Source organism: Lonchura striata, chromosome 17, assembly GCF_050655825.1.
Source record: "Lonchura striata isolate lonStrDom1 chromosome 17, ASM5065582v1, whole genome shotgun sequence".
Classification (NCBI taxonomy): domain Eukaryota; kingdom Metazoa; phylum Chordata; class Aves; order Passeriformes; family Estrildidae; genus Lonchura; species Lonchura striata.
The window spans coordinates 11,708,739-11,845,486 of NC_140719.1; the positions used below are offsets into that span (position 1 = coordinate 11,708,739).

Below are 136,748 nucleotides of genomic sequence, written 5' to 3' on the forward strand. Positions count from 1 at the left end.
GGCAATGAGCTGTGGTAATGCTCCAGGATGCTTGGAGCAGCCAAGGAGATTTTTCTTTCTCATTCCCTGATTTCTTCCACTAAAGGGATGTGGAGTCACCAGATCCTTCAAACTTTGCTACAGGCCATGGGGCAGATGCATCTTCCAAACTTCTGGAATTCCATTGAGAAAAAAAAAAAAAAAGCCAAAAAACCACCACAACCATATTTTTATTTACAAATCAGATGCACAGGAAAGTGCTAAGAACTCCAGATTATGATTATTGATTATTTTCCCAATGCCATCACCCATCCTCCTCTCTCATGAGGTGGTTGTGGAAAATGCCTCCCATTCACAAGTCCTGCCCTGACTTCCTCAGGATGAGGGAGATATTGACCCCATAACCAATACTACAAAAATAAAACAATTCCCTCAGGCCTTGGCTTCAGCAACCATTTAAAATTCCTGCCAGAACTCGCAGCCCTTTGGAAGGTGCAATTCCAGAGGCAGGGAATGAGCCGGGTGCTGCTCCACAAATGCCTCCTCAAATTTACAGTTTTGTCATGAAATAAGAGACAGCTGGGCAATGGGAATGGGTTTGGAAAGAATGAAAAGTCCTGAAGGTCTGAATTTGGGCTTCTCCCAGCAGGGCCAAGGCCGAGGCCTTCGAGGCCCGGCAGAGCCTCAAGAAGAAATCATCCTGCTCTGTTTGATTTGGGAGGAAAAAACTTCTTTTTTCTTTTCTGTTTCTGAAACAGTTTTCCTTTTGGCCGGTTATTTTGGGAGCAGGGAGAATCCCATCAGCTCCTGGGTGGCCCCAGTGCTGTGGGGAGCAGCTCAGGTGCACTCCCTGCTCCGGGAGCTCCCCTCAAGCTCCTTGTCCCCCCATCACCTCTCAGAAAATTCAAAACAAAATCCAAAATCCAAAACCCGACAGGAGCGGGGCTGAGCAGAACGTTTGGGATGTCTGGCTGTGAAGTGGTGCTGCACATCAACACTGCCTCGCATCTGCACGAGGGGAATGTGCTGCTCCACAGCTCCCTTAGCTGTGACCCCCTTTTGCACCGTTCCACGCTGTCTGTTTGTTTATTTGTTCACAGTTCTCTGTGAAATCCACCTGGAGGGAATTCTCTTCCCTCCTCCCATCCCAGATCCAGCGAGGCTGAGTCAGATCTGCCAGAGCAGAGATGGGAAAGAGTCACTGCCTCCATCCCTGGCTCTCAGAGCATCCAGAGGGTGCTCAGCTGCTCCCTAAAAATGCTCCACCATGCAGGAAGGGATAAAACATTTGGAATGATTCTTAATTCCTCTCAGAACCTTATTCAGAGGTGGAGCTGAAGGGATCTGAGCTATTCTCATCATTTTCTAGTGGGCAGACAGGGTGTGAGGGGGGCTTGGAGCTCTTATGACTTATGGAAGAGGAGTGATGTAGGAAAATGAGCAGGAATAATGCAGGGAAAATAGCTTTAAACTGCCAGAGGGCAGGGCTGGGTGGGATATTGCGAAGAAATCCTTCCCTGGGAGGGTGGGGAGGGTGTCCAGAGAAGCTGTGGCTGCCCCTGGATTTATCCAAGCTTGAACAAGGCTTGGGATAGTGGAAGGTGACTCTGCCCATGGCAGGGGGTGGCACTGGATGGATTTAAATCCCTCCCAACCTATATCTGTAACAATCTTTGTCCCATCATCACCACACCACAACCTCAGAGCTGCCCAGGAAGGACCAGACCAAAGCAGTGCCCCAAACCTTTGTGGGTGTGACCCATGAAGGGCTGGCTGTGCTCTAGGACCACCCAGCTGCCTGTTTGCCCAGCAAAACACCCAGATGTGCCTTGGGCCCACCCAGGGAATTTCCACTCCCTTCAGGTTGAGGGGTCCTGCTCTCCAGCCAGAGCTGTGTCACTAATTGGTACCTGAGAGTGCTCAAAGGAAACCTCAGCTCTGAAATCAGGGCTGGAGGGAAAAAAACTCCCCTGGACCGAGCAGAGCAGAGCTGCAGTGCCTGGGAGATCAATCACAATTATAAAACCAGTTAGAAGGAGAGGGCTGCTCAGAGAGGTCACTTCAGGGTGCTCTTACTAGGGAAGTCTATTAGGGAAAAGGCTGATAATGGATGGGAGGCTGCCACACGGGTAATTATGAACACCACATGTGGCTCAGGCTCCCTGCTCCCTGCTGGGGCCTTGCTTTGCTCCAGACTCCAGCTCCTTGCTGGAGGTGCCACATTTTCCTGGAGAAGCTGCAGGATTCCTGTGGGTCGAGTTGTGCCCATCCTTTGCCATGCATCAGCTAATCAGCAGGAGATTGGCTTCCAAAATAGTGAGGGGTGAGAGCTTCTCACTGCTTGTGGTGTGGCCTCAGCACCACCAGCCCCTCCTGGATTCATCTGGCCACATTTGGGGGTTTGCTTTCTTTAAATCTCTGCCTTTGCTTTTTGACTTTGTAACAGCCTTGGTTTGGATTAAATGCAGTTTTCAGCAAATTCCTTGATCTGTTGGAAAAATGTGCCCCCCAGCACCAGCTCTGCTCTTCTGTGCCCTCTCAGCCCTCCATGCCCATGCAGCTCTGAGATGGCTCCAGCCTGGAAAAGCAGGATGGATCAAGAGCTTTGGCTGAGTTCTTCACACGAGGAAGCCCCAGGGTGAAGCTGAGCTGGTTGCAGAGATCAGTTTAACTCACACACTCTCCTCAGAGTGGAGAAATTATTTGTAAGCTGAATTTTTGCCTTCTCATGAGCTGCCCTGTGTGCCTGGCACGGGCTCGGCACGGGAGCCACAGCTCGGGTTCCTGAGGACAAGGAATTGCATAAATCCCACCCCAGCCAGGCTGGATCAGCTCCCCAGCTGGAATAAATCAAGAGAGATCCATCGAGGTCAATCCTGGCCAATTGTAGCCACTTAATCTTCTCTCGGGAAGCACCACTCAATCGATGTGCAGAGCTCCTGCCTCCTCTAGGGCCACTCAAAACCTCTTCCCAAAAGTACTGGAATAGAAACCCCTCCTGCAGTGGTTCCTCTCTGAGTGCCTGAGCCTCAGCCCAGCTGGGGCAGAGCCAAGCTGCCCCAAAAAAACAGATCTGGGATGGGCATCCAGTGGGAAACTGAGCTAGCTGCCCTGAAAAACATCACTTTGTTCCAGAGGGACACAGGATTTATTCTCCATTTTATTTGCCTGAAATGGCTGGGGGCTGGGGTGGAAAGAATGGACATCTGGGAAGGAGGGTTCTTGATAATTCATATTCCAGGATGGTCCTGCTGTCAGCCCCAGCAGGGTTCTCATATTTAATTAAAAATTGTAAAATATTTATCTCTGCTAAGTGCTCTCCCTCCTCAGCCCCTCTCCCCATTTGAGAGCGAGGGGGATGGAGCAGGGCAGGGATATATGTGTGGATCCTTCACAAACAATGAAATAATCAACAAATTGGAAGTTTAAGGCTGGGTTATTTTTTTCTGGGGATGTTTCCACACCCATACCTGCTGCAGCAACTCCTGAATTTACAGCAAAGCATAAAACAAAGTGGTGGGGAGCCTCGGGCTGTCCTTGGGGAAAAGGGGTGACCACAAGCACTGCTCCCCACCCCTGTCCCCTGCCATCAGCCCCCATCCTGCTTCCACCAGAGGCTGACCCCGGTGCTTTGATGGAGACATCTTTCAAAGAATCCTAACCAGCTTTGTTAGATGTTTTATTCAGTTTTTATAAATGTTCCTTGCTCTAAAAGAGTAAATGAGGAGTTTGGGGCCGTGCCAAGGGGTCTCTTTTCTGTTTCTCTTGGCAGTAAATCAGCTTTCAAATTATGATTGCCACAAGGAAAGACAATATTCAAATGCGGGCCTCTCTCCCTTTTATCTCCCCTTCCCCTCTCCTTTTCCTTCTGCTGATTGTCCCTCTTTTAAATGCAGATCATCCCCGGCCCTCCCCATCACTCCCTCCCAGTTTTGGGGAGGTGGCACTTGGATTTTCACATCCTGCAGAGGATGGAGGGGTCATTCTTCCTGTCCTTGCTTTTCCCATTTCAGGGCAGGATCTGGTGCAGAGAAAAGGCAGGGAAGGAGCAGAAAAAGGTGCTGGAACATCAGCTTGGCTCCACACACCTGCAGAACAGAGTTCACAGCAAAAGAAGAGAAAAAAACAGGTGGCACAGCCAGGAAAGGAATCTTAAATCCCAGGGGCTGGAATTGCAGCAGGCGAAGATCCGACAGCAATCCTGGGGCTAAATCACAACTAAAAAGAGCCAAGGTTGCTGGGAGGAGCATTTTTAGATGATTCACCAGGGGCTGGGGGTCACATTCCCAGGGGACATCAATTGACGTGGTGGCATTAAATCCCAGGCAGCTCCTGACGCCCCGGAGCACTGACCCGCTCACCCCCCAGCTCCCAGCCTTTATTAAACCCAGCTCCCAGCCTTTATTAAACCCAGCCTCGGGAGATGTGGCTGGCATGAAAAAGCACTGCAGATTTGCATGTATCAAATTCCCTGAAATGGCTTTGGTGGGGCGAAAGTTCAGGTCAGACTGGCCCCAGCGTGGCTCGGGGAAGGTTTCAGCACTGTCTGTGATAGTAAAAGGGTTTTAAAATCATGGGGATTTAGGGTTAAAAGGAAAAATAAGCTTAGTAGGCCCTGGAAAAAGAAACACCCTAAGCACATGAAGAACTTGTACTTGCTAGAACTGCACCTGTACATGATAAATGATATAATTGTTAGATGTGATGATTGTTTAGTAATTAAATATAATTACTGTTTAATGATAAGAATAATCATGAGAAACTGTGGTCAGGGGCCTAAGAAAGATCATGAGAAACTCATGTCAATGTATACAATAGAACAATATAAGTTTAATAATGAATATGTAAGTTATATAAGGATAGAATATAAAATATGTTCAGCTCGAAAGCCGTGTTGGAGTCAGATGTGGGGCTGTACCCCAACTCCCAGAGCTCTCAATAAAAACACCTGCTGATAATGATATCCCGTGATTCTGTGTGCTCCTGGATGCTGACATCAGCACTGTGCTCTGGTGTTCCTGGGGATGAGGCAGGAGCAGAGCTGGGCTGGCAATGGGAACATCTTTTTCTGGGTGCCAACTGGGCTGGCAGGATTTGCAGTGGGGCTCACACCACAGGGAGCAAAGAGGGGACGTTTCCACCTGCCTTGGCTCTTTGGGGCTGTAAAATGCTTTGGTGACCACTCCGAGTGGTCTGTCAGCCTTGAGGGGCATCCAGAGAACCCTTCCCCAGGCTGGTTCCAGCCCAGCTCCCTCTGGAGATGGTGGGATTTAGAGGTTGTGCAGCAGGATCAGAGCGAGCTCCCAGCTCCTGGAAATCACTCCTCCAGCAGCACTCCATCAATCGCAGCCCTGCACAGCCAATTGCTCTTTGTGTTTCTTCCCAGTGCACTGCAGCACATGTACATACACAGAAAAACACAAACGGGGATAAATTACCTTCCAGGCAAAGCCTGAGGACTTCCAAATTGCAGAAAAATCAAAGCACATTCCAGGGGGGAAAGGCAGTAAATCGGAGAGGGAAAAATGCACAGAGAGGCTTTTAATAAAAGCAGAGCCAGAGAGGGAGCTCAGAGCCCTTTCAAAATGTTCATGAAGCGAGTGCCAGCACAGCCCTGGGGGGCACAGAGGAGTTAATGCTCCCAACCATTTTCCAGATGGATATGGATGTCAAAGCCAGCTGAAATCGCCCATCCCATGGAGGGACAGCATTTTGGAGTGCCCTCCTGGGGTGCTGGAGAAGCAGAGATTTCCCAGCTCCGCTGTTCTCTGAGCAAGGCAGGAGTCAGCACTGGAATGTAGCTGAGCAAGGATGGCTCTTCCAGGTGAAGGAACAACAAAAAAAAGTGTTTTCTAAATGAAAAATATAAATCTAAAGTGCAACCTCAGCCTTCTCCACTTCAGAGTGATGAGATTTTAGTGTTGGTAGCTGGAAGTCAACCAGCAAGTGATGGAGAGGAGGAGGCTGGGGCTGAATTCCCTGCTGGGAACACAGAGCCCTTCCTGCTGCCCTGACATCAGGACTGGGATCAATATCCCCAACCCTGCAGCCAGGGTGGCTGGAAAACATTAATTATTTACAGCCAGCAGCATGAGAGCCAGCCCAGATGAAAGACCTGCAGCCTCCAGGGCTGTCGTGGCTTTGTCCCTGCCCTCCCTGACAGGGTCACCACGCACAGGGACCTGCCCGGGGCCACCACGGCTGGCACAGGAGTGGGACTGTTTTCACTCCAGACCCAGCCTAATGCTGCATTCCCCAGCCAGCCACAGTATTTTCCTGGCTGATTTTAGCCAAGTTGGAGTTGGGATGGAGATCGATGCGTGGAATGGAATATGCTGAGATATATTCTGAATATGTTGCCGGGAGCGTTCCATGACAGGAAGGCAGCAATGACTCCAGCAGTGCTTTTCCCCAGCCTCAATCTTGGCACACTTTGGCTTTTCCTCCCAAGGACCCATTAGTCACTGCCCTGAATATAAACCAGCCCAGGCAGCCAGATCCTTCAGTCTTGCAGAGATCCCCCACATTGTAATTCCAAAATAACACCGCACTCCTTTAATGATCAATAGCAATTACTAAGTCATTTATATCCAATAAAGGCTCCAGCAGGAGGTCTGGGTGATATATTACTGTATAAATTCACACTATGAAGCAGATTAACAAAGCATTATGAAAAGCAAGCTTATTATTTGCATGAACATGAGGCTCAAGAGCTAATTGAAGCAATCCAGCAAAATGTCAATGACTCCTTTTGTATATGAAATATTCATTAAAGGCGAGCACTTATTCGTGAGCGATTGTTTATTTATACCTTTTCATTTGCATTCTGCTATAAAACTGGCTGCCTTTCCATTAGGCCACAGCCAACATCACTTTTCTTGGGAATAGCTGGGACTTGGAAATTGCCTCCTGTCTGCAGGGAGCAGTGGGGGATTTTTCTTAGGCAGTGGATGCATCCCATGGTTCAGGAGCAGCTGCAGAAGTGATGAACATCCTCGTGCTCCCTCATCCTCCCTCTGCTCTCCTGCCTGGTGCTCTGGAGTGGAGGTGGCTTTGGAGGAGCCTCATTTGGATGCTCCAAGTCTTTACAGCGAGATCTGGGGGAATTGCCAGTCTTGTGATGCATTTTTCCTGGGCATTAATTTGATACGCTCATATTGATTTTATTGTGCTTTTATTTCTGTGTTTTACATTTATTAACGCTAACAAAGCAGCATTTTCCCTGCTGTGGGGTGAGGGACCCCTCTGCTCCCTCCAGACCCTCTCTGGGCACAGCCCACAGGGATGGATCCACAGGTTTCCCTGGATTTATGTCCATGGAAGATGCTGTGGATGACACCAAGAGGTGTCACCCCTCTCCTGGCACCCCTCCATGGGCTGAGGCCGAGGCTGGCAGAGCACAGCCCTGAAAAGGAACCATTCCCATTCCCCCTCCCCAAACCCACTGGAAATTCCTGGAAATTACTGGAAATTACTGGAAATGGGTTTGGTTTCCATTGCTCTTGGCATTGTGTCCAAACACCAGGGCAGCAAGCAGTGATGGGGCTGCACAGGGACAGCAAAGATCCCACAGATCCATAGGGAAAAGCATCCCAAAAAAAGGGAAGAACTTGAGCCCCTCATGCCCCTGCCCCAGGGAGGAGGCACAGTGGGATCCCGATGCTCTGGGCACCCTGTGCCTGCTGCTTTGTCTAATTTAAGCCCCAAATGAAGTTTTTCTCAGCCCATCCATTTGCCAGGACAGCTCCTGGGCTACAAATCAATGCAACACCGCATCTTATTTGCTCTGCAGCCAGCTGAGCAAAACAATGTCGCACCAACAGAGACATGAATCTCCCTCATTTGTCTTCCACTAGAAAAATTTCAAGGCTGGAGCTTTTTTCTGTCTCTCTGGCAGCACTGTCAGGAGGGTGACGTGTTAGGAATGGCTGGATGGGGGCTCAGGATTTGTTTTTTCTGTGATTTCCTCAGTCTAAATTGCAGCTTTACTCACACAGGTGCCAGAGACAAATGTTTGACCAACAGCTTAGGGTGGAACATGAGGATCAATCTTGGATCCTGCCCCGAAGGAGGCTGCAGGGGAGATGGGATTGTAATTACACCAAGGGGAAAAACGCCTCTGAAAGACCCCATGGGTGAGGATTGGCTCTTGGGGCTCAGGGTTTGCTCCTCCACAGCACTGGAAAGTGCAAGGATGAATTTCCCTGGGGAATAAGGCTCATTCCCTGCCCCTGAGCAGAGTTCTCCCTCTCCCTGCTGTGTATCACCCCAAAATCCCACGGGACAATCCCTTCCTGACAGCACCTTCTGGGGATTGCAGCCACAGGCGTTTCTTGGAGTATTTTGCTGTTCTCCTGAGCTCTTCCCAAGGAGGGGTTGCCCAGACCCCATCCCACACTCAGCCAGCCACAGAATCAATCAGCTGAGCCTGCCCAAAGCTCTCAGCACCCAGCCAGAGCAGTGAAACCCCAAAGAAGCCCATCAGGGACCCCAGAATCCTCAGAGGTGGGAGCAGAGCCTCTATTTCCAGGAAACCCCAAACACAGCAGCCCCACACCCCCATCCTGCCCCTCACAGCCGCTGCTGCTGTTGCTGCCACTTTCCCAGCAGGGATTTTCAGCTGCAGAGGCTTCAGTGCACTTCTACGAGCCTCCAGCGAGCTCTGTGCAGAAGTGGAAGTCATCAGGGTGATGGAAAAATCCCTGTTCCTGCTGTGGGAGCCCAGCAGCCAGCAGCAGCCAGCAGCAGGATGCTCGGGATGAGCCCGAGAGGATGTTCGGGATGAGCCCGGGAGGATGTTCGGGATGAGCCCGGGAGGATGTTCGGGATGAGCCCGGGAGGATGTTCGGGATGAGCCCGGGAGGATGTTCAGGATGAGCCCGGGAGGATGTTCAGGATGAGCCCGAGAGGATGTTCGGGATGAGCCCGGGAGGATGTTCAGGATGAGCCCGGGAGGATGTTCGGGATGAGCCCGGGAGGATGCTCGGGATGAGCCGGAGAGGATGTAGGGCTGAGCCTGCCCGAGCATGGCCAGGGTGCATAAACTCGAGGGTTTGGGGCACAAACCCGAAGATTTGGGGCACAAACCCGAGGATTTGGGGCACCACGCTGCCTCCTGCACCACCAACTCATCTCCCTGGGAGTTCCCGATGCTGTTGGTGGGAAGGGAAGGATGTGGGATCTGCCGGAGCGCCGGGAAAGCGCTGACAAAGCGCGCTGGCTGCGCCCTTAATGGCTTTTAAATCACCGAGGTTCAACAGGAAAAAAAATAACAACCCCTAATGTTTACTCACACTTGTGCAGCGTCTTATTTGCATATAATTGCTTCCTGTCACAACATTCCACCCAGAGCCTCTTAATCCCGGCGATCAGAGGAGCCCTGCGCAGGGAATGCCAGGAATAAATCCCTGGATGCCTCAGGAGCATCCCGGGATGTTCCCGCGGCACAGCAGGGAGCGACAGGGGCATCCCAGCACGGGATTCATTACAGAGCGGAACAAAAAATAAACCAATGAGGCAGGTTAAACACGACTTTCCCTTGGGATTTGGATGGGTATCTCTGAATCCTGGGAATGCTGGGACACGCAGTGCCAGCACTGAGGGCACTGAGGGCACAGCTCCCTCCTGCTGCAGCCCTTTTGTATCCCTTTAACACACAAACCCCATCGCCCGTCTTTCCATTTTCCTAATGAAAAGATCCCAGTAAAGGTAGAATGGTCTGGGAGAAAGGATCCCCCCGGATCTGGCTTTGGGGTGGGACATGGATGGCTCAGGGGATCCGGGGTGCCCCCACAGCCCCAGGTGCCCAGGGACAGCAGGAAGGAAGCTGGCACCCCCTGTGCCTGCCCTACTTTCCTGCTCATCCGATGATGCGCTCACCATGCATTTTTTAAAAACCTCCGTCTGTCTGGAGGATTTAACTCCAGAGACACTTCCTGAGGACGATGCTAAGGATGTTGGAAAACACGATATCCAGGGAGGGCTGAGAACCAGCTGAAACCAGCCCTCTGTGGATCTCTGGAGCTCTTAATTAGACAAGAATTAACACCCTGGGAAACATTTGATTCCTAACAAGGGCACAGCTCCCTTGCACTGGGATTAGCATCCCTTGGACTCATCATCCTCCAGTACACAGATCTGCCTCCCCACTTGTCCTGGCATCACCTGCCTGTGCAAAAAGTCCCTCTCCATCTTTTTTAATCAGCTTTTTGTAAGTTCTGAAAGGCCCCAGTGAGGTTTTCAGAGCATTTCTTGAGTCAAGCTTTGAAGGCATGAGGTTCTCTGCGTGTCGTCTCTTCCAGCATTCCTCCAGATCAGGGGAGGCTCCTCATTCCCCAAACTCCAGCTTTTCTCCTGGCAGGCACAGGGGAGGCTCCTCATTCCCCAAACTCCAGCTTTTCTCCTGACAGGCCACCGGATATGCAGAGACCATGAAATTTTAACAGAGTTCTGAGTTTTGCACGGCACACGGCAGAGCAGGAGCAGGGCACGCTGGATGGGCTGAGGAGACACAAAAAAGGGAGCAGATTTCAGCTGTCATGCTAGAAGGAGTTGAAACAAGCTAATTAAGCTCTTAGGGGGGGGAAAGAGCCCTATATTTTGTTTTATTCCACTTTATTTTCCCCCTCCCCAGTCCCACGCGCTCCCCTCGCAGACGTCATTGCGGGTGAGCACACGCGTCGGCTCCGATGATTTATTCAGGAGCCACAGCAGCTCTGCCTTCCACTCCAGCGAGCAAAATTTTCAATATTTCATATGGAAATCTCCAGCTTTCCGTCCCTGTTTCTGCCTGAAGCTGCTGCTCCTCCCTGGGGTGCAGAGACGGGCTGGGTGCAGAGTTTTTCCCGAGTTTTCTGGATGCTGTTGAGTCTCTGCCTCGATGCAGCAGTGTGGCAGAGCATGTGACAAAGGCGGGGTGGCACCGTGTCCCCTGCCAGTGCCACCAGCCCTGGCTGTGCCGGTGGTTCATCCACCAGCCTGGAATTCACCAGGATTTACCTGTTAATGACCAGGATTTACCTGTTAATGACCCTTTTGTTCAGTCTTTAGGAAGAGAAATTCCTTCCTGGAGAATGAGGAGTTCCTACCTGGAATTCACCAGGATTTACCTGTTAATGACCAGGATTTACCTGTTAATTACCCTTTTGCTCAGTCCTTGGGAAGAGAAATTCCTTCCTGGAGCTGTCAGGGCCCTTTCCAGAGGAGGTGCAAGGGACGAGGTTTTGTCTTTTCCTGCAAGGATTTGTTTTGTGCCTGGAAAACCACGCCTGGGATTTGGGGGATGCCAAAAGTTCTGCACCCCCAGAGCTTCCAGAAGCTGCAGCCTGAGTGCCCCAGCCTGGCTGGCACCTGGGACACCGAGCTGGGCTATGGTGCCACCAGCAGTGACACTTCCCTGGGCTGGTTTTGGGATTGAAAACTGCTCCGAGGAACGAGGCAGAGCAGCACGTCCAGCCTGATTCCTCCTAGGGAGAGGGTGAGAGTGTTAATTAATATTAATCTCCATTCAATTAATATCATTCTCCATGAATGGCTTTAATCAGCCTAGCAGAAACACTTGGCAGCAGTGCTGCATTTCCAGGGATGAGCTAAATCCACCCAAACTTTGGGAGGAGAAATGGGATGGAGGGGTCAAGGCGTGCTGGGATGAGCTGGTTTCTGCCCTAAAACCCAGCACAGAGCCTGGCCCTGCTGCTGCTGCTGCTGCTGCAGGTGGAGCAGAGGGACATCTCCCTTCTTAGGCTGAAATTTGAGCACTTTCTAATTTTGAGATCTGCAATATTCAGAAAATAAATAAATCTCCTTTCCAAGCCCACCCCAAATCCTCCCTTGCTCCAGCTTTTGAGCTGCTTGGCACTTCTTAAACTTTTTGAAGCCAAATTTGGGGTTTTGTTGGAATGAGGGATGTCAATCAGGTTCATCCTACTGTTGTTATCTCATGGGATATCTCAGGGATAAGGGGCAGCAGCACGTGCAGGGGGTGAGGATGCTCTGGCAGCTGATTCCTGCTCTGCACTCCCATCCCACTGCATCCCACAGCATCCATATGGAGCAGGGCCCACGGAGAGGGAGATGAGAGCCACCAGCAAGTGATGGTTCAATTGGAGAGAATAAAGGAAACAACCCAGATGATAGATTCATTCCAAGAGGGGGGAAATTCATGTCTTTTATTGCTCTCCCAACAAAAACATGAAACACAAACAAATCAAAGGGCTGGAAGTGCTTCCAGTCTGCGACATGACCTGACTGAACAAGAGGCTTTAATGTGGAGGGAGCTCCCAGGAGGATTAAACTGCTGATAATAAATTATTGAGAAATATTAGGTGGCGAATGGGCCCGACGCCAGATTGATTCACAGCGACATCCGCAAGGAACAAATGGAAAAATGCAAAAAAAAAACCCTCAAAGCCAAGCAAAGCTGAAAGTTTGAGCTGAGAAAAACAGAGTGAAAGCATCTCCCAAAGGCTTTTTCAGGCTGCAAAAGGGATCTGGGAGATGTTTGTGTCCACACGGAGGATCTGCAAATCCACCAAGGGCAGCACCGATTTTCCTCTGGGTTCTCAATTTGGCTGGAAAACTTCTTGGGTGCCAGTGGTGCCTTGCACATCCTGCAGGCAGGAATATCCTGGGATTGACCCTGCCTGCTGGAATGAAGGGAACAAAGGAACCAGACATAGCCATTAAAAGGCAGCTCAATGGCTTTAATTTAATTTTTTTTATTCTGTTAATGCTATTAATCACCATAGGCACACATCAGGAATCTGCTGCATATTTAAACTAGGCCAGGAGCCAGTGATTTCTCCTATGCAATTTTGTAATGTTAATAATGTTTCCATTAAGCATATTCAGGGAATCTGCCATTTTTTGTCCTCTTCTGGCCCCGACTTTTTACTTTTAATTACGACCCAGTGTCAGCTATTGAATAGGTCATCGCATTTGAAGCATCTGCAAAGATTTCTTTTTAATAATGCAATTTCTTGGCTGTAATAGCCCTATAAGAGGAGTAATTAATGAACCACAGCATGCTCTCAGAGGCTGCCCATCCATCCACAGCAAAATTTGCTGGTGGAAAAGGTGCCTCAAACCAGGAAAAATCCAGCAGGGACTGCTGCTCTCCACTTCTGCAGAAGAGCAGAGTTTGGGGCCATTGCAGCTTCCTGCAACTGCAAAGGAAGGGTCTGAGACCACTTCCACAACCCCCAGACACTCCAAAATTTAAATGTCAAGGAAAAGTAGTGGCAGGAAAAGTTCAGGAAGCGACTCCTCAGAGCAGGATTTATCCTTTCTGCTGTGAGGTCCTGGCACTGATGGGACACAAGGAATTCCACCTGCCTCTGTGCTGCTGAGAAAAATAGCCAGGAAAACATGAAAAGTGCAAAGGTCTGGGGAGTTGGAGGGTGAGGGGATTTGGGAGATGGGGCTGGGAGTTGCCAGCATCAAATTCCCTGTGGGATCAGCCCTGCTTCCCCCCTTTCTCTCCCAGCACGTGAGGCAGCTCCTGAGGGCAGCTGAGGTCTGAGCAGAGGAGATGATCAGGTTGTGTGGGAGAAGAAAGAAAATGTCCACAGAGGCTGGTTTGGGTTCCCAGCATTGATAACACAATCCCAGCCTGAATTCCTGCTGGAGGCTTTGCCCATGGAGCTGCAGGAGCAGTTTGGGGGGTGACAGCCCCTGGGGAGTCAGCCAAGGCTCCATTGCCACCAAAGTCACCAGCCAGGGGGACACCAACACACCTGAGCTGCTGCTTTCCCCAGCTCTGAGCCCACAGTGGGGCCTGGAAATGCTGCCATCCCTCCTGCCAGCCCTGATCCCACAGATGGGTGGGAAAATTCTGATAAAATATGGTAAAAACCCTGATAAAACACGTAAAAACTCTGATGAGACAGGTAAAAAAACTGATAAAACAAGCAAAAAAAACTGATAAAACATGTAAAAAACCTGATAAGACACATCTGCCAGGAGAGAGGCAGAGCATCCCACTGGGTGCCACATCCCACTGGTCCCTGCATCCCACCAGGTGCCTGCATCCCACCATCCCCAGCACCCAGCCCCCTCCCGTGGGGCTGATGGAACATGACAGCAAACACAAAATTAGGCTTTGGGGAGCTAAACGGGGCTTTTGCAGCAATGAGCCATGAATCAGCCTCCTTGTTGGGAGCTATTAGTGTCTCCCTTGCCCTACTTTCCCCTGCTCCGTGCAGAATTCCGTGGCTGGATGTGTGTTACTAAACCAAAAAGGACATTAATAAATGAGGAACCGTGCAGTCCTGCTGCCTGGCCTAAAAAGGAGCTGGGTTTGCAGGGCTGAGGGGTTTGATAAAATCCATCCCAGCCCCCTTGTCTTTCCCCCTCTGTCCCCAGCAGGGCCAGGGCTCCTCTTGATGAGGAATTGGGATGAGCTGGACAATTAGCTCCAGCAGTGCCTGGGAGATGCCAGCGCTCTGCTGCTGCCCCAATGCACTTACCTAATAAATGTTTGCAGGAATTTCATGTCACCAGCAGCAGTGACAGCGTGGGGACAGCTGCAGAGGTGCTGCAGGAAGCTCTGGGGGCAGGAGGAAAGTCTGTCCTGCCAGGGAGGATGGAGAGGCTGATTTTGGGTGGCACAGGGGACATCCCATTTATCCCGTTCCATCCCATGGTATCCCATTTAGCCAAAACACAGGAAAAGGTTCAGGCGTTCTCTTCCTTCTGGAAACCAAAATTCCAAGGGGAAATGTTGGACCATAAGATAAAAAATGCCCACATGGCACCGTGCCCACACCCCCGAGGGCCCTCCTTCACCGTGGCAGCACCCAAAGCACGGGATGAGGAGAGGAGGGGGAAAAAATCCCAACCCTCACCCAGCATCTGCCTCTGCTCGTGGCTGATACTAAACAGAGAGTGAGGAGGGAAATGAAGAGAGCCCAGAGAAGCTTGAAAGGTAATTAAGGTAAAACTCGTTAATATTTCAAGGCAGAGCTGTGCCCATTACAGCAAAAGGCCTGGCTGGAGCTGGGGAAGTGACGGGAAGAGCTTGTCTCATTGCATAACAGCACTTTATGGGATCAAAGCAATAAAACTTAAGCAACCTGCTGAAAACCCTGGCAGGGTGAGGGGGGAAAAGGCTCTGGAAAAGCCTGGGAGAGCAGAAAATAAAAATGCTTCCAGTTCTTGTTAGACGTGAATGATCATGGAGAAAAATTCCCTGCAATCCTCTCAGGATTTCACAAAGTCTCCTGGCCTGGGATGGTTTTGGGGGCCACGGGGAAGGAGCTCAGCCCTGGAGGGTGCAGGGGGTGGGCAGAGCCACGGAAGAAGCCAGTGGCTCCTTGGGACCCTCTCAGCATCCCCCTGGGTGAGCATGGGGCAGCCCAGCCCTGAGCAGGGCTGGAGGACCTGGGCTGAACACCAGCTGTGGAGGGGCTCAGGTATTGATCAGGCTTGGAGGGGCTGGGCTGATTATTGGGGTTGGAGGAACTCGGTTAATTATCGAGGTTGGAGGGGCTCAAGTTAATAGTCGGGGTTGGAGGTTTCAATTAATTGTCAGGATTGGAGAAGCTCAGCTAATTATCTCTCTCAGTCATTGTTATTCTGTCGGCTCTCCGGAGAGGCTCCATCTCTGGTTTCATCACCAGGAGGGCAGGGAAAATCCACCTTTTTCTTCTGCTTGAAAGTTTTCCAGGCACCAGCCGAGTGCTGCTCTAAAACCCTCAGGAGGGGAGGTGGCAGCAGGTCCTGGGGGTGCCCAGTCCCTGTCTGAGCCCACCCTGTCCCTCCCCAGGGTGGCCCATCCTTGGAGGGAAGCAGGGAATCCCAGCAAAGCTCGGTGCCTTGGGCTTCCCAGGATCAGGAATTCTGGACCTGGGGGAAGAAGAATGTTGGGGCTGGAATCAGAGCCTGGAACCTCCAGGGATGTGGATTCCCAAAGCTCCATCAGCTCCTTGGGTGTGGGCTGTGCTCCAGTATTGGATATGGGGATGTGAGAGCAAGGACCTGGCGAGGTGAGGAGCAATTCCAGAGCTCTGCTCCCAGTAATTCACATCCCACATTGGCCAGGAGCACAGCAGCCTCTTCAACAAACAAACCCAATAAACACGAATGCCCCAAATGTCCCAACTCCGTGCCAGCTCCTGCTGCAGGTGGGCAGGGGCTGAGGGGTGCCCACCCCACCCTGCCACAGCCACGCCACGGGCAGAGCTGCCAACTCCCAACACGCCGAGATTTATGGATGCCACAGATCTCCACTTGGTTTCTCCAAGCAGAATGATCCCCAAATTAAATTGCAGCATTTTTCCCAAGCAACCACTCCCTTCAATACACAAGGCAAGGGAAAGAACAGAGTTGCAGTGGAGGAATTACAGGATGGAGAGTTTGTGTTTATTTGTGCTTTAAAACATGGAGCTGGGCTCTTCCTGCTCAGGAAAGCAGCACAGAGCTGTGAGGAAAGAAATTTGTGAAGAAACCAACGAACCAAATCCCCTTGGAAGGGATTGTGGACAAGAAAACTTCTCAGGGAGCTTTGAGGAATGGAAAAAAAATTAAAATACATTGAAAAGATACAACACAGCTTTAAGGGCTGGCAAAAGGGAGCGTGAAGGAATTGAAGGAACAAGCAGCAATCCAGGATGGGAAGGCCTTTCAGGATCTCCTTTCTAGGAGGGTGAAGGATCCAACTTTTTTGGCCTTGCCAAAAGCAGGAAGCTCATTTTCCTGCTGCACTGGAGATGACACCTGGAATATTCTACTTGGATCCTTCCAGCCTCTGGCAAAAACCAATTTCCCTCACGCCAGCAAAACTGTGTTTTATTAACAGCAATTTGAGCTCTCTGATAAATCCCAGCCAAGCATAATTCCTCGGAAAATAGCATGTCTGCATTGTTACTACCTCCCTGCTCCTTGCTCGGAACCATTTAGGACAATAGTGACTTGACAGAGTCTATTAAGCAGGATATTCTGGGATGTGCCACAGCTGCTGGTGTTAAACCTTCTGGGGGTTCTCCTTTCCTGGGCAATGGTCCCGAGCAGCAGGAGCAGTCAAGAGGATTCCCATCCATCCATCCATCCATCCATCCATCCATCCATCCATCCATCCATCCATCCATCCCGGGTGGCACCACCTCGTTTATGGGATGGACACTGCTCCTGCTGCCCCTCAGTGCCCACATCTGAGGAAAACAGAGAAAAATCAGAGCTGAGTTTAGCAGTGAGAGGTGGGAACTGCATGGAATCACGGAATCATGATTTGGGTTGGAAGGGACCTTAAAGTTCATCCCATCCCATCTGTGCCATGGGCAGGTGGAGCTTCCACTGGCCCAGGTTGTCCAGCCTGGCCAGGGACACTTCCAGGGATCCAGGGACAGCCATAGCTGTGCCAGGCCCTCCCCACCCTCCCAGCCAGGAATTCCATCCCAATCCAAATCCACTCTTTCATTTGAAGCTGCCCAAGCATCAGGCAGGCTGGGGATGTGCAAAGAGCTCCTGGCTCACCCCAAGGGTGCTCCAGGTGCAGGAAAACTGCACTGGAGGCTGCTGCACAAGTGAGGATTCCCCCTTGTTCCTTTGCAAGCTGGGAGTTTAGGGCAGGAGAACACAGCCAGGGAAGGACTCCCACTCCTACTCCAGAGAGTAGGACAGAGAGTTCCTCCTGACCTTCCTGGGATGGCTCTGAGCCCCTGGATGGATCCAGGTTCATGGGATGGGTGTGAGCCCCTGGATCAATCCAGGCTTGTGGGATAGCTCTGTGCCCCTGGATAAATGCAGGCTCATGGATGAGTGCAAATGAATCCAGGCTTGTGGGATGGCTGTGAGAATCCAGGTTCATGGATGGCTCTGAGCCCCTGGATCAATCCAGGCTCATGGATGGCTGTGAGCCCCTGGATCAATCCAGGCTCATGGATGGCTCTGAGCCCCTGGATCAATCCAGGCTCATGGATGGCTCTGAGCCCCTGGATCAATCCAGGCTCATGGATGGCTCTGAGCCCCTGGATCAATCCAGGCTCATGGATGGCTCTGAGCCCCTGGATCAATCCAGGTTCATGGGATGGGTGTGAGAATCCAGGCTCATGGATGGCTGTGAGCCCCTGGATCAATCCAGGTTCATGGGATGGGTGTGAGAATCCAGGCTCATGGATGGCTGTGAGCCCCTGGATGGATCCAGGCTCATGGATGGCTGTGAGCCCCTGGATCAATCCAGGCTCATGGATGGCTCTGAGCCCCTGGATCAATCCAGGCTCATGGATGGCTCTGAGCCCCTGGATCAATCCAGGCTCATGGATGGGTGTGAGAATCCAGGCTCATGGATGGCTCTGAGCCCCTGGATCAATCCAGGCTCATGGATGGCTCTGAGCCCCTGGATCAATCCAGGCTCGTGGGGGGCTCCTGCTGCTGCCCAGCCCCTCCCCAGGCACAGCAGCGCTGCCAGGACGCACCAGCAGCGCCCGTAGATCTTTTTTTAATTTGAAGAACGAGCAGTTTCCAGGAACTGCTCCAAACTTAGAAACAATATGATGCTGCTGGTGAATAAGTCATGAGGGCTGGAGCCTAAATCTACATATTTATGTGCACGCTCCCTCATGCAGGGGCATGATTTATATAATTTATACAAGTGAGAGCACTCCCATGCCCCAGTGCAGATGGGCTGTGCCCCACAAAAGCCAAGGTGCCCCCCCCCAAAATCCTGCTGGAGGCTGGCACTGACCCCCTATCCTCCACCTACTGCCCAGGTGGTTTTTGGGACACAATCCTGCCCTCAAATCCATGTTTTCCACCTCCCAGTGCTGCCAAAGCCACCAACAGGATCTCTCCTATTAGAGAAACTGAAAATATTACCAGTGAATGATATCTCAGAGCAGGGAAGTCAGCAGAGATCTATTTTCATACACTTTCCATATCAACACTTATTAAATTTTTTCCCCCTTTTTTCGCTTTTTTAATTATTGAAAGTTTCTGCTTCAAGAAGCTTTTCCATTCTCGGAGGGGTGGGAAAATTATATTAAAATAGGCCTTTTGCTAATCTCTGCCTTTTAATGTGAGCAGTTATCCTTGGGAAAGCTGGATCCCGGAAACATCAGAAAGTCTCGTGTGCCTCCAGGGTCTGCTGCCACCTCCCCACTACGAGAGCAAGCGAACCTAATTAAATTGTAAAATTGCAACCGGCACTTTTCCTTTATTTCTCCCTTTTTTCACTCGGCGCTCGGCTGTGCCTTTAATTACCACCTTCAATTATGTGTCACTTCAAGGCCCGAGTCCCACTTTTGAAAACCCTTTTTTGCTTCAGTCAACGGAGAAAAAAATCCTGTGGAAAACACAGATGGCTCAGGTGCGGAAGCCCAGGCTCCAGCTTAACTTTCATCTGTGGTTAAGTGCTTCGCAAAGCTCAGAGCAGCTCCGTGCCTCAGTTTCCCCAGCCACCCCTCTGCCTGGGGGCTGGCTTGGTCCTTTTCTTTAGGATGGCATCATCACTGCTCTGCCAGGACATGGGCAGACCCTCGCACAAATTTGGGGGCACACAGAGCCCCAAGCCCCTCGTGCTGGGGCAGGAGTTCCTCCCAATACCCTCAAATGCTTTTCCCCCTCTGCAGGACCCCCCTGCGGAGGAGTTTAAAGCTTTTTCCTGAGGAAGGGCTTGCTGAGAGGCAGCTCCCCGGGCAGGAGAGGTCTCACCCCGATCACAGGAGCACCGAGGCTCGGCTGGAGATCAAACGCCTGCGCTGGCTGCTCAAAGGCGGCCGGGGCAGCGCTAAGAGCCGGGGCTGCCTCTCCCAGCACGCAGCCTCCTCCTCTCCTCCTTCCTTCTGAAGCTCCTCCAGCCTTTCATGTCTCCGGTTCTGCCCCTTCCCTGGCCAGGAAAATCCAGAAATGGAATTAAAACCGCTCTGAGATGCTGCCCGTCCCTGCCTGGAGGAGGGGATGGGGAAAAGGATATTTGGGATGGCTCTCACCCATTGGGATGGCTGTGGCAGGGTGGGGTGGGCACCCCTCAGCCCCTGCCCATCTGCAGCAGGAGCTGGCACAGAGCTGGGACATTTGGGGCATTCGTGTTTATTGGGTTTGTGTGTTAAAGAGGCTGCTGTGCTCTGGCAAATGTGGGATGTGACTTACTGGGAGCAGAGCTCTGGAATTGCTCCTCACCTCGCCAGGTCCCTGCTCTCACATCCCCATAGCCAATATTGGATATTCCCTCCATGGCATTCCAAGCAGCAAATCGTTCAGGGGCAATCCCAAGGGAATTCCCACACACTGGGGAGGTGCAGAAGCTCCTGGGTGAGGTGTGACTGTCCCCTGTGCTGGCAGAGGGGTGAGCACAGCCACTGCCTGCAGAGAATCTGCCCCTGGTGCTCCTAAAGCCTCCTGGGCTCCCTCTCAGCTCCAGCCCGAGTGGGAGATGGGCTCTCCATCCCAAACACCTCCCTGTGCTTCCTCTGGAAAGCACAACCCTCCCTACCTAACCCCTGCTTTGGGCACTGCAGGTGGGCAGGTTTTACCTGCTCTGTTTCTTTCTGGGAGATCTGGGGGGGGAAAGAAGGAAAAAACTTGTGCAAGGAGCAGAGAGGGAGAGGAAGGGTTTCCTGGGAATGAGTCCTTCATGGCAGAAGAGGAAGGAGAGCTACAAGGATTAGCACAGACATGAAAATCAGGAGTAATTAAAAGAGCCTGGATCACCTCTTAGGCCCAGAGGAAGCCCTGATAATGGTCTGGGTGCTCATTAAAGAGATATAATTAGGACTCTGAAGCCACTGATGAGCCACTGCACCTCCCCAGCACCACACGGGCAGCTCCTGCTCCCCTCTCCTCTGGCAGGCACACGGCAAATCCCTGCACAGCCCAAACCCTGCAAGGGCCCAGCCCTGCAAAAGCAGAGGAGGTTCAGGGGGGATATTGGAGAGATCCTTCCCCGTGAGGGTGGAGATGCCCAGAGCAACTCTGGCTGCCCCTGGATCCCTGGCAGTGCCCAAGACCAGGCTGGACAGGGCTGGGAGCAGCCTGGGCCAGTGGAAGCTGTCCCTGCCCATGGCAGGGGTGGCACTGGGTGGGTTTTAGAGTCCCTTCAACCCAAACCCTTCCATGATTAACTCTGAGGGCAGCCCAGCCCTGCCAGGAGCAGGTAACACGAGGCAGAAACAATTGCTCACCCCCAGCTCAACGTGACCCTCAGGAGAGCCAAAAACTGACCCCACAAAGATGGGATGAATTCTTTGAACACACGATGAAAACCCTTGGGTGAGCTTGAACCCAACAGGGTGTTGTGGTGCCTGATTAATTTATGTCCAAAAGCACTTTGAGGGCATCAGATGAAAGCCTTTATTATAGGATTGCACAGAGATCCTTTATCCCACAAGCTGGAAGTGGGAGCAGCCCCGGCCAAGCTCCCACTTTAAAGGGCACGGGCAATTAGCACAGAGCCCACTGATGAATAGCAGCTATTTTATTTTTTCATGTTCTGGAAATGGTGCTGCATCTTCTGGTGATGACACATTGTCCTGGCACAAGAGGATGGGGAGGAGGAGAAGCTCCTGGTGAAAAACAGGGAGCTAATTATTCCCTCCTAAAAGCCTGCAGTGAGTGTGGACCCAAATCCCCCTTTCCCTGAAATGCCCCTGGGAGAGTTTTCCTCTGCTCCAGCCCCACTGAGCTGATTTAGGGTGTCTGGGGCTCTCCCAGCACTGCAGTTGTTTGAGGAGGGATAAAAGGATTCATCAAAAGGCGAGGGGAGGTTTGGGGAGTTCTGTCCAAGGGAGCCAGGCTCTCATCCCACCCCACAGAGCCCCAGGGTGCCCTGAGCTCCCCCAGCCCTCACTGCTCCACTGAGAGCCCCATGCCCATCTCCTCCTTTGGGGTTTTGGGGCAGGGAGCTATTTTGGGTACCCTGGCAGAGTGGTGACCACCACTCAGGAGATCTCAGTGAATGGCCAGAAATCAGGAATTTCCTGCTGGGATAGGAAAATGGGTTAGAAATCAGTCCCAGGCCCAGGTGACAGGTTGTTTCTTCTCTGTCTCCTTCCTCAAGCCAGTGAGGGCAGGATCAAGCCCTTTCACATCCCATCATATGGCTGCAGATTTAAGGAATTACAACCTGCAGGATGAATTCCTTCCCAGTCACCCTCAGAAACCCCCCTGGAGAACGAAACACACCCCACATCAGCCCAAAGCATACACAGCCCCCCTTGCTGTGCTTGGAGGGGTCAGCAGCACCCTCCTTGTGGGGGGAACAAAGAGTTTGAGTCCAGGGGAGCTGCCCAGGGACAAGGACAGGGGCAGGAGACACTGAGGGGTGGGAGCTGCTCAGGTTTCCCTGCTGCTCCTCTGCTGTGCTGGTGGCAGGGTTTGTTTAATTGCAGCTCCACGGCAGAGATAATTTGTAGGTATGAAACTCATCCTGGTGGGCGCTCGTTTTTGTTGGCTGTTGGTGTGAACAGGCTGAGTTCCTCCTCCCAGGCTGATGCTTCCCAGCTGCCGAGACACCACAGGGAAGGCACCCACCCAGCTGGGAACAGCCCTGCCCCACAGAGCCCACCGAGGCCCAGGCAGCTCAGGGATGGATCCTCCTGCTGCCCCTCTGCCAGCAGGAAAAGTTGCCCCAAGGGCATCACTTGCTGGTGCCCACTTTTGTTTGTAGGATGGGGGATTTGGCTGCTTGGGGCTCTCCAGCACCCCACAGAGTGGGTTCCTGAGTAGGGAGGTGTTGTGGATGCAGTTGCCATGGAAAATTAAAACCCCCGTCAGAGGGGGATGCAGAGGAAGCTAATGAAATAATTAACAAGTAGCAAAAACAAAAGAGGAGGATTGTGGTGGGGCTTCTGCTCTGCTGTCCGAGCTGTGCAGGAAAACTGACTCTGAAAGCAGAGAGATGGAAAAAGCAGGGAAATAAAGCCCACCTAAATCTGATTGTCTGAATTTCGTTTTGCTTTCTGTCCAAAAAGCAGAAATGATAATTCCAGGACACAGAAAGCAAGAGCACAGCTCCCTTCTGACCCAGCTTACAGGGCAGGTGAAGGACAGGCAACCCCTGCTCCTCCAGGATGGGCCCACAGGATGGAGAGTCCTTGTGGCTCCACAGCCACAACTGGGATAGGACATCTGAAACCAATGGTGACACTGGGAGCACTGCATTACTCTGAGACACTGTCACAGCAGGACGGGTTTTTAGAAATTACAAACGTCCCCATGGCAAAAAGGCACCCAGAGGAACACCAAGTGCCTCTGTGGGGTCTCAGAGGCAGCCCTGAGCAGGGTCTGGCTGGACACCCCTTTCCCCTGCCAGCTCCTTCCCACCCTGCCACGAAGCACAGCACCAGATCTATCTCTGCACCAATTTATGCAGCACGGCAAGGCGCTCCCTCCGTCTCCCCGAGACACCAGTTGGCAGATCTGTGCTGTGAATGTCACGGCAGTCTTCTTTCATAACAGCTTCTCCCACCATCCCATCAAGTGCAGGGAGACGGGAGAACCATCTGCCGGGAGCTGAGCGCATCCCTCCCTCACCAGAGAAACCCTGACACCCTTCCCCGGGCCCACTCAGCCTCTCCCGGGGTGGAACAGCCACACTTGAGCCTCCCAAGCCTCTCCTTGAGGGGTAAACTGGTCCTTTTTGTCCCCCCCTGTGTCTGCAGTGATATGCTGGGGGTGGCCAGGTGTTAAAGCAGCTCCTGATGGGTGTTTTTAGCCCTCAGCCCTAAGATCATCTGGCAGGGAAAAGCATCAATAGGATTGTCTCTGTGTACAAGACTCCTTCCCAAAACAAGGAGAGGCAGCACTTGGAGCCGCAGGGAGAAGAGACACTGTAATCTGATTTTCTCAGCAGGTGAGTGTCACAGGTCTGATCTCTGCCCTGAGCCAACCTCTGAGACAGGAGAGCCACAGCCAGGCAGTGCCAGGGAGAGCTGGATCATCCCAGCCCTGAGCCTCTTGCCACCTGGGGCTGCTCCTCCAGGCTGTGTCACCTCCCAGGCCATGTCCCCAGCGAGGGAGGGAAGGGTCGTAACCAGCATTAACCAAAGGGTTATCCCAGCTTGGAAAGGCAGAGAGGGAGCAGCAAGAAGGACAGGACATCTGAATCTGCAGCTGTCGATACGAGGAAAACCAGGTTTCCAAATGCTTTTCAAAGCTGATTCAAAAGTGTTTCTTGAAGAAAACACGTGAACGGGAGCAGGGATCTTTGCAGGAGCACTGGGCATCTCTGGGGTGGCAAAGCAGCAGCAGCAAAGCAGTTTATACTTGTGTTTGCACAGGGGCTGGAGGGGCAGTTAGTGCAGGAGGGAAAAATCTCAGGGCACTCCAACACAATTTTGTTGGTGCTGTTGTGCTCAGTGTGAGCTGGGAAAGGCCAGTGTGGTCCTCGCCCCTGAGGAGCGAATGGTTTCAGCACTTGGATAATGAGAAAAAGTGTTTTCTGAGGGAAAAGAAGTGAAATGCTTTTTCTCTCATGCGGCACTTGCTTTCTTTGAGCTGCTTGCAACACTTTTCATAATTAAAATACCCCCATAACGTCACACAGAGCTTTTTGATGCTTGCTCTTTGATTTGGATCAATGAAAATGTCCTGGGAGCTTATGGCAACAGCCTCGCTCAGCATTTTCTCCACTTGAAAGAAACCCAAGAGGAAAAAACATTTGTGGCTCTACAAGAAGAAGGATTTTGCAAAAGGGCTATTCCACACCGTGGAAAAAAGGAGAGTGATAATAACCTCACTCCTGAGTTTTCTTCAAGGCTGATTTGCATAATTAATGCTAAAATTAGTTGTTGTTCTACCCTTTAGGGTGTATTGCAAAGGGAACCTGGTGAGAGCAGATCTTCGTCCAAGGCAAGCTGGGTCCCCCCAGGATGTCCCCAAGTCCCCGGTATGCAGCCACAGGTCCCTGGCAGAACCAGGACTGACTTCATGCCTTGAGATGCCCAACCCTGAACACAGCCAAAGCCTGGCATGCCCAGGCACTCCCACAGTGCCCAGAGCAATGAGAAGAACCCGTTGGATTTGGATTTGCCTTGAAAACACACTCGAATCAAACCTTATGGGATTAGCACTGAAACCCAAGCGCTGCCGGCACAGGGAGCTGCCGCCTCCAAGCCCTCCTGGCTTTCCAGCCAGGTTCTCTTTGGAATGTGCCCATCTCCCAGCTGCAGAAATTGTGCTTAAGAGTGAATAAATATGAAAAGGGATTTTGGAGCCAAAGCAAAAAAGAAAATAATTCAACCCCAGCTCCCAAACCTGCGAAGCCGGAGCTGCGCTCACGCTCCAGCACGCTCGGCTACACGAGGATTTAAATTTTTGTTCCCCCCCCCTCAACAAAATGTCAAAAATGTACTTAATGAGAAGTTCTTCTGTTACAAATGAAGCAGTAATCTGTCAGAAGGGAAAATCTGTAAAGTTAGAGCTCATCCCTTGACTCCGTGCCAGCACCAGCGCAGCCGGGCGGGCGGCGGGGCCGGAGTGCCACCTACAGCGGTCGGGGGGAACTGAGCCATCCCAAAACCTGCTGCCCTCGGGTTTGGGGCTGCTTGGCGAAAAACAGCCTCATGCTGCTGCTGGAGGGGTGGTGGGAATCGTGGCAGGGATGCAGGGCGGGTCATCAGCAAATTAATCAGCTCTCCAATGAAAATAAGAGTTGCTTTTGCAATTCGTGCTGGCGGTGGAGACTTCCAGAAACTCGTGTTGTGGGGCGTGGAGAGTCCATCGTGTGGCTTTTTCATGAGGAAGAGTCAGGGCACAGGGCTCTGGTCCTTCTTGCATGGGCAGCACACGGCCAAACCCACCCTGGCACCGGGAGGAGGGCATCCATCAGAGCCATGCTAAGGCAGCTCCCAGAAAGATCTGCGGGAGAACATATGGTGTGTTTTTAAATGCACCCATAACATTTATTTAAAATACAGGCTCTAAAGCTTGCCAGCAAAGCTTAATGGGAGGAAAGCTTTCTTTATGCTGGAATGGCTGCTATTGTTTCCCTCAAATCATTAGGCTCGTATTTATTTGGGTTTAGGCTAAACAAGTGGGGAGTACTGCAGGCAGAGCTGCCTAGGATTCCCCTGCCTGCAGGATCCCAAATCCAAGCTGCCCGGCTCAGTGATGTCCTCCTGGCTCGGGGGAGCTGCCAAACCCAGCCGAGCTCACTGTGCCCTGACGCAAACCCTAAGCCAGAAATGTCCCTGTGCAGCGAGGAGATGGCTCCGACAGGGAGCAGCTCCTGGAGGACAGGAGCATCCCGGCGTGTGCCCTCCTGGCTGCCATGGGGTGGGCAGAGAGGCTCAGTGGGAGCCGGGGCTGTGTGTCCTGCCCGCTGTCCTGCCCAGCTCCACGGCTCTGGCAGACTCATCCCTCCCATCCCGGGGATGAGTCAGGGCCCGAACAGAGAATAGCGGCGGCATTTGGGCTCCTCCGGCCGGCCCGGTGCGATCGGAAGCGGGCGGATTGCCGCAAGGCACGGGGGCACCCCCGGGATCCGGCCCCTCTCCTCCGCCTTCTGCGCTCTGCCAGCATCTCCCGCGGGCACTGCCAGGACTCTGCTAAGGACAGGGAGGCCAGGAATAGCAGGAGACGGATTTCTCATCCCCTCGGTGCCACCCTGCCCACGGCTGGCACGGCGCTGCTGCTCCACAGGTAGCTGGCGCAGAGCCTGGCGCAGGTGACACATGGCGAGCTGTGTCCCTCAGCTTTGTCCCGTCCTGCCAAGACGCTGGGAAGGGGCCAGGGGAGAGCCCAGGGCTGGCTGCACCCCCAGTTCTGCCGCAGGGCCGGGGTCTGGCTGCTCGCGGCGCCTCGGTGGTGCCCAAAGGCAGCGGCACCATCTAGAGGAGAAACGGGCCCCGAGCAGAGCACACACCCAGCAGGCACAGGGCTGCAGGAAAAGGGTAACCAGGGCAGCCTGGTCATGAGTGAGCTGCAAATCCTTCCTGGAGGCACCGTGTGAGTGATTTCAGGGTCTCATGAGTGAGCCCAGATGGCCCATCTATCCCAGAGAATGGGAACGGCGATAGGATTCGCGGCTCCTGCCTCTGCCTGCTTTACATGCTGCTGATCTCTGCTGGCTGCAAGGAACAGGGCAAAGGAGAGGGGAAAAAATAAATTAAAAATCCCCAGCCTGCAGTCAGGCTGACACACACCCCCAAGCTGGGAATCAGCAGCTCTGAAAGCAATTTCTTCGCTCAGCTGGACCTGTATTACTGCTCTCCCTCTGAACAGATGTGCCAGTGACACTCATGAATTATCACAACAGAGATTCGAGGGGATGAGGAAAAGCCCCCCCCGTCTTCCCACCCTGTGTTCCAGCTCCCCCATTCCCACAATGCTGAGGCCAAGCCACTGCCCAGCATCCAAACAAGCAGCAGATTTCTCATCCCTTGTGCTGGGGATGACTCCAGACAGAGATTTTGGGGACCAAACCCTCAGGGCCATACCCACAGGTATCCAAAGGAAAAGGAGGCTGCACTCCATGGGGGTGGCTGTCCTGGCAGCACCCACCAGTCCTGGAAGGCCCAGCTCCCTGGAGCAGGGGAGGGCTCTGTGCCACCCACCAGCTCGCCCACCTCCTGCCCTGTGGCAGCTGGATGAGCCCATGCCTGGATTTGCGAGGCGTGCGAGGGTCTCACCCTCCCCTGCAGCCTCCTGCAGCACAAGGGGATGTGGGAGCTCCATTCCCACTGATTCCCCATTTTCTATTTGCACCACTCAGGCCCCTGCCGGCTGTGCAAGTCACAAGGGAGCGTTGATCACATCCCAAACACAACCACTAACACGTCTCAGCTCTCAATCTGCCTCGTTTGCTGACACCGTTTTCTCCTCCTCCTCCTCCTCCCACCAGCTCCTCGCAGCCGGTTCCTTCCTCCCAGCACGTAGGGCTCAAGCTGCTCCGGCTTTCCCGTCCCACGCAGGCACACACAGCCCGAGGCGCTGCCCCCGCTCCTTCCCTTCCCTGCCCGCGGCTTTCCTGAGCCCCAGCCAAGCAGGGAAGCCTGGCTACGGGTCAGGTCCAGCCCTCACCCTGCACAGAGTGGGATGCTGCAAGGAGAGGGAAAAATGAAAAGCACTTCAGGTAATGGGAATGGGCCTTTTTTTCTCCATCTGATTCTTCCTGGCCAGTCAGGCAGTGATTTGTGTGTTGGTGAGCCACATTTTGGGTGAAGGTTTGTAGCCCTACATTGTCTTCTCAGCATCTCGGTGGCCTGAGAGGTGCTGGGAGGATCAGAGAGGGTTTGGGTAATCCTCCAAGGAGCCCAGACCACTGCCAGGGAATTCAAGATGAGGATGAAGAAAAACTTTAAAAGGATCATCAATGCCAGCAGCACAAGCCCCATCCAGGATAAAGCATACCATGTGTTTTTTAATGCTTACTAGGACAGGATTTGATGCCCTGCTCTGTCTCCAGAGCTGTTATGGATCTGTTGTACTCAAGGCATTTGCAGTGCCCAGTCAACATTTCTCCATCCCTGACAGCTCTGCAGGATGGGAGGGTGAATCTGACACTGCACTTAGTCCAAAATTCCCATCACTGGCCATATGTCACGGCCCTAAAAGACCCATGAACAGCAAAAGGACACGTGGAGTGGGAGCAGCTGCACCTCGCATGAAGCTGGGGTGCTCCTGCCCTCCACCTTTCTGGGCTGGGGCACTGGGAGGTGCCTTTGGCCCACTGGGAGAGCAGAATGAAGACTGGGGGAAAAGAAATACCTCAAATAACTCAAATAACTCTCAGCCTGTTCTCCAAGCATGCTCCAAGCAGGCTGGAACTGCTCCTGGGAGTTCCCCTCACCCTGCAGAGCAGCGGGGAGGTTTTGGCTGTGCACGGCTGCTCTGCTGAGGGCGATTCACTCTGTGCTGCTTTGCTGCAGAAGAACCCAAGTCAAAGCATTGCACAAACCCCCAGCTCGGCGTGTTTTGTCAGTCTGATGAAAATTCAAACCAGCGGTGATCTCTGGCTTGATCCAAAACTTATTTAAGGAAGCGTTTTAAGCACTGAACCACACAGGAGCTGTTTGCAAATCCTTGATCAAAGCTGCTCGTGCAAAGAGCACTTGGCAAGTGCAAAGGCATCGCTGGATGAGGCTGTGCACCCTGGCCCTGCTGGGACTGGACAGGCAGCATCCCGTGGTGGCTCCATGGGCTCAGCCTGCTCCTCAGGGACCTCGGGGACAACTCATTTCCATCGTGCTGCACTTCAGACAGAGACTTTGAACCCCCGCCAGCTGCCCTGTTGTGAAATCACCACAGAGAGGTTTCGCTTGTTTGTAGCCACGAGAGTCCAAGGATGCTAAAAATAGAGCACTCCTTGAAGGTGATCTGAAAAGCTGAAGATGCCTCTTAAAAACACCGGTTTAGAGCTAATGGGGGCTGGGACAGTGCTCAGGACATCCTGCTGGGAATCAGGAGTTGCTCCACAGAAGGAATCCAGCAGCCTTTGCCTCAAAGGGGGCTGCAGGGATGCTCCTGGGTGAGCAGCAGTCAAGAAAAGCACTCTGTAAATGCAGGACCTGGTAATTGCAGGTGGACAAGTCCATGGCTGTGCTGGGATTCCTCAGCAGAGAGTCAGAGAAGCAGTAATGAGGGCAGCTGGAGCATATTGTGTTTTCTTTCCCTCCCCCTGCCCCATTAAAGCTCTCAGCCACTGCAGCACAAAGTCAAAGCAGTTTCCTTTTGAAATATAAAGTGAGTGCAGCATCTGTGTTTCACTCTGGCTTTTCTTCACGTAGCAGGGCAGGTATCTATCCCAAGGTACATCTTTGATCCTGCCCTTTAAATAAACCATTTTAAGGCTCACAGACCCCTTTTCATCACCAGCCACCTCGGCTCATGGCACCAAATGCCCGTGTTTATATCCTGCCTCGTGGCTGGAATCAAAGTGTTGCTGTGGGAAACTGCACATAATTCATTAAAAAGTTTAAAAAAAAAAAAAAACCAAAAAACCTGACTTTCTGTCCCTGAATTAATCCCCACGTGTTCAGCCGTGCTCCCAAGCCCTGAGGTGCAGGAAATATCCGAGCACTTGTGGTGCTGGCAGGGCTTGGCTCCAAGCATCAGCACTCAGTTCCAAGTGCTCATTCCAAAAGGATGATGGACAAGGGGGGAAGAGTTAGTCACTGCTCTGACAACACCCCAGTGACCCCACAGAGACAGGAGCAGCGTGAGGAGCTGGTGCAATAGGAAGAGCTGACCTCAGGAATGCAGTGAGAGGTGGCCTGAAATACAAATGTGCTGCAGAACCCAGCAGGTTTGGGGCAAGAGCTGCTGCCTGTGGATGCTCATTCTGCAGCCCAGGGGTGAGCAGTGGCTCTGGAGGAATCTCAGCTGGTAAAACCTGAGACAAAACCAGCACAGAGTTCCCGTTTGGTGTCCCAGTGAGCACCACAGCACCCAGTTTGTTCTTTTTGGGTAGGACCCACAGGCGAGAGAGCATCCCAGAACTGCCACACCAACTCTGGCTTCTCATATTCTCCTCAAAAATCCCAGGAGCTGGAGACTGAGCTGATAAGAGTCTGACACCTAATGGGCACAAGCAGAATTGTGACAAGCACAGGAGCCAGCTGGAAGTGTCCTTGCGGGAATACTGACAGCATTGCCCCCCAGCAAAGCCCGCGGAGATGGACGGAAAGGAGGGATTTGTGTAAAGAAAAATCTTAAAAGCCCACACGGCCCATGTCCAGGATTGTAAACATGAAATATTTATAATTTAACCTAGATAGGAATGAGTCATACAAAACCCATTAAAAGGTTCCAGGTACAGAATAAGAGAGAGGGGATGTCATTTCATTTGATATTTTAGAGGTCCCTGCCACATGGTAGCAAGGAAAGGTCAGGGTTACAGTTAAAACTCTTGGCACTAATTTGTGTTTTCCACTTTGTGTTCTTACACCAGATACACTTGGAGTCAACAAGGAAAAGGGACATCTTCCAAAGCAATGAGCTGTGCCCCGCAGAGACCTTCAGCTGCACTTTGTATAATGGTAAGTGATGAATGGGAAGCCAACCAGGTATGACTCAAAAATGTTAAATCCATTCTGTAACCTGCCTCTGTACTATAATTACACTTTAGTTTGCTTCACGGAGTCAGTTGGTTTCTTTCCTTAAAAAAAATCTGTCAACCAAAGGTGATTTACAGCAACAATGTCCTCCAAGGCAAGACAAAGCATGGCTTCCAGGATTGAGCTCCACCAAAAACTGCCCTTGAACCTCCTCCTGCCTCAGGTGCTGCTTTCCTGGGCAGCATCCAGCCCTGCTAAAAGGAAGTTCAGACCATCTCTGTTCCATTCAGAGGGTAAATAGAAATGTTCAATACCCAGCACTGCTTCCTGGCAGCTATCACAGGCATGTCTCTTCCGTTTTGGGGTTTTTTTTTTCCCTAAATTAGATCTTTCTATTATAACTTCAAGGCCTCATGCGTCTCCTTGGCATTTATTAAATAACAACTAAAGTCTTCAATTTGCCATGTTACTACATGATCCTGTTGTTCTCCATCTAATAAATCATCTGAGATTAGACTGAAGGAGCTGAACAGGGCAGGGAGATGTTGGAGCAGGGCCAGCAGTGAGTGTCCTGAAGTTCACTGCAGCCATGTGAAAAATGGACCCTAAACACTGAGGGTGAGGGAAAATCAGATTGGGCTCCATTCGCCTCCTTTCTCCACTGCTTTTCCCCCCAAAAACTCAGTGGTCACAGCAGGACTGTGCTGTTGTAAATCAGTTTTGCCCCAGAACCCAAAGAAGTGCTCAGGGAATGCAAAACTGCCCCCAACAGACGAAAGGGTTTGTGAAATCCGAGGTTATTGACTTCCCTCCTGTCCTAGACATGGCTGTGCCCTCAGCCAGCATCAGTTGTGACCCATATTCCCAAAAAACTGCAGCACAGCAGACGTGGCTGGTGTTTTAACATAGCTCCATGAAGGAATATTAATTGGCCCCAAAGTCACAGGTTACCGAACAACAAAATCTGCCCAGTGAGTCCTTTTATTCCTGCTAATTTGGTTTTAATCTTGAACTTTCTCTTGCTGGGGAAAAAAATAAAAGCCATTGCCTGAGCTCTGATTTCAGGCTCTGAGGTATCCAGAGGCACCTGTAATGAGCACCTATCCCTGCAAACAGGAGCAGCAGATCCGGAGGTCGGGGGAGATGTTTCATTTTGGAAATGTGAGCGTTCCCCTGCCATTCCAGCCATTCTAATGAGGGGTCCAATTAGTGCTCCTGACTTTGTCATCTGTCCAGCACGGATGGGGACCACTGCTCTCATTCCTGCCAAGATCAGGGATCAGGAAGGCAAATCATCCCTAATGGCACCTCTGCTCTTCTTTCAACTAAAAGTGGCACACAGAGCCACAAATGCCACCTCGGCTGGGGACAGCAGAGCTCTCCAGCAGCAGCAGCCTCCCCCCTCCCCAGCAACTGCATGTGCACAAAAACATTTATCAGGCTTCTGGCCACAGCTTTGACTTTTAATTTTATTTTAAAAGTGCATTCACATGTAAATTGACTTGGCCCGGGAGGATACATGAATACAAGAGCCCTTTCTTCCTTCTGCCGCAGCATTAGGGAGGAATATGGTGAGCGAAGCAAAGTTTCCTCACCTCCAGGCTGCAATTCTGCAGTGAAGGAAAAGCAAGTCCATTGTTTCCTCCTGCACACAGATGCTGGCTGTGCTGTTTTCAGCAGTCTCGTTCAAGCGAGCCAGATCAGAACATAAAAGCATGTTACATATCCCAGGGACAAGAACACACAGGCAAATGTCTTATCAGCTCTGTTTTATCTGTTGTAAGAGCAAGAGATAAACTAATACAAGTTTGTAAGTGTGTCTGATGGTTTGAAACGTGGTCCTGGCACCACATTCCCACGGTCAGACCTACTTTGGTAATAGAGAATTCATGGGATGAAGAAAATAATTAAATTGTGAAGCTGGAGGTGAGGAAAGGGCACAGAAATACAGGTGTTCCCAAACCAAGAATCTCTGGGATAAAAGCAGGTGGAAATCTGTTCCTCGCCATATGTCAGCCCCATATCTTGTGATGTGTTGCCACAGAGCACAAAAAGAGTGTAACACTCTCAGTTACCCCATTTCCAGCCTGGGACCCTCCTTAGCTGCTGTTCCCCACTTGCCATCACCCAGCCCGAGCTCTTCCCCTGTGATTTTGAGGACACCCAGCCAAAAGATGCTGATTTCCTCTGCAGCATCACAGGTGTTCCAGCCCCACGGGGAAACAAAACGCACTGACAAAGTGAAAGCAGGCAGCACTTTAGGTTGAGGCACGGGGGTTTAATGTTTGCTAGAGACAGGGAATGGAAGTGCTTGTGCAGATTTATAGACTGAGAGCCGTGACTCACTCTGTGTGTTTTAGAAATGAGCAGGTTGAAACGGGTGTCCCGCAAGGAAGCATCCCACATCTTGGTTCTGCTCTGGAAGCACAGGGATGATAGCACCGGGTTGGCAGTGTATCCTCGGGGAAAACCCGCTTGCCAACAAAACAGGGATGAATTAGAGCACTAAAACTTTGCTGTTTTGATACGTGAAACCTCCAACAACCCAACGGCTCCAGGAGCCCCAGCACCGACCGCTTCAGCGGCTGAAAGCAGCGGCCCTGCCTCTCTGCGCCTCACTTCTCGTTCTGCACCCCAAACTTTGCACTTGGGACAGCCAAGTGTTGCACCCTGCCGATACTTTGAGTTTCCCCCAGCCTGGCGCCCCGAAGGGAGCGGGTGGATCATCCCCCGCTCTGCGACAAGAGCCGAGCACAATCGCCTCCTTCCCGCTGCCGTTCTCCCGGACCGCGCCGGGGCCGCGGCTCGGAGCCCGGCCGTGGCCGCGGGGCTGCTGCAGGAAGCCGCGGTGCCCTTCCCCCGGCGGCCCTTCCGTTACGATCGTTACCGGGCTGCCGCCGCCCTCCCTCCGCTCCGCTCCGCGCCGGCTCCGGGCCCGCCGCCGCCTTTGTGCCCCGGCCCGGTGCGCTCCCTCCCCGCCTCCCCGCCGGAGCCCTGCGGCGCATGCCTCCCGCTCCCCGGGGGCAGGGAAGGAAGCGCCGCCCGCCCCTGCACCAGCGCGGCGGGCAGCGGCGGAGCGGAGCCCGGCGGAGCCGACAGCCCGGCCCGGCCGCCGCCGACCCCCGTCGCCCCTGTCGGCCTCCTCTCGGCAGGTGAGCGGCGGGCGGGGGGCGCGGCCGGGCCCCGCCGAGGAGCCGGCGGCCGAGCGAGGCCCGGGCCCGGCTGCGGGGCGGCGGAAGGCGGGAAGGGGCAGCCATGGCGGCGCGGGCAGGGCCCGGCCGGCCGCGGGCAGCGGGCGCGGCGCCCCGCGGGGGTCCCGCGGGCGGCGGCTGCAGGCGGCCCCCGAGGGTGGGGGACCCGTCACAGCCCCCCGGGGTGCGCCCCGAGCTGGGGGCACCCTCATGTCCCCTCACGGAGCCTCTGTGGGTGCCCCCGGGTTGGTGGCACTTTATGTCCCCTCACGCACCCTCTGTGGGCGCTCCTCGGGTTGGTGGTACTTTATGTCCCCTCACGCACCCTCTGTGGTGCCCCCGGGGTTGATGGCACTTATGTCCCCTCACGCACCCTCTGTGGGTGTCCCCGGGGTTGATGGCACTTATGTCCCTTCATGCTCCCTCTGTGGTGCCCCCGGGGTTGATGGTGCTTCATGTCCCCTCACGCATCCTCTGTGGGCGCTCCTCGGGTTGGTGGCGCTTCATGTCCCCTCACACACCCTCTGTGGGTGCCCCCGGGGTTGATGGCACTTATGTCCCTTCACGCTCCCTCTGTGGGTGCCCCCGGGGTTGATGGCGCTTCCTGTCCCCTCACGCATCCTCTGTGGGCGCTCCTCGGGTTGGTGGTACTTTATGTCCCCTCACGCACCCTCTGTGGTGCCCCCGGGGTTGATGGCACTTATGTCCCTTCATGCTCCCTCTGTGGTGCCCCCGGGGTTGATGGTGCTTCATGTCCCCTCACGCACCCTCTGTGGGTGCTCCTCGGGTTGGTGTCCCTTCACACATCCGCTGTAGGTATCCCCTGAGCCAGCATCCCCTCATGTCCCCATACACAGTCTCTGTAGGTACCTGCTGTGTGGGAGTCCCATAATGTCCCCTCAAGCAGCTCCTGTGGGTGTCCCGTCATTTCCCCTCGCAGAGTTGCACAGGGTAACCCACTCCTCCTGGGTGTGTGTGCCCTCATTTCCCCTCAGATCCTGTCTGGGTACTGCCCCTGGCGGGTGTCCCCTCACACCCTCACTGCGTGTCCCCTCATGTCCCCTCACACCCTCACTGCATGTACCCTCATGTCCCCTCATGTCCCTTCACACCCTCACTGCGTGTCCCTTCATTTTCCCCTCACACCCTCAGTGCTTGTCCCCTCATGTCCCCTCACGTCCCCTCACACCCTCACTGCATGTCCCCTCATGTCCCCTCATGTCCCCTCACACCCTCTGTGAATATCCCCTGGGTGAGTGTCCCCTCACATCCCCCCTCAGGCAGCACCCAGGTGTCTCCTCACAGTCTCCATGGGTGCCCAGACACAAAAATTCACCCCAATCCCTTATAATTCCTGCAGGACCCCCAGCCCAAGTGTGGGATAGTGAAGGCACCTGGCCCTTTTCTGAAAACTGTGGAAATAGGTTAATAGGAAAAACGTTGGGGTTTTATTTTTTAATGAAGCTGGGAGCTAAAGTGTGTTAATTGTGTTGCTTCAAGGTAATGAGGTATCCTAATTTCTGTCTTTTTGATCCTTAGCTGCTTATTACAAGGAAAAATGTTTTTAATTTATATTTGCCCAAGCGAAGAGTGATGAAGAATTGTCTTCCCTGGTTGTCTGTTATCTTATTCTCTGTAAATAAAAACAAGTTTTAAAGAGTTTAGAGTCGCTAATCCTTTAAAATATTTAATACCACTGTTTAATTTGAAACCAGAGCTAGAGAATAATTGACAAGTGCAAGGTTAGGGAGGTTTCAGAGGGAAGATTGTGTGGCTGTGCATTGGCAGAGTCCAGTGCCACTGCAGTTGGGACTCACTGTGCTTGCGTGGAGCCTGGGCTTGAAGAGCCACCCAGCTGCAGTAGTTTTTGGGAATTACTGTCACCCTTGATCCTCCCAAATGATGCTGCAGGTGAAGCCTTCGACCCTCATGGTACTATGTGGAGGTGGTGAACTCTTTGGGGTGTTAAGTGGAGTTTTGTGGGTGGCTTTTTCCACTCTTCCATAAACCAAAGCTTCGTTCTGTCTGCGGTTTCTACTGGAACACAAAGAATAGTTCCTAATCTTCATCCTGCTTTTATGCACTCCCCAAGATCTGTGTTTGCCAAGAGCTTTTATCCTGCAGTGAGGCCGGATGACTGATGTCTCAGGGTTATTTCTCTAAAGTGTGTTTCAGGAAGAAATAAGTTCCCTTTCCTTCTCTCTCAACTGCCCCAAGTCCCTCAGCTGTGTGTGTTTAATGCCAAGTCAGATCTAGCAAAAGCTGTTTTGGGATATTGTGTGAGTACTCTGCTCTCTGAGGAGAAGTCGGTTTATATCCCGCCATCCCAGATGATGGTCCAGGTTTCTCCACATCCACCCGTCCTGCACCATGTGGACACAGCCAGTACTGCTTTCCTTGGAAAACTGGAAAACTGAGCTGCATGATCTTTAAAAAGGGCAGTAATGCCAAAGGAAACAACGAGCAGAGTATTTTGCTGGGTTCTCCACTCCCACTATGAAGGCATTCCTTAAAATTGTTCTTTCTCTCCTGCCACAAAGTTTTCTGCAAAAATATTCAGACAGCCTGAGTGCAAAGGGGATTGCACACACCAGTGCACTGCATCCCATCACAGTGGGTCTTTGTGGGTCTGGGCAGTGCATCATTATTCAGGAGCGCATGCAAAAAGGACTGGAAAGCAAGGAAGAGTTTCAAAAGTTAATTACCTGAATTAGGTTATGTTCAAGTGATGTTGAGGAGTAATTCCTGTGATTATCTGGCACAGTAGTTCTTTCTGAGTGTTAATAATTTACAGTTTATGTTACCAGGATTATTACATGGAATTTCTAGAAGGCAGATGCTTAATAAATATTTTCCTTTTTTAATTTGTTTTAGGATGGAGGAGAGACCCGTCTGAAAATCTGTTCCATTGTGAACTTTGCTGTGGTCTGCTAGAATGTTCCTTATGGATGCTCCTCCTCTGGTAGCTCTTCAGACAAAATGGGAGTCCTTTGGACCAGCAAGGAATTGTAGATACCCCGTTTGCTTCCCTGAATCCGACAGCAACGTCACCAGAACCTCCGTGAGCGCCAAAGTTCAGATGATCATAAACAACCTGCAAAGCCAAGAGCCTGCCCTGGGTATGAACAATGAGTGTGGCTGTGTTATGCAGAAAAAACAGAAGGGAGGAAAAGGCACCAGTACCAGAGTCACATCCAGCACCACGCTGCTGCGGAAGCATCCTCAGTACACCCAGTGTGGGTGCCCTGAGGATTCTGACGGCAGCCAAGCAGAAGGGAATGTAGAGTTTGGGACTCTGCTGCTCGATTCTGACAGCGACGATTCTGTGGACCGAGGTATAGAGGAAGCCATCCAAGAGTACTTGAAAACAAAAAGCAAAAGTGCCCAGTCGTTGCAAAGGAATGCAGAGCGTTCTGAGAACCTGAGCAGGGACAAAAGGTTTAAGAGAGAGTTCTCCCAGAAGAAAGTGGCAAGTAACCTCCTCCCTGTGAAATTTAAAGCAGAGATGCTCTCTGAAGAGTACCTGTCTGACCACCTGGCAATTGGGAAAAGGCTTCAGCCCGCTTCCCCTCAGAGCATCAGCAGCGATGACTCCTTTGATCAGAGCATACAAGCTGAAATAGTGCAGTTCTTGAACGAGAAGAAGCAGCAAGAAATGAGCAAATGTGTTACCGAGGAGGATAAAAAGGATTCCCGTGTGAGATCTGTCCTGAAATGCAACAAAGAAGCAACAAACAGAACAAACTGTGGTGCTATAAAGCAAGGTTGTAATGCACTGCTCCTGAGACATCATCCCAAGCTGCAGAAGTCCAGTGCCCAGTCCAAGTGTTTGCAGTCAAAAATCCAAGCAGAGCCCAGTGATTTCAGCCAGGTGAGCCAAGCATATCTAGAAATGGCCACTGCCAGCCAGCCTTGGCTCGTGGAGCAGAAAGAGGGAAGTGGAACTCATTACTGGGAGCCAAGGGAAGCACTCATCAAGGAGAGCATGCACACATCTGACTCAAGCAGCGATGATGGCATCGAAGAAGCCATTCAGCTTTACCAGCTGGAGAAAATCAGGAAGGAGGCAGGCCATGCAGCAAACTGTGTCCCTTTGCAGAGGGAACCATTTGATCCAAAGGGTATGGCAGACATTTCTGCCAGCCTGACAATTAGCTCCACAAAAAGTGCCTCACCAGAAATCCATAAAAACCCTATAAGCAACAAGAGAAAAGAAGTTAATTCCACGTCAACGGGATTAGAAAGCACCAGCAATGATTTTAATAAGCTGTTTAAACCACTGAAAAAAGCCAGACATTTCGCACTTCCAGAAAACAAGATTACTGCTTGTGAGCTCACATTGCAGGCCTCTTGCAGAGCAGACACATCTGCAGAACTCATGTGTGCAGAAGCTATCCTGGATATTTCCAAAACAATCATGCCATCCCAAATGGGAAGTGACAACAAATCCCTCACTGCAGACTCCTTCTTTTCTCCCCAGCTTCTCTCGTCCTCCCGTTGTGAAAGTGACAGCAGCCTTGTGGACAGTGATGACAGCATAGAGCAAGAAATCAGGGCATTTTTGGCTCTGAAAGCACAGTCAGAAAACCTTGGAACAAAACCTCCCAGCCTGTCACGCTCCATGCACATGCCTTTGCCTTCTGATCCAAACAACCTCACTGAGACCCTTGAGCCTGCTCTGCCCAAAACACTGAAATTATCCCTGAGTCGGAAAAGGAGACTTAAAAAGGAAGGCAGAACAGCAAAACAAGGTGGGTCAAAACTACCTGAACAGCTGGAGCCAGGACTTTTCCAGCCAGGTAACTGTTCCAAATTCCCAGTGCTCCCAGAGGAGCATGCCCTGAGCAGCCCTGCAGAGCTCCGGGATGCACAGAGTCACAAAGACTCGAGGCAGCAGCAGCTGATTTCTCCCAAATCTTCTGGCTCTGATGGCAGCAGATGTGTGGCCTTGGACTCTGCAAATCCTTTTCTGCAGGTTCAGAGCAGCACAAGAAAACCTACAAAAATGCCCATCCAAACCCCAGAGAGGGAGGGGTCGGGTGATGAGAGCAGCTCTCTGGACAGTGATGAGGACCTGGATTCTGCTATCAAGGACCTGTTACAGTCTAAAAGGAAGTTAAAGAAGAAATCCAAGGACCAGAAAGCTCAGTGCAAGAAGAAAGTCAGATTCACTGAGACAGAAACTCAGCTGCTGGATGAGTTCAGTGGCCTCCAACAAAATGAGTGGAAATGTAAAAATCCCTCACTGCTGAAAAGCTGCCTCTCAAAACCTAGGAAAGCTGTGAAGGAGAATGCAGTCAGGAATCCTCCAGACAACATCAAACTTCCCAATGACAAGCCAGAAACCGTGAAAAACCTGAAGTTTAACTTACAGCATAAAAAAGGCAATAAACATAAACCAGTTTCAAACCAGCGGGGGGCTAAAAATAGAAAATGTGGTTTCCCAGCTGTGTCAGATGCCAGTGACAGCAGCTCAGTGGACAGCGATGACAGCATCGAGCAGGAAATCAGGAGGTTTTTGGCAGAAAAGGCTAAAGACTCTGCAAGCAGTTCAGAGATGCAAAAAGGTGATGCAAGTCTGGACCTACTTAGAGCAACCAAACAAAGTGGTAATAAAGGAAAAGCAAAGCAGCAGCTGGTGGAAAATGAGATCGACCTCGTGCCGGGTCAGAGTAAAAAGACTGAGGTAGCTCAGCAAACTGAGGAGGTGAAGAACTCTCAGAGAACAGAAGGGAAAAGTGCAATGTTAGCTGGCAGTGGAAAATGTGCTTCCTCTGCAGAGAATGTTCCTACTACTGCTCAGTCAAAAGCTAAGCAAGGACTGGGGGGGGTCAGAGGTGGTGCTGCTGAGGAGTTACCTGGGAGTGCAACAGGTAAAAGGAATGTCCGTAACACAGAGCCCCCAAAACCCAGCAGAAATGAAGGATGTAAAGTGAGAAAAGTCATGAATGCAAAGCCCAGATCTAAAAGGAAGAATACCTTCCAACTAAAAATCTCAAGTAAATTTATTGCAGGTCTGAAATATGCCCGGGACAGGAAGAAATTGATGCTTTTGAACAAAAAGCAAAAAGCAGAGTGTTTGCTCAGGCAGAGCAGTGCCTTGGGAATGGAGGCATCTTCCCAGGACACAGATGTACTAAACCCCTTGCCAAAAGGCAAATTTAGTGGGGAAATTACACCAGCTATAAAAGAAGCCAGTTCTCAGAAACTCATTGTGGGAGGGGCGAGTCCCCACGTAGCAGAAAGCTGTGCAGGAGCTGAGTGTCTCCAAGAGGCAGCTGAGGGTTGCAGGAAGGCTGAGGCTCCAGGGGATCAGTCCCACTCCTGCCTTCCCTCACAGGAACAGAGTGTGGCAGCAGGAAAAGCTGATAAGGTTTGCAGAGGAACCTCCAGAGCTGAGAACACCCAGATGTGGATCAAGGAAGGAGATATCCAGCGAGACAACCGGGCTGACTCCACTGCAGATCCCCCACACCCTGAGTGCAGTGTGGGAAAAGCAGATAAAGCCAGCAGAGAGCCAGCTCAGCAGAGTGCTCAGGAGGACAGTAAGGGAGGGAATAACCAGCTGGACAAGAGGCCAGATCCAAGTTTAGCTTGCCCAAGGCAGGAATTCAATGTGACAGCAGCAGCAGTGCATGATAGTGGAGGAGCATGTGCAGATCACAGTGTGCAGATGTGCATTAAGGAAGAAAAAGTTGACAGGCAGGGAGAAATTCAGGTATCCAGCTCCAAAATGGAAGGAAAAATACCTGTCCTGCAGAACAGGGAAGCTGCTAGTGAAGTACACCAAGGGCAGGAATTTTTAACCAAAACCTGTGCAAAATTCACTGACCTACCTGCAGGGGACTGTCCAGGTTCCCTCTTGGAAAAAAAGGTTTCAAATATGTAAGTACTTTTTTTTTTTTTTTTTTTTTTTTTTTTTTTTTTTTTTTTTTTTACACTAGCAGTCTTTTTATAAAATAACTGTGATTATAATTACCTTGATAAAGCTTGAGACAGGAAAGGAGAAGCAGTGCGAGATGCTGATACCTGTATATCATACACACACTAATGTGAAAATAATTCTATTTAACAGGGATGTCACAGATAGGCATTCGTAGCTTTTGTAGAATTTTGTAAATTATTTAAAGTGCTCTAAGGAAATATTTTTTATAATGATTTTTAGGGCTTGCATTCCTACAGGATGCTGTAGTTACTGTAGATAAAATATTGGCTAATCACACTTTAAATTATGAGGCCTCTAATTGTCTCTCAAAGGGAAACCTGTTTGCGCACAGAATTTATTTGGGAACCTGTTAAGAGATCCTAGGAAAGCCCAGCCTTGGATAGCAGTGCCGATGATCTGAGCTGCCTCAGGACAATCCTGCGGGCTGGCTTTTGCTGGAGCTCAGTTTTCCCACCCTGAGGACTGTGGGGTGAGGTCCCTGAGCAGAACTCAGCTGTGGGTGTGGAGATCCAGCCTGGAAGATAAAAATGCAAATTCAGGTCAATGAATGGCTCTGTCTGCAGAGTGATCTCAGCAGCTGCTCAAAGTCCTTTTACATACCCAGAACCTCCTGCTAGCAGATGATTCCAAGCACAATTGCAGTCCAAGACAAGTGAAGGAGTGTGTCTGTTCAGACAACATGATTTCCCTGGATTTCTGTGGATTTCCCTGCATTTCCCTGGATTTCTGTACTGTTGGATCTGTAGGGCTCAAACAATTCCACATTATTCTCAACTCTCATTTTGATGCCCTGCAGTTACCCAGAGATGGCTTTTGGTTTCCTGAATGAACTTCTGGAACTGAGTGCCCTTAACTTTCCTTTTTCAGAAGTGGTTTTTAAAATGTTACATTTCTGTGAACTTTTCACGGACAATTTTGGTGCAATAAAGCAAAGCTGAGTTTGCTGTAGGAAGTCGCAACACAAACGGATTTTTTCAGCCACGGATATTTTCAGCACTGTTCTTTCTTCAGGCTCTTTCTCTGCCTCCGTTTCCAGCAGCCAGAATAAAGCAATTTTTCACTACTATCTTTTTATTTGTACTGACTTTCAACGGGATTGAAGTAGCACATTCACATCACACACACAAAAAAGTGCCCCCACACTGGTTTCGCTGCAAATTCAAAAGGTGTAAATTGGAGCTGTTGGCTCTTTCATTTTCATTTTTGTGTTGTGAAGTCCTTGGAGGAGTTTGTTCTGACATCTTGTCCCTGTGAATTGATCTGATATTCTCTTTGTCTGCTCTTCTGCAGAACTTCTCAGCCAAACCACCACTTAGCATCACTCTGTTTCTCAGTCACTTCAGGCGTCTTCCTCCAGGCTGGCCTTAAACTTGCAAAATGGAGCAAAAGCAGCCAAGACTGGATCCAGAATCCCGTGGTGGCCCTGGTGTGATGCAGAATGTGGGCAAAATACGGTGTAGCATAGAGTAGTGACTGTGGCATGTAGAGAAATAAACTTCCTTGGTGTGTTCATGCTGTCGTGCAGCTACGTTTGAAACATGTTCCTAGTGCTCACTTGGCGTTTCTGACTGTCCAGCCACCTCTTTGTAGCCCTGGGGTTGGCTGGTCGGGTTGTTTAAAGGTCAATGTGTTAACTCATCTCCATTTTGTGGTAGGATTCCTTGGAAAAGTGGTTTTTCCCTAGTTCAGTGCCTGCACTCCCTCTTCACAGGTTTATCTTTTGCTCTGCCTTGATTCCGTTGCAGGATTTGAGCCTTTTGTTTGGAATAGGTCAATAGGCTGGTATTTTAAACTAGAAGTTTTCCAAGTACCTTGCTTTAAAAGGATTAAAGTGTATACTTAATTTTCCTAGAGATGTTGGAAGCACTCTGTACTGTTTGTATAAAAAGCTGAATGTTTCTTCTCAAAAGTTTTCAGTAAATCCACATTAAGACTTCAAAGGTGTCTCGTGCCCCTGTTGCTGTGTCTGTGTCCTCAGTACCTGACCCACTCCCAGTTAAAATGCAATTCCAGTTACCTTGTGCTTTAAATAAAACCTGATTTCAAACAGCACTTTTTTATTTTAATTGATGAACTTGATTTGTATATAGGAACTGGTGTACATTGCTGAGTTTCTAATGTTTAATAAATGGGGTTCTGCCCATGGACCGTGCAACCGGAGTGTTCCTATGGTTTGTGTCATCATCTTGAGTGAGTAACAATTTCTGTGTTCCCTCTTCTTCCCTCCTGACTGAGGATGTCATTAATTCTCTGTAACAAAAAAAAAAAGGAGGAGAATTTACAAAACACACAAAGGGGTGGCTTTTGGGAGAATGGTGCTTGTGGTAGCAGAAGCCCAAGAGTTCTTTCCTGGTGTTTGTGGTTAGGAAGTGGAATCCTTGTGTGACTGAATGTGTGTCAAGGAGCATCTCTGTATTGAAGGGCTCCAGTGGCAGTGTCCTCATCCTGGCCCAGTTCTCATTGCTTGCTCAGAAAAGAGAAGTCTGGTGGCTTGGCAGCAATAAAAAATCCTTTACACATCACTAAAGGCTGAGCAGTAAAAAGTATTATCTTGAGCAACAACAAATTCCCACACGTGGGACCAAGGTTGGGACTGCAGCACGAAGCTCTCAAGGCTGAATCTTCATAAAAGCAGTTCCAAAAGCAGATTTTATTTGCTGTTCATAGTCCCTTGAGAGCCCCAGGGAGGGCACAGAGTGGGCACAGCCTGCACAGCCCTGCTGGCCCTGTCACTCCAGTGCCAGCTCTGGGGAGTGTCCAGAAAATTCCTTTTCTCATTACTCCCACCCTCCTGAGACACCAATTAATTATAATTATTGGAGTAGATAGAAGGAACCACAAACCCAGCTCTTCTAAAGCTTGTGAAGTTACCTTGTTTTTAATGAGTGCTGGTTCATATTTTTAAAAAATGCACAACGCTAATTTTACTTTCCAGTCAGAGCACAAAACTTGTTAATTTAGATATTAAGTGCTTAAACCACTTGGTGTTTTTTATTTTGGCTCTGGTGAGTTACAGATCCTGGCTGCAGTACCACAGCTGTCAGATAAATCTGAAAAGAGGTTTATTGCTTCATTTTTTACCCCAGTGACCGTTTTTGGGTGCTTTGGGAACAATCCTCAAGCATCCTCAAGGGGCAGCAAGGACTCCCTTAATTTTTTATTCCCAGTTCTTTGCTGCTATTTTAGGAACGTGTGTTTTGGCATGTAGCTGCTCTTTATACAAGGCAGGAACACACCACCCCTGCCCCCATTTCTTTTATTAATGTAGAAGCTTTTTAATTTTTTATCCCCTCAGTTGGTGATAATTCAGCCTCACATAATTTTATCTGCAAATGTGAAAATCTTCCTTTCAAAATAGAGTAGAAAGAGATTGTTTCAGGTAGATCCTGTGTGGTAAAAATGAGTCATTTTTAGGATGATATTTTGAATTTGTACAGGTATTTCTTTTACAAAAAGTGTATTTGGTGTAACCTCTGAACATTTAGATATGTTGCATGCCAAACTCCTCAAAGGAATTGGTTTGAAGAAAAAAATTAAAAGGGAAGAAATTGAGGCAAGAAAGAAGAGGTAGGTGTTTTCAGATGAAGTGGGAAAATATGTGACAGAATCCACTCTGTTAATATTTTTAAGAGGCAGCCTTATCCCTAAATTATGCCACCTGCAGAAAAATCTGTGGATAAAAACTTATGTAACATTGTCACAACTATTTCTATTGATTAAGCACTTTGTTATTTTCTCATTTCAGGAGCAGAAAGAGAGGTTCTAAAGAAGCTCCAGGTATTGCCTAGAGTCTGATACGAGGATCACAGCAAATGGAAGAGAGTTGCTTATTTATTTTCAGATGTTAAATCTTTGAAATGTTATTTTTTCAGGCCCATTCCGCTCAGTTTTTTTACCTGTTCCAATTTATTATTTTTGGTGTGTCAGGGAATGTTTCTGACATGTGAAGAGTGTCAGTTGCAGTGGTGTTTGGACATAATGTTCCACTCATTATTTATATTTTTAGCAAACAGTTTGAATAATATTATGCTCATTTCTAATGTTCTGTTACACCTGTAAGGTGGGACTGTTTCTTATCCATAAACAGGCAGAGTAGTTTCTCTTAAAAACTCATTTTCAAGCCAAAAATGTTCAGGTGTTCTTTCAGGTGTCCAACTGATGCAGTTTCTTTGCCTGTACCTACAGTTGTTCCAATAAAAGTTAAAAAAAAAAAAAACAAACAAACAAAAACCACTTCTTTTTGATTACTTGTCATTATTTGAATAATTTCTTAAAACTCTGTAGTTTGGAGAGAGAAGAAACGTGAACTTTCTACAAGAAATCCAAAGAGTTAACGGATACCTCTGGATTATTACTATTATTATTATACCAGCCTGATTACTCATTAAATAGCAGAGAGGCAGTTTAGATCTTCATTTTTAATGACACGTAGTACATAAAGCAAAAGTGTAAAGGATTCTTAATGACAGAGAAGGGGGATAAAGGGATAAAAACAGAATTTATGCTGTCCTAGCATTTCTATGCTGCTGGTAAAACGCCTCACATGAGCTACCTGACAACCACATTAAATCTTCCACCTATTACCGCTACTAACATCCCTCTGTAATCTGGTGGGTCCCGTTGGTACCGAGGAAGGTTGGCTGCCGTGGGCGTTTTCCGGGGCACACAGGAGCTTGCCTAGAGGGGCTGGTCCCTGCAGTGCGAGGGGCCGCTGGGGTTGTAGCTGGGGTGGAAGTCCAGGTGCTCGCAGGCGGTGATGAAGGTGTCGGGGCCGGTGCAGTGACTCTTCTCCATGGACGTGTTGAGGCCGCCGCTCCTGCACATGCCGATCCTGCCCAGATGATCCGAAAACTTGTGCGGGAGGATGTGGAAGGAGCTCTGCGGGGCGGAGAAAAGGTACGAGGGTAGGGTGGGTAGGGATGTTTAAAACGCGGACAGCACCTGCCAAGCCTGGCCGGGTGCGGCGGCAGGGAGGCGGATCGGGGCAGCGTCGCCGTCCCCGGGGCGGCTCGTACCGGCAGTTCGTGCACCGTGGGGGCCCTGCTGCCGTAGCTCTGGTTGGCCGTGCGGAAGCGGGGGTGAGCCGGCGGCTGCCTGCGGGGGAGAGCACAGCTAGCGCGGGCAGCGGGCAGCGGCGCCGCGCCCGGCGCTGCGCTCACCCGTAGCCGCGGTACAGGAGGAGCTCCTCGAAGCGCCGGGGCACCGCCGAGCCGGGCTGGGCCATGGCGGAGCCGCCGAGCCGCGCCGAGCCGAGCCGAGCCGAGCCGAGCCGAGCCGAGCCGAGCCGCGCCGCACCGAGCGTTACCCGGCGACCAAACGCGGAGGGCGGGGAGCGCCCGCAACCGCCCCCAGCGAGCGCCGCGCCCCGCAGGAAGCGGAAAGCGCCGCTGACCTTCCCCCCTCTCCTCCTCCTCCTCTTCTTCCATCTGCTCCTCCGGCTCCGTGCCCGGAGCATGGCGCTGCCGCGGCTCCTGCGGGCAGGTGAGCGGCGGGACTGGACCGGGAGCCGGCCCGGAGCGGCCCGGCCCGCCCGTGTGACCCGCGTGTTTCTGTCCCGCAGCGGCCCCGCGGCTCTACAGCACCGCCCCGGCCCCGGCCCCGGCCCCGGCCCCGGCAGGCAGCCGGCCCCGCGGTGAGTGCTGCCGGGCACGCCTGGCACCCCGGGCTTTGAGCCATGCCCGTGCGCTGCTGTCACCTTGCAGCACCTCTGCAGGCCCGGCTTGTCCCCCCTCAATCAGGGAGTATTTGTTTCCTCTCTCTCAGCTGACGATGACAAGCTGCTGACCGAGCCTCTCAGCCACCCCGACTTCTTCAGCGTGAAGGAGCTCTTCACCCTGAAAGATCTCTTTGATGCTCGGGTGCACCTGGGCCACAAAAAAGGATGTCGGCACAGGTGAGTGATGCTTTTCGTGATCCAGTGCTTGTTGACATCAGGAATGCTTCCCCGGACCACATCTGCTGGATTGGTCTGAGCCTGGAACTGCCCGCACGGGGCAGGGCACGGGGATCCCCCTGGTGTGGGCACTGAGAGGGTGTGACAGCAGGCAGACACCGTTCTGCAGAGAACACCTCTGTGCCAGCCAGCAGCAGGAGCGTGGGATGGTTCCTGCCCCACAGCCAGAAACGCCCGATGCCCGCACACCCATCCCCGTGTCCCCCGTGCCACCCTCCCTCTGCCCCCGCAGGTTCATGGAGCCCTACATCTTCGGCTGCCGCCTGGATCAGGACATCATCGACCTGGATCAGACCATGCAGCACCTGCAGCTGGCCCTCAACTTCACGGCCCACGTGGCTTACCGCGGGGGCATCATCCTGTTCGTCAGCCGCCGGCGCCAGTTCTGCCACCTGGTCGAGAGCACGGCGCGGGCGTGTGGGGAGTACGCGCACACCCGCTACTGGCAGGGCGGGCTCCTCACCAACGCCCACGTCCTGTTCGGCCCCGGCGTGCGCCTGCCCGACCTCCTCATCTTCCTCAGCACCCTCAACAACGTCTTCGAGCCGCACGTGGCCATCCGTGACGCGGCCAAGATGAACATCCCCACGGTTGGGGTGGTGGACACGAACTGCAACCCGTGTTTGATCAGCTACCCCGTGCCCGGCAACGACGACAGCCCCGCGGCCATGGAGCTCTACTGCAAGCTCTTCAGGATGACCATCATCCGTGCCAAGGACAAGAGGCGGCAGAGCGAGGCCGTCGAGGAGCTGCAGAGGAAAGCCGAGGGCAATTAGAGCCCCGGGGATGGGCTGGGTGCCTCTGCTCCGGTTCCGCGGGGCTGGCTCTGCATCCAGCACAGCTGGCTGCCCGGGGAGGGGACCCCAGTCCTGTGCACGGTGTCCCCACGGCGGTCACAGCCACCCAGGGGCTGTAGCTCCGAAAGATTGTCCAGAGCAACGCAAGGGAAAACGGAGCCAGGCCAGCCCCTGCTCCTGTCCTTGAGTTTGTCACTGTTGCAGGGAGGTGCCGCTGTCCTGTGGCTTCCCTGAGCTGATGATCTCACCTGAAACCACTTGTGTCTTGTGTCTGTTCTTACAAATAAAGGGATTTATTCCCCTGATCCTTCTTGGGGTTTTCCCTAGTGGAATGGGATGGGGAATCTGACCGGGGCAGTCACAGCAATGGGAGGGAAAGGTTGTCCCCAAGCTGGGTGACAGGGTCCCCAGTGGGAGTCAGAGGGTCCCCACTTTGTCCCAGGATACACTGGGAGCCCAATCTTTGCCACCACGGGACATGGGGGACTCCAGGAGCAGCTAAAAAAAGGAATATCCATCCCTTATAGCCTCATGTCTCTGTGGGAGGCCCTAGAGCAGTCCTGGGCAGGGGTCTCTGTCCCCTGTCCAGTGTCCCCCGTCCCATGTCCTATCCCGTGTCCGATCCCCTGTTCCCTGTCCTGTCTCATGTCTCATCCTGTGTCCCATCCTGTGTCCCATGTCACATCCCATGTCCAGTCCCGTGTCCCCCATCTCGTGTCCTATCCCATGTCCCATCCCCTGTCCTGTCCCGTGTCCCAGTCCATGTCCCGTGTCCCCTGTCCCATATCCCCTCCTGTGTCCCCTCCCGTGTCCCATCTCGTTTCCCCTGTCTCCTCCCCTGTCCCATCCCCTGTCCCGTCCCGTGTCCCATTCCCCTGTCCTATTCCCATGTCCCCTGTCCCGTGTCCCCTGTCCCGTCCTGTGTCCCATTCTCATGTCCCATTCCCATGTCCCCTGTACCATCCTGTGTCCCATTCCCATGTTCCCATTCCCGTGTCCCCTGTCCCGTGTCCCCTGTCCCGTCCTGTGTCCCATTCTCATGTCCCATTCCCCCTGTACCGTCCTGTGTCCCATTCCCGTGTCCCATTCCCGTGTCCCTTGTCCCGTGTCCCATTCCCATGTCCCATTCCCATGTCCCATTCCCCTGTCCCATTCCCGTGTCCCATTCCCATGTTCCCATTCCCGTGTCCCATTCCCATGTCCCATTCCCATGTCCCATTCCCGTGTCCCATTCCCGTGTCCCCATTCCCGTGTCCCCTGTCCCATGTCCCCATTCCCGTGTCCCCTGTCCCGTGTCCCATTCCCGTGTCCCCATTCCCGTGTCCCATTCTCGTGTCCGCTGTCCCGTGTCCCATTCCCGTGTCCCCTGTCCCGTGTCCCACTCCCGTGTCCCATTCCCGTGTCCGCTGTCCCGTGTCCCATTCCCGTGTCCGCTGTCCCATGTCCCCATTCCCGTGTCCCCTGTCCCGTGTCCCATTCCCGTGTCCCCATTCCCGTGTCCCATTCTCGTGTCCGCTGTCCCGTGTCCCATTCCCGTGTCCCATTCCCCTGTCCCATTCCCGTGTCCCATTCCCGTGTCCCATTTCCCTGTCCCATTCCCGTGTCCCACTCCCGTGTCCCATTCCCGTGTCCCATTCCCCTGTCCCATTCCCGTGTCCCATTCCCGTGTCCCCTGTCCCGTGTCCCATTCCCGTGTCCCACTCCCGTGTCCCATTCCCGTGTCCCGTCCCTGCCCTCTCCCGCCTCTGGGTCCTCCCGCCCGGCAGGGGGCGCTGGCGGGCGGCAGAGCGGCGCGCGCGCGCGGCCATTCCCGCACTATATAAGCGCGAGGTGCGCGCGGCAGCGCCCTTTCGGCGGGCGCGGGGCGGCGGGAGCGGAGCTCCGGGAGCGGACCCGCGACCGGGACCGGGACCGGCCTCGGCCTCTCCCGGCCGGGCCAGCGGGAAGCCCCGCGTCCCTCATGCGCAGGACGCCGCACTGCGCCTTCCGCCGCCGTGTTGTGGCGAGGCTCCCCCAGGGCCGGAGCCGCGTCCCGCCGGCCCCGGGCGAGGTGAGCTGGGAGCGGCTCCGAGCCCCGCCGGGCTCCCGGGGCTGCCACGTGCGCTGCAAATCCCGCAGGTCGGGGAATGCGCTAGCGGCAAATATCTATATAATCGATGCTTTAATATGGTACTAACAATGTATCTATAACCAATACATTAATATGGTACTAATAATATATAAGATAATATAACAAAATATCTACCTGTAATCAATACTTCAATTATACTAATAATATATCTATAATCAATACATTAATATGGTACTAATAATATATAAGATAATATAACAAAATATCTACCTGTAATCAATACTTTAATGATACTAATAATATGTCTATAATCAATACATTATGGTACTAATATATAACCAATACATTAATATGGTACTAATAATATATAAAATAATATTTATAATCAATACATTAATATATATTAATGCCATATTAATGTATTGATATATATTGTGGTATAATTTATATATATTGATTGTTATGTAATTATATTTTGTGATGTATTGGTTATATATTGTGAACTGAATATATGCTAAGGTACATAATTTTTATATATATATAAATATATATATTGAAATATGTATATAGAGATATATATCTGTAATAGAAAGCATATGCAGATGTATATTTTTTTAATATACTCTACTGAAAAAGGGGAAGAAAATTTAGGGCTTTCAGGAGAATGTTTTTAAATATTTTAGTAGTTTTCAGTTAAGCTATGTGTTTCACCAAAAAAAAAAAAAAGGTTATTACGTGATTATTAACAGCATTTTGCCTTTGTTTTTCTTTCTTCAGCATGCAGAAAAAAATGAAGTGACCAGGATGGTGTAAGTTCAGAAATGAAGGGTGATCCTTCAGAAAAAGGCTGCCTGAGCAAGCTTCAGCCACCTTCCTGACTGTAAGTGGAGTGCTACATGTGGTATCTCCACGTGCAGCAAATTCCTTTGTAAAACTGCTTTTAAGTAGGTGATAAAAATCTCCTTTTAAATCCAACAGAATCATGGAGTGGTTTGGGTTGGAAGGAGCTCCTTCCACTCTCCATGCTGCTCAGAGCTGCATGCAGCCTGGCCTTGAGCACTTCCAGGGATGGACCTGCACCCATAATTGAGTTTTTTCAGTGTTCTGGGGTTATTCTCCCCCCAGGCTGCCACTGGCGTTGCAGAGATGGCTGCTGTGGCATCTTTGTGTCAAAGAGTGGCAAGAGAGACCCAGGCTATGTTCTACGCTCGTTTGTTCTGCACCCCGTGGGCACTCTGAGTGATTGATAGCCTGACATCCTTCATCAGCCTGAAGGGAAACCGGGGAAAAACCAACCCTGAGCTGCTTGGGCTGTGAGGTCTGGGTGTTCAGAAGGGGAGGTTCTGTTCTAGGCTGCACGTGGGGTTCTGGTCCTGTGGTACAGGAGAATAAGTGGAAGTGATCTGTAAAACCACGTGGCAACACTGGGACTTCATCCTGTCAGAAAATAAGAATATTTCTTTGTATTGTAAATGTATGTGAGCCTGGTGGGAAGAAATGGTGATGCCTGACTTTAGTTCAGAAGGCTGAATGATTTCTTTATTATAACTATACTATAATACATTATTATACTATTTAAAGGAAATAATAAAACTACAAACCTAATTTTGTAACTATATCTAACTAACTACAACTTAGGACTTCTTGAGAGTCCAGCCAGAGGTGAGTTGGATTGGCCATCAGGCTCAAACAATCCTTACTAGAATTTAATCAAGGACTCACCCCAGGTAAACAATTCTCCAGACACATTCCACATGGGAAAAGCAAGGAGCAGAAATAGAAATCGTTTTCTCCTTCTTTTCTCTCTTTCCTTTCTTTTCTGTGCTCCTGTATGGATAAATTCTAAGAGAGAGGAGAATGTGCCTGCCACATATATGCTGTTAATTCATTCCTTATAAATTCCTGCTGGCAGTGAAGCAGTTCAACCAGACTATGGGGATGTGTGGCTGAAGGCTGTCCATGTGTTTTTCTCCTATTCCAGAGGCAGACCTGGAGGAGCCTAAAACTGATCATCTGTGTTTTCTCTACATGGTTAAGAAGGATTTAAATTTAAAAAAAAAAAACTAAATAAAGATGCCACCTCCAAGACTGGAAGGATTATGCTGTGTGTTTGTAGCACCCCAAGTAATGCTATTTTTTAACCATTCTAGCCCAGCCCAGGTGAGCCGCAGTGCCAGCCCCAGCTCAGGTGAGCTGCCAGCCCCAGCCCAGGTGAGTTGCAGTGGCAGTGCCAGCCCTGCCCAGGTGAGCTGCAGTGCTGGCAGTGCCAGCCCCTGCCCCAGCTCCGTGTTGCAGGCGTGGCTGCAGTGCCATGGCTGTGTCTTTTGGTGGCAGACAGGAACAGGCGAGGTCTTCCCTGGTGCTCCGAGCCCTGTGAGCTCTCAGGATTGCTCAACAACCTGACACGTGCTGTTCTTTCCTGCCCTCTTGCCTTTGGTGGGGAATGGTGGAGGATGGACACTGTCCTTCAGTCCTTCTCTTCATCACCTTCTGCTGTCCCAGCTTGCACAGGTGTCCCTGTGTGCAGTTGGTGCTGTGTGTCACTGTCCCTTCTTGAGGGACAGCAGAAACAGCAAGAGCAGCTCTGGGCACACAGAGATTGTGACCCTAAGCTTTGCAGTGAGTAACTCTGGCACTGCCAAATGGGAAACCTCATTAAATGGCCATTACAGGGCCAAAGGGGCCTCAGTGGTGCAAAAAGAACCTTTAATTGGCAACAGTCACTGGCTGTGGAAGAGAATCTTAATAAGGTGGTGGGGATGTGGGTATGCTTGAGGATGTGGCTCTTTTATTTAAATTTCTTGACTTCTTTTAACCCTGCAATCCGTGTTTGGGGTTTTTCATCAGGCTTTCCTCACACCAGGGGTCCTGCGTGGGCACTGAGTGCTAATGAGTGTCTCTTTAGAACTTCCCTGTGTGAGGCACAGCAGAACCATGAACGTTTCCCTGATGGCATTTACTGAAACATTTACAGCACTCCTGGCCATGGATATTGCTTTACTGAAGGAAAAACTGGCTCTCAGCTGTGGAAAACGTGAATGTTTTGCATGAAAGTGGTTTAGAGAGAAATTAAAAATCTCTCTGCACATAGCACAGCCCTTCATCATCAAGGACTGGTTTATGTCATGGCTTTAAAGGCTGGAAAAAGCCCAGATTTTTTTTTTTTCTCTGCACTATTAATAGCTTGGCTCTGCACCGAGGTTGGCAAACTCACCTTGGATTTTTAGAGTGATGGAATAACCCAGAGCAGGCTCCAGCCTATCCTGCTCTTAAATTATCCCTTTCCTAAACTCCCCTGGCCAGATATTTTCCCAAAACCCTTCTGATGCCATGCCAAAGAGCTTCTCCTAAATTTGTGCCATGTCCTTCTGGACTGAGGTAATCCCTGTCTAAAAGTTTCCTTGTGAATCCTGATAACAGCCTTAAAATATGGTTTCATTTTATATTTCATCTTTATTTCCCCTGGGATGTGTAAAATCTTAGGACAACCCAAAGCCAGTGTGGGTAGCAGAGTCTGGATGGCATGGGTTAATTAGCTCATTAGTACTGACTTCATTGCTCCCTTTTCTTGCCTGTTTTTCAACTTTTCTGACATCTTGGGCCTTATTTTTTTATTTGCAGATTATGCCTTGAGCTGCAGAATGTCTGACAAACATGGCAACAGAACTGGCTGGCAGCATCCACGTCTGATGGTTTGGAGATTCCCAAAACTGATCATCTGTGTTTTCTCTACATGGTTAAGAAGGATTTAAATTTAAAAAAAAAAAAAAACTAAATAAAGATGCCACCTACAAGACTGGAAGGATTATGCTGTGTGTTTGTAGCACCCCAAGTAATGCTATTTTTTTAACCATTCTAGGATGTAAGACTTTGTGGATATGATAATTTAGGGTTGTTTTAAAGCAGTTAAAAGGTTTTACCTCCATCCCCTTGGGCACAAAGGGGATCCAGTGAGACTCAGTCATGGAGTGTCCTGGCTTTTTTTCCAACTCCTGTGGGGAATCTGGAGGAATTCTGAGTGTAGAACAGCTTTGCCTTGACTCATTTCTCTCCTGTATCCTGATGTGGTTTGTAAACTGTATAAACCACTTTGTGTTTTTATTAGTGATGAGCAGAATTCCTGGGCGTGTGCAGGGCCAGGGGGGCGTACATTAATGGAATAGTTGTCACAAGTGTCTTTATTTCAATTAAACTGTCAGGGCCAGGTCTCAGCTACAGGGGCCACCTCTTCATAAACACAGAGGTTCTGGTGCTGGGGAAATTGTTTTCCTCCACTTCTCCAGGTGCTTTAACACTGCTTTGAGGGAACAGCAGGGATTTAGTGGGAGCCAACAATAGTGGGAAGGATGGAAAATGGTTTTTTTTTGCTGCCCTGAGGAGGGGATTTTGGCAGGGGCTTGGATTCCTTTGCTGGTGGCAGGAGGAGATGGATTTGTCAGGGGAGCTGTTGCCATGGGGATGCAGGACAAGGGATGAGGAGCCTGAATTCCAGCAAATTCCAGCCCTGCCTTTCCCTCCCTGCAGCTGCACACGGGGCCTTGGCAGTGCCCAAACCCCATCCAGGCTGAGGAGCCCTTCAAGCACAGAATCCTTGGCAGTGCTCACCTTTTCCATGGATAAATCACATTTCAGAGGCCACTCAGCAGGGAGCGAGCTCTGCTGGATACGGAGCACTCCTGACACCAAAACGTGCCCAGTGAGAGGTGATGAGCCTCCTAAAGAACCAACAGAAGGAAAATCCTGATCTTCCTCCCCAGAGGGCTCCTAAATTTGCAGCCCTGGTGCTGCGGTGTCAGGTGTATTTTTATTCTGTGATTGCACATCAGCTGCACGCTCACTTCCCTAAGGAATTGCTGCGGGAGAAGCAGCACTTGCTCCAGCAGCAGGAATATGGCTGTGCTGGGAACAGAGCAACCTCGGGGGAGTTTATCCAGCTCCTCCCTGCCCAGAGCTGTGAGATTGCTATAATTGAGCATTTCTAGGAAACGGCCATAGTTGGAGCCCTGGGAGCACAAACACAGCCAAAAAAAAAACCGTCTGGAGACCTGCTAAAAGCTTTGCCTGGAAATTCATTTTAATAATGAGAGAAGCACTGGATTATTCTGGTATTAACCTTCAACCTCGGCAGGGCAAGCCCAGCTTAGTTTTTGGAGAATGAAAACGGAGGGGTTGGCTTATCCCTGCTCGGAGTGCGGTGGGCAGTGACACCCGAGCACTCGAGGGGGTCACAAATTCGTCTTTAGCCCTTTGCCTTTAAGCCATCCTCGGCCTCGGCCGCTTCCAGAGCGGAGCCGTGAGGGAATGGCTTCTGCTGCCAATTGCAGACTGGGGGCAGGAGCAGCTGGGGGGAGCCTCTCACAACTCACGGCATCGCCGGCAGGGTCAGGCACTTAAAAACGGAACCAAAGGACTGCCACGATTCTCCGCGGTGCGACAGATAGCTGAGCTGCTTCCTGTGTGCCAGCTGGAGCTGGTGGCAGATGACTCAGACACTTCAGGAGAGACTTTGAAAGGGGAAATCTACCTTTTCCTCCTTTTTAGATCACAAACAAGCTGGTACTTAACAGGCTGCTGTTTGGCTATTGATGGACGGGTGTGATTCACGTAAAAGCTGTTTATTTACATCAGAGCCGTTCCTCAAAAGGAGATGTGACAAGTACAGCGTGAATGCTTCATTCCCATCGCTTTGCTCTGCTTTCCTGCTCATCAAGGAACAGTTTGATGCATCCAGCTGGGCTCCGCTTCCGTGTCCTCTTCCTCCCCCAAGCCTGCTCAGCCCAGCTCCGTGTCCCAGCTCTGCTCCTGCCGATCCATCCCGATCCTGCTGGGTGGTGCAAGCCATGACGCTTGGTTTTCCATGAAGGAGAAGGGGCTGCAGCTCTGCTGAACTCCCTGTGCAGGGTGTTTTTCCTGGGGGGGAGAGGATGGAGAAACAGGCCTTCAGCCCTTGGGCCTCACTCCAAGCTCACAGATCGGAAACTCCAGGGCCGTGCTTCCCCCGTTAGGAATATTTGGTGTTGGAAATCTTCTTCCAGAGCAAGGTCTTGAGGTTGTTGAGCACGAGGGAGTGGTGCACTTCCATCTGGCTGGCCAGGCCACTGAGGGTCATGCACGTTCGGAGCTGTTTCTGCAGCTCTTCCTTCAGCTCCAGGGGAGCTCCGTAGAGCAGATAGTCCTGCAGCAGCCCACACACCTTGGCCAGGTTGGGCTGCACCACGTCGCTCTTGCACTGCTTCAGCAGCTTGTCACACGTGGCCGTGCAGTCCCGCCCGTAGGTGCAGTCCCCGTTCTGCTCGCAGTGCCGGCCCTTGAGGAATCCTCTGATTGTCATCTCCGTCGCCACCTTGCGCAGCTTCACCATTTTGAAGTCGTACTTGTCGTTGTAGCCCACGTTCCTGAGGCTGCTCTCGCAGATGTAGAAGTTCCCGTAGGTCCCGTGGAAGATTTCCTCCACGAACTCCAGCAGGCCGATGGCGATCTTGGCGCGCCGGGGCCAGGCCGGCGCGAACCACTGGTGGATGAGCTGGTGGGCGATGGAAGGCAGCAGGGACTGCAGGAAAGGGGGGACATCCACCCCGTACAGGGACGTGTGGGGGATCTTCTCGGTGACATAAAGGTCCCCACAGTGCCCCAGCAGCTTGGCCGTGTGCTCCTTCTCATGCAGGGAGAACATGAGGAGGAACTCGTTGAGCTGAAGCAGCGCCCAGATGGATTTGGCCTCTGCCAGGGACACCTTCCCGTCATGGTTCACGTCTGCCATGGTGATGATCCGGCTCACCAAGGCAGGAAGAGATGGCTGATCCCCCAGCTTGGACTGCAAACGGGACAAGAAATGGCATCAGACCCTCACAGCTCTCCATGTTTGGGTGTCACATCACAAAACCGAACCGGGGGAGCAAAGAACTGAGCTGGGGAGAGGAGGAAATGGTGACGCTCCACAAAATCCAGTGCCACACCATGCGTGGGCAGATCCAGCTCCAGCAGAATTTTACTAGCCTCAGGGCTGCTCTAGAGCCTCCTGCCAGAGCTGCTACCCCACCACTGCTGCAGAAGACCCAACAGGGGTAACAACCAGGGCCACCAAATCAGCTCTGCCCAGCACAGATGCCATCCACAGCTGTGGCACAGCCACCTCCAGGGATGCTGCTACTGAAATCTCACAATAAGAACCCATTTCCTCCTCTAAAGCAGTGCATGGCACTGCCACCCAGCACTGGTGGGGGGCACGGGCAGGTGGAGCTCTCGTTCCAAGGGAAGGACAAACACAGTTGGTGTTTCTGACTCGCAGGAGCCACCCCAGGCCTGTGGGATCCCTCACTGACCTTCAGGAAGTTGAGGAGCATTTCCTTGAACTCGTCCATGGAGGTTCCCCGTGTGGGTTTGTCGAAGAGCACCACGTCCCTCCTGGGCACAGAGTCCGGGCGGCTGTCGGCCCTCAGCGCTTCCCCGATGCCACATTTGATGATCACCTCCCTGTCCCTCCAGAGCCCTCTGTAAACCTGGAGCACAGGGAGGGGGACAGCAGCTGGAGGGAGCTGGGTTCCGGTTTGGGATGGGCAGAGGGGCAGATGTGCAGGGTTTGGTGCTGGTGCCCAGCCCCTGGCATGGCTGGGGGGCACAGACCTACCTGCTGGCTGGGGGAGGAGGAGAGGCAGTGCTGGAAGAGGAGGATGCGCTCCTCACACAGGTCCTTACACGTGGACCCAGAAATGATCCCTTTCTTGTACTGGTCACACTGGGGAGAGCAAGGAGAGAGAGGAGCTCAGCAGGGACAGATTTCTGCTGGCCCTTAGGGATGGATCAATGCCATGGGTGTGGTGGGGCTGGGCTGGCAGGGACCCCTGTGCTGCAGGAGGGATCTCAGGGATTTGATCCTAGGTGATGCTGCTGCAAATCCAGGGGCCTGGGAGAACTTCCCGGGCTGGAGCAGAGCACAGTGTGGAGTTGGGAGAGGATGCACAGGCTCAGGCAGCTCAGGAGAGCAGCAGTCCCTGCTGTGAGCCAGGCTGGCCCCAGTCCCAGGGGTGGCAAGGACAGGGACAGACAGTGGCTCTGATCCGTGGCCAGGCTGGAGCTGGAGACATCCCTGGGCAGGAGAGGCTGCAGCTCTGCAGCTCCTCAGCGAGGGCACGGCAGCCTCAGGGCTGGAAGCTGGAGCTGCAGACATTCACTGCATCTTTTCCTTTTTTTTTTTTCTGCTGTGGATGGGAATTAACCCTTGGACCTGCTCACAGGGGACACGGCCAGACACGGTGCCTGGATGCCCCAGCTCCGAGCAGGAATTAGCGCCCGAGACCCCGCGGTCGGAGTCAGGCAGAAAATCGAATTAAACGTCGCTGTTGTTATGGCAATTCCAGCCTCCCTTCTCTGCTGTGGGATTGATGAACGAGGCTTGTTCTGACACAGCCCAGCTCCCCCTCCTCGCCTGGGCTGGGCTGAGCCCCACTGCCACGCCAGGGGCACACACACAGCACTCCTGGGGCACCCCACCATGGGGAACACAGAACGGGCACCACCCTGCAAACCCCAAAGAGGCAAACACAGAGCCAGGCTGCCACCCAGAGCTCTGCTGCTTTCCTTCCTTGGGGCTCCCCTGCAAACCCCAAAGAGGCAAACACAGAGCCAGGCTGCCACCCAGAGCTCTGCTCCTTTCTTTCCTTGGGGCTCCCCTGCAAACCCCAAAGAGGCAAACACAGAGCCAGGCTGCCACCCAGAGCTCTGCTCCTTTCTTTCCTTGGGGCTCCCCTGCAAACCCCAAAGAGGCAAACACAGAGCCAGGCTGCCACCCAGAGCTCTGCTCCTTTCTTTCCTTGGGGCTGCTCAGCCATCACAGACAGGTGCCATGGACTGCGTGCTCCCTTTTTCCTCCTGTTCTGCAGAGCCCAGACGGGACTGGTGCCATGCTGTCCCTGCCTGCAGATCCTGCTCCCTGCCCTGCCATTCCAGCTTCATCCGCACAGACGTGGATCTGCCCTGGCTGCTTCCCTCTGCCATCCCATGGAATTGTTTCACTGTCACCCTGGCAGGGTAAGGTCACCCCTCCTGCCGTGTCAGGGACAGCAGCAGGGCAGCAGCTGCCAGGAGGGCTCCCCCTCCCAGCTGTGGGGTTTGGGAGGATGGAAATGGGGCTCCCAGAGCCCCAGCCAGCCCAGCAGCCCACTCACGATGATCATCCGGCAGACGTGGCCGCGGCACAGCTCCGAGTAGGACGAGTAGTGCATGTAGGCCACCCAGCTGCCCACGAAGATGCCCAGCCACACCACCAGCAGGTACTTCACCTTGATGCCCGGGAGGCGGCCCTGCAAGGGAAAGGAAATGCTTTTGAAACCCTTTCTGAAGGGCAGGGCTTTGCCCAGGGCAGCAGCAGCTGGCCAAGGACAGCTCCTGCCACACGCACCGACCTGAGCGCTGGGGAAACCTTCAGCCTTTTTTATATATATTCACCAGTCTCTTATGCAACTCCTGCTGCAAGTAGGTCACTTAAAATTCCCTAAAAGCAGAGGGATTAGCAGGCTGGGCTGCAAGGAGATGGGTGCTGTGCATCCCTGGGAGCTGTGGTCACGTCCTCCTGCTCTCCTGCCCCGTGCAAGCCTGGGGTACCCCAGAGGGGCTGCAAGAGCTCTGCTCCTGTTTGGGGGGACCCCTCTCAGCAGAACCCCCCCTTGACAAAGCCCCACGGGCAGGGGAAGCTCCCAGCAGCACTTCCCGTGTGAGAGTGGGCGAGTGACAAACCTGGGAGCTCACGGGTGATGCTCTGTGCAAACGACTCGGAGACTCTCAGCAGGATTTTGGTTTTGCTGGCTCTGTTCCTTCCCCCTGACCCTGGCACAGCAGCACTGCTGCCATCTGGCCTCCTGCAAGAGAGGCTGCTCACCTGGCTCCCGTAACGGAGCAGATCCCAGCAGTTCCAAAGGGCAGGGAACGAATCCTTGCACTAAACAAATCTTTCCATCCCGTTTCTGTAGGTAATTCTACAGAAACCTTGGTCTTTGACCACCTCCAAACCCTCCTCAAGACCTGCTGCTGGGGGATAGGGCTGGATCTGAGTGAGTGCAGCACCTTTAAAACCTGCCAGGGATCCTCACTTGGGTCTTGTAGCCCAAAACCACTCCCCACCTCCAAAACGCTCCTCCTCAGCCCCTTTCCAGGAGCTGTCAGGGCTCTGGGAGCCACAGGAATGGGCAGTGAGGGTGAGAGCAGGCAGGTCTGCCTCGAGATTGTGACATTTCTCCTGTTAATTGGAAACCCTAAAGTGTGAAGAGGGAAAGGGTGCCCAGTTTGCCTGTGAAGCAATGGCACCACTAATTAACATGAAATTAAATTAAAGAGAAGCCAAGCACAGCCAGGCCTTGGCAAAGACAAAGCGTGGGGTGAGCTGAGAACCAGCTCATGGCCCTGAAGTCAGACACACTGAGACCCTGAGATCCCCCCCCAGCACAGCAGCCCCCCAAAACTGCCCAGGGTGGGTGCCTGAGGCCCCCTGCCCTCAGCAAAGGGGCTCTTCAGGGACTTCCTGATAGAAATATGTCTTGGAGAACCTGGAATAGCCAAAATGTCACTTTTTGCTTATTCTGACTTAGAATCCATCATGTTCCTGTGGGAGAAGCAAGTCAGGACTGCGGGCATGGGGAACTCTGGCTGCATCATCCCCAAAACGGTGGAAAGAAACGTGGGAGTGGGGGATGCATTTCAATGAGAGGTTCCCCTGAGCTCTGCTTGGATTTTGGATTTTGAGGGTTCCTCAAAGAGGGTCTCTCTCCCCATTGCCTTCCCTGCACTGAAGGGTGTCGCCCTGTGAGAGTTGCTGTGTTTAGTTTTAGAGTGACTCGAGGATATGAAAGTGACTTTGGGCTGGAGCTGACTTCAAAGGCAAAATGGATGCAGCATCAACAAAATCCTGCTCCATCCCTGTGGCTCCCCTGGGAACACGGGGGTTGTTTCCAAGCACTCCCAGCTCTGCACCCACCTCCTGCCAGCACCCTCTGCCCACTGGGTATCCCCTCATCCCCTACAGGGTAACCCCTCTGGTCCGGGATCTTTGCCACAGTCAGGCTCTCTCAGCCCACGGCTGCAGAGAAAACTCCCATTCCAGCATCCCTGACATCCTCCAGCATCCCTGACATCCCTGGCCCCAGCATCCCTGGAGATCTGAGGGAGGTGCCCGGCCCCTCGGAAGCTCAGAGATGGGAAGAGGAGGGAAAAAAAAAAAAAGAAAGAGAAGGAAGGAGTCATCCCTTCCCTGCTGCATCGGCGGCTTCACCCAGCGCTGCGGGCTGCCCCGGTGCCCCCAGGCTCCGGCACGGCGGAGCGCGGCGCGGGTTATGCAACCGCTGCGGCCCCGGCTGCTGCCCCAGACCCCCGGCGTCCCTCCAGACCCCCGCGGTGCCGCTGCCCGGCCCCCAGCTCCTTGCACCGGCGTCGGGGGAACCGAGCCGGAGCGTCCCTTTGTGCACGGCCGGTGCCAGGATGCGGGAGACGGGCATCCCTGAGCCCGCACCCTCCATCCCAGCGCATCCCCCCCACCCCAGCGCATCCCCCCGGGCCGGCGCATCCCCGAGCCCGCATCCTCCAGCGCGGCTCATCCTCCCTCTTGCCGGTACCTGCAGGCCCTTGGACAAGGGGCAGAAGAGCACCAGATGCACCAGCCGCCGGATCCTCCGCATGCTGCGGGCACCCCGCGGCCGCGGGCTTCAGGCTCCGGGGGGCATGGCCGGGCGGCCGCGGCCCCCGCACCGCCGCCGGGGCCCGGGGGCGGGCCGGGGTCCCGGGGAATGGGGGCCCAGCCTCGCCGCCCGCTCCGCCGCAGCGCCCGGCCCGGCCCGCGGGGCTCGGCGGCTCCGCCCGGCGCGGGGCGGTGCGGGAGGCGGAGGCGGCGCTCGCAGCTCCGCCGCAGCCCGGGGAACCGGGGGGATGCTGCTCCGCTCGGCCAAACCCAACCCAGCGCTCCGCATCTGGGCATCCCAGCCGGCGGTCTCATGCCGCAAGCCCGAGGGGTCCATCCACTGGAGGAGCCATGCCCATCCCATATTCCGGGGTTCCGCTGGGAGAGCCCCTGTGCGGTGGGGTGAGCCTGGGGATGGGATCCCCGAGTGGGTGGAACCCACTCGGGGATCCCATCCCCAGGTTCACCCCACCCACTCGGGGATCCCATCCCCAGGCTCACCCCACCCACTCGGGGATCCCATCCCCAGGCTCACCCCACCCACTCGGGGATCCCATCTCCAGGCTCACCCCACCCACTCGGGGATCCCATCCCCAGGCTCACCCCACCCACTCGGGGATCCCATCCCCAGGTTCACCCCACCGCACAGAGGCTCTCCCAGCCCTGCTTGATGATCCTGGCAGAGCAGGGAGGGCTCTGTGGAGATGCTGATCCCACCTGGCCCCCAGCACTCACAGCAGCTCCAGGTTTATTCAGAGCCATTTGGGGTGACAGACGGCCAGACTCCCTCCTTGTTCCCCATAGCAGGTAACCTGTGAGCACAGCTCGGGGGGCTGCAGCCCCTCAGGCCTGAGCCCTGCCACCCCTTCTCCTCCTTGCTGTGTCTTTTCCCCACCCCGAAACCCAACAGCAGCGTGGGCTGTTCCTCCCTGTTTGCATTGTGGCCAGGCAGGGAAATCTCACAGCAAGACTTTGTGTCCAATAGGCCAGAGACAGCCCCATCCAGGGGGATCCTGCATGCACGTTCAAGTTAAAGCAATGGGGATGGAGCAAATATAATGATGGGAAATGATCCTGTGTGCACGTTCAAGTTAGAGCAAGGGGGACAGAGCAAATAAGATGGGAAATGATCTGGGAGACTCAGTCACGAGGGCATTGTTAAGATAATTCCTTGCCTGCTATCAGCAAATCTTCAGATTATCCGTTTGCCCCCTTTTAGTGGCTCAGGTTGCTCCTTCCTTTTGAATTTGGCTTAAAATGACCTTTGAAAACAGGCTGGTCACTGAGAGCCCAGATCCCTGCTCGGTGTGAGTGCCAAGCACTGAGTAATCAGGGCCTAATGAGCAAAAGCCTTTGCCAGACTAATCCAAATGATGGTGATGAATAAGGAGCATCACACAAAACTGCCTGAAACCTCCCAAATCCTGCAGTGTGCTTGCTGCCTGCTTTTAACCCCGAGGAGGTCCCTGCTGCTCCAGTGCTGTGCCCTGACCTCTGTGTGGGCTGGGCTGACATTGCCTGCAGCGGTGACAGGGACAGGGACAATGAACGTCACCTCGGCCACCCACAGCCCCCATCCAGGCAGGTATGACCATCCAACTGAAGCCAGGATGGTTCTCCAGCAGGTTCTTATTTTTAGTGTTAATTCACACAGGAAAAAAGAAAAGCCTCTGAGATTTATTTTTGATGGTGGGGTTGGTAATTTGGGAAAGAGCAGGGACAGGAAGGTGGATTGCTGGATGCATTCCACACTCCCTGCTCACCCTGCTGCTGCAGCTCCTTCTGACTTGAACTCTGATTTTGGAGGCCAAGAGTGGGAGAAGAATTCTCAATGGAGATGGGAAATGACACACCTGGGCCAGGGCTGAGGGTGGCTTGAAATCCACAGAACTCTGCTGTGGGGCTCTGCAAAATTCAGGTGTGGATTGTCCAGCAAATCTAATTAGGAATGAGCAGACTATCCCAAGCTGTAATATGCCAAGTAATTAAGTGATTAGTATTGATTGTTAGGATGCCTAATGAGCAGTTATCACTGAATGATTAATTAATCCAATCAAAAGAGTAATAAAAATTCTGCAGGTGTGATGATACCCAACGCACAAGGGAAGCGAGATCTCTCCCCATGGTGCCCATGTGCTGTTTCTATCCCAGATACCTGGCACCAGGGATGCTCTGCCTGGGCTGCTGCCCCTGTGCAAGGTATCTCTCCCCTCCCCAAAATCCCCTGGCACTGCCAGGATGGGCTCCAGCATCAGGCAGGCAGAGCTGTGTGAAAATGCTCCCACAGGCGCTGTCAGCATGCAGAAGATGCCAGGATCAGCCAATGCTCAGCTCCTCCCTGGGACTTCTTTCACTCCCTGCCTTGATTAAGTCGCTTCAGTTTCTCCTGGTCAAAGCCCTGCTAATCCCAGCTCAGCCCGCAGCGTGCTGCGCTGGCCTCTGATCACTTCCCTGCCAGGCGGTGGCTCTGCGGGCACGTCCCCAAGGGCACCGTGCCCCCGGGACATGGCAGCCACAGCCACAGCCCCGCAGCGGTCATTTGCTGGCCCGTGATATTTACCTGGCTAAATGAAAAGGAGTAAATGATCTGCAGCCAGAGATAACAGCAGTGCAGAGCAGCCTGGCTCGTGAGCAGGGACCTCCAGCCATCCCTTTTTCCATCCCCTCATCCCCTCCAGGGCACCCTGAGCTGCCCACCTTCCTCTGGGTGGGATGTCAGAGTTGGGTGACAGCTGGGGACAGCCCAATGCCATCACCGGCAGTGCCCAGAGCTGCTGGTCAGCAGGGGAGTGCAGGACCCCAAACCCAAACAGGGGCACATGCTCACCCCCCTCTCCTCTGCCATCAGGATCAGCCCCATGGGCACAGAGGGATTTCTGCCCCGGGCGGGCTGCGATGGCACCCGGCATTCCCAGGCAGCGCCGCAGCTCCGGAGATGATGGATCCAGGCTTTAATGCTCTTTTCTGTGCATCTTTGAAGGATTTGAGGCTGACCACCCGCGCTTCCTGCGCGGCATCCACAGCTGGCACTGCACAGCCCGTCAGCTGCCTCTGCTGCCTGCCGGCCCTGCCGGGCTCAGCGCAGCGGTTATAATTAGAAATGCTAATCAGCTCTTGTGTTTCTGGCTTGACAGCCCTGCCACCCCCAGCACAATCTTCCCTCCAATCTGTCCTGTGCTTGCCCCCTCCGCTTCCTCTCCAAACCCCTGCTACTTGTAATTAAGCACTACGAAGTTAAGGGGGGTTGAATGGGGGTGCTGGGGCTCATCGGATGCTTTGGGCCAGGATTGCAGCCCACACAGAGCTCCTGGCTTGCTGGGAACCATTTGGGGGTCTCACCCTTCATTCACCACCACCACCTTGGGCTGGGGACACCCCAGGGATGTCCCTGGCCCTGAACTATGAGGTGAAAGAGAGGGAAGCTCAAGGGTCTGCAGGCAGTGCTGGGGTTAAAGGCAAAGGGTGGTGGCTGTGGCTGGGAGCCCTGCGGTGCTGGCTCTGGAAGGGGAGCTTCTCTCATTGGGATTTCCATCATGTGCCAACCGTGGGCGCTTCCCAGCCAGGGAGGAAAGGGAGCTTGCAAAGGAGCTTGGAGAAGCAGGCTGAGCAAGCAGATCCCTGCACTGGTTTAGATTATGGAGTTATTCTTCATCAGGTCGTGCCCAGAGGATTCCTCCCTCACCAGTGGCCACGGACAGCCCCTGCCAGCCCCCAGCTGCTCCACATGAGAGCCAGGGCACAGCTTGCACCCTGGGCATTTGGCTCCCAAAGTCAGGCTTGGCCAGGGAGACATTCCTTGGAGCAGGCATGGGCTGAGCTGGCCTCAGAAGAGCCAGAGATGCACAGGTGGGATGAACAGCTCTGGACATGGTTTTTAAGTCCCCATTCATCTCCCAGGGGCTCCCTGTGTATCAGTTTCAGTGAGGAGAGAGGCTGCAGTTTGGAGGGTTGATGTGCAGAAGGTTTTCAAGAAGGCAGTGGCTGTGTGAGCAAAGGAGAACCCCCCCTCACCTCCCCTGTCCCATGCTTCACCTGGGACACCTCTGCTCACTGCAGCATCTCCCAGTGCCTGAATCAACAAAGGGCTCTCCCTCCTGAGCACAATTTCTCCCTGGAGAAAGGGTAATAAGAGAAACAAGGAGGTATCACAAAGAGAGCGTGGGAGGAACAGGGCATGGTGGCTTCAGTGATGATGCACTCGTGAAAAGGCACCAGCAGCACAAGCAACTGACTGGGAAAGCTCTGGGGGAGAAGTCAGATTGCATTTGTCATGACTAATTGACTCCCTCCAGCACTGTGGTCCAGCCTTCACGCATGGCATGAGCAGGGTCCCAAGCATCCAGGAATTAATGAAGGTCTGACCCTGTCTGCTCAGCCACTTGAGTTTTGCCAGTGCAGACAGCTGGCTTAAGAGACCCTTTTATCCTTTACAGATCAGATCAATTTGGATAGTTATAATCTAGTCCTGGTGAAAGCTCAGAGCAGACTTTATTGCCCAACCAGCTCAAGGAGAAAAAAAAGCAAGCAAGAGGGAGAGGTCATGCTGAAATATTGATTGTGCTGCTCCCAGATTGGCCTCGGCAGAGAGCTCACCTGGGACAGTTTGCCTCTATCTCCTGCTAATGCTGCTCCATTGATCTTCTGTGACAGGCGGCAACTACAAGATTTTTTGAGGTCAGAGTCATTAAGAGGCATTAATCAATAACAGAGGAAACTGAGAGAGAGCAACTGTTTATTTCATGCAGACATATATTCCCCGTGTGGATTTTAGCCTACTGAGGTGTGCGTGGTTTATTTCAAGGGAGGAAAAGAATTCACTTTGTGGTGACTGGCACCTGGAGGGGCCAGTTGCAACACACTGGCAGCTCCAGCAGTGCTCTGCAATGAGAGGGCAGCACCTGGGGAGTTTGTGACATCCAATTCCAGATACCCAAGCATCCTACCCAGCAATTGCCCAGACACTCTGTTCCCACACAGGCACCCCTGGAAGAGATGGGTACTGATTTCACACGCCCAAAGGCCTGGGTGCTGGTTTCACATTGTGCTTCTACTAAATAAAGCTGCTGCCTGGCTGTGGTGCAGCCAATCCCAGCAGCCTGTTCTGGGATCCAGCCCTGTGTGAGCTCAGCCCCAGCCCAGATTCATTCCTGTGGCAAGACTGGAGTTGCTCACAAGAGAAATGGTCTTTGTGCTGCAAGCACCCCGGGCTGCTCCGCTCCCTCCCGCCCTGCCCAGCGGTGTCAGTACATTTCCACTGCTCCATGGTGGTAACTTGCCTTTTTCCTTCTCCAGCAACCCCTGTACTCAGCCCCAGCAAGTGTCTGTGCAGGTGCTGGAGCCCATTTTCCCTTGGAGAGGCAGAGAAGGGGGCAGGAGACTTGCTCAGAGGAGCAGGAGGATGGGATCATCTTCAAAGGTGGTGGTTCTGGCACCAGCAGAGCAACCAGCGGCCCCGGGGTGATCTGGGGCTGGGGAGGTGCTGCTGCCGCCCATGGCTGAGCTCAGCTCCAGGAGCAGCCCCATGACACACACCAGTGGCACACCTGGACTTCACCCAAAGTCCTGCTGGGTTCCACAGAGCTGCTGGCACACCCTGTGGCACAGTGCTGGCAGGTCTGGCAAGCCAGGAATGCCACACTCAGCCTGGGGAGAGAGCGTGCTCAGCAAACAGGGCCTGCACCCGGATGGTGCCGTGGGATGCTGCAGAGTAAGGGAAATGTCCTTTGGGAGGCAGGGCTGGAGATCGGTGTCCTTTTCTGGGCGCACCTCGCCTTGACTCCCAGAGGCCCAGTGTCCCACTTTGCAGTGGTCAGCACTGCAGATCTCCAGGGAAACAGGATCTTCCTCGTTCCTCTAATTACAGCCACACAGCCGCAGCACAGGGATCAAGGGCTGCAGGAGAGGAGGGGATGAGATTGCTGGCTCAGGTTGCACAGGTGGGGCACACACAGCCCATAAACACCTGGCAGTCCAACCCTGGAGACACACCCAGGGCTCGGCACCATGGCTGAACCCAGACCAGGTGTGCCTTGTTATGGGAATCCAGACCAGGTGGACTCTTTAGAGGACTCCAGCCTAGCTGGACTCCTTATGAGAATCCAACTCAAGTGTGCCTCATTATGGGAGTCCAGCTCAGGTGGGACACAATATGCTGATGATGAGCAGGGGCACCCTGACCTGAGAACCTTGAGAACCTCTGACATGGAAGATGCAACAACTCCTCTCCAGTTGTCCAGCTGGTTGTCCACCAAGGAAAGCCCTTGGTTCACAGCTCTGCCTTCCCTGCTCAGTCCATCAGTCTCCAGGTCAACCACCCAGCCCCTTCCACCAGCACAAAATCCATCAGAAACAATTTAATTTCCTTTATTTACACATTACATTTGGGAGAAAGCCTAATCGTATTGCAACTCGGGGGAAAAAAATGTGATTCCAATTTTACATCCCTGTGCCTGAAAGAGCTTGAGAGCTGCAGCCAGGCAAGATGTTCTGTACTGGGCACACCCTCATTTACGAGCATAGTGCAGAGACCATAAGGTGCAGGGGGATTTCCAGCCTGTGGTTTCAAATGTAAATGCAGCAGTAAAATCTGGAATCTTATGCTTTTGCTACCTCCTGTTTTTGGCAAAGTCTACCAGGAGCAAAAGAATAAAAGCCAGTACTAGGGGGGGCTTGGTGGTGCTGCAATCCTTGTCTGATGCGGACTGGCTCTGCAAACACCAATCCTCAGCCTCACTGATAGCCCTGGCACTCTGTGGGGTGCTGGTGTGGCATTCCTCTGTGGATCAGCATCGTGCCCTGTGTCTTGCATGGATTTAAATCCACACCTGGCTGGTGTGAACATCCCAGCAGATTATGTCTTATTTTTCCAATAGAGTTACTCATAGGCGAGTAAAGGTTACAGGAAGGATGGAAGGTCCAGATTATTTAATAGCCTTTTAAAACACATTTTTCTCTCAACTGTGTGCTCCCAGAGTCAAAGTCCTTTGGGCTCTTTGCCTTTCCAGAGGCCAGTGGAGGCTGTGCCGTTTAACAACCTCATGCTTCTGTTTCTTGTGCAAGGCTCTGCTGTGAGCAGGGAACCACAGCGCTCACGTTGAAACCACGCTGAGTCACCAGCCGGTTCCTCCCCAGTGTTGACTCTGTTGTCACTAGAGCTCTGACGTGTGATTACTGAGGAGCCCAGCAACCACATGGAGCAACAGGAGCCAGCGTGGAGGCTGAGGGTCAGGCTGAAGCTCTGCCCCTGCCACTGCGGGCTCACCGTGAGCTTCCCTGCTGCCCACACAAGGAGCAGCAGGAAAATTTCACCTCCTGTGTGCCCTTTTAGGTGACAAGGAAATGAGAGTCACCCACACCCTTTGCACAAACTGCTCTTAGCACCATCCTCGCCAGGCAGACTCTGGTGTTCCCCACCAGGGCAAACCTCTTTTCTGTCTTTGCCAGGGCAACACTTCCAGGAAAATTGATGCCAGCCAGTGATGTCAGCCCTTGGGGCAGCCTTGCTTATGGATGCAAACAAGGTCCAGGCTCCTCAGCCTGCAGCCCTGCCCGTTAGTGTTACACAGGGTAAACACGTCAGTGCTGTGATGCTGGACTGTCCTGTGTACCCTGAGCTACACAGAGGTGACACAGTGACACATCTCCCAAAGTCAGCTGCTAATTCAGACAGGTGACGAGGGAAGAGGATGGATCAGTGGATGCATGGATTCTAGCAGATGTGTGGATCACCTCACTGTCCCCAAGCCCCTGACAATGGAGGCTGCTGTGCAGCACCCAGCACAAGGTGCCAAGGAGTTTGCACAGCCCACGGCTTTGTGCTGTCAGCCCTTCCTGTGAGGGCTACCAGCCTCACACATGCATGCCACGAAAAGGCCACAAATGAGGATGTTTGGCTGGTTGCTTCCTCCTCCCCCCCACTTTAATGTCACCAAACCCAGCTGCTGCTTTCAACACACGGCCCTTGGCAGGAGGCAAAGGGAAGCAGGCCGATGGGTAGAGCTGCCAGAGGCGCCGTGGGAAGCCAAGAGCAGAGGCAGGGCGAGGCAGCATGAGTGAGATTCTCCACAAATCCAGCCTTCCTTCAGCACAGCCGGCATCTCCAGAGGGTCCTGCCGAGCACCCACCCATCCCTGAGCCTCCTGCGGCTCTACAACCTGCTCAGCCAGGAGATGGACACATCCCTCCTTCCCTCCTACCCTTCCAAGTGCTTTCCCTCTCTTCCCTTCTCCATATGTGGGAGATAGTCTCCCTGGCTCTGTTTCTTTTCCAGTCAGAAGCTAGTCATCCACAGGGAGGTCACATGTTTTTGCCGAGGGAAGCAATAAATTTAGGCAAATAAAAGATAAAAGAACACAGCCAGATTATTGTAAGACAAGGGTAACGCTTTGAGCTTCATGGCTCTTCATGGTCCCAGGCACAGAAATCCCACCAGCAGTGATGCTGCGTGGACCCTTCTGCTTGGCATGTGATGTGTTCTTGCTCCTGCCAAGGATTCTGAGCCCTTCTCAGCTACAGTACCTGCAGGGTACCCTTCTACCACATTTAAATAATCCAGTCAGTAGTTTAAATATGCAAAACACACTACACAATCTAGCAAACCATGATTTTTTGAGAATTTGGAAGTGCTTCATCCTGGCTGCTGCAGCTTGGGAGGACAGGGATGGGGTCACCTTTACCTCTACCCCAGAATGGCCACGTTTCAGGGTGATGAGGTGATCCTTGTGTTGCACAGCGGGCAGAGGCTCTCGGGCCTCTTCTATCAGGCAGTTTGTTATGAAAATGTTAATGCACAGGCTGTCGTCATCTGGCAGCACAACCGCCTGCCTTATGAAATAACTCAGTGTGACAGCTCTGCTTGCTCGCAGGCAGGCCCATGTCTGGCTTCTAATCTGGCATCAGAAAGCGCTCCCCTTCCTTGAGCTGCAGACTAATACTAAATGTTTCATTTGCATTACTCCAGATAACGCGCTGGAGAGCGTGGGGAGAAGGGGATGGCAGCCAAGCTCCTCCAGGAACCCACACGTGGAGCATTGCACCAACCCCGCCACGCCGGATCCGTTCGCTCCGCTTGCCGCCGGCACCGCGGCCCTGCTGGAATTTACATTTCAGATTCCCAACATCAGCCAGCGTTTATGAGCTCCGCGGATCGGCCCGTGCGACGCCCCGGTGACAGATCACCAGGGACTTTCTTCCCGTGTCATCAAAATCGAAAAGTCACGAGGATAACACAGAATTGCTCCGGGCCCAGCGTCTGCTCAGCTGCAAAGGTCTCAGTGACTTCCCAGGCATATGTTGGCTGGCATGGAACTGGAGCAAGGCTCCCTGAACAGCCCACAGGACACAGGCAGCAGGGATTAAGCTATTGCTGTGTGGAAATGCTAATACAATAAGGGTTCTTTGATGCATTAGCTGGAATCATGAGACCAGCTCTGAGATGTCATTGCCTGGCAGCCGTAGGGAGTGCCAGTCGGGAGCTCTCGGCAGAGAAGGCGCCTGTCTCCTGCTCCCAGCCCTAAAGCTGCTGTGGGGTAGGAAAGCGCAGTGAGCCCTCCCTTTTCTGGTGGGAGCTTGTTTGGGAACAGCACGCAACCTCTGTTGGTGAATCCAAGGACAGCTGAGGGAACAACGGTTATTTTAACAGGGCTAACAATTTTCCTTGATTTTTCCAGGAGCTGCAAAGCTGTGGATGCCAAAGGAATGCTGAGAACCACAGGGTCACATCTTACCCCAGTGGAATCTCCGCGGAGACTTGTAGGACTTGGGTTTTGCTATAAAAAGTGTTGCAAAACCAGATGAGGTCAATGAATGGTTTGTGTCTGTTCCAGCAGACACTTTCATCTCCTGTATCAGCTTTGTACCCACAGAGCTTCAGGGCCTGATCCTATCCTAACCCCAGTGCCAGCAAGGAAAGCTCCGTCCTGCTCAGCACATTTGTGTCGCTGGAAAACCAGCATCAAGCACCAGCAGAGAAGGTGGGCGAGGGTCCATGAGGGTCCCCAAACCTCACACAGTGCCCTGAGGGACACAAACTCTCTCACAGCATGGAGGACCTCAAAGCCTTTCCATGGCACCACACAGGCAGGGAAATCCCCCCACATGGCACCATGAGGGTCCCAAAGGCCCACAGGGCTCCATGGGGGGACCAAACGTCCACAAGGCTTCATGAGGGGGCCAAACCCCCACATAACACCATGAGGGGACCAAACCCCTCACAGGGCTTCATAAGGGGACAAAATGTCCCCAGGCACCCATGGTGGTCTCTAAATTCTACATGGTTCCATGAGGGTCCCAAACTTCCACAATCATCTATGCAAGAACCAAATCCCCACAGGGCTCCATGAGGGGACCAAACCCCTCACAGGGCTTCATGAGGAGACAAAACACCCCCAGGAACCCATGGCAGGGAGGGTTCTCAAAACTCCACATGGTTCCACGAGGGTCCCAAATTTCCACTGCTCTCGATGCGGGGACCAAAGCCCCACAGTGCTCCATGAGGGGAACAAATCCCCACAGGGGCTCATGAGGGGACCTAATCCACATAGGGGCTCATGAGGGGACCAAATCCCCACAGGGCTCCATGAGGGGACCAAAGCCTCAGAGGGGTCCATGAGGGGACCAAAGCCCCACACTGTTCCATGAGGGGAACAAATCCCCACAGGGCTCCATGAGGGGACCAAATCCCCATAGGGGTCCGTGAGGGGACCAAAGCTGCACAGGGGTCCACGAGGGACCAAAGTCCCATCGGGGTCTGTAAAGGGACCAAACCCCTGTAGGGGTCCGTGAGGGGAACCAAATCCCCATAGGGGTTCATGAGGGGACCAAACCCCCACAGTGCCCCATGAGGGGACCAAAGTCCCATAGGGGTCTGTGAGGGGACCAAAGCCTCACAGGGGTCCATGAGGGGACCAAAGCCCCACACTGTTCCATGAGGGGAACAAATCCCCACAGGGCTCCATGAGGGGAACAAATCCCCATAGGGGTCCATGAGGGGATCAAAGCTGCACAGGGGTCCACGAGGGACCAAAGTCCCATCGGGGTCTGTAAAGGGACCAAACCCCTGTAGGGGTCCGTGAGGGGAACCAAATCCCCATAGGGGTTCATGAGGGGACCAAACCCCCACAGTGCCCCATGAGGGGACCAAAGTCCCATAGGGGTCTGTGAGGGGACCAAAGCCTCACAGGGGTCCATGAGGGGACCAAACCCCCACAGGGGTCCATGAGGGACCAAAGTCCCATAGGGGTCCATGAGGGGACCGAAGTCCCATAGGGTCCGTGAAGGGACCAAACCCCTGTAGGGGTCCGTGAGGGGAACCAAATCCCCATAGGGGTTCATGAGGGGACCAAACCCCCACAGTGCTCCATGAGGGGAACCAAATCCCCATAGGGGTCTGTGAGGGGACCAAAGCCTCACAGGGGTCGATGAGGGGACCAAAGCCCCACACTGTTCCATGAGGGGACCAAACCCCCACAGGGCTCCGTGAGGGGACCAAATCCTCATTGGTGTCCATGAGGGGACCAAATCCCCACAGGGCTCTGTGAGGGGACCAAATCCCCATTAGGGTCCATGAGAGGACCAAACCCCCACAGGGTTCCGCGACAGAACCAACCACCCCCCTCCCCTTTCCATGGCCACCGCGGCCCGCCCAGCAGCCCGAGGAATGCCCGTTCCACAGGGAACATTCCCCGTTCTCCCGTCCCGCCCCGCCGAGCGAGCGGCGGGGCGGGCCGGGCCGCCCACATAAGGCGGGCTCAGCACGGCCTGCCCGGCGAGGAGGCGGCGGGTCCGGCTGGAGCCGTCATGGAGATGGGGTGGCTGCTCTGGGGCACGGCCGTGCTGCTGCTGCTCCACGTCCTCATGGAGCTCAGCCCCACCGTCAACTTCGCGCTGCGCATCAGCTTCTACTGCGCGCTGTGCCTGGTGGTCTCGGCGCTGGCGGCCGTAGCCTGCCTGCTGGTCAACGGCGGCCGCACCGTCAAGAACATGAGGTGAGGGGGACCGGGCGCTGGGGACAGCGGTGGCACCCCCGGCCGCTGCCCCGAGCCCCTGCGGTGGCGGCGGCCTCTGTCACTTCGGTGGCAGCGCAGCCCCGCGGGTCCCCTCGTGGCTCAGAGGTGCTGTCCCGGCAGAGCCTTTGGGGATGAAGCGCCTGGAAGGTGGCGGTGGTGGCTCTTCTAGGGGAAGCTGCAGGAGGGCAGGGTTTGTTGAGAGTGGCAGAGCGCTGGAGCAGGCTGTGCGGGGAGTGTGAGGAATCTGCGTGTCTGGAGACATTCCAAACACACCTGTGTCGCTGGGTGACCCTGCCACGGCAGATGGAGCTGATCTCTAGAAGGTCACTTTTGATCCTGACAGTTGGGTGGTTGTGGCTGGGGTGTTTCCCTGCCCCAGGCCGTGTGCTGCCAGGGCACGGCTCTCCTGCAGCTGCTGTCCTGCCCTGTGTCCCCTGGCAGGACACCTGTGGCAAGGGCCAAGGGGCTGCTGTCATCCAGCACCTCCTCTCCATGCCAAGGTACATTCTAAGGGCAGAGCTGGTACTTCTGCTGGCAGCACAGGACAGCTCGTTTCCTGGTTTTGCTCTCCCCTCGGCAGCTTTTTACCTCTGCTGAGCATGTCATATGGATGCAGGAGAAAGGAGAGCCTTAACATCCTTTAGGATTAAAGGTTGGCAGCATCTGAGCAGGTGGAGCTGGACTTTGCTTTGCGGTGTGGCTTTCACACCTAGGACTCGGGGCAGAGGGAGCGGGCACAGGGCACTGATGTGCTGCCTTGAGGGCTATGCCCTGCCGGTCCCAGCTGGTGCCACGGTCCCAGGCAGTCTGCTCTGCCATCTCCAGCCTGGCTCTCTCTCCAGCGTTGCTCACTCAGGAGCAGCTTTCCAACGCTCAGCCAGCTCTGCAGCTGGGAGAATTTATTATGTCAGTGATGGAGACGCTATCCTTTCATTTTCCCCAAAAATAAACCCTCTAAATTTTCTGTAAACTTCAAGGAATTATTTGGGAACAAGGACTTGCATTGGATAGCTCCTCATTTTGAAACCCAGGGCTGAATTTTGGCCAGAACCACCCTTTTCCTGTAACTTAAGCCTGTTGTTTCTTGTTGTGGCACTGGCTGAAGATCCTGGTGATGTATCCCAGCCTCTGGGAGGTCCATGGCTGAGGTGATCCAGTGAGTTCCTTATTTCTCCAGCATCCCAGGCTGCTTATTCCAGCTTGGGAAAGGGGGCTGGAGTGGAGCATGTGCTGGTGGACAGACAGTGATAATGGTGTTGTTGCCTGGTGCAGAACACCCCGTTCTTGCTGTGCTGCTGGCTCCAGTGTCAAGCTGGTGTGACTTGGAAGAGGTTGCCCAGGCTGTCTGATAGAGATAGAACTGTTTATCTGTGGTAAAACATCTTGCACGAGCTTCCAATCTGGTAAGCAGATTTCAGTAGTCCTTGAAAATCAGAGTATCCTAAACAAGCCTCCGTGACTGGCTGTGGAGCAGAGCACGTGAATCTGGGGGCTGCTGGCTTTCATACTCAGACTGTTAGGGATGCACTGAAAAATCCCATTCCCTGTCATTTTTGTGCTCCTTGTGTCTGGCAATAAGTGCACTGGTTTTGCAGCTCTCTGCAGCTGTGGCTGCACCACGTCTGGGTCGTTGATTCCAGCAGAGCTTGTGTGGTTGGAGGGGACTGAGATCCATCCTTTAACCCTGTGCGTGATGTGGCCAGCCCAGCAGGTCACCCCTGCTCTTTGTCTGCTCTGAGCTCTGCCCCTTTGCCTCTTTCAGCGGCTCACGCCACATCTTGTGCAAGGAAAGTCTGTCCCCGGGCTGGCAGGAGGAAGCTGGATGGTTGCTCTTGAGTAATGTGTAACCAGCCTCTCCCAGCAGCCACTGAGCACTGTGACTTCCAGAGCGGTGACCTCTTTTTTGGTTGGCAGTCAGAAGGGAGGAGAAGTGTGATTTAGGTCACCCTGGTGGCCTGGCATCCCCATGACCTCTCTGGTTCGTGTCACCCTGCCTCTTGTCACCTATAACCCCATCTCTTCACCTGGACTGCACTCCTGTGACCTTGGAGCGGGCTGTGGAGCATGGGAGCTCTGCATATTCCTCCCTGTGTCCTTTCCCTGGGTGTGGCTCTTTGCAGCAAGTTGAAATGAGGACTGATAACAGTGTCACCTCGGGGCATTGGCCTGGCCTGAGCTCCAGTGTCACAGCCAGCTCGGGTAGTCTGCATGGGGGGACACCCCACAGAGATGTGAGCCCTGCTGTGGGTAGGAGCAAGCTGAGGAAAGTGGTGTGGCTCAAGAGTTTATGGAGACTTTTGGAGAGCAGATGCTGGGAGCTGCTGCCAAGCCAGGATGAGATGTTGTCCAGGTGCTCACCTCCCACCTGAGTGACAAGGATGCTTCTCAGCAGGATGGTGCTGCACAGTTCCCAAGCTGGACTCTGTGGTGGGGACAAAGCTGGCTGTGCCTCAGTCTCCTGCTGCAGGAAGGGAAGCTCCATCCCCTGGCTGTCTGGCCCTGAGGCAGGACATCCAGGTGCTTGCTGGAGGTCAGGTCAGCTTGAATCAGCTCTGGGGGAGAGCAGAGCCATGCTGGTGGCTGTTCCTGGGAGCTTTGTTCACGTGCAGGCTCCTCTGCCACCTGTCCTGGTAAATGGCTGTTCCCTTGCCCAAAATAGCTCCTGTGTTCTGCCAACTTCTGCCTGTGTCCTTTAGCCTAGCTGGAAAGTCCCCAAGTCCCCAGGTCAGGGGGTGGCATAGATGGGCCCTGCTTCCGTGGGCTGACAAGGGCATGGAAATGTGCTCCAGTGCTGGTATGGCTGAGTGCAGCTGCTTGAATATCCCAGCTGGGAAAAGCTGGGAGCTCTGTCAGACCTGTAGATCCACTGGGGAAGAGCAAAAGCTTGAGCATGGGCTTGCTTGGGGGCACCCATCTTCTGCCAGGCCACGTGGGAAACATCCTGTTTGCTGCCTGCATCCTTGCCTTGTGCAGGGAAGCGTTTCTCACCTTCATTCCCCTCCTTCCTGGGGCACCCCGGGTTTGTTTGTATCACTGAGCACCATCTTCCAGCACTGCAAGGAGCAGACCTGGCAGAGCCTTCCTCGGGTGTTGGGTGTGCTGGGGAGTGGCAGCTTCTGGGAGAATCATTTGAACAACTTGTGGGGCCCTGCTGCTTGCAGGAAGAAGAGCCTGGTAGCACCAGGGCAGCCCAGAACCATGGCACTGAACAGAGCAAATGAACAGCACTCCTGGAGCACGTGGGACCATGCAGGGCAGACACCTGGGTGGACCACAGCACAAATAAGACTGGAGGTTCTCTGTCTTAGAGCTCTTCTTGTCTCCTTCCATCCCCACTGGGTATAGCAGCCCCTGCCCTCTCTGCTCTGCTGCTGACTCCTTTTTTTCTTCTGCAGAATCATCAAAGCTTTTGTCAAGACCTTCAAGTATTTCTTCGGCCTGAGGTTTGAGGTGAAGGGACTGGAGAACTTCAAGGTGGAGGGCCCTGCTCTCATTGTGTCCAACCATCAGAGCATCCTCGACATGATGGGTGAGGAGCTGATGGGAGGCAGGAGAACATTTCTCCTGCTCACCATTGGGAGAAGTCCTGCTTGTACCTCCTGGACAAGCAGCCCCAGTGCTGGTTGTGGGAAGGGTCTCCTGTCACTCTGAGCAATCCCACACCTGTGCAGCACCCCAGGTTCTGCTGTCCTTGAGGTGCTGACCCAGACCATGTGCCAGCAGCCCTGCTGGATTCCTTGGGGGTGGGGAATCAGCTGCTTCTGGGGGTGTCCTGCTGTCACCTGCAGCCACCCTGCCCTACTAACTCTGCTGTGTGCCAAGCCTCCTGCTCTCAGAAGCCAAGCAGCAGCCTGTCCCTGGTGCCCCTGTCCTGTCCTTGTCCCAGGGGTGACTGCTGGGTCTTGCCCTCTGCCATCCCATTAGGGCTGATGGAGGTCCTGCCCGACAACTGTGTCCAGGTGGGCAAGAAGGAGCTGATGTACATGGGCAGCGTGGGGCTCATCATGTACCTTGGTGGCGTCATCTTCATCAACAGGAAGAGCACCAGCAGTGCCAAGATGGTGATGTCAGAGGTGGCCAAGACTATGGTGACTGAGAATGTGAGTGTCACTGTGGGGTGGCATTGGGGCATTGTGGCACTCCTGGTGCTGGCTCAGCTTGGCAGAGCTGGCTGGTGTCTCCCACCACTGCAAGTGGATTTCTGTCTCTCCATGTGCAGACGAAGGTGTGGGTCTATCCAGAGGGCACAAGGAACTGCACTGGGGATTTGCTGCCATTCAAGAAAGGAGCATTTCACCTCGCTGTCCAGGCACAGGTAACAGTGCTTTGCCCTTGCATGGGATCCCTGAGTGCTTTTGCAGTGGCACTGCACACTGATCCTGCAGTGTGTGGCTCATTTGCTCTCAGGTGAGCTGTGTTCCCAGGTAACACCTACTCAGGTAAACCTCTGGTGTCAGAAGTGCTGCACTGCAGCAGCCAAGAGCCTTTTCCATCCCCTCTGGGAATGAGCTGACCCTGGGAATGAGTGGCTGTAGACAGTGGAGAATCACCCTGTCCTCTCCTGCCTGCTTCAATCCTGGTGTCCCCTCTGGAGGGAGGAATGTGAGAGGCAGTCACACTTGATCCCTATCTCCAGGCTTTCCTGGCAGCATGGCAGGGCAGTGCCTGTGCCCAGGGGTTCCTGGGGGCATGGCTGGAGCCCAGAGCTCGCTCCTGGCAGGGAGCCCAGTGGGTTCTTTCCTGGGGAAGCCCAAAGCTGTCCATTCAGTTCTCAATCCCCCAGGTTGCAATAGTGTAGGGATGATTCAGGATTGTTAATTCTCGTGCTTTAGAGCAACATCTGGCCTTGCTCTGTGTGAAAATAGCTGCTGCCTCCCTGGCAGCCATATGGCAGTTCTTGATATGTCTTTTCTCTCCAAAATGACAGCATCCATGAGCAGTTAGTGGGGGAGCAGGCAAACAGCTTCAGCCAGCCAGAGCTGTCTCAGGAGCAGGGTGTTTGCCTGGGCACAGTGCTGGGGCAGTGTGCCAGAGTCTGGGATGACTCGAAGCCTCAGGGAAAACTCGTTTCCCCAGGAGAGGTGGTAGAGCAGGGATTTTGGGAAAGAGAAGAGATGCCAGCTCTCTCACTGGGTTCATTTGGCCAAGCCCAGGGTGTAGCCTGTGTGATACCATGTCATTCTTGCCTGGGTGATGCAGCCAAAGCAGAGCCTGGCAGCTGCTGGGAGGAAAGGATGACATGGAACTGGTCCCCGCCTCTGCTACACCCCCCTGAGTCACCGACTGTAGATCCTGGCTGTGTTACCAGCACTGCAACAACAGCTCTGCCTGCCCTTCTGGCCCTCTGTCTGTCTGAAGCTTCCCCAGGAGCAATTGATAACAACTGGTGACTCCCTTTCTTAGAAACCGAAAGCAGAGCAGCCACCCTGCCCCAGACACATGCCTGTACAGCAGACAGGGCCTGTCAGAACAGGTAGCCTGCAGTGTTTGATTGCAGGACAGAAAATACCTGGGCTTTGAAGACTCACTTGGGTCAAGGAGCCCTAAAAGCCAGTGCTGAGCAGAGGCCGGACTGGGACTTGGCCCTGGTTTCTTGAATATCCCTGTGCCTTGAGTTTTTGGGGCGTGGTTTTGATTCCATTTGACTGCTGATTGTTCCAGCCTTTGGAAGTGGGTGTTGTTTGTGGAGCTGTGTGTGCCCTGTGTGTCTGAGAGCCAGGCCAGGTCAGCTTTGCCATGTGGGATTTGCTGCCTGTCTCTGGCCTGCCCTGAGCTGCTGAAGTGCCAGTAACTCCTCTTTTCCTTCCCTTCCCAAGGTCCCAGTGATCCCTGTGGTGTATTCCTCCTTCACCACCTTCTATAACCCAAAGACAAAGCTGTTTACATCAGGTAACAAAGAGTCACTTGGAGACAGGGTTGCTGTTGTCCTGTGTGGAGATCTGGCTCAGAAGGGTGTGGGAGGGAAGCAGAGCTGGGGTGAACAGGAGGAGCCCTGCTGGGAGATGTTTGGAGGCAGTTCAAAGCACTTGGCACCAGAGCCTGGGCTGGGTTAACTCAGGAAGGGCTGTAATTAAATACATTGAGGGATGTTTTCATTAACAGTTGGTTACCACCTCCTGCTCTGGGCAGGCTCTGGCTGGGATGGCAGTCTGGGGCACAGGGGGATTATTCTGGGTGGCACCGCTGTTGGAGCTGGGATCTGACTCTGCCTGTGCTCCAGGGGTGGATACCTGAAGCCCTGGGAGGGGTTGAGGGCTGTGCTGGGGCTGTTCAGGGTAAGGAGCAGAGCTCCTGTGGTGTGTGGGTTTCTCACAGGCTCCTCTCTTGTCCCCAGGCAAAATCAAGGTTGAGATTCTGCCTCCAATAGAGACCAAAGGGCTGACGTCAGATGATGTCACAGACCTCTCTGACAGATGCTTCAGCACCATGAGGGAGACCCTCTTCAGGCTGTCAGGCCATCCAGGAGAGGCAAAGGACTCATCCTAGAGGCATCTGCAATGGTGTCACCGTGTGGTGGTGGCTGAAGGGACCTGTCTGTTCTTGCCAAATACTGAAGGATCTTCTTCTCCTCTGCAGTGATTTCTAACTCTTGGGAACACCACAGACTGGCACACACAGGGTGTCAAGCCAGCACTACAGTTCCCCTCTGAGTGGATTTCTCTTATGGGTTCATTTTCTCACTTTGAAATATCTCCTTTTTTCTGAATTTCTCAGGCATCAAACTTGTGCTACCAAAGGGCTAAATGACTAGAGTTCCCCCAGCTCTTGCAGCTAGCTTGGGGTGACAGCAAAAACCTGCCTGGAGCCTGAGCTCTGCCTCGTGTGACTGTCCCTGCACCTGCATTCCTGCAGGCTCAGCTCGTGAGGTGGCCCTGTGATGTCCCAGGTGGAAACCACCAAGCAGCAGTTTGTATCAGCACAACCTCGATGCTCAAACAGGGCTGAGAACTGGGTGAAAATCCAGATTTTGGCTTTTCAGCAGTGCAAGGAGTGTGGTGTCCTCCCTGGACAGCCCAGAGCACTCCTACCCACCAGTGGGACACACAGGCCTGTCCCCTTGAGACGCCCTTGTGTCACAAGAGCATCACGTTGGAAACTGCTGCCAGCTCCCCGCCGTGGTGGTGGCTCAGCCCGGTGACATCCCGCCGCCTGCAGTGCCCCTTATGGAGGCAAAGGGCTCTGTCGTGCTCGTTCTGTCACTTGTCATGGTCAGCGCTGGCCGAAAGATGGTGCCTGTCCCGCGTCTCTGCTGATCTGCGGGGCGGAGCTGCTGCTCTCCACGGCCTGTAAAACCCCTGCAGAGCCACAGGGTGGGTGAGCTGCAGCTGGAAGGGGGCTGGGAAGGCTTGGAAGGCTTCAGCTCCCCCTTTGGGGGACATAAACCCTTTTCCCAGTCAGATAAAAGGGGTTCCTCTGTGCCTTGGGGTGATGGACCAACAGAGCTCCCGGATTCCTCACCGGGAGCTGTGAAATGTTGATGCCCTTGGAGGCTGGGTCAGGTCCATGGTTCCTGTAGCTTTAGCTCTCCTGTTCATGGCACAGGGGACCTGGGGATAAGCCAGCTGAGGCTACTCAGGTGAGCAGCACACCCAGCTCCTGCAGCTTGCATTGGTGGAGTTGTGTTTATCTGGCATTTTGGGGCTAAAGGCTCAGCTGGGAAAAGCCAGGAGCTCCATGGAAGGAGCCCTTGGGCTGAGCTGGTGCTGCCAGGGGCTTCATTGGAGGGGCCTTACAGTACAGACTCAGGGGATGGGAAGGGTCGGGGTGGGAGGATGGGAACCAAACCAGCACTTTGTGAGAGTGGCAGATAAAGGGCTGCCGTGGAGGGCCAACCCAGGAGGGCCCTCCTGGGGAGGGGAACCACGTCTGACTCCTCCTGGGAGGAGGGAGCAGTGCCTCTATGTGCAGTTGTCTGCTGTTCACTTTTAATTGGGCTGAGAATGTTATGTGCTTTACAAAAAATCAACAACAACAAAAAAAAGAAATTACACCTTTGGTTATTTAAATAAAGGAGCCTCCTTGTGTTGTATGGGGGCTGAGGGGGGAGGATGTGGGGTGCTGAGCCCTGAGCTCTTGCAGAGGGTGGGTTTGGTGATGGAGGGGCAGGGGGGGATCCTTGTCCTCACCCTGTGCCCCCCAGGCAGGAGGGCTGTGCTTCACCCAGCCTCACTGCTGAGGCACCAGCCCAACTCCAGGGCTCCTGGAGAGCAGAACAGGAGCTGCAGGGATGGGCACCCACTCCTGTACCCAGCTCTGCAGGGGTACCTGTCCCCTGCTGTGACCCCTGGCTTGGGGCTGCAGGGACTTGTCCCCACCTTGTCCCTGGGACAGTAAGCACAGGGAGCATGGGGAGGCAGCTGCCCTGCCTGGGGCAGGTCTGTGCTCCACAGGCAGCCCTGTGCCCACTGCTCCCTGGGAACTGTTATCCTGGGATAGTGCTGGGAGCTGCTATCCCAGGATAATGCTGAGGAAAAGCCAGGGGAAGCTGAACACCCCCCAGGTCACACACAGCCAGTCTGGCACAGCCAGGCACTCATGGCACAAGGTAAGGCATTTATTTGCTGCCTCTCCAGCAGGGAGAGGGCTCAGAGTCCAGTTTGGAAGGAACTGCATGGCCTTTGGTGAGGTGAGCTGGAAGAGAGAACGATGGAGATGCTGGTGGGAGCCCAACCTTCTCCTGCCACCCTGTGCCTTCCTGTGATGGTGTGGCTTCATCCCCAGCCTGGGGCTGGAGAGGGAGATAAGAGCTGTGGATGCACTCAGCTTGCTCCAGGTCCCCAGGCACTCTGCTAGAGTTCATTCTTGCAAGAACCTGGGAAGATTAGAGAAAAAAAAAACATAAATTCAGCCAGATAAATTCAGTCATTAGCCTGGCTTTGGTTTGTGACTTTGCCAGGCAGAATGAGACTGACCTGAACTTCTGGGAATGTCACCCACACTTGCTGCTTTCCTTTTGGCAAACAACCCCAGGCTGGCTTCATCCCCCCCACACTTGGGAGTGTCACTGTCACCTCCCTGGCATGTCACAGTCCTTGCCTGGGCCCTGTGCACAATGTCCCCAAATCCAGTGACAGTAACACCTGTGCTGGATCAGGGGCCAAAATCATTATGGCTTACAGAGCTCTGACCTGGTGCCTCTGCTGGTGGTTCAAATAAGAGAAAATAATTTTTTTGGTCATTGCACACATCCCCCACTGAGCAATTCTCAGTTGTAGGATAGCATTCAGTTGGGAAATGCTCCACCAGGCATGGAATAGGGATGGCTGAGTAACTCTATGGGATGCCCTGCGAGCCCCAGAGCTTGCTGGGGTATGACAGGACAGCTTTGTGTCCTACAGGGACCATGAAAAGAGACAAAAACAGGTTTTGCTTGCTGAGACAGACTTGGCAGAAATTAATTTCAGGACTTTGGAGTCATCCCTTGGAATGAATCCATGTTACCTTGTGATACTGCTCACATTCCTCTGTGCTGTCACTAACAATATGTGCAGGGCACTACTAGAAAACTCAGCCTGCTGGAACCCTCAGTGGTTCTGGTAATTACCCCTTTCTGAGATGGTTTTTAAGTGTCTATTTGCAGCTACTTTGCTTTCAGACAAGTTCTTTGAATTCCTTTTCCTTCTCAGCCATTACTGCAAGCGCTGAACTGGGACTGAATATGCCCTGAACCAGTTTCTCCTGAGTCTTTCCAAGACTCAGCAAGCTGCTGTTGCACACCCCAGCCATGCCTAGTTTCTGGAATTCTTTATTGGGAAAATGAGCTGCAAAGAGCTGCATATCAAAATAAAAGAGTTCAGCTGGTTGTGTTCTGCTTGGAGCCCAGGTGAGCACCACAGGGACCCGAGGGGATGCTGTCCCTCTGCGTGGTGGGGACACCAGGCAGGACCCCCAACCTTCAGCCGTTTCACACATGACAGCTCTCACTGGGGTCCCTTCCTCAGTTTGCTTCTTCGGAGACCCTCTCTGGTGCCCTTACTGGCCTGTAAACTTCCAAAATAAATACCTGAAACTTCCCAAGGTCATAAATCTGCCAGCCTCTGCACGCTCCCTAAACTTCCCTGATTGACTTTTTGGACTGTTAATTTCCTAAGAGCTGGGGGTTCTTTCCTAAGGACCGAGTTATCGGGAAGGGACAGCAGCTGTGAGGTGCTGCCTGCCACAGGTGCCCCACTGCTCCCAGTGCCTCCTCAGCTCTGCCCCACAGCCACGTTTCCATGTGCCAACCTTACAATTTTTGGCTGCTACAAGGGCAGTCAGATGGTGCAGCCATGGAAACAGCTTTGAAACGAAGCTAATGGGCTGTTTGTGTTCATCCTTTATTAATTACAGGCTGCTGAGCTTGAGGCAGATCCAGATTAGCAGTGGCATATGTGTTACTGATCTCGCTGGCCTGCATCTGCTCCCCGTGGCTGGGATGGCTGGAGGGAGATCCTTCCCCACTGCTTTTTCCAGGCACTTACACGTCTCCAGCCGCTCCTCCAGGAACGAGATCTGCTCGCTCAGGGAGTCAATCCTGTCCAGCTGCTGGAGGGAGTGGGACAGGCGGCTGATGGGGTCTGCACCGACATCCTCTGGTGGCATCAGGTTGTGGAAGGGGGCCAGCACCAGCTGGAGCTTCTGCAGGGAGAAGGGGAGCAGTGAGTGCAGGACCACCCGGGGGGACGCAGCACCCACCAGGGAGGGCTCAAGGGGCTGTGGTGCGTTCAAAGGGCTGGAAAAGCCGTGGCGTGGGCGCCGCGGGCAGCACAGCTGGGATTGCTGCTGGGATGTTAAAAATAGAGCCGGGGAGGAGGGAAACCCTGGCTGCAAACAGCCCCGGGTGGGAGCTGGCTGAGCAGGAACAGGGCAGGGGCATGTGCTGCAACTCGCCTGCTCCAGTGCTTCCACTCTGCTCCTCAGGTCCTTCATTTCTTCCTTCATTTCACTGGAGGGACCTGAAAAAGTGACCGAGGGAATGTCAGTGAGTAAAAGCCCACTGCCGAGGTGAGGTGGAAGCTGCTGGGGAGAAAGACGTGGCTGCAGGTCTCTGGCCAAGCTCTGCTGCTTTCCCCACCCAGGGTGGGGATCATCCCCCAGAGCATCAGCTGGACCTGCTGGCATCTAGTCCAACTGCTAAAGGCACAGGCTGTTCCTGCTGCTGCAGCACCTGCAACGAAGTGGGGAGGGTTTTAAGCAGTGGGGCGATGCTTAAAGGACAAAAGATCTGGTGGATCCTGGCCTTTTGTGCCCGTGTTGCCAAAAAACACCCAGCTCTGCCCTGTGCTGTGGTGGGCACAAGGGATTGTCCCTGCTGAGGTTCCTGCACAGGGGTGGAGGCAGGTGGGGCACGTGCAGGCCGTCCCAGGTGTTTGCTGCCTGATGCCCATGCTGGCCACAGCGCATTATTACTCACGGTACGAGTTTGAAGTGTCACAGCGCGTACCAAAAGTAATAATGGGCCGTCACCAGCGGCGCCCGCCGCTCCTCGTGGCTCCGGACCCGCCCTGCAGGAACGAGGATGATGAGGGAGAGAACAGACACATCCCAGACACCTCCAGCCGCAGCCAGGCCCCGTCACCCTCACAGATGGATTTGTGCTCGGGGGAAGTTGAGTGGGAGAAGCACTGCTGGGTCAGCCAGAATAAAGCTGAGGGGCTCTGGCTGTTGTCCCCTCTCCTGCCACTCCTGCGATGCTGTGTCCCCTCAGCTCTCCCTGCAGGCCCCCAGCAGCTGGGCTCAGTGTGGGGACAGGGTACCTGCTTGGCTGGAGGTGTCTGGCGCTGGCACCAGGGGCTGGCAGCCCTTGTCATCGGCAGCAAGGCTGAAGCCGTCCCGGCAGGCGCAGTGGAAGCTCCCGGCCGTGTTGATGCAGAGCTGGCTGCACCCGTGGCTCTGGCTGGCACATTCATCCACGTCTGCAACACAGGAACAGCTAGTGAGGAGGGGACAGGCTGAGGGGCACGGGTGGCTTAGGCACAGGGGGGCTGCAGTGGAACCCCAGTGAGTGCCCCACAGTGAGCTGGTGTTTGGGCCGGGCGCAGCTCTGGGTGCCTGGGACAGCCCTGGATAAACCTGGGCTAAGCTGGAAGGGGTCTGGCCTCCTCCCCTCCTCCTGCTGCCCCCACAACACTGCCAGAAGGAGAAGCTGTGGTCAGAAATGTCCCAGCTCTGGCCAGGCGGGCGCAGGCAGTGCTCGGCTCTCATCCCGGATTTACGGCCGGGGTTTTGGTTCCAGCCAGCTGTGGCGAGGAGCTATCAGCCTTTCAAGTGTGTACAAAACCCAGTAACCTCTCCTCACACGGGGGAGTTATTAAAGCTGTTCCCACAAAGCAGAAAGAGCTGAAGCTCTTCCCACGCCTGGGCAAATCTGTTTTAGGCAGTGGGAAAATCCTTTCCCCTGGAGCTGGAGCTGTCAGCAATGGGCTCAGCCCTGCCTGGCCCAGCATGGGTCAATGCCACACGCTCCTCCTCTGCCTTACAGGAGGCTGGAAAGCTGGGAAAAGCTGGGAAATGCTGTGGTAGGGGTTTGCAGCACTGGTGTGCAACACACTGCCTGATTTCTCCACGCTGTGAGGAGCACTGGGCTCTTCCTGTGCTGCAGAGGAGCCTGGACATCACCAGACTTCTCCTCCACCCCCAGATATTTTTGGTTTATGGATTTTTAGTCTCTGCAGTAAAAGGGCATTTTAGTTTACAGCAAGAGTTTACAAAGCCTGGGAGGGATGATCACAAACACACGATCCCAGGCTGGCCCCACAAGGGCTCTGTGCTGCAGGGAGGCTCACAGCTCTGCTCACACCGACCCAGCACGGAGCAGCAGGCACAGAAAATGGGGGTGCACAGGAGGGAGCGCTGAGGCAGCCAAAGGGAGGTCAGACCTCCCCTGGGAGCCACACTTCCCATCATTTCCTGGAGCAGGTGTTGTTCAGGTGTGTGCACAGGGACACAATGAGACGTGGCCCAAGGTCTGATAAGGGGTAAGGTCTGACAAGGTCCCTGTCCCCTCTGAGGGGTTGGTGTGGGGCAAAGGACACCCAGAGCCCCACGGCAGCTGGCGTGCTCCCAGGAGAAGCTCTCCAGCAGCAGGGCAGGTGTGACACAGGGAGCAGGGACAGAGGGGACATGGCCAGTACCTGTCTGGCAGGCTTGCCCCGTCCAGCCGGGGGGGCAGGAGCATCTCCCGGGGAAGGCGCAGCTCCCGCCGTTCTGGCACGGCTCCCAGCACAGAGCTGTGAGAGGAACACCAGCACAGCATCACCCAGGGGCTCCCCAGCTCCCTCCCTCCCACCCTGCATGTGTGCACACCCCAAAACACACCAGCACCACACAGCAGGGCTGAGCTGCCCAGAGGGAGCAGGACTTAGGGTGGGTGGAAGGAAGAGGAGCTAGAAAGAAGCTGAGATGGGAAGGAGGAGGGCAACAGGCAGCAGCCCCCTGTGCCACACTCTGAGCTCACTGGGAACAGACTGGCTGCTGCTGTGGTTTATTTTTGTTGTCTCCTGAAAGGGTTTCTCATCCATTTCTGCTGATTTCGATGGGAAGGACTTTTTTTATTTATCCTCTGCTAACTAAAAAGGTAATAAGCGATCCCAAAGGAATAAGGCCCAAGAGGCAGCAGAGAAAAGCTGGGAATTAATCAGATATTGAACCACATTTGGCTGTGATGCTGAAAATTTAATTCAGGGAGAATGAATCTGACAGACAGAAGGTGGGTAAATGAGAGAAGTGGTCCTGGGGCCCCCCTCCAGGGACACGTCTGGGGACGGGCAGTGGCACGGGGGTGACCCAGCAGCTCCTTACCTCTGTTACAGCCCAGCGTGTGGCCGTTTGCTCTGCTCCAGCCAGGACAGCACGAGGCCATGGGCTGGGCCAGCTGCCTGTAGCTCTGCCTGTAGACAACCCTGTAGATGGTCCTGCAAGGCAAGGCTGGGCTGAGCCGCGTGGCCCGGAGCCGTGTCCTGCTCCCACGGCAGCTCGGGGTGCTCCCGGGAGCTGGGATCCCCATCCCGGGGTGGGGAGCAGGATCCCTGCTGCCCGTGGCTCACCTGTAGGTGCTGCAGAGGCGGTGGCCCTGGCAGGTGGTGAGGTAGGGCTGGTACACGGGCTGCACGTGGGACTCGGCGTGGGCACCGGGGCGGCGCGGCGGCATCGTGGCTGAGCACACCCTGCGCCTGGGCACACAGGGCTGGGTCAGTCCCGCAGCCAGGGCACGGCCCCAGCTCCCCTCTCTGCACCGGGCTAGTGGACAGCAGTGCCCGCTTGCCCCTGTGACATCAGAACCACTTGAAGCTGTTTCGGGTCAGTGACAAAGCCCTGGAGCACTGAGCGGCGCGGGCGCTTCCTCCCCCCGTCCCGTGGGAGCAGTTGGGACCCAGATTTAGGGATGATTTACTCATTACATTGTCTTCTTTCCCCTAAAATCACTCACTTTCTGGGTGGATTTTTCCTTTCTGAGACTTTTGCATTCCTGAAACGGATGCCCGTGTGGTCACCAAGAAATTAATGATTTCACAGGAAGGGTCAGGCTCACCGCAAAAAAAAGTTAGAGGTTGGATAAAAAGCACTCCCCAGCCTTCCTAAGATAAGTGCTATCCAGTAAAAAACTTTCCCAAGGTTAACAGCCAAAGTGGTCTTGCTTAAACATCCTTTTTTTCAACAATTTCCAGCCCAAACAGGTCAGTCCCACTGAGGAACCCATCTACTCATCTCAGCCTCCCAGTTCAATTAGAAACTAAAATAAAAAGCCTGGGAATTAGCATGGACATCAGATGGTTTCCATTAACTCCAGAAAACTCCTCTCAGCCTCATGATTAATGTTATAGAAGATGCAATTTTTAAATGGCAATTGTTTGCTTTGTAAAATTCAGAACAAAGTTTTAGCTGCAGCCTGTGCGTGTGAGCGAGGAATTCAGCTGTGGTTTCAGTCCTGGACAGAATGTGAAAGGTTTGACGCTGGAGGAGCGTTTCAGTGTAAAAACAAACTTCCTAGAAAATGTGAGCTGTGTCTGGGGGAGGGTTTTGAGCTGCAGCTCCTCTCAGCTGGGGAAGAAACTGGGGCACTGAGCTCTGGGCTTCCTCAGACCCAGCAGGAGCTGAGCTGTGCCTGGCCAGGCTGTGCTGGGATCCAGGGAGAGCTCCCAGACCCATTTCCCAGAAAGGGAAGGGGAATTGCTGGAGCTGCCACTGCCCCAGCAGAGTCCTGGGGGGCACAAAGCACAGCCCAGGCTTTCCCTGGGTGCCCATCAGAGCTGGCAGCTCTGTCCTCCTCTGATGGGAGCTGCATCCTTCAGTGACAGCGTGTTCACAAGGCTTGATTTGTGTGCTAGCAGGATTTCACACATTATTTTCATGAAGGATGTGCTTGAAAGAGGCTGTAATAATTCCTGAACAGCTCAGGGCCTGATGACCTTTTGACTCTCCTGGACAAAATGCCCAGAGTGTCTTTGTGTCCCTGCACGGAGTTAAACAGAGCTGGGACGTTTCCTCTGAGAGATGTTTTAGCTTTAGTGAGAAAGCAAACAACCAGCAACAGGCTGCTGAGCCTTGGGAGAGCTTTTTCCACCTCCTCACCAGCCCAGAGAGCCACACAGGGCTGCTCCCACCAAGAGAGGACGTGCCTCACCCTGATGGGTGGGGAACACACCTGAGAGGTGCAGGCAAAACAGAGCCTTACCCTGCGTGGGCAAAGCCCTCCATGCTGGTGGTGCTGAGGATGAGGAGGAGTCCCCAGAGGAGGCAGCTGAGGCTCCACATGTCCCGTCCCTCCTGCAGCACTGGCTCCTGCTCTTCCGTGGGTTGTGCTGGCTCCTACTGCATGGCTCGTCCTTCAGTGGGGATCCCTGCAAGCAGGAGAGCAGCACTGTGAGGGAGGGAGGACATTTCAGGAGAAAATTATTCACTGAAAGAGTGATTGGGCACTGGAATGTTCTGCCCAGGGAGCAGCAGAGTCACCGTCCCCGTGTTTAAAAAAAGACTGGACGTGGACTGGACTGGATGTGGCACTCAGCGCCATGGTTTAGTTGATAAGGAGATGTTATCCTTATCAAAGGACTTGATCTCAAAGGTCTTTTCCAACCTAGGTTCTGTGGTTCTGTGAGGTGTCCCTGCCCAGCTGGTGACACCTGACAGAGCCGTGGGGACAAACCCCTGGCAAGGTGGGAGCTGCTCCAGGCACAAACCCCCCTTGCCCCGCTGGTCTCACCAGTGTGGCACAATGTTAATTCAGGAATTATCCTTGATTTAGCCCGGGGGATGCCTGGAGATGCTCTCAGGGCAGCAGGAGCTGTGCAGTTGTGTTGGGGGCAGGGAAGGGACGTGTTTTGCCTCCAACTCGCTGCCAGTTCCAGGCAGTGAGGGCAAAACAATGGCCTGTCATTTCTTAATGCACACAGCATTGTAATGCTGTGTTTTCCCACCACATTAAACACTGAAATCTGATCTTCTTCTCTTTAAAACACAAATTCGTGACAGAGAAAAGTGCTGTAAGGGCCACATGTACCATCTGCAGAGTCGGCTCTGAGGCACAAACCGAGAGGTTTTGATTTTCTCGCAGAGGACAAATACGAAACAAGGCTGAAGAGGGTCAGTAACAATATCCAATTGAAGCAATATCTCATTTAAACAAACCACTTGGCCTCCGGATGGCAGCAGCTGAAGGAGGAAGAAATAAAGAAACCCACCTAAAATATGCACCAGTTAAAGAAAGAACCTTCTGACTAAACTTTCTGAAAGGGGAGGCTACACAAGAAACCTTCTAAGGCTGCAGATACCGTGATCTGCAAATCAACTTTCTAAAATCCCCACATGCTGTAGGGCAGGACTGGACTGGAAAATTGCAGTTTGATCCCCAAATTCCATTGGGAAATCCCAACTCTGAGACAGGTTGTTACAAATACCCATGGCAAATCTGCAGAGCCTGCAGGTCTCCAAGGCACTCAGGATCGTCCTTTCCTTGGTGCAGGAGAAGAATGTGAGGCAGGGAGAAATGGAGATTCACATCTGGAGAGAGACCAGCCTGGTGCCTTCCTGCCCCTTAATATCAAATGTCAAATATCAAATATCCCAGCAGATTTCCATGCAAGCCCAGCCCTGAGGATGGAAGGAGGATTTTGGTGCTTTAAAGCCTGTAGTACTCCATTCTTCTTCAAACACAGAAATTAATTTAATTTCTTAATGAAGAAGGTATGGTACCTCCACCATCAGGAAAGCAAATCTTGCTTGTCCTGCAGGATTTTTAAAAATATTGAAGGAGTTTTCCCTCTCCCCAGTCCTCCTAGAGACATTCCAAGGCCACTGGTGCACGGACACACACCAACTCCCCTTTGCTCCGTCAGCCAGCTTTTCCCAGGGCTAAACTGGGACACAAAACTTCCCTACAATCCCAGATCCCAGGTTCTCAGTGCTGCTCCTCACGTCTGGAAGCCAAACTCTGCCAACCATCTCCATCCTCCCACAGGATTCCCGTGGCTGCAACGGGAGCTTTCCTTGTGGGGAAGGCAAGAAACACAGGGCACAAGCCTAAAATACAGAGTTTGTTTTTTCACTTTGAACTGGAGCAGCACTTCCCTACCTCGAGGATCCCTCTGGACTATAAAATTATGGTTGCTTCGTAACAGAAAAAGCTGTAAAAATAGAAAATACGATAGTCTAGACTTGTCTTTTTTATGGGTTTACAAAAATCAACCCCTTAAAAGCTGCTGAAGATCATCCAACCTGTTGCCACCGTCTATCCCATGCTTTTTTAAAGAATAGAACTTAAGGAAGAAAAAAATTATGCTCAAGAAAAAATTAAAAAAGGCCTTTTAAGCCTCTCAGATGAAGAGGTGAAGCCTCTTGGTCTGACAAGTGAAATTATGTCTTAGGGGTCAGCAAATCCTCCTTGCCTGACCACGTGCTCCTGCAAGTCTGGGGCTCCCTGTTCCACCAGCCAGAACCATTCCCAAAATTCTCCTAAATTCTCCAAATTCTGCTCTTGCCTCAACGACAACCGAGGGGACTCCCAACGCAGGGCACAGGTGAGCAGCATTTCGTGCAGCCCTGCCCAGGAGCCGGCAGCAGGAGGAATCATCACGCCGCGAGGATGAGAGAAGCCAGCCCCCGGCGAGGATGCCATGGCTCTCCCGGGAGCACCAGGCTGCACTCTCCGGACAGCCCGGCCTGGTTCTGCAGGTAAATCCGCTGCTCCAAGCCTGGCTGTGCCCGCAGAGCCAAACCCGGCCTGGGAGGGGATGGATTCGCCCTCGCAGCCAGCTCCGGCTGCTCCCCGCGCGGGATTGGGCTGGGATGCGCTGCCGCGGGATGGATGGAGCGTGGGGACACCGCGGAGGGAGCTGTGGCACTGCCCGCGGGACACGGGGACACGGCGACAGCGACACCGTGCAGGGAGCCGGTACCGCCGGGGCTGCGGGGATGTGGGTGTCCCGGGGGACTGCAGGGACACGGGGGTGCGGTGGGGAGACAGGGACACGGATGTCCCGTGGTGAGACAGGGACACGATGTCCCGGGGGGCTGCAGAGACACGGGTGTCCCGGAGGGCTGCAGGGACACGGGTGAGCCGTAGGGACACGGGGGTGCGGTGGGGAGACAGGGACACGATGCCCCGGGGAGCCGTAGGGACACGGGTGTCCCGGGGGGCTGTAGGGACACCCTCGGGGAGGCGGGGACGCGGATGTCCCGAGGGTCTGTAGGGACACGGGTGTCCCGGAGAGCTAAAGGGACACGATGTCCCGGGGAGCCGTAGGGACACGGGTGTCCCGGGGGGATGCAGGGACACGGGTGTCCCGGGGGGATGCAGGGACACCCGCGGGGAAGCGGGGACGCGGATGTCACGGGGGTCTGTAGGGACACGGGTGTCCCTGGGGGATGCAGGGACACGGGTGTCCCGGGGGGATGCAGGGACACGGATGTCCCGGGGGGATGCAGGGACACCCGCGGGGAAGCGGGGACGCGGATGTCACGGGGGTCTGTAGGGACACGGGTGTCCCTGGGGGATGCAGGGACACGGGTGTCCCGGGGGTCTGTAGGGACACGGGTGTCCCGGGGGGATGCAGGGACACCCGCGGGGAGGCGGGGACGCGGATGTCCCGGGGATGCTCCCGCGGCCGCAGCAGCCCGAGCCCTGAGCCCTCCCAGCCCCCCGCGCTGCGGTACCGAGCCCCGCTCCGCCGGCACCCCCGTCCCCCGCCCGTCCCCGCCGGGCCCCCCGCCCCGGCCGTGCCGAGCCCCGGGCGGCGCCCGCCGGGACTCACCGGTGCCGGTGGCGGAGCCGCGGAGTCGCCGCCGCGCCGCGGCCCCCCGCGCATTTCCTCCCCCGGCCCCGGCCGGTCCCTCCGCCCCGGCCCAATGAGCTCCCGGCGGGGAGGAAAGCGGAGCCTCCCGGCCGGGGGAAACGCCGGGGATCTCCGCCTGCCCCCGCCCCGCCGGGCCCCGCCGGCCGCCACCTGCCCCCGGCTCCCCGGGACGCGTGCGGGGACCGGGCAGCACCGGCGGGGACCGGGCAGGAGCCCCGGGGCGCCCCGGCTGAGGGGACGCGCTGCTGGAGCGGCGCTGATGCTGTCGCTGATGGGGACGGGGCTGCGGGGCGCTCCGGTGGGTGTGCAGCCTTACCTGTGAGCCCAGGGCAGCAGCAGCCCCGGCCCCACCAGCCCCACCAGCCCCACGAGCCCCACGAGCCCCACGGGCCCCACGAGCCCCACCAGCCCCACCAGCCCCACGGGCCCCACGGGCCCCACGAGCCCCACGCTGCGGGGACACGCGCGGCCCCCAAGGGCCAGCCCGGCTGGGTGCGCAGGGGATTAGCAGCGAGAGACATCGCGGCTCGGCCCCGGCCTCGCCCAGGGCTGTGCGGACTCCCCGGGGGGATGATCCATCGCAGCACGAGGCAAATTGAATTCTCTTGACTAAAAATCTCTGTCCTGGTCCGCACTCCCCACCACGAGCACAGAGGATGTGAGGAGGAGACTCATCTCTCCCTGGGTTAGAGACCTGCTCCAGACCCTCCCGCCGTGCCCGTTTATCCCCCTGAGCTCCTTCCAAAGTCCTGCAGGAGCCGGTGATGTTTCCAGCAAATCCTAAAGGATGCTTAGAGAATTCTTTGGAAGTCCCCCAGCTGCAGAGGGACCCTCCGGGGTGACACCCAGGGCTCAGCCCCGGCTGCCCAACACCTGCCCCGGGACAGCTCGGGCGGCCCAGCTGCCTACAGGCTTCTCCTCTTAAATGCCCAGTTATTTATCAAAGCGGCTCGGTTTGTGCCAAATTGCCACTTGTTTTGTCTACATTTTTGTCTGGAAAATTAGAGCACAGAGGGTTATTGTTTCTCAAATGACTTAGGCGCCTGCCCATGCACAGAACCATTCTTAAAGATAGCAGGGATCTGATGTGCAAATGAATGGCAGGATACAGCCCCCTGGGAATATTTGTTCCCATTAAGCCCTGTAAATTTTTTGAAAGCATGTAAGCATTTAAAGGAAATATTTACCAGTTCAACAATAATGGCTCCAAGAGAACAACTGAGATCACTGGCCCATCCCCTCTGTTTCCTCAGGGATATGCTGGGGCTGCTGATGGGACTGGAACTGCCTCGGGCCGTGCTGCACCCTCCGGGGAAGCTGATGGGTGCTTGGGGCTCTCCGTGTAAAAGGAGCTTTGGTGGGATCCTCCCTGAGAAGGGAACAGAGGGGAATCCTCTCTGGAAGTGCTGGTGGAGATGGAGATCCCTCCCAGCAGCAGGGAAAGGTTTGCTGGTGCTGCTGGAAGTGCAGCTCTGTGTTGTGAAGCATCTCACACGGGTTTGTTCACCCTCTGGAGCCATCCTACCTCTGGGGAGTGATTTCAGCTCCCTTAATTTCATCAGCACAGGCAACGTCTCCCAAGAGCCTTGGAAGCACACTAATTATCTTGTTACGCAGAGAGCATTATTGGTTTTTTTTTCTGGTGTATGGGGAAGATGAACAGAGCCTGAGTTATTGTCTAATAATTGCAAAATGCGTGTGGAAGCCAGAGCTTCTCTGTGTGGCCATACTGAAAACACAGGATCTCATTTTGCAGCGGAGACGACTCACCTCATCCACGCTGCTCCATCAGGTGTCCTGAGCAGGGATCCTTTGCTTAAGGAGCATCTTGGTTTCTTTCTGTGAGGACAGAAAAAGGCCAGTGTTACACTCCCCTTGTCAGGCAGGCAGAGAGCAGCGACCCAGCCCTCACCCACGATGGACCTGGCGTTCCCTGGACACTCCCAAAGATCCCTGCAGGGTGGTGGCCACAGAGCCACCACCAGAGAGGCACAGACACTGTGACACCCTGGCAGGGCATGAGGAAACCCATCCCCACCCCACAGAGGGTGTTTCAGGAGCAGCCCATGGCCCTGATCCTGCTTGCTGTAATCCCAGTGGGAATGCAGGCAGAGCCACGATGCCCTTGCACCTTTTAGGGCTGAGCAGGCCGGGGCACGAGCGGGGCTGATGAGCAGAAGGGATTTGCTGAGCAGGATCTATCCCCTCTAGCAGCTTTGCCAGTGCTCAAGGCTGGCATTTTCCAAGAACCCAGGAGAACAGGAGTGCACCTGGCACACTCTCCCAGGTGTATCCCAGCTCACCTCCCTGATGTGTGATCCCACCTGCTGCTCCCCAGCATTCTCCTTTACCATGACACTCTACCATTTACCCTCATTTAAGGACAAGCATCCCTCACTGCCCAGGAAAGCTTTGCATGAATCCCTGGGATTCCAAGTGCAAATTTGATGGTGAGGAAGAGGATGGACTCGTCCTTCAGGACACCACCACACAGCACAGGACCAAGCACGCTCCTTCCAGGGACCCCACTGGAGCTTTCTCAGCCACAGGCAGCCCCTCCCTAAGTGCACTGAGCATTTTAAATTCTGCCAGTATTTTAACTGCAAAAAGTTTCCAGTTCCATTTATTGGGTCAAATCTTTGCTCGAGCAAGTGCCTGAGTCAGCTGCTAAAGAACTACACGCAGCCCATTAAAAGAGCATTTAATCCTCTGCTCTCAGGGAGGGTTCTGTGTCTTCTGTGCTAATATTCATTATGCTGGGAGGGAAATCCCCCAGGACAAGGCCTGGCAAAGCTCCCTTGGAAGCAGAGGAGTTATGCCAGGTCAGAGTGGGGGAAGATCAGATCTGTTGGCACTGTTAATGTCAGTGTGATGAGCTCCTGACAAAGGCAGCAGGGGATTTTGGCTCCTGCCTGAATTCAAAGTCCTCCCTTGCCCGATATTTTACATTTTTCCCCCACAGCTTTCTCCCTTGCACACCAGAACTGCACTCCCACGACATCTAACATTAATGCTTGTCTCCAGGCCAGCAAAGAAATGTTTCTGCCCAGCCTCCCTCTTGGATTCAACCATGTCAAAACCTCCTTGTCTCCCACTGGTTTCACCAGCAGCGTGAGCTGGGAGATCCCAGATCCCAGGCTGAGCACCAGGCTGGCTGTGCAGGTGAGATTTTTCACCCACCTCCTGAATTCCTAGAGCCTGCCAAGCCCACAGCTCCTGCCTGGGCATCCAGCATCCCCCTGGAGCATCCGTGGGGCATTGAGGGCTGGAGCTGAGGGCTGGAAGTGCTTTCCCTGTTTGGTAGCAGAGCTTGGAGGGTGGGAGGCATCTGGGGCATGAAGATGGAAGGATTAACAGTGGAGAATTAAATCCCAGATCAGGAAGCTGCTCTTTAGAGAGGAGCACTTGCAGCCCCTCGCAGAAAACGGGACGTGCCCAGGCACACGAGCTCGCCCCAAACAGGAGTGCTGGAGGGACAGATGGATGGGGACAGGGCAGAGAGTGACACACATACAGATGCAAAACCTTCCAGCCCCCCCAGGCGTGCCTGACCCCACCCTGCAGTGCACAATGGGCTCTCACTGGTCTCCACGGGGGTCTGGCACACAACCAGAGGCACTTGATAAAGCAAAAGGGAATTTTTGGTGCTTCTCAGAAATAGAAGAAAGGAGGAATGGCGCTTTTTTTGCTGTTCTAGGACAAACTCTTCTGCTCGGGACTTCGTGAGGCTGTTTGTAAACTTTACACTTCAGTTCAAGCTTTGGAGCAGCCCCTGTTCTGCAGGGCTCTGGGAGGGAAATGACCTCCCACTGTTCTATTCTGGCTCATATTGTTCTCAGCTGCTCAGCTGCACTCCAGCTATCTCAGTGGAAATCTAGAGGAGTCCACGGATGGCAGTGGGATAAAACCAGGTCAAACCAAGAAAAGAACTTGACCCATCATAACTCTCGCTCTTGTTGCCACCAGTGGCTCAGGACTCTGCATATTAAAACTGAGACTCGAGCCTCACAAAGTGATTTTTTTTTTTTTTTTGGCCTGAGTAAGGATTCACAAGCATTAGTTGTCTCAGGGCTACTGTGTTCTGACTTAAGGTGCCCATGGGGACAACCAGCAGCTGAGCTGGAGCTGTGCAAAAACAAATGCAGGAACAGGGCACCATCCCATAGCCAGCTTTATTTTCCCCTATTGAATTTCTATTTACATTTAGAGGATGCAGCAATGGCTGCAGTGTAAAAGGTGGGAAATGATTAATCCCACCCAAGAATAAACTGAATTTTGTGGCTTTCTGTAAAATTTCCCTGTCAAAAAAACCTGGCAGTGGTCTCTTGCCCCACTTTCCCAGTGAATCAGCACATGGGAGGTGTGGTGGGATAGCTGGGAGCTGCAGGATGGCTCAGCCCCTGCACCAGCCCAGGGAACAGCTCAGCAGAGAGCCTTTCACCCAAGAAATCCTCGCTCTGATTATCTTTCTCTTCCAGGGGAAAGTTTCCAGCTGCAGGAACCTGCCCTGGGTATGGGCAGGACGGGGATCCCGGCGCTCACTTTGGGAGAGAGGAAAGAACAGTTCTGATCCCCACTTTTCTTTGCTGAGACACTTTTGTTTCCCTGCCCGGTCTGGGACCTTTCCCCTGTGTTTCTCCCAGCCCTGCTGCTGCTGCTGGGACAGAGGGGAGGGCTCCTTTACCCCAATTTGTTGCAGTCTGTAAATCTGCCTCCCCGCGGCCAGCCCCACCTGCAGCAGCAGAGCCTGGGAAAAGGCTGGAATGAGCCTCCGGACCGGATCCAATTTCTCGTCCTTACCTCCAGGGAAGCCTGGGAGAGCTGGTGGTGGAACAGCAGAGAGGGGGAGTCGCTCCTTCGGCAGATCCCAGGCAAGAACAGGGAGAATCTGCCGGGGCAGATCCGCGTTTCCCACTGCTGCCCAGAGGTGAGGTGGATTTTTGAGGATGCTCCAGCTCCAGCCACAGTGGCCTTCCACAACCTCCCAAGCACTGCCAGACCTTCCCAATCCAGCTTGAAATTCATTTGATCACTGGCAAAGCCTTGTTGTTCATTTCTGTGTTTGATTCTCTGCTCAGGGGTTTGGTTCCATGAATGCTGGACCCTGGGAAAAAAGATGCTGGGTTATTTCTACCAAGAGCCCTTCACTGGTGTGGTTCTGCTCCGTATTCCTGCACAGCCAGACAGTGCCTGGGTATCCCAGCTGTTCCTTTATCCCAAAATACCCTGGAAGCCTCCTGCCTGCACTGTGCAATGCCACAGATGAGGACAGCAGGACCCACAGGTAGCTTCAGACAGCATGAAAACCACCCAGCTCCATGGTTATAAATGTGGGAGGCTTTGCTGAGCTCCTGGTGTGCACAGCCAGCATGATCCAGGCTCGGCTGTGGGTCAGGACAAGCCTCGGTGGCAGAGGCAGGACAATGCCTGCCCACATCCCTGTCCTGCCCCACATCCCAGCCGGGTCTGGGGTGGATTCAGCAGCACTCAGAGGAGAGCAGAGGGCAGGGGCAGAGCGGGGAGGATGGACAGCCTGGTGATGCACCAGAGGTATGCAGACAGCAGGCAGAGGGAAAAGGGAGGGAGATACAGAAAGAAAAGAGATTAGCTAAGGATTTCCAGCTATCTCACAGGAATTTGTGCAAGTGTTTGCAGCCTCTACATGCACAGGAGGTAAAATTTACCCACTGGCTTCTCCTGCCCCTCAAAACAGCCTGAATGCCAGTGGGGTGACTTAAAAATAACAGTGCTGGAGGCTGGGCTGTGCTCAGAGCAAAGCCGTGCTCAGCACGTGGCTGACAGCAGCTCCAGCCTCGCCGGGAGCCCATGGAGACTGCCTCACACACCTGGGTGTTCCAGGGGATGCTCTGCACACCTGGGTGCTCCAAGAGATGCTTTGCACACCTGGGTGCTCCGAGCTAGGTGTTCAACCATCCCCAAGGCTCCCAGCACCACGAGCAGGGGCAAAACCCACTCAGAGCTTCACAAGGCTCCCACTTCACGTGCTCCCACTGCCCGCAGTGCCAGCTCCCCTTCCCCATCCCATCCCATCCCATCCCATCCCATCCCATCCCATCCCATCCCATCCCAAACCTCCTCATCTCATCCCAAACCTTCTCATCCATCCCACCCCATCCCGTCCATCCCCGCTGGGCTCTGTGGTACCTCGGGTGTCCCCTGTCCCCTGCCGTGCTCCCCGCTGGCTCTCGGTGCCCATCCCTGCCCGGCCACGCCGTGCCCAGCGGCCCCGGGCGCCGTCCCGGTGTCCCCGGTGTCCCCGGTGTCCCCGGCGTCCCCGGCATGGCCGGCTGCACACAGGCAGAGGTGGCTGCTGAGGTGGAAGGGCGGCTTTTTATGCTTTTCTTCCTGTATAAATCAGGCCGGGGATGGACAATCCCAGACAGGACTTCCTGTGTGTGTTGTGAGCTGATAAGGGCGCCGCGAGGAGAACAAACACGGCCGCCCCGAGGGGGACGGGGGCCACGGGGCGGGACCCCCACGCCGAGCCCACCACGCAGAGCAGGCAGCCACGAGTCCCCACGGACAGGGCTGCCGGCCCAAACTCCCTCCCGAGCCTCACACCAGGCCTGAGATGGGTGGGACCCACCCCGCCCCACTTTGGGGAACATTTTGGCAGCTCCCACTCCTATTTTCGGGATGCTGGGGACCCCCACGGCGCCAGGGACCTGTGGCAAGCATGGCAGGGTTGGTGGCCACCTCCTCAAGAGGGGCCATGTCAATGTTGAGCACCATTGGAGCATCTTCTGGGGTATTGTGACCCCCTTGAAATTTGGGGCACGAGGCTGTGCTGAGGTTATTGTCACCCTGTCACACTGTGCTGGGTTGGGAAAGAGAGAGGTGCATGGTTTGGGCCACTAAACCTGCAGGACATCACCTGGCAAAGGTGTTCCCTTCAGGCCAGGCAGCAGAGAAGTGTGGAAACAACTGCCTTGATGCCCTCATTTTCAAGCTCATTCAGGTGCAAAACTGATTGTATTCCAAATTTAATCTGTGTGTGTGTGTGTGTGACCTCAGTTCTGGGCAACCAAAGGAGGAACAACACAGTTTGTAAGGGGATTTTGGAATTTCAGTCCAGAGGTGTTTTAGAGCATGAGGACTGTGGCAGTGGCAATTATTCCTCAGCTCTCCAGACCCGTGGGTTCTGCTCCTGTCCCAGCAGAGTGCCTGGCATGGATTTAGGGCCACGTGCCACCTGGGGTCCCCTGTGTCCCCAGCTCGTGCCGGCAGCTCCTGCGCAGGCTCGCGGGGAGCACGGAATTTCTCCCACCCTGATTCAGCAGAACAGTGCTCTGGGCAAATCCCCCCGGGAGCTGCAAAATATTCCTGTGTTTATTTATATAAATGCATGGCTAAAGAAAGCCCCCTCTTGTTTTCCTTGGCAGAAAGGGTTTTAGAGGCTGCCCATCACCCTCCCCAGCTCCAGGTGATTGTGTGCCCCATGTGTGAGTGCTCCCAGTGTGCAGCATTCCCAGCTGAGGGAATCTTTGCTGTCCCCGAGGCAAAAATGAGTGCCTGGGCACTCAAATTAACTGCAGGGAGGCTCAGCCTCCCTCTTTTCCTCTCAGAGATGGGTTTTAAGCAGCAGCTCCCCATGGAAAGGCTCAGGGGTGATGTGGATGGCTTGTGCCACCTGTGGCGTCTCAGATCCAGGGCTGAGACCTCTCCCCACCATCAGCACACACAGCCTCAGCCCTGCCATGCTAAACACCTCCAGAACTCTCCCCTAAAACCCAAATTTTATGGTCTGCAAGCAGCCCTGCCCGGGGCTGTGCCATCTGTGCTGGGATGAATGCAGGTCACGGGGGCACCATCACCCACCCCTGGGCACCCACGGGGTGCAGGGGTGAAATGGGATGTGTGGAAAGCCCCTCCTGTTTGCCCAGCCTTTGGAGCCCTGAGCAGTGGCTGCTGCAGCCAGCAGGAGCCACAGGGACGGAGGGGTTGAAATCTGGAATTGGGATGCTTCACCTCATCCTCCCAGGGAAGGAGGGAGCCAGAGGGGGTTGGTGCCACGCACCTGCCCATGCCAGCCGTGCCCACACCTCTGTCTGCACCTCCTGCTGTCCCCAAATCCTCCTGCTGGCATCTCCAGAGCCCTGGCAGCTACCAACCCACCCCGAGGTGACCTCCTGTGTACCCACGGGGGCAGGGGGCAGTGGGACCCCCAGAGCAGAACAGCCACCCTCCTTGTGCAGCTCTCTCGTTCCTCCTGGAAGTCTCCACTTGTGCAATAAAGTCATTTTCCAAAGTCTCTGCCACCCATAAGGCCTCCTCTCCAAGTAGCTGCCCATTAACACCAGAAGCTAATTGCCAGCCAGTTGTTAATTAGAAATTTGACATCACATTGCACAAGGAGCTGCTCCTAATCCCATTTTCCAGCTGGGGGTACAGGTGTGGGTGTTTCAGCAGCATCTTGGGACAGCTCTGGTGAGACCCAGAGGGGGCAATTCCTGCAGGACCAAGGTGGGCAGAGTGAGCCACACATTGCAGAGTGACCTGGCACACAGCTCAAGGCAAGCCTGAGGAGAAGGAGAAGGAGAAGGAGAAGGAGAAGGAGAAGGAGAAGAGATTTAATACTGGGCAGGTCTTGAACACGGGCAGCAAAGGCTGGGGGAGAAATTCCCCTGCTCTGCAGCACTGGGAGCTCAGGGTAGCCAGGGTGGGTGTTGGAGTCCAGAGCATCTCCAGACCCTGGCAGGGAGCTCAGAGACCCTGACACTAAGTCAAAGACACCTGTGGCTTCAATTTTACCCATGGAAAAAACTTCCAACTCTGTATGAGGGATTACAAACCACAAGGGTTTGAGTAGTGTAATAGGGGAATTGACACAGGGTGAAAAAGTAGAATTTTGGGGTTTTTTAGGATGTAATTCAAGGGTACAAGATGGAGGAATCTGGGTGTGTCTTATTTGCTCCTTCTTGTTGCCCTCCATGTCTTGGTGTGATGGTGACACTTGTCTATTGGTTTAAGGTAGAGACACACTGTCCAACATAGATTTTAGGTATTGGTAAGGGAACCATAAGCATGGTACACATAATTTTGAGTATATAATGTGGGAGACACCCAGGGCTCAGCAGAAGCTGCCACGGCTTCTGTGCTAGCTGGACCTCGGCAGGTCAGAGAGAAAATACTACAGAGAAGAAAAAATAAACAACATTAAAAAATAAACAACATTGAACACTCAGCTTCACACATCCCAGACCTTTTCTTCGGCTGCTGGGCGAGGGGAAAAAAGGGATTTTCACACTGCTGGGGTCTCACCAGCAGACCCTGACAGGTGGGGACACGGCCCCTCTCCCCAGGGGAGAAGCCCAGAGCCCCCCTTGGCCAGGGCAGTGGTGAAGGGCTCTGTTATCAGTTTTGTGCCTCTGGTGGGAGATAAGCAGCCAGGGCTGTCCTGGGGAGCAGCTGGGATGGCTCCCAGACACTGCCCTGGCTGCTGAGCCAGAGTGACAATTTAACAGGGGAAAAATCCATTTAGATCTAGGTAAAATGTGCCACTTTAAGCTTGCTAAGCGTGCTGTTTAGTCTAGTTAATATGCAGCCCTAAGAAAACTATCCCAGCTCAAGAAAAAAAATGCAGATTTCCACACTAAAAAATGAGAAATAAAAAAGACTCCTCAGACCTTAAAACAGAGTGACCCGAAAGTTCTTTCTGTACTTTCTAACAAAAACTGAGTGTAAGAATAACTAACTATAAGTGTAATGTAAAATCAACAAAATAAATATACATTAACCTATTGTAAAATTCTATGCATATAGAATTTAGTAAAAGTAATAAAAAAAGATCAAGAGTTCTCAAAAATACACATTAAAGGACAATAAATCCCAACATGCATCCACAGCACTATAAATAAACATACCCATTCCCTACAAATCTTTATTCAAATTATAAAATTTAATTTTTCATCCACATTTCACTGCAGAGAGCAGTCAGGCACTCAGAACACCTTTGAGCAGGGCCCTGTCTCGGAGGAAGCTGTGTGCAGTGGGGAGACACAGAGCATGGATCAGCTCTGCTCTGCAGGGGTGCAGGGGCTGCTCTCCTGAGGAAAGTGCAGGGAGTCTCCTCCTGCTCATCCCTGTGGGGGAAAATTATCACAGAACCAAAAAAAAAAGGCACCTGGGCTTAGTGCTGGGCTGGGAATCCTGCCCATTCCCCCCAAATTCCCTGAGCTGGGAGGTGATGTGCTCCTTGCACAGCCCTGGGGTCTGCCTTGCAGCCAGCTCCCACCGCCAGAGAAAGATGGGAAAACCTTTTCCACAGCAGAAATTACACTCTATTAATCCAGCTGCTCCTTTCGTGCACCACAAACACCCCTGTGGATCCATTAACAATCATTAATTGATTTTTGCTCCAAATGCTAAATGCGGAGCCTTGCTTGCAGCAAAGATCCAAACCACACATTTTGAATCCTCTGCCAAAAGCAACACCAAGTTATCAATCAAACAAGGTCTCCCGCAGACCTGCCATTTATTTTATGGAATCTCAGACTGATTTGGGTTGGAAAGGAAATTAAAACTCACCCCATCCCACCCCTACCATGGACAGGGACACGTCCCACTGCCCCAGGCTGATCCAGCCTGGCCTTGGGCACTGCCAGGGATCCAGGGCAGCCACAGCTGCTCTGGGCACCTGTGCCAGGGTGTGCCCAACCTCACAGGGAAGAATTTCTCCCTAATATCTAATAAAAATCTACATTCCTTCAGTTTAAAGCGATTCCTCCTTATCCTATCCCTCCGTGTCCTTGGAAAGGTGATTTCTGGGCAATTCCATCCTCAGCAGAGTCCTGAAGGCTGAGCCCTCCTCTTCCTCTTCCCTGCCTGCAGCCAGCCCTCTCTTTCCCAGCAACTCTTACTGGTCACTGTCAACAACAAAAATTGACATTTTCAATCTTCCCAGTCGCAGAACAAAACACCTGCAACCGATTACAAAGTTTTCTACCCTGAAAAAACTCTGTGCACGGGAAAGCTGCACTCCAAGGGTGGTTCTGATGTGGCTGTGTGGGACAAAACCCAGAGCAGGTCTCCATGGAGAAGAGCTGAAGAATGGACAGGACGTTACATTAATGGTGCTGCACAGAAATGATCCGGCCAAATAACCCCCGTTGAACAGAGCATTATTAATTTTGATAAAATTAATAATGCATGTGAGAGAGAAGTGTCTCCCATTAATGGATTTAATACCTCGGCAGAAAAGTCCTACCCGGGAAACTTCCATGGCTCTTCTGCTGACTTTGCTGGATTTCAGCAGCATAAGAGAGAAGTAGAATTCAGCCTAAAAGTCAGACAGTGAATGCAGAAGTCAGGACTTGGAAAAAAGATTAAAAAAAAAAAAAGAACTGTTGATATTTCTCCTCTCTGACACGTCGCAGTCTGTCAAAATGGCCACTGCCTTTATTTTGTTTAATCACTTATCTCCATGGAGGGAAGAGGAAATTCCCAAGAACGCACGGTCGTTAAAAATATTAGCCAGGGCCTGCTGATTATTTTTGGTAGCTAAAAACTTCCTGGCTGAGGGGTCTGGGTTTGCGTTGGACTCCAGTAAATGTTTTAGGATAAATTTCATAAATACCCATTATGCTCAAACCAGTGGGCAGTTTACAATTCAGCTGGGAAGGGCGGGGACATGTTTCTCTTTCTTTTGTTCTGCCTGGCCGCATGCTAAAGTGCATAGATCCACACTGAATTAGCATTTAGCTATTTTCTTGTATCCTTAAATAAAGGACCAGTTCACACAGTCAGAAATCTCTGTTTCCTTTCGGGCAGGAAAGAGGAAGTGAATGCGAGGGGCAGATTTGGAGTTTGCTTGCAAGAACAATTGAACTCCCATCCAGAGGGGAAGGGGATCTGCGTCAAGAGGAATTCACTTTTTTTTTCTCTCTTTTTTTTTATTTTTCCCCTCCCCCCCCCCCCCCCCCTTTACTCTGTAAGGGAAGAGAAAAATGACCTTTAGTTGAAAAGCCTGAAAGAATAAAGGTCTGATCCTTCAGAGCTGCACAAATATAGCCACGAAGGCTTTTTCCCGACTGCGCCGCGGCTCCGGCTGCTCCTCTCCTCTTATCCCAGGTGCAGGGCGGCACCCAGACCTGTCAGCAGCTCCTGCCCACCAGGGACAGGCCCTGGGTCTTTCTGACAAATATCTGCCCTTTTTCTCCCCGTCCCTCCCCGCTGCTGCCCATGCTGGTGAGGTGGATGAGACTTGGTGGGTGGGATTTAGAGGATCCCCTCGCCTCGCTCCCCCAAAATCTTATTTATAGATGATTGATTCAACCTGTTGTGTGGCCAGCACCTCACACTGGTCCCATTTGGGTCCTTTTCCTGTACGCCACAGCTTCTCTGGGCAGGGGATGTGCACTGAGCTCTCAGGGGCTTGGCCAAGTGTCAAACCATGATCTGTGTGCCTCGCCTCCTTGGTCTCACCCAAACCGTTTCAGTCCTCAGTGCTACTCTCCATTTAGTGGGCCTTAAATACCCACAGAGTATTTTTCTCTGCATTTCCTCCCCCACGCAAACCAGATTTCCAAAACAAGCTTCCAAGGAAGCCCCAGAGGTGGAGAACAGAGGTTGAACTTTGTGAGGATGTCTGAGCATCTCCAAGGGCATTAAGGACTTCAGGATGAAGGCGAGTGCCCCAGCCTGGGGTGCCCCATGGTTCCCAGCTCTTGCCAGAGCAATCCTGGGAAAAGAGGGGACTCATCACCCTTCCCTCCTCTCCACACAGCAGCCAGACCTGTTCCAAATCCCTTCCCTGACCCTTTTGGGGTCTCCCTGTCCATTTTGTGGTGTCAGGATATCCCTGACCCTTTTGGGATGTCCCTGTCCCATTTAGGACGTCCCTGACTGACTGCCACAATCCGTGCTTTTAGCAAATTGGGCATATACAACAACTTGTAAATACCCCCTTGTTGCTTTAAAGGTTTGCAAAAGTATGCCTTCTGTGAAAAATGCATATTTTATGATTGGCTTTTCGCAAATGTTAAAATGAATATTAGATGTGGAATGTATTAATTCTTCAGGATCAAAGCTGCCTGAGGGGTTCTCAAAGCAGAGCCAGGCCAGCAGCTCCCATCCTGCATCCTGCAGAGCATCACCTCCCCTGCAGGTACTGAGCAGGGCCCCGAGGGAGCAGGGGGGATCCAGCTGCACTCTGAGTTCCCACACACTCACAAAACCTCCTCGGAGCATTTTCCTCCCATCCAAGGAAAATATTTGCTGGGAGAGTGGAGCTGTGGCTGGGCAGCGTCAGCAGCAAATGTCAGCGAGAAGCTCCTTAGGCAAAATGGCCCCACTTCTCCTGGCAGGAGCTGCTCCGTGACCCCTGCAGGAAGGATGGACCTGCCCTAATGCTTAAATGGATCATTTTGTGCTCTCTCGTTGCCTCTTTCCTGGTTTTATCTCAGCCCGAGGGCTCGGGGAGCTGGTGACCCTCCTGACAGCACATCACGGACACCTCCCAGCTGAGCTGGGCTGAAATCACCTCTCACTGCTAAAGCTGTGGGTCTCCAAATCTCTTCTGGCAGCTTTCCACTTTTCTTCTCCGGGGCTGGCCATGCTCAGCGAGTGCAGCTGCAGGGATGCCCCCAGCAGCACTCGGGGGGACAAAGCAGAGCCAGCAGAGACCCCGAGGGACAAACACAGCCGGTCCCAAAGCAGCCAGGCATCACCTCTGCTAAGGTCAGATGTCTGCAGAGCCTGGCACGAGGCAAAGGTGCATCTGGGGATGCTGGGATGACTCAGGCCATGAGGAAATGCTGTCACCTCCAGCCCTGTGCAGCAGCTCCGCTCCCTTACTCTGTTTCCAGCTCCACACATGGTTTTACCCTTTACTACCAAAACTTCCTGACCAAACCCCCCCCCACCCCCCAGCTGAAGCCTGAGTGAGGTTTCAGCTCCTACTTGTGGGTCTGCTCCATCGAGGGAGCCCAGCTGGGAGCCCATCCCCACATCCAGCCCGGGATGGGAACAGAACAGCAGTGGGAGAAAGGAAGGATTCCCACTGAACACGTGGGAATTTGCCAGCCCCGTGGATTCCTGATCTTATTGCTCCCACTGAAAGGAAGGATTCCCACTGAACACGTGGGAATTTGCCAGCCCCGTGGATTCCTGATCTTATTGCTCCCACTGAAAGGAAGGATTCCCACTGAACACGTGGGAATTTGCCAGCCCCGTGGATTTCTGATCTTATTCCTGCTCCTCTTGAGCTCCCAGCGTGGAGCGTGCATGGCCTGCACCTCCTACCTTGGTGCATAAAATAATTCATTAACCTGCAGGAATGAGGAGCCTCAACTTGCCCCCAGTCCCTGTGACAGCAGCAGCTCCCCGTGGTGCTGCCAGGGTGACGACAGTCCCTGGGGTGGGGACAGCTCCTGGGCCATGCCAGCCAGGCAGGACATGTGTGCCCAGCTCCTCAGGGGTGCATCCTCCCAGCAGGAGCTGCAGAGGGAAGGCACCAAGTCCAGGAGAGCCCAGAGGGGTTTGTTCCCCTCCTGGCAAGGTCAGGTTTAGCAGGGTCACTGCACTGATTTTGGGATTCCAGGCCAGACTGGAGGACCAGGCAGATTGTGACAGGGTTCTGAGTGCTTGTGCAAGGCCAGGGACAGAGCTGGAGCTGTGACCCCACAGCGCCTGCAGGGCTGCCAAGTGCCCTGTGGGGCTGAAATAAGCTCATTGCCTCCCCAGCCCTTGATTTGCCCACCAGAAGCAGCAGAACCAGTTCCAAAAAGGGCTGAGCAGACACTGGGATTGCTGCCCCAAATGTCACATGAATGCCCCAATGAAGAGGATAAACTTGTCCAGAAGAAACACTGGGAATAACCTAACTTTAATTTACAGCAAAAGAGCATTTTCCTGGAGGAGCCAGGGCTCAGGGATGCTGCTGGAGGCTGTGCCAGCCCAGTGGGAAGCCTTCAGCTGTTTTATTCATAGAAATCCAGGGCAGGCCTGGAGCTGCTGCTTCCCTGGCAGCAGCCCAGAGAGGGTCTGAGCTCCGAGGAAATGGGCAGGGCAGCCCAGGACCAGTGTCCCAGCAGGAGAGGGAACATCTGGATCAGCCACAAGTGGAGCCAGGCCAGTGTCCCAGCAGGAGAGAGAACATCTGGATCAGCCACAAGCGGAGCCCCCGGAGCAGGACCCATCACGTGCCCAGTCCCTCCTGCTGCACACACCAGCAGTTCAGGTTGGATCACCTCATTTTCCATAAACACACCGGGTTTTTAATCCTGGATTTGCAGGACAGCGCTGCTGGGATGCTGCTCTGAGCTCAAGTGTCAGCCTCAAACCTGGGCTTTGCTGAGATTAGTCCCAGCTACAAAGCCAGCAGCACTCAGCAGGTTCTAGATGAGCACAAAAATTGTTTGGATCAGGATTCCTGTGGCACACAGTGAGCAAAATCACTGGCCTGTTATTCTGAATTCCTTTCCTTTTCTGTTTTTGCTCTGTTTTGATGTTGATTTTTTTTTTTTCTCTCGTAGGAAACAGCTCAGAGATTGGTTGTGACATAGCCCAGGTCATAAAAGCCTGTTTTCCAAAGGAAACATTTGCCATCTCACTCCCAGCTTTGATTTGCCTGTCCCTGCTCACTTGCCAGAGCTTGTTCTGCAACGTTAGCAGGGAAGTTTCTTTGCACAGAGCCAATTGTGCCCGAGTGATTTTGTTCAAGGCATAAAAAAGCACATTCACTCGGTGTTTGAGATGACATTTATCTGGTGGGTGAGTTGGAGAGCTCGGTGGGCAGAGAGAAGAACCACCCTCGTCAGGAGCTCTTTCAAAAGCAAAGAAACAAGAACCCAGGAGAGATAAGAAAATGAGAGTTTGCAGAATCTGGGAAAGCCTCGTGCAGAGGGAGGGAGACAAAGCACGAGAATGCACTTTATTTGTGACAAGCTTTCCATCCTGGGCAGCCAAACAGGACATCCTGCCTCAGTTCTCCTTCCTCTCTTTAATTAGAGTTGTGTTCAGGACACTGCCATTAATGTCATCTCAGCATTTCCATGACAAAGCCCTGTTTTTGCTGGACTTTAGGAACTTGGCCCTAGAAAAGGCTGTTATTAGTGTAGGACTGTTCAGCACAGAGGCTGGAGCAGGTTTGCAGCCAGCTGCTGTGACATTTCCATCCCTGGGAGCTGCCACCAGCTCGGGGAGAGGTGTTTCCATGCAGGATGTGGGGGCAGTGAAGGAAATCAGAGCCCCTCTCTGGCCACAGCAGGATTAGGGGTGTTTGTGCTCCTGGAATATCTCCATTTCTGGTCGGAATTGTGGCACCTTTCTGACATCTAAGAGACACTGAAAACACACCACCCACATTTTCCAATCCGTGACTCACTGTGGGAGCCTCTGTGGCTGCAAACGATTAAAGAATCTGAAATGAAAAGTGGATTCTCCAGCAATGGGGTTTTCACTGCCTGAGAACAGGGCCTGGCTACAGCTCCCCCAAAAAGGAGCTCCCTGAAATCCCTGTCAGCTGTAAAACACCCACGTTTGAGAGAAGCTGCAATGCACCTCAAGTACCAGGACAGCCTGGCAGAGCTCAGGCAGCCCTGCTGATAAACCAGATTCCTGTCGTGCTTGTTGTGCTCTATAAACTCCTTCCTTTGGGTCTCCAGGGCAGGACCTGGGGTTTGTGCACAGCTCACAGGCAGCAGAAATCCTCATTCCCATCCCACTGAGAGCCCTGTTACACCAGACTGTGCATCCCTGAGCAGGAGAAGACAGAGCTCGGTCCAGCCAACACCTCTGGGGCTGGTTTTGGCTTGAGAAGTGCTAAATATTATTAACAAAAAGAAAAATCACTTTAATTTTATTTTTTTTTTCCACAGTGGGAAAACTAGTATTTCCAACCCAAAATATTAGTGAGATTCTTCCACTCCTAAAGGGAAGGCAAACAGATTCCTTTGTTCCTGCTGCAGTCCCAGGTGCAATGCTGGCATCCAGAGCGGGGCAGGCTCTGGAAGGAGCTGTAAAGCAACATTTCATCACAGGATACTCCAAAGCAGACAAGGTTAAGCCAAACATCCTTTTACTGCTCCTCTTTCACTTCCCATTGGAGAGGAGAACACACAATGCACCCTGAGCTAGGGCTGTGCTGGGGGATCCCCTCCCTGGCATGAAGGAGTGGAGCTTCATTTTTTAGAGCTGGGACTCTAGAATGCATTTGTTGCATTTTCTAGAGCTAGGGCTCTAGAATACATTTTCTGCATTTTCTAGAGCTGGGGCTCTGGGTTTGGCTTTTTGGGTGGCCTCACCCTGCAGAGTTCACACTGGTTTCCTGCATGGCCAGCCTCCCACAGCTTCCCTCACTTGCTGAGGAGCCAAATCAGAGAAACTACCCAATTCAAACAAGCTAACCGTGAGGAAACGGTGGAAAGAGGCTGTTTGGGGGCTCTCCAAGCTGTTTGGAGCTGTTTATCCACTTTCCCACCTGCTGGAACAAACTGTTTTGGGGAGAAGGCGCTGATGCTCCGATGGCACCGCAGGGCAGAATCCCAGCGGGATTCTTGGGGGCTTTGGCTGAGGAGATTCAGGATGTGCTGGGTTCCCCAGCAGTGCCCCCCGATGCTGGGCACCCCCGGGGAGGGCTGGGGGCTGTGTCCCCGCTGTGTGGCCCGCGGCAGAGCAGGGCAGGGCAGGAAGGGAGCAGCGGAGATGAGGAGATGAGTGTTTCCTGCCCTTCCACAGCCGCGCACGGCCGCGCTGTCACTCAGCGGCGCCCGCAAGTGCGGCAGCAAGATAACTCCAGACGCAGCCACCATCACTTCCCCCCTTTGTCCCTGGCTTTTTTCAGGCCTTCCTGAGCACAAACGTCCCATCTCCAAAGGAATGTCCCTGCTGCTGGCCGCCCCCGGGATGCCGAGCAGCCTGCAGCTCCGGGGGGATGCGGGCGCTGCGGCACCCCGGGGTGTGGGCAGCGGGCAGCCCGAGGCTGGGAGCTGCCATGGGAGGGCATGGGAGGCATCCTGGCATGGAGCTGAACCGGCCACATGCCCCGGTTTTGCTGGCCTGAGTCACTCCCAGTGCAGGAGGTGACGGAGCTGATGGAAAACTATGCTCTCAGAGCCAGCAGAGCGGTGTGCCACACGTTCCCCAGGCTCCTGGCATGGCACAGTTCCCCTCCAGCCCCACCGGATGCTCCAGGGAGATGCTCACAGGACATTTCATGGCTCTGACAGTCCCTGCTCCTTGCCTGTCCCTGTGTGGTGCCCACTGTGCCAGCCTGGGGTAACACCCAGGCACAAACCCCACAAGAACCCTTCTGATCTGAAAGCAGGGAGCACTTCCAGACCTTAAATTAGGCTGCATTTTCCCCAGATTCCTTCCCAAAAGAAGGCTCTGGGTTTGGCTTTCGACGTGCCCTCACCCTGCAGAGTCTCTGCCCGGCACAGACCCTTCAGTGCCCACAGCTGCAGAGAATCAGCCCCACGGGAGATGTTTGCACTCCCACAGCACCGTGGGACAACGGGGGGCTTGACGGGAGCAAGGGGGAGACGTGGCACCCCCAGAGAGGGCCCGTGGCCAGCACAGCACCAGCGTCCCCAAAAAGCCAAGGCTGGAATGCAGCGAGGCTGTTTCGTTATCTCCTCCCCTGCCTCTCAAGGGCAAAACAATCTTAACGGTCGCAGAAACACATTTTTCACCACGGGATTCTTCATTAGTGCTCGTTTCCTCCCCCAGCCGTTTCCTGGAAGCAGTTGGTGCTGCAGGAGTGAGTGAGGGAGCTCACACATCCCTGCCACGCCAGGGTTACCCCTGGGCACGCTGCAATGCCACTGCCACCAGCCTTCCCTGCCTGCAAACACAGGGCAAGGGGAATGGTGTTCAGCTGAAAAATTCAGTATTAGGAAGAAATTCTTCCCTGGGAGGGTGGGGAGGCCCTGCACAGGGTGCTGAGAGAAGCTGGAGCTACCCCTGGATCTCCAGGAGTGTCCAAGGCCAGGCTGGATGGGGCTTGGAGATACCAGGGGTAGTGGAAGGTGTCCTGCCCACGGCAGGGGTGGGATGGATGATCTTGAAGATCCTTCCAAGCCAAACCAGCCCATGATTCTGTAAGCACCTTGCAGAGAGGTCCTGGTGCTCCCAGCCCAGACCCTCGTGGGTTCAGCAGGACATGGGTGGCCCATGGCTCCTGCTATAAAACCTCCTGCTCGGCTGTTTGTGGATCAACCATAAATATTTGCTCCCAGGAAAGACTTCAGTCCACGAGCAATTCCTCCCTGAGCCAGCTCTTCCCTGGCTGTTTACTTTTGGAGTTCCTCTGAGTTAAACACAGCTTTATTTCCAGGACAACCGGAACGCGATATCCATCATCTCCATCAGTTACAACAAACCCATCACTGATCGTGCAGCAACCAAACAACCAAGAAACCGTCACGTAACAACAAAAATAAAATAAAATAAAAGATCAGCCAGCAAACTGCAGCCCCAGGGAGGGAGGGAGCTGGCAGGGGGAGGAAAAGGATATGGTGCTTCTGGGAGGCGCGGCCGTTTGAAGGCTGCGAAGGGAAGCAGGCCAGAGGGTTATCCAATCTCTCGGAGCAGACATTTCCCCTGGCACGCCCCAGCAGCGCCGTCCCTGCCTCATGAATCAATCCAAACCCATCCCGGGGAGGAAACGCCAGCCGGGGCCGGCAGCGGGGCGCGGGTGCCCCCCGTGTGGGCACTGGGGAATTGGGGAGGGGGCGGCTCACAGCCAGGAGGTTCCTGCAGGTCCCTTTTCGGCTCACCTGCATCTGGCAAAAGAAGCTGCAGTGCTCGTGGCCCAGCACAGCCTGCTGCTGTCCTCTCCAGAACATTTCCTTCCATCCGTTCTCCCTTCCCAGCTCTCTGGCCACAGGGAGCAACAGGGAAGTTCCCCAGGCAGCGTTCTGGGAAGGGCTGTGAGAATCAGAGAAAAGAATGAGAAACAATTCTTATCTTCACTTGCTGCACCTGGTGTTGTGAACACGTGGAATGTGTCATGGAGGTTTGTTTATCAAAGGGTGGCTTCTTAATCAGCCAGCGGTGATGGTGTTTGGACTGGAGGACCAGTTAGGTCCACCTGGATTGTAACTGGCTATTAAAGAGCAATGGGTTTCTTCATAAAGATTATTATTGATCAACCTTCTGTGAATCATGGAGACAATGCTAATTATTACCCAGCCAGGGGCCATTCCAACAGCACCCAGCTGCCTCTATGTATTTGTAGAAATCCCAAGTTTTCCAAGGGCTCCCAGGCTCTCCAGGACGCTCGTTCAGCCCCAAACCACACAAGCAGGATTGTTTCCCCGGGAACACAATCATGGTTTAGACTTGGCATTTTGGGGGGATGATTTTGAGCAGATTTTGGCAGATGTTTGAGCACAGGTAAACACAGGCTGTCCTGCTGCATCCAGCCACGGCAGCGTCCTAACCCATTCCCTGGTGGCACCCTGGTGGGATGGATGCAGGGATGCCAGGGGGGATGGCACAGCTCGTGCCACCCTGTCCTGGCTAAGACACCGTGGCTGAAGCAGGAGGGACAGGGACAGCCAGCGTGTGGGGATGCAGCACCTCCCTGGGACTGCTGAGTGCCACAAACCCCGCCAGCAGCTCTTCCTGTTTTCCTCTCAGCTTCCCGCAGCCCCTGACCCCGGGACTGTGCGAGGAAGGATGTGAAAAAATGTGAAAAAAAGTGAAAAAAAGTGAAAAACCTCTCCTGCTGCCCGAGGCTGGGCTGGGGACCGGCCCTGGAGCCCTGAGCCCCGGCTGCTCTGTCTGTGTGTCTGTGTGTCTGTGTGTCTGTGTGTCTGTCTGTGTATCTGTGTTTCTGTGTGTCTGTGTGTCTGTGTGTCAGTCTGTCTGTCTGTGTGTCTGTGTGTCTGTGTGTCCGTGTGCCCATCTGTGCACACACAATGCTCACACCGTGCCTCCCCAGCTGCCAGCAGCCTCTGGGGACAGGATCTGGTAGCTTGGGGGGAAAGCAGAGCCCCAGCACAAAGCAAAGCCCACCAAAGCTGAGGCTTTGATTACAGCCCTTTTCCCCCCTCTCTAAGCAAGGAAATACAGAATGCAGTTGTTTTCTCAATGGCACTTCCCCCAGATTTCAGGTTGATCAAAGCTCAAGGGTTTTGCTTTCCTTGCACAGATGGAAAGAAATTCTCAAAATGCCTTCCTGGCACACCACAGGCTGGGCTATCCAAAATGTCCAGCAGGGGAAGGTGGGGTGTCTGTGAGAGCAGAAGCTGTGCAGACCACCATGGACACACGGGCAAGGAAATGGCCCAGCCAGGGCCATTGTTGCCTTTTGGGGAGTCACCTCCTCTCACCCCTGCTGGGAAATGATGCTGCTGCAACGCTTCAGGAGTTCAAAGCATAAAGTAAATGTTGATCAAGCCAGGATGATGGGTGTTTCACTCTGCTTTTCTTGGGGTGGCATGATACTTCAGCTCTGGTTTGGAGTTGTTTTTCTGCTGTGGGAGTGTTTGCCTCCACAAACAAACCTGGGTCTCCCCCAGTAGCCCCACCACAGGAAACTTCTTGCCCTTTGAGGAGGGCAACGAGGCTGGTGAGGGGCTTGGAGCACAACCTCTGTGAGGAACATTTGAAGGAATTTGGGGTTGTTTAGCCTGGAGAAGAGGAGGCTTAGAGGAGACCTTATTGCTCTCTACAGCTCCTGAAGGGAGGTTGCAGACAGGTGGGGTCGGGCTCTCCCACCAGGCAGCACTGACAGAACAAGGGGATACAGCCTCAGCTATATCAGGGAAGGTGCAGGTTGGATATTAGGAAAAAATATTTCACTGAAATAATAATAAAATACTGGAATTGTCTTCCCAGGGAGGTGGTGGAATCACCATCTCTGGATGTGTTTAAAAAAAGACTGGACTTGGCACGTGGTGCTATAATTTAGTTGAGGTGTTAGGGCATGGGTTGGACTTGATGATCTCAGAGGCCTCTTCCAACCTCATTATTCTGTGATTCTGTGGTTCTGTGATTCTGTGAAACTCCAGGCACAGACATCATTGCAGTGGGGACAAGAAACATGAGCAGGGCTTTGGGGAGGGGGGAAGGACAAGGGCAGTGGGCACCAGTTCGGCCAGCATCAGGCAGATCCAACATTTGCCATCTTTCTTGCACAAAGGAGCTGTGATATCCATTTATTTTGAGGCTTTGCTAGTGGAGATCTTCTCATCTAACAGTGCTAGGCCAGACCACCCAGCAGCACCTCGGGGACACCAAGAAAAGCTCTGCAGAAGGGCTCAGCTCCCAGCAAACAGGCGTGAGGACACGGTGCCACACACGTGCTCGTCCCCCTGCCCACGCCTGGGACAGCTCGGGGAGCTCATCCCAGCCCCGTGCAACCACAGCCAGGTCAATCTCCCCCTCCCAGCTCAGGGCTCCAGTTACAACATACTTAATCCTGGAGCCAGTTTCACACAGCAGCTCCGGGCTGGCTGCGAGACCCACTTGTGAGGAGGCAGCGAGGCCCCCTGAGCTCAGAAATGTAAAATACACTGAAATTGGACCCCCGGTGCCTCCACCTTCCTGCCGATGGAGGGGCCCTGCTCCGTGAATTTTCCACAGCGTTCCCGCAGAGCAGCTGATTCCCAGCCCAGCAGGGACACGTTGGGATCTTCCCCATCTGTGGGGTGCCCTGTGCTGGCCACATCAATGGCAAAGTGAAGGAAACCTGTCAGAATCTGTGGGATTGATAATTCCCAGATTGTAGAAAGTCTCTGTCTGTCAGCCCCGCTGCCAAAGCAGAAGCCATAATTGGTCTGTGCTGTTTCCAGGTTGTTTATTCTGTTTATCTCTCACATGTTCTGCTGCCCTGCCCAGCTCTGTCCTGCAGGGCAGCGTGTGGGGCTCTGCCCTCAGTGGGATGTGACAAACATTAAATACCAGAAACTCCCTGGGCTGGATTTACAAGAACGTGCCAATATCTGTCACCTACGTTGGACAGTGTGTCCCCAGCCTGAATGAACAGAAAAATGCCAACACCACAGTGAGATAAGGAGAGCATGAAGAAGGAGAAAAAGGACAAGGCACACCCAATTTCCTCCATCTTGTCCCCTTTGGACGCCTAATCTAGACTCCTAAAATTTTACTTTTGTACCCGTGCCACACTTAATTATTACTTATATCAAACACGCAGATCTGGTAATTCATCCTGTAAGATTGAAAACTCTTTTCCATGGGCAGAGATCACAGCCAGTGTCTCTGGGGGCTCTGTCCAGGGGGGTTCCTGACCCCTGCCAGGGTCCCAGGGCAGCCAGAGGGAAGCTCTGGATTCCCACAAAACCCAATCCACCCATTCCTGGTTTATCCCAAAAGGAAACGGGAGTGGGGCTAGATAAGAAGTGATCTCCCTGGGGAAGGGAGCTGTGCACTCCCTGTCCCAACTTTTGCTCTTTGCTGCACCTTTAATATCAAATCTTGCCCATGATGCTGCCAGCAGGCAGGGCCTGGAGAGGGGACAGGGACGTGGCATCACAGCCTGCAGGGACAGCCAGCTCTGCCCTGCTGCAGCCAGCAGTGAGCTGCCAGCACGGACCAGCCGGCTGCTGGCACCTGTCCCCACTCCCTGTCCATGCTGGGGTGTTGGGGACAGCATCAAATTGGGAATAAACCAGCCCTGGTGTGCTGGAGGGGCAGCACGGACACTTGTCCCCACTGTCACCTCTCTCTTTGCTCTTGCCAGGTGAGGCTGGAGGCTCCTCGGGGCAGGGCTGTCTCCATGGCCACGGGGCAATGCTCCCAGGTGCTATTTTGATGTAAAAAGCAGCATTTCCCCCAGCTTTAAAGCACTTTTCCTTCCTTCCATGCAGGTGAGGGCTCCTCTCGCAGCTGCCGTCCTCTACGGAGGGAGTTTGAAGGCCAAAATCAGCAAACTGGGGCAAAAGACTCTGCCAGACACACAGGCAAAGGAAACAGATGCAAGGGGAGCTCTGTGGCAGCCTCACTTTGCTACCAAACACTCCAAAGCCTCGTGAGGACAAACCCAGCAGGAGTGTGAAACTTCTCCTCTGCCTCTTGGGGACTTTAAAAAAAAAATGCCACTTTGTTCTTCTGGAGTTTCCAGACTCACAGGTCACAGCCAGGGGAGAAAGTGCCAGACAGAAGCTGCTCCCTGGGGTGTTGGGGCAGAGCTGGGGGCACAGAAAGCCCAGTGGGCAAGGGGGAGCACCCACATGGGAGGCAGGCAAGCTCCAGTCCTGCTCCCATGGCTGGTGTGGGCTAGACCTCAGATTTGGTAGTAGGAAGAGTTTTGTTGTTCCCAGAAACCCTTGGCGTGGCACACAGAGGCGTTTCAGGCAGGGGGATTCTCTCCCTTTGAAGTGAAAGCCCTGGGAAAGGCAGGAATGCCTCCAAAAGCACTTCATTAATCCAACTTGTCACATTAATGACATCAACCCACAGCAACTGCAGCAGAGTCTGGGGTCTCGTGTCACACCCAGGGCTCTGCAGAGCTTCCCCAGGGCTCAGGGCACAAGCTGTGGTGCAGCACTGGGGACAGCAGGGCCAGGTCCCCAGGAGCTGTGCTCAGAGCACAGCCTGAGCCCCCCGGGTGTTCTCTGCTCCCCTGCACCCTCCAGCTGGGAGCTTTGCTCCCTCTCAGTGTTTCTGTGTCCGTGGGGGGGTGTGTGCCCTTTCCCAGGCCAGGATGAGGATGTCTGCCATGGGAAATGTCCCCACGGCCCCTCTGGGCTCAGGGTGGCTGTCCCTGGGTGGGGCTGAGCCCCCTGTCCTGCCAGCCCAGCCCCCCAGCCTCTCAGGGCCTTCCCCCCGTGCCTGACCCCAGGTGATAACCTTGGGAAGCTCCCTCGGACCTGGAGGAACTGGGAAAGGGAAAGATGTTGACTTTTAACCTCCTGCTGTGCTTCATCCTCTCCTAAAGGGGCTGAGCTCAGCGTCCATGCTGAGCCCATCCATCTCCCTGCTGCCACAGCCCTCCAGGTCTTCCCACGGCAGGAAGAGCTTCTCTTCCAGCCTCAGACCCAGCTGGAGCCACAGCTCCCTGCTGTCCCTCACCCCTCACCCGGGGCAGCTGCACCCCAGGCCAGCCTCAGGGACACCTGAGGGACAGAGAAATTTTGGCAGGGATGCTCTGTGGGGCTCAGTCAGTCAAAGAAAGAAACTGAGAGTTTCTAGCCAGGCGAAAGCCTGGGAAAAAATATAAATAATTCTTCCTCTATCTTGTTTTTCACATTGTTTATAGTTAAGTTCTATCACTGGGAGTCAAGCACTCTGCACCAATGCTGTGGGTTGTTTTCACGTCAAAACCAATAGATTTAATCCTTGCGAAGCTCTGTATAAAAGAGCTGTGTATTTTAAATAAATCGGAGTTTTACTCTTAACAGCCTTCTGAGTCAGTCCTCTCATTCCCGTCCTGCCCCAACAACAACACCGCTCAGTGCCCAGATTTTGGCCAAAGCTGACCCCGTCCCCTCCTAGCCTGGTTGGAAGGAGCCCCCGAGCCTGGCAGGAGCTGGAGATAAACCCGGGGCTTTGATGTGGAGGGGCTGGGAGAAAGGAGCATCCCACGCCAGCCCTTATCTCCCTTCCCTTCCGTGCCTGCTGCGGGCCAGAGGTGTGGGAAAGCCTTCCCCAAACATCCCGGAGCGGAGGGGCTGCGAGGGTGTGAGGATGTGTCCGTCCCTCTGCCTCCTCCTGCCCTCCTCTGGCGGCCCTGGGACGGTTTGCTGGCGTCCTCCTCATCCCCTGCTCCGCCTAAATCCCGTCGGGAGGCAGAGCTGCAAGGGAACCTCCAGCGTGGCAGGGAGAATGGTAATTATCGGTTATTAATTGCCCCAAAGACAAGGCAGCTCGGAGCCTGCCAGGGCTGGCGCTCCTCACGAGGGGTTGGGATTAAATATTTTGGGGTTAAATATAGACCGCGAAGAGAAGAGGAGGAGGAGGAGGAGGAGGAGGAGGAAGCAAAGCCAAGAGTGGGGAAAGGGAGAAGCACCCGAGTGGCTCCGTGGGAGGAGCTGCTGGGAGGGCTTCCCTCCTTCAGCCCTGTCTGCTTCAGAGAGGTCAAAATTCTGGAAAGGGGCAGTGCTCTTGTGCAAAAAAATTCAAAAATCCGTATATCCCTCTGCTGGATGGCAGAGGCTTAGTTTTAGTTTTAGTTTTAGTTTTAGTTTTCGTTTTATGCTATTTATATTTATATTTATCTTTTTATTTTTTATTTTTATTTTTAGTTTTATTTTAGTTTTAATTTTAGTTTTGTTTTATGCTATGTATATGTATATGTATATGTATATGTATATGTATATGTAGTATATGTATATGTATATTATTTATATTTATAGATATAGTTATAATTATATTTATAGTTATAGTTATAGTTATAGTTATAGTTATAGTTATAGTTATAGTTATAGTTATAGTTGTAGTTGTAGTTATAGTTATAGTTATAGTTTAGTTTTAGTTATAGTTATAGTTTTAGTTATAGTTATAGTTTATTTTTATTTTTATTTTTATTTTTATTTTTATTTTTATTTTTATTTTTATTTTTATTTTTATTTTTATTTTTATTTTTATTTTTATTTTTATTTTTATTTTTATTTTTATTTTTATTTATTTTATTTTAATTTTATTTTTACTATTTACATGCTTTTAAGCCTCAAAAAACACATTTCAGGCAAGCTTTAGATGAGCAAATATCAAAAGCAAGGAGTAGCAGCAGCTCCAGGCGACAGGAAGGTGGAGTGGGAGAGCCGCGCAGGCAGGAGCTGAGCTGCGCTAGAGCAGAGGCTTCTTTGGTTCACAAATAAGACGTTCAGAGGTGGAAAACGCGTGAAGCTCTCTGCTGGCGTGGGTCAAATTGAGGCAGCAGCTTCACAGGGAAAGAGGAGGAAGGATGGATGCAATAAAAGCATTGAAATATTTTGCACCAAGGCTTGCCAAGCAACAAGTTTAATTCTTGAGCTGCTGCATGGTTTTTGTCTCATCGCTGTCAGATATGAAACGTGCTTCTGAGAAATTGCTCCCAGCCTCAAAAGAAAGAGAAAAAGCCTTTAGAGGGTATTGAACAGCCCCCAAGAAAGAAAGGAAGGTTTTAATTTCACGTAGAACACAGCATTTGCGCAATGAACCAGAAAAGGAAAGATGGCAGAGATTTTTTGGGTCTGAGCCTGCCTGACTTTGCCCTTGTGGTTTTGGGTTCGGCTGCAGAGGAGGAACCTCAGCATCCCCCGTTTCTCTCAGGGCCAGCCTTGCCACTGACACTGGTGGGGACCCACGCCTGGCAGTGCCCCTTGGGGTGTGCTTTGGGGTACAATCCCTCCCCAAATCTGGCTAAAACCCCTCCCCAGGCTCGCAGCCCAAGCTGCTGCTCTTCCAGGCTCAGCCATGTGGTTGTGTTTACTCGCTGCGTGTGCCAGCAGAGCCTCGGCGTCCACACACGGCGTGTTTGCATACAAGCTGCAAATTGGAGTTTGATTTGGTGGGCTGGAGCCCCGGGGGCTCCTTGGATGCCTTTGAAAGAGTTGCTGGGTCTGAAAGGTCTCCAGTGCGTGGGGATGTGTGGTCCAGGAGAGCTGCTGAGAGGGGGAGTGTGGGAAGAAGAGCGGGAGGAAGGAGAAAGGAAAAGGAGATGAGAAGGATGGGGATAATGGAGGAGTTGCAGAGAGGAGAGGGATGGCACACAGCACCCAGGCAGTGCCCGGGGCACAGCTCTCACAGCCCCATCTTCCCACATCCCGTCCCGAGGGATGTGCTGGGATCTCAGCATCCCCAGCCCGACAGCAAAACCCCCTCCCCTGAGACAGCAGAGCCACTTCCGGCCAGCCAAACCCGCCGTGACCTCCTGCTCTGGTGTCCCTCTGAGGCCTGGGGGTGGCTTTGAACCCCATCCCTGTGTCTTTGCAGAGTCCATCCCTGTGGCTTTGCAGAGTCCATCCCTGTGGCTTTGCAGAGTCCATCCCTGTGTCTTTCTTTGCACCCCATCCCTGTGTCTCTGCACCCCATCCCTGTCCCCCCAGGCTCCCCCAGCCCCGGGGGCCGCCGTGCCCTCACATCCTCAGCACTCCTGTCTGAAACACCCAGCAGGAGGCTGGGAACGTTTGGCTGCTCTCCCAAGGAGATTTTCCTTCATAAAACACAAGGCAGGAGGGGGCTTTTCACAAGCAGTGGGCACGGCTGAATCTCTTTTCTCGGCAGCTGGCGGGAGGAAAATGGAAGAGGGACAAGAGACGGGACGGCCACCGCCTTTGTTTGGTTTTTGAGGCAGAAGGAGGACGGTGTGGGGGGTTTAAAGATATGATGATGGGCCTGAATGTGCTGAAGGAACAGCCTGAGGTGGGGAGGCTTCAGACTGCCAGGCAGGGGGCAGGCAAAGTTGGGTTGTCACTGCTCCTGGGACAGGGGTGAGCCCCATGTGGTGGGCATCCAAAGGTTTGGGATCTCCCTGCTGCACTAGGGGGGTGTCCAGGGGGGAACAGGCTGCTTGGGAAGGCTCCAAAAGGTGTGTGGGATGTTGGGGACACGGTGAACATGATCCTCCAGGGCTTTCCAAACTTAAGGGCTCTATTATTAAATCAATTAATAATCCAACACTGTTTGCACTTCGGGGCTCATGCACTGTCTCACCCTGAAAGGCCGAGGAGAAGGAACCCCAATCCTGCTCCTTCACCTGCTGGCTTTGTCCCCCCAGCCCTGAGGAGCTGGGGATGGTGGGGACAGGGACAAGCACGGGGCCAGGGCCACCACTGCCCTGGGGACATTGGGAAGCCCATCCATGTGTCACTAGACGGCGGCTCCACCTCAGGAATGGCTGCAGGGGCACTCTGGGGGCCAGCCCGGGGTGCCCTGTCCCCCCAGCAGAAACCCCCATGTCCCCCTGCCACCCGCGTCCCCACAGGCACCAGTGGAAGCCACCACGGCCATGCAGGAGGGTTTTCTCTCTCTGCTAACTGCAACCTCCCCTTGCAGCACCATTCCTGCTGGGAGGGCCTCGAGTTGCACCAGAGGAGGTTTAGGTTGGATATTGGGAATAATTTTTTCACGGGATGTGGGATTCCCTCTGCCCAGCTCCTTCCCACGGGGCTGCTCCTGAGCCACAGCTCAGCCTGACCGTGGCTGAGGCTGAAGAACTGTGTCCCTCTCATTCCCCCTTAAGGAAATCCATCTGGAGACATGGAAAAGATCTCATCTCGTGCCTAGACCACCCCGTGATGGTCTAAAACCCCCTGCAGCACAAGGAAGAAAGCCCCCAGAGCCCCAGGCTGGGCAGACACAGGGTGGAGGTGCATCCCACCGAGGCACAGTCGGGATCACCATCCCTGCAAAATCATCAGGGATTCCCTGGCAGGTACAAAAGGCTCAGAGAGGACAAGCAAAGCCCTCTCCCACATCCCCCAGCTCGTGTGCTGCCCTCAGCCAGCCCCACGCCGTGGTGCTCACACTCCCAGTATGGCCAGTTCCCTCCAGCCCCGGGAGCCGGCCCTGGACAGAGCTGCAGCTTTAAGGCACGGCCAGCCTGGAGCAGGTTCCTCCTCCCAGCCTCCAGTGCCCTGCCAGAGTCAACTTAGCTGAGAGTAATTAGTGTGGTTATCAAGGGAAGAGGTGGATTAATGTGGGAAAGTCATTGATGAAGGCAGAGAAGGGCAGATGCTTTCCTGGAGTCCCCAATCGATAGAGACCTCGCAGGATGAATGAGGGCTTCAAAGAGAAGCATCAGTGAACAATTGAGTGCTTTTAGCTCCCGGACGGCTGCTCTGCCTGGAGCAAGGAGGGAGACAGGCCCAGGGCAGCCGCACACCCTGCAAATCATCCCTCCTGTGCCCCGGAGGAGCCTCTGCAAGGTGCTGCTGCTGGGGGGGCTGCAATGGGCACCGAGGGTGTCAGTCTGTGGAAATCCAAATTCCTGGGAAATCCAAATTCCTGCCTCCTCTCGGCCCTCTGGGTCTGCCTCACACCTTCCCTACCCAGACACTGGCAGCACTGCTGGGGACCGCCGCGGCTCTCTGGGACAGCCACAGCCCTGAATGTGTCCCTGCAGGGCAGTGGGCGACAGAAAACCGTCCTTGCTAGCCCTGGTCTTGTCTCGGAACCTGAGCAGCTTCCAGAACCTCCCTGTGCCCCGTTCTGTGCCCCGTTCTGTGCCACACAGCGGTGCCAGGGCTGTGCTGCCCATCACCCTGTGCCCCTGGCCCTGCCCGCACCCACTGCCCCTGCTCCTTTTTGTTTTTATTGTGCACTGCAGAGGCAGAAAGGGAGTCAGGAAGAGCCGGGAGGAGCTGCTGGGAGGGGAGGCAGCGATGGAGCTGCAAGGCTGTGCTGCCACCCCTCTGCTGACCAGTGGCACCAGCCTGGTGGCCACCACTGCTCCCGAGTGCCACCACTCCTGGTGTGAGCTCCCCAAAGCTGGTCCCCTCCGAGGCAAAGCCTTGCTGGTCTCCAAGGTGCAGAGACGTGTGGTCACTATTTCAGGGGAAACTGAGTCACGGAATGGCAAGCAGCTTGCCCAGAGCCAGCGGCCCTGGCAGTGCCAGCCAGCGGGTGGGTGCTGGGCCGGGTGGGTGGCTCCTGGCACACGGGCCATTCATTGCCAGGCTGCAGAAGGCTCTGGCCACATGTGGCCGGTGGAGCCCCGTGTCCCAGGGAGCATGGCTGAGCTTGAGAGGGGACAGCAGAGCTGTCCTTGTCCCCGGTGCCACCCGTGCAGCACCCAGCGCTTTACTCGACAGCTCTGCAGAGAGGGAGAAAAAAAAAAAAAAAGAAAAGAAAAAAAAAACAAAACAAATCGGAGCATGTTTTTTTTTTGTTGGTTTTTTTTTTTTTTTTGCACTCCCGGCCCAGCTCCCAGCCCCTCCTCTGTCATTCCCGCTGGAATGTGCCTCCAAATTCCTCGCTGGCTCGCTGCGTGCTGCTGCCGGCTTCGCCTCTGATTGTTCGCAGCGATTGCGCCTTTCCCACACTCGGATGGTGGCTCGGCATCGCCGTGGCTCCGCGCCGGCTGCGCATCACCCGCAGCGCAATGCGCAGCGCAGGCCGGGGCGAAGCGCGGCTCCGGGAGCCGCCGGGCGCGCTGACTCTGCCCTGAGTCACACCGAGTCACCTCCGAGCCCTTCGGCACCCGCAGCATCTGCGGGGCTCACTGGGCTTGGGAGGTGGAGAGAAGTGCCTGCTGCCCTTTGCTGGGCTCCTCATGGGATGGCTCCTGCGGCACCCATCACCATTTCAGCACAGTCACAATTATTTTGTGCCTCTTCCCCAATTTGCTGGCTGCAAACTTTGGGATTTCTTCATTCTGGGAGCAGTTTCCCATCTGGGCTTTGCTCTGTGCAGCCATTCAAGCTCAGCACCTGCAGCTCTGTTTGCACAGGCAGCAGGCTCCTACCTCCCCATCTGCAGGGTTCACTCTGTTTGGGAGGTGGAGAGAAGTGGCTGCTGCCCTTTGGTGGGTTCCTCATGGGATGGTTCCTGCAGCCTCCATCCCTGTTTCAGCATGGTCACTTTTTTTTTTGGACCTCTTCCCTGCTACGCTGGCTGCAAACTTTGGGATTTCTTCACTCTGGGAGCAGTTTCCCATCTGGGCTTTGCTCTGTGCAGCCCTGTGAGCTCAGTGGGCAGCAGCCTCCTACCCCCACATCTGCAGGGCTCACTCAGGTTGGGAGGTGGAGAGAAGTGGCTGCTGCACTTTGCTGGGCTCCTCATGGGATGGTTCCTGCAGCCTCCATCACCATTTCAGCACTGTCACAATTATTTTGTGCCTCTTCCCCGCTATGCTGGCTGCAAACTTTTGGATTTCTTCACTGTGGGAGCAGTTTCCCATCTGGGCTTTGCTCTGTGCAGCCCTTGGAGAGGCAGTGGGGGGCTGCAGGGATATTTTTGTGTCCTGCTCGTTGTTTTTCCTGGCTGGGGCTGCATCTCCCTGCCCGGTGTCATTCCCTGCTCCCCGTGCTCAGGGAGTGCAGCTGCCATTTCCATCAGTCTGGAGGCTCTCAGGAGACCCCCAAGCTCCAGTGCTGGGACATCACAGCAGCAGGATGGCCCCCAAAACTGGCTGAGACCAGCTGTGCTCACACAGATCCCGTGTGCACCCCAAGTCTGAATCACCCACTCTCAGTACAGCATCAGCAGAGCACCTGGCAGCCAGTTCCTCCTTCCAGCACCCCAAAATTCCCTTATCTGCCCCACAAACTGGGGAAGAAGCCCTAAGGGGAGTTGTTATCTCCTGCAGACACGCAGGAGGAGGTCAGGAAACACCTGGCAGTGCATGGCCTGGCCTGACAGGCTGAATCCAGGATTCCAAAGCCCAGGCAACCTCTGTTCACTCCCACTAATGGACTGTGTTTTACAGGGACTCCATAAAGCAGTTAATCCTTATCTGCAATTTGTAAAAGGATAAACTGCACTTGATTAAAACCATATTGTGTAAGGCAGGCAGCTCCAACAGAATGGCATCACAGCCCTGCAGCTCCTCTGAGGATCCAGCAGATCCCAGGTCCCTCAAGCCCCTCCTGGGACTTCCCAGGGGTCACCCACAGCCCTGAGCACCCTCCAGCTCCTGTCTCCCAGCTCTAATCTCAGGGCTCAGGACTCTGAGCGTGAATAAACTCAGCTGTTATTTGCAAACAATTCACCCACAAGTACTCGACAAACAAAAACCTGTAATTAAGCAAATAACGAGAACCTTCTTCCCCATTAAACAGCGCTGCAGACGGGCTTCTGTTTGAATTGTTTTATTGCAAAGGGTTTTAAATCACTCTTTTTATTTGAGATGAGGTAAAAGCTAAACATAAATTTTCAAAAATCAGGGGAAGGAGCTGGATGGGTGCCTGCCAGGGCTGTATCACTGCTTTTCCCATAGGAAACCCCCCTAAACCTGCTGAGAACGGGGCACCCACAGCATCGCCTCCTGCTCTGCTGCTATCACAAACCAAACACGGGGGAAGGTGAATGTAAACAGCTTCTCCAGCCCCATCAAATTAACGCGGTTAAAGGTTGGCCCTAATTGCTCCCGGAGCAGGGGTGGCACAGCACATCATCCCCCAGCCCTGGGGGGACAAACTGGGGGGACAAGGGCTCCATCCCCCCTCTCCCTGCCCCCCCAAAGCAGCACTGCCTCCGGTGGGTGAGGGCTGAGGCAGGATCCCAGGTGAGAGAAGCTCCCAGGGAGTGATTTCCCACCCTGCACCCTCATTTTGGGGACAAAGAGGAGCCCCTGCAGACTCTCCCTGGAGCAGCGCCCCAGAGCAGCCTCTTCCCCCTCACTTCTCCCAGTGCTGATTTTTCTGTTTTCCTTGGGCACCGTGATTCCTCCTGGCTCCTGGCCAGCCAGAGCCCCTCTCCTCCAGGCCCTGCTGCCATCCCAAACCACCAGAACTCCACCTTCCCCTGCTGCATGGACACACTGTCACCCCCGGGCAGTCCTTATCACTCTTTCCCAGTCGCTCCCTCCTTCCCCACACAATGAAGGTCAGGGTGCAGAGGGACATTTTGGGTTCTTGCCATCAAAACAGCCCGGTTCTGCTTGGTTTGGTTTTCATTTTTTTCCTTCTTCCTGCCCATCAAAGCCCAGCTCCCCATAGCCATAGGGCTGAGGTGGTGTGAGGATGTTGGGATGGGGCAGCCCTGAGCCAGCTCTGCTGGAATCTCACTGGGGAGAGCTGGGAAATGACCAAACCCAAACTGGGAAATCAATGGGATCCACAAGCATTTGCAGCTTTGCCTATTTTTCTTTTTTTTTTTTTTTTTTTTTTTTTTTTTTTTTTGCTGCTTAGAGAGTTTTGTTTTTAAAGGCTCAGTTTTTGCTTTTCCCAAGGGTGGGAAAACCTGCCCCAGAGCCAACGCACTGTGATAGCCAAGCCCGGGGGAGCAAGAGAGTTCTGGTAATTTTGAAATAAAACTATCTTTTTCTGTCAGAAAAACAAGTCCTAGGCTGGCCAAAGACAAATATTGTGTTTGCTTTTAACGCTTTCAGTGCCAGCCTGCTGGGCCTTCTCATTTTACAGCATCTCCTCACCTTGCAGCACTCCCTGAAGGGGAGTTTTTGATTAATAAAATAACATGTTTTGATGTTTGGCTTTGTGAGGAGAAGCTTCCTCTGGCCGTGTGGGTTCTGCAGAAGACAAAGTAGCTTCCTCCTGCCCTCAGGGCCCCCTGTGCCACTCCAGCTGCCCTCCAAGCCCCCTCGCCATGCCCAAACCACTTTGTGCAGTGCGGGGCCAAATCCTGGCTCCTGTGCCCCGCGGGGACATCTCAGAGCTGTTTGCTGCCACCTTCCTGCACGCAGGGGTGGAATGAGAGGTCAGAGAGGCACTCGGGGTGTCACTGCTGGTGTCACCTCCGCGACAGCGCGTGGGGAGCTCAGCCTTGTCGGACAGCAGAGCACCCAGGCACGAGAAACCGTCCCAGCGATGGGTGCAGGGGAAGCCAGGCGGGTTCCTGCCTGGGCACGGCTGTTCCTGGTGCCACCCGATGCCCTGAGCCTGCTCGGAGCCCCTGTGCCAGCCCCACGGGCTCAGGGCAGCTCTGCCATCCCAGCACGGTGCCCGTGGCTCTGCAGCTCTGTCAGGAATTGCTGCAGTGTGACACGAAGCTTTGCTGAGCTCTTTTTTCTCAGATAAAGAATGTTTCTGGCCATGCCCAGGGTGTGTGAAAAGGGGGTATCCATCTGGCTGGCACTCGGCCTGACCTGAAGCTCCCAGGATGGAGTCACAAACTTCCTTGGAAACGGAGGGATGGGACATGTCCTTGGCCTGGGCATAACCAGAGGTGGGCAGGGTCAGATTCTCAGGTCCTGTGGCCCTGGTGACACTGACCACCGTGCTGTCACCCCCAAAATGTTGGTGACACGTGGCCCAGGCGGGGGACAGCTGCTGGCACACAGCACTTGCCAGGGCTCAGAGGAGGGATCTCAGGAGTTGAAGCCGTGGGCACCTGGGGCTGGGGTTGTGGAGAAGGGTGGCTGGGCTTTCAAATCCATTGGTTCATGGAGGAGCCAGCAAGGGAGGGGCAAGGAGCAGCCTGCCTCGTAATTGTAATTGTGTTAATTACCCAGGCTGGCTCCCAGCAGGATCCCACACTGAGGCAGGTGCCTCATCATCCTCTAACCATCATCCTCATCCCCACCATCCCAGCAGAGCAGGCAGGCAGGCCTGGACCGTGCTGTGCTCCAAAGGTGGCTCCTCATCCCTGTCACACGCCCAGGGTCACATCTGGGGCCACCCTGAGCCTGCAGGATGACTTTAGGGCGAGCCGTGGGAGGCACACGCGCTGCTCCCTTGCAGGGCAGGGATCTCAGGGGTGATGCTCAGGGCTGTCACCGGGGTCCCTGACTGCTGCCAGCCCCAGGACTGTGCTCTGCAGGAGCAGGCAGGCTGGTGTGTGTGGGATCTGGCCCTGGGGCGCTGGCTCAGCCCGTGTGGAGTGACGCAATGGAAAGCAGCAAGCAGGAGCTGCCTTGCCCCTACTTGCAGCTCCTCCAGCTCTAGGGCTCGATGCTGGAGATAAACGGCCTTGATGGGACGGCAGGACAAGTTCCAACACCGCTTCCCAGTGGCTGCTGCCAGCTTCAGAGCGTGAGAAAATACCAGGCAGGGAGGGAAGGATCAGCATCGCACGGATGTTTGGAGATGATTGATATTTTTATGGTGAAGTTGGGATTTTTGGGTTCCTCCATCCCCTCCACGTGGCAGGTTCCTGGGCTCGGGCTTGCACGCACGTGTTGGGCACCGTGCTGCCCACGGGCACCCAGGGACACGCCAAGGGCTGGGCTGCACCCTAGCTCCTCACCTGGCACCCACGGCAGGGTGCAGGCACCCACTGAGGCCCTGCACAGCAGCCCTGTCCCCACTTCACACCAGCATCCCCCAGACTGGTTGGGGTGGACCTTCAAAACCAGTGAGTTTGAAAGTAAATCAAGCAAAACACTAAAGGCACAAATCCCCCATGAGTGTCCATCCATCTCCAAGGACAGGGATTCCCTGGGTGCCTGTCATGAGTGTCCATCCATCCCCAAGGACAGGATTCCCTGGGTGTCTGAGTGTCCATCCATCTCCAAGGACAGGGATTCCCTGGGTGCCTGTCATGAGTGTCCATCCATCCCCAAGGACAGGATTCCCTGGGTGTCTGAGTGTCCATCCATCTCCAAGGACAGGGATTCCCTGGGTGCCTGTCATGAGTGTCCATCCATCCTCAAGGACAGGGATTCCCTGGGTGCCTGTCATGAGTGTCCATCCATCCCCAAGGACAGGGATTCCCTGGGTGCCTGTCATGAGTGTCCAACCATCTCCAAGGACAAGGAATCCCAGGAGTTGCCACCTCCCTGCCCATGGTGCCTCCAGCTCCAGGGACTGGCTGTAGGAGAGGGCTCTGGTTAGAGAAGCACAGAAAGAATTTGTTGCTTCTCAAGTAGTCAGTGAAAAACCCTCTCCCCTCAGCTCCCAGAGCTGTGAGGGTCGCAGGGTCTCACTCCCCCCCTTGTTTTGGCTGTTTGTATTTACAGCAGCTCCAGCACTGACTGGGGGAGTGAATTCTCTTCAGCAGCTGGGAAGGACCAGACTCTTCTCAAGATGTCCTAGGACATGGCCTCCCTCTCCTTCCACCAGTGCTCCAAATAGCTCTGGGAAGAAGGAAAGCAGTGCAGGGAGCACAGCTCTCTCCTAGCAGGTTGTGGGACATGTCTGGGCATAAACCATCTCCCGCTGCAGACGTGGAGCCACCGCCTGCTCCAGGGATGCTGCCTCCACGCAGGGTCCGAGGTGGGCAGGAGCTCCAGGACACGTCCCCAGGAGAGCCCTGTGCCCATCTGGATCCCGCTGGAGAGGGGAAACCACAGACAGCAAGCTCAGCTCTCTGGGAAAACTCCCTGCCTGCATCCCTCGGGGTCGAGCAGAAGAATTCAGCCTGATTACCATTAGAATAAAGGCCAAAGGAGCTCAGCTCCCCCTGGCTCCCTGCTCTCAGCTTCCCACCAGGGATCCAGCTCAGGGACCTGCTCTGGGATGCAGCTGGGAGTCCTGCCTTGCGCAGGAGCCTGCTGTGGGGCAGGCAGGGCTGGTGTGAAACAGCAGGAGATGGGCCACGCTTCCAGCAATCCCATCTGATCGGCTCCCAGGCCCTCCAAAATCAGCCCCGCTCCTGCTCTCTGTTACCTGCCTGATCATCTGCAGATGAAATGCAGGAAGGGGGAGATGTTAAAAGGGTGCACTCCTGACCCTCCTGCAGCATCTCTCAGTGCTTCCCCTAGGACAGGGTCAGGAGCAGGTGAAGCTGACTGGAGGGAGCCTGCTCCTTCACAGACCTACGTGCCTTCCCTAGGTGAGGCTGCAAGTGCTAAAAGGGAGTTTTTTCCTGAATAAAGATGAGTCTTAGCCACAAAATTGAACTTAAAATACACAATCTGCTTCAAAACGAGTGTCCAGAGCGGCTCACCCTGGCAAGGAAAACCTTTGCAAAAGCACTCCCCACCCGGCAGTGCCCCCGGCAATCCTCCCGCACCACCTGTGGACGCCACAGAAAAGAGCGAGACAAATCTACCTGGGTAACTGGATGTTCCATCCATTAATTTATGTCTGAGTGTGCAAAAACAACCACCGCGCGCCTTGGAAGCCGGGCACGGGGATTTTTGCCTCGGGCGCTCGCAGCAAACGCCGCGTTTCCGACGGCACCCGGGGCTTCGCTCTCGCCTCCAGATCGGAGCCGGGACGCGTGTGGTTTTTGGATGCGGAATTGCGGCCCCGGGCGCTCCACCTGCCGGCTCCCCCGGCCGCTCCCCGCGGAGGAGGAGGCTCCGCACCGTGGGATCCTCATCCTCCGGAGCTGCAGCCGGGGCAGCGGCCGTGCCCGGGCAGGTCCCGCGGCAGGGATGCTCTGCTCCGCGCCCATCAGCTACCCCAGCCACGCAGCCCAGCTCGCTCCTCTCCTCGTTTTCCTTAAGGAATCCTCTCTGTGCAGGCAGGGATGCGCTGCTCCGCGCCCATCAGCTACCCCAGCCACGCAGCCCAGCTCGCTCCTCTCCTCGTTTTCCTTAAGGAATCCCCTCTGTGCAGGCAGGGATGCTCTGCTCCGCGCCCATCAGCTACCCCAGCCACGCAGCCCAGCTCGCTCCTCTCCTCGTTTTCCTTAAGGAATCCTCTCTGTGCAGGCAGGGATGCTCTGCTCCGCGCCCATCAGCTACCCCAGCCACGCAGCCCAGCTCGCTCCTCTCCTCGTTTTCCTTAAGGAATCCCCTCTGTGCAGGCAGGGATGCGCTGCTCCGCGCCCATCAGCTACCCCAGCCACGCAGCCCAGCTCGCTCCTCTCCTCGTTTTCCACAAGGGATCCCCTCTGTGCAGGCGTGGTGAGGAGTTTAAATTAGGGGGTTCAAAGCCCAGTCCTTCACGCTGCCCTCAAACATCTGCATGGCCACGCTTGAACACCACTCTGTCCCTCTCCAGTTCCCTTGCAGGTCCAAAATGTTTCTGTGAGGATTATGATCCTGCAAAGACCTGCATTGGGGCTGCAGCACAGGAGGTGTTTATATCCAACCTCCAAACCAGTGATTTTCAGAGAACTGATCTGCATGGACCAGCCTGTCCACATCCCTGTGTCACTGATGCTGTTGGGACTGGAGGGCTTGGAATGTCCCCCCTGTCCCTGTCACTGCTGTACTGGCCCAGCTGGGGGGCACACCTGATCTGGGCACATCTGGAAATTGCCAGCCAGCTGTGCCAGGACAAGCAGAGGGGGCACTGAGAGCTGCCCTCTGCATTGTCCCTGAACAGAGCTCGATGCTGCCCCAGCCGAAATGGGGCTGGGGCTGAGGTGCCAATGCCTTGGAACAAAAAGTTGGCAGTTTAATATTACACCAGGAAAACAACTGGCTGGAAAGCTGCCACCGTTCCTAAATAAACCAGGGCCAGCCCTGACAGGTCTCCAGCTCTCAGCTCTGATGGCACAACCCTTCTTCCCTGTGCCCTTTGAAAAGCAGGAGTGTGGACAGGGAGCATCCTCCCCCTGCCCGCTGCAGTCAGGGATTGTGCCAGGCGGGCACGGCTGCACTGGCCAGGGACAGTGGCTTTTTCCCAGTCACTGACCATGGCTCATCCTCGCAACGCCACCACTCCTGTGGCCCATTCCCTTGGCACTGCCCCTTTGCCCATGCCACATTCCCCATGCTGGATGCTGTCAGCTGGGGAGTGGTACCTGGGAATGGTGATCCTTACCTGCCCTAACAGCACCAGGGAAGGCCAGGACAGGAGGAAATCTGTTCTCCAGAGCATGGTTAACCCCTGGAAATCAGAAGTGACTGAGTGGTGACTGACAGCTGTCAATCAACACATGACACAAAGCAGGAATGGCAATTTGGGTGCATCTGGCCTCCGGTGGGGGCCCAGGCCAAGCATCTGCCTGCCAGGCTACTGATAAAAAATGGTGTTTTCATAAAACTGAGATTTGGGGGGAGGGTGCGTGGGGGGTGACATTTCCAACAAAACTCTTCTCTAGTGCCGGCACAGCAATCATTTTTATCACTTTTTGGCAGCCAACCAGATTTACAACAGCCTTTCACTGAAGAAACAGAGCTTCTGTTTGTTTTCGGGGCATCCACATTCCCAGGGTTTGACAGAAATGATTATTTCCCCCCTTTTTTCTTCCAAATGTTGACACAAGAGTGAAACACTGCCTGTGCTGCCAGGCTGAGAAAGGGAAATGAGCTTGGCCAGAGGAGAGTGCAGGCCATGGCCCTGGGATGCTCCACCCAACCAAGGTTGCTGTGAGCTCAGAGCAGCTGCTCCGGCCCCACTGTACCAGAATTCATCTCTTGGCCCCTGGGCCAGAGCTCGGTGGGGGGATGAGCCACGGGGAGCTCATCTGACACTGTCCCCTCACCAAGGCTGAGTCCAGCTGTGGGACAGGTGTCCCATGGGCTGGCCAGACACCTCCCTGCACATCTGCCTGTGTCTGTGTCTCCTTCTGCAAGAATTGGGAGGTGCAGCAGCCTCCCCATCTCCTGCCTGTGCTGGGTGTTTGCATCCCCTGCGATGGGGAAGCGAATCCCTCTGGCCAGCAGCTTCCCCTGCTCCTGCCAGTGCTGGGTGTGCAGATCCCAGAGCCATGCAGGGAGAAATCCGTGGGTGCAGAGCTGATGGCTGGGCCTGTGGGACTGTGGGTTTGCATTCCACTCTTGGGGATGGTGTTTGCAGATCCAGGCTGGAGCAGGGGCAGCTCCCAGCTCTCTGCCCACCGTGGCAAAGCCCCGGCGCTCGGGAAGCTGGAGGCACCCTTCCTCTGGGAAACACCAGTGCCAGATTCCCAGGGAACTTGAAACAAAGCAAATCCAGTCCAAGACACGCATCTCCAAGCTCTGTAGCTGGAGGGCACCGGGGGAAGCTCAGGGGGAAGAGGCTGAGGGGAATCAAACCTCCTTTTTGCAGCCAAGTGCTGGTTTTCCCAAATCCTTCACAGCGCTTGCATCAGAGGCTGCAATTACCCAGACTTGCCCTCTCTGTCTGCACCAGTGCTGGGTGCTGCCCCACACTCTGAAGCGGCTCCTGACAGCAGGGTGAAGGTTCATTAAATCTTTGGGGGTGAGCAGAGACACCTCCAGCACGTCCTGCATGGTCAGCAGAGACAGCACCCGCAGCACCGAGCTCGCAGCTCGGCCTCCATCGCCACGATGGGGCTGATGTGCCCAGCAGCTGCTCCTGCCACAGCTGTGCCTGGCAGGGCCATCCTGCCGTGCTCCTGCCCTGTGCCAGGTGGGCACACCAGCTCACACAGAGCTGATGCTGCCGCCGCAGACGCTGCCCAGCGGCACGGCCGGGGCCGGCGAGCGCGCCGGTGTCAGCAGATGGCAATGTTTCTGTGCTCTGCTTCTCTCTGCTGCTGGCTGCTGTTCAACTACAGCCCGCTACCAAACCCCAGCAGGACCCTCCCGAGGGCTCCGACCATCGCCCAACCCAGGAAATCCAGAGCAGCGAGGCCCAATGGTGCAAACACCTCCAAGTAGGATCGCCCAGCCCTTCTCCTCTGCTCATGCCCTGGATGTGGTCATCTCATCCTCTCCATCGTGGTGTTGCTGTTTCTGGTCTCAGCCCCGGTCAGGAAGGGCAGAGGCACTGATAAAAATAGCCAACAAACTGTTCAATGAAGCTTTTTCAGACGCTTGGGTGTGGTGTGGCTTTTGGGCAAGAGATCAGGGGTTGGCTTTTCCCATCCAGCATTGCTGTCCTGCGCTGGCTTGGCTTGGCTTGGCTTGGCTGCTCCAGGAGTTTGGGAGCACTAAGGGAAGCAGGGAGAGGCTGGGAACAGAAGAGGAGGTGGAAAAGGTCTGTTCCGGCGGTGAAATGTCAGCCAGAACATCCCAGTGGGGAGCTCTGCCATGCAAGGTGTGAAGGGCAGCAGGTCACAGCTCGGGGCTCTGTCCTCAGCCTCCTCTGGCCACAGCTCCCCCTGAGCCCTGCCAGCCCAGCCCAGCCCAGCCCAGCGCTCGCAGCGGCACATTTCCATGTCCCAGACTTCCTCTTTCGGGTGAGATTTATGAAGGTCTGATCACAGCAATTAGGAACTGGGAATGACCCAGCGAGGCTGCCCCGGGGGGTGAAAACAGCCCTGGCCGGTGACTCAGTGGCTGCGGTGCACAGAGCCCCGGGCTGTGGGCACTCTCCCGGCTGTGGACACGCTGCCACAGCCCTGTGTCACCCTCTGTGCCCTCCTCCTGACCCCCTGATGTTTCTCCCACACTGGTGAGCAGGATGGGAGCTTCCCGAGGCACCCAGGTGTGCGGGGTGGGGACAGTTTGCATGGTGGGGGCTCCAGGCGTGACCCAGCTCCTGGAGCTGATGCCCACGTCCTGGCAGAGCAGGTGCCCATGGATGGGGGCTGCCTTCCCAGGAGCTTCACACCCTGCCTGGGAAAGCACCGTGGCAGCAAGGATCTGGAAGAAGCCGGGCTGGACCTTGGGAAGGTTTGGGGGTTACACTTCACCTCCTGACGCCAACACCTTCGCCCCAGCAGCTCTGTCGCTCCCTGCAGGAGGGACTGGAGGGGGACCAGAGCCTTGGTGTGAGCACTGCATGTCCCTGCCACATCCCCGTGCTGTTCCCTTTCCCTGTCTGATCCCATCAGGCACCAACTTGGAGCCCCGAGCAGCCGGGCACGCTCGGCCGTGTGTCAGCTCAGCCGAGCAGGAGCGTCTGGTGAGGGTGGGTGTTCCCGTGGGGTAATTGTGCTTCCTCCCTGCAAGCAAAAAATAGGTGGCAGAGCTCAAAGAACAAGGTGCTGGGTGCAGTGCAGGGCACGGGAAGCGGGATGTGGGGAGATGTTGCAAGAACAGCTCAATTCAACGCCCCCCCTACGCTCCAGTTTCGGGACTCCTTTTTGTTTTCACGGGAGATTTGCACTTGAAAAGCCACTGTCAAATTTGCATGCACAAACATGTAGCCAGGCCAGAAACAGGAATGGTGCCCGCTGCTTTGCAGAGCCATCCCAGGGCCTGTTGCACAGCCACGGAGCAGCACCAGGCTGGCCCGGGGTGGTCAGCAGAGGCTCCACGGCACATCCAGCAGCGCTGAACCCACACCCATCCCACCACGGGCAGACAGAGCTGTCTGCCCACTGATTAATGACCCTCTGCTGAGATTTCCCAGAAGGAAACAAGCGTCTTCCCATTGGAAGGAGCTCGTTTTGAACACCACAGCCCTGACAGCTCCCGCCATCCGTCGCAAAAGGGGCTTTGACCATGAACTCCCACCCCGCAGGCTGAGTTTGCATTCCCAGCTGTGGCAAGCACATTTCTCTCCCTCTCAGGATTTTTCATAGAGGTGCACAGAGGGAAATGAAAGAGAAAACAATTTTATTTCTGGTCCTTGTTTCTCCCACGTGGAATGTGTTTGGAGAATTGTTTACCTGGGGTGATTGCTGGGTTGGATTCTGGTGAGGATTGTTTGAGCTGATGGACAATCCAACCCACCTGGGGCTGTGCTCTCAGAGAGGGTCACGAGTTGTGTTAGAGTTATAGATATAGATATAGAGTTAGATATAACTCTATATCTATAACTATAGATATATACTTATAGATATAGAGTTAGAGAAAGTAGTATGTAGTTTTAGTATCTTCCTTTTACATAGTATATTGATGCATTTTAGCATAGTTATAATAACTAATTCAGCCTTCTGAATTGAGTCGGACATCATCATTTCTTCCCATTGGGTTCTTCTGCATTCACAATACCCACCTTGGGAAGTGCAGCAGCCCTGCAGTGCCCTGGGCACTCAGGAATCCGTGCACATCGCCCTGGAGCGGGGCAGAGCTGATCCCTGGCTCAGCCCCTCTCTCCTTTGACAGGGAGCTGTTCCCTCGCGTGGCGACACGTCCCCAGCCGAGCCACCCAGCGCGGGCAGCAGCGGTGGCAGCGCCGGTGCCAGCTCCGCTTTGAAGATGAATTCTCGGCAGATTAAGGGAGCTGTGTGGTCTGAGCATCACCACGGGGTTCGCTCCCGGCACACGAGGCTGCTGCTGTGCCAGGATGTGGGAATCCAGAGCTTCCCTCTGGCTGCCCTGGGACCCTGGCAAGGGTCAGGAACCCCCCTGGACAGAGCCCCCAGAGACACTGTCTGTGATCTCTGCAAATGGAAAAGAGTTTTCAATCTTACAGCATGAATTACCAGCTCTGAGGGTTTGATATCAGTAATAATTAAGTGTGGCACAGGTGCAAAAGTAAAATTTTAGGAGTCTAGATGAGGGGTCCAAAGGGGACAAGATGGAGGAAATTGGATGTGCCTTGTCCTTTTTCTCCTTCTTCATGCCCTCCATGTTTCACTGTGGTGTTGGCATTTTTCTGTTGGTTCAGGCTGGGGACACACTGTCCAACGTAGGTGACAGATATTGGCACGTTATTGTAAATGCAGCCCAGGGAGTTTCTGGTATTTAATGTTTGTCACATCCCACTGAGGGCAGAGCCCCACACACTGCCCTGCAGGACAGAGCTGGGCAGGGCAGCAGAACATGTGAGAGATAAACAGAATAAACAACCTGGAAACCAG

At 54.0% G+C, this 136,748-nt stretch overlaps 6 protein-coding genes, 2 long non-coding RNA genes and 2 other non-coding genes across 21 annotated transcripts; 7 read left to right on the plus strand and 3 right to left on the minus strand.

Annotated features, from left to right (window-relative positions):
* Positions 1 to 33,901: 33,901 nt before the first annotated feature.
* Positions 33,902 to 45,307, plus strand: PPP1R26 (protein phosphatase 1 regulatory subunit 26). Of its 2 annotated transcripts, XM_085594210.1 has the most exons (3): positions 33,902 to 34,057; positions 36,971 to 40,981; positions 44,788 to 45,307. In XM_085594210.1, exons 2-3 carry the CDS (start codon positions 37,032 to 37,034, stop codon positions 44,828 to 44,830), a joined length of 3,993 nt encoding a protein of 1,330 aa, XP_085450336.1. In that variant the 5' UTR covers positions 33,902 to 34,057; positions 36,971 to 37,031; the 3' UTR covers positions 44,831 to 45,307. The 2 variants fall into 2 exon arrangements, with proteins under 2 accessions (XP_085450336.1, XP_021399260.3); XM_021543585.3 differs by lacking the exon at positions 44,788 to 45,307 and having other exon boundaries at positions 36,971 to 43,197.
* A 134-nt stretch (positions 45,308 to 45,441) lies between these two features.
* PIERCE1 (piercer of microtubule wall 1) lies at positions 45,442 to 46,409 on the minus strand. 3 transcript variants are annotated; one of them, XM_085594212.1, is made up of 4 exons: positions 46,306 to 46,409; positions 46,202 to 46,275; positions 46,058 to 46,136; positions 45,442 to 45,920 (listed from the first exon to the last, which is right to left on the minus strand). In XM_085594212.1, exons 2-4 carry the CDS (start codon positions 46,264 to 46,266, stop codon positions 45,720 to 45,722), a joined length of 345 nt encoding a protein of 114 aa, XP_085450338.1. In that variant the 5' UTR covers positions 46,267 to 46,275; positions 46,306 to 46,409; the 3' UTR covers positions 45,442 to 45,719. The 3 variants fall into 3 exon arrangements, with proteins under 3 accessions (XP_085450338.1, XP_085450340.1, XP_021399266.1); XM_085594214.1 differs by having other exon boundaries at positions 46,202 to 46,270; positions 46,304 to 46,409; XM_021543591.3 differs by having other exon boundaries at positions 46,202 to 46,409.
* On the plus strand, positions 46,395 to 48,097 carry MRPS2 (mitochondrial ribosomal protein S2). Of its 2 annotated transcripts, XM_021543588.4 has the most exons (4): positions 46,395 to 46,523; positions 46,603 to 46,674; positions 46,806 to 46,935; positions 47,228 to 48,097. In XM_021543588.4, the coding sequence occupies exons 1-4, from the start codon at positions 46,496 to 46,498 to the stop codon at positions 47,769 to 47,771; spliced, it is 774 nt and encodes a 257-aa protein (XP_021399263.3). In that variant the 5' UTR covers positions 46,395 to 46,495; the 3' UTR covers positions 47,772 to 48,097. The 2 variants fall into 2 exon arrangements, with proteins under 2 accessions (XP_021399263.3, XP_085450337.1); XM_085594211.1 differs by lacking the exon at positions 46,603 to 46,674 and having other exon boundaries at positions 46,417 to 46,523.
* Positions 48,098 to 49,641: 1,544 nt separating this feature from the next.
* LOC110477637 (uncharacterized) lies at positions 49,642 to 53,659 on the plus strand. 3 transcript variants are annotated; one of them, XR_014958864.1, is made up of 4 exons: positions 49,642 to 49,910; positions 50,641 to 50,743; positions 52,014 to 52,074; positions 53,485 to 53,659. It is a non-coding gene; the product is annotated as an uncharacterized LOC110477637 (long non-coding RNA). The 3 variants fall into 3 exon arrangements; XR_014958863.1 differs by having other exon boundaries at positions 49,642 to 49,842; XR_014958865.1 differs by lacking the exon at positions 49,642 to 49,910 and adding an exon at positions 49,939 to 49,961.
* LOC116184242 (small nucleolar RNA SNORA17) lies at positions 50,989 to 51,122 on the plus strand. The gene has a single exon (XR_004149001.3). It is a non-coding gene; the product is annotated as a small nucleolar RNA SNORA17 (small nucleolar RNA).
* Positions 52,136 to 52,270, plus strand: LOC116184243 (small nucleolar RNA SNORA17). Its single transcript, XR_004149002.3, has one exon. It is a non-coding gene; the product is annotated as a small nucleolar RNA SNORA17 (small nucleolar RNA).
* A 1,260-nt stretch (positions 53,660 to 54,919) lies between the features above and the next one.
* Positions 54,920 to 61,665, minus strand: DIPK1B (divergent protein kinase domain 1B). The gene is made up of 5 exons (XM_021543592.4): positions 61,464 to 61,665; positions 59,028 to 59,162; positions 57,491 to 57,598; positions 57,186 to 57,362; positions 54,920 to 56,677 (listed from the first exon to the last, which is right to left on the minus strand). Exons 1-5 carry the CDS (start codon positions 61,524 to 61,526, stop codon positions 55,865 to 55,867), a joined length of 1,296 nt encoding a protein of 431 aa, XP_021399267.3. The 5' UTR covers positions 61,527 to 61,665; the 3' UTR covers positions 54,920 to 55,864.
* Positions 61,666 to 73,260: 11,595 nt separating this feature from the next.
* Positions 73,261 to 81,540, plus strand: AGPAT2 (1-acylglycerol-3-phosphate O-acyltransferase 2). Its single transcript, XM_021543795.4, has 6 exons — positions 73,261 to 73,509; positions 76,926 to 77,059; positions 77,455 to 77,630; positions 77,750 to 77,845; positions 79,347 to 79,419; positions 79,865 to 81,540. Exons 1-6 carry the CDS (start codon positions 73,322 to 73,324, stop codon positions 80,014 to 80,016), a joined length of 819 nt encoding a protein of 272 aa, XP_021399470.1. The 5' UTR covers positions 73,261 to 73,321; the 3' UTR covers positions 80,017 to 81,540.
* Positions 81,541 to 82,063: 523 nt separating this feature from the next.
* EGFL7 (EGF like domain multiple 7) lies at positions 82,064 to 97,740 on the minus strand. Of its 5 annotated transcripts, XM_031506302.3 has the most exons (10): positions 97,599 to 97,740; positions 94,569 to 94,637; positions 89,183 to 89,348; positions 87,555 to 87,680; positions 87,310 to 87,422; positions 86,643 to 86,738; positions 85,266 to 85,424; positions 84,400 to 84,464; positions 83,991 to 84,147; positions 82,064 to 82,342 (listed from the first exon to the last, which is right to left on the minus strand). In XM_031506302.3, exons 3-10 carry the CDS (start codon positions 89,260 to 89,262, stop codon positions 82,320 to 82,322), a joined length of 819 nt encoding a protein of 272 aa, XP_031362162.3. In that variant the 5' UTR covers positions 89,263 to 89,348; positions 94,569 to 94,637; positions 97,599 to 97,740; the 3' UTR covers positions 82,064 to 82,319. The 5 variants fall into 5 exon arrangements, with proteins under 5 accessions (XP_031362162.3, XP_085412369.1, XP_085412372.1 ...); XM_085556243.1 differs by having other exon boundaries at positions 83,991 to 84,464; XM_085556246.1 differs by lacking the exons at positions 94,569 to 94,637; positions 97,599 to 97,740 and adding an exon at positions 92,757 to 92,826.
* Positions 95,823 to 97,838, plus strand: LOC116184213 (uncharacterized). 2 transcript variants are annotated; one of them, XR_014949219.1, is made up of 2 exons: positions 95,823 to 95,960; positions 97,277 to 97,838. It is a non-coding gene; the product is annotated as an uncharacterized LOC116184213 (long non-coding RNA). The 2 variants fall into 2 exon arrangements; XR_004148970.3 differs by having other exon boundaries at positions 97,605 to 97,838.
* Positions 97,839 to 136,748: the final 38,910 nt, after the last annotated feature.

Excerpts from the sequence above, each read along its gene's own strand:
- AGPAT2 (XM_021543795.4), top strand. The coding sequence starts at position 73,322 with ATGGAGATGGGGTGGCTGCTCTGGGGCACGGCCGTGCTGCTGCTGCTC. Across the intron at positions 77,060-77,454 it reads GAGCATCCTCGACATGATGG|GGCTGATGGAGGTCCTGCCC; the intron begins GTGAGGAGCTGA and ends CCATCCCATTAG. Across the intron at positions 79,420-79,864 it reads GACAAAGCTGTTTACATCAG|GCAAAATCAAGGTTGAGATT; the intron begins GTAACAAAGAGT and ends TCTTGTCCCCAG.
- PIERCE1 (XM_085594212.1), bottom strand. The coding sequence starts at position 46,266 with ATGGCCCAGCCCGGCTCGGCGGTGCCCCGGCGCTTCGAGGAGCTCCTC. Across the intron at positions 46,137-46,201 it reads CTCCTGTACCGCGGCTACGG|GCAGCCGCCGGCTCACCCCC; the intron begins GTGAGCGCAGCG and ends TCTCCCCCGCAG. Across the intron at positions 45,921-46,057 it reads CCACGGTGCACGAACTGCCG|AGCTCCTTCCACATCCTCCC; the intron begins GTACGAGCCGCC and ends TCCGCCCCGCAG.
- PPP1R26 (XM_085594210.1), top strand. The coding sequence starts at position 37,032 with ATGTTCCTTATGGATGCTCCTCCTCTGGTAGCTCTTCAGACAAAATGG. Across the intron at positions 40,982-44,787 it reads GAAAAAAAGGTTTCAAATAT|GAGCAGAAAGAGAGGTTCTA; the intron begins GTAAGTACTTTT and ends TTCTCATTTCAG.
- MRPS2 (XM_021543588.4), top strand. The coding sequence starts at position 46,496 with ATGGCGCTGCCGCGGCTCCTGCGGGCAG. Across the intron at positions 46,675-46,805 it reads GGCAGGCAGCCGGCCCCGCG|CTGACGATGACAAGCTGCTG; the intron begins GTGAGTGCTGCC and ends CCTCTCTCTCAG. Across the intron at positions 46,936-47,227 it reads AAAAAAGGATGTCGGCACAG|GTTCATGGAGCCCTACATCT; the intron begins GTGAGTGATGCT and ends CTGCCCCCGCAG.
- DIPK1B (XM_021543592.4), bottom strand. The coding sequence starts at position 61,526 with ATGCGGAGGATCCGGCGGCTGGTGCATCTGGTGCTCTTCTGCCCCTTG. Across the intron at positions 59,163-61,463 it reads CCTTGTCCAAGGGCCTGCAG|GGCCGCCTCCCGGGCATCAA; the intron begins GTACCGGCAAGA and ends TTTCCCTTGCAG. Across the intron at positions 57,599-59,027 it reads ACGTCTGCCGGATGATCATC|TGTGACCAGTACAAGAAAGG; the intron begins GTGAGTGGGCTG and ends TGCTCTCCCCAG.
- EGFL7 (XM_085556243.1), bottom strand. The coding sequence starts at position 89,262 with ATGTGGAGCCTCAGCTGCCTCCTCTGGGGACTCCTCCTCATCCTCAGC. Across the intron at positions 86,739-87,309 it reads CACGCTGGGCTGTAACAGAG|CTCTGTGCTGGGAGCCGTGC; the intron begins GTAAGGAGCTGC and ends TTCCTCTCACAG. Across the intron at positions 85,425-86,642 it reads GGGGCAAGCCTGCCAGACAG|ACGTGGATGAATGTGCCAGC; the intron begins GTACTGGCCATG and ends CCTGTGTTGCAG.